At 42.7% G+C, this 117,753-nt stretch overlaps 7 protein-coding genes across 21 annotated transcripts; 5 read left to right on the top strand and 2 right to left on the bottom strand.

Annotated features, from left to right (window-relative positions):
* Window positions 1-380: 380 nt before the first annotated feature.
* Window positions 381-10,147, top strand: has3 (hyaluronan synthase 3). 2 transcript variants are annotated; one of them, XM_061222601.1, is made up of 4 exons: window positions 381-414; window positions 6,620-7,206; window positions 8,750-8,851; window positions 9,195-10,147. In XM_061222601.1, the coding sequence occupies exons 1-4, from the start codon at window positions 381-383 to the stop codon at window positions 10,122-10,124; spliced, it is 1,653 nt and encodes a 550-aa protein (XP_061078585.1). In that variant the 3' UTR covers window positions 10,125-10,147. The 2 variants fall into 2 exon arrangements, with proteins under 2 accessions (XP_061078585.1, XP_061078584.1); XM_061222600.1 differs by lacking the exon at window positions 381-414 and adding an exon at window positions 3,771-4,013 and having other exon boundaries at window positions 6,604-7,206.
* A 4,405-nt stretch (window positions 10,148-14,552) lies between these two features.
* On the bottom strand, window positions 14,553-16,181 carry chtf8 (CTF8, chromosome transmission fidelity factor 8 homolog (S. cerevisiae)). Its single transcript, XM_061222486.1, has 4 exons — window positions 16,030-16,181; window positions 15,774-15,812; window positions 15,426-15,543; window positions 14,553-15,083 (listed from the first exon to the last, which is right to left on the bottom strand). The coding sequence occupies exons 2-4, from the start codon at window positions 15,806-15,808 to the stop codon at window positions 14,850-14,852; spliced, it is 387 nt and encodes a 128-aa protein (XP_061078470.1). The 5' UTR covers window positions 15,809-15,812; window positions 16,030-16,181; the 3' UTR covers window positions 14,553-14,849.
* utp4 (UTP4 small subunit processome component) lies at window positions 16,160-24,462 on the top strand. 2 transcript variants are annotated; one of them, XM_061222485.1, is made up of 17 exons: window positions 16,160-16,374; window positions 16,749-16,920; window positions 17,197-17,385; window positions 17,902-17,986; window positions 18,139-18,228; window positions 18,664-18,875; window positions 19,010-19,181; window positions 19,268-19,359; window positions 19,769-19,865; window positions 20,006-20,070; window positions 20,676-20,798; window positions 20,975-21,131; window positions 21,238-21,344; window positions 21,815-21,910; window positions 22,501-22,686; window positions 23,236-23,346; window positions 24,266-24,462. In XM_061222485.1, the coding sequence occupies exons 2-17, from the start codon at window positions 16,762-16,764 to the stop codon at window positions 24,380-24,382; spliced, it is 2,058 nt and encodes a 685-aa protein (XP_061078469.1). In that variant the 5' UTR covers window positions 16,160-16,374; window positions 16,749-16,761; the 3' UTR covers window positions 24,383-24,462. The 2 variants fall into 2 exon arrangements, with proteins under 2 accessions (XP_061078469.1, XP_061078467.1); XM_061222483.1 differs by having other exon boundaries at window positions 16,161-16,320.
* Window positions 24,463-30,340: 5,878 nt separating this feature from the next.
* On the bottom strand, window positions 30,341-31,474 carry LOC133111095 (beta-1,3-galactosyltransferase 1-like). The gene has a single exon (XM_061221251.1). It carries the CDS (start codon window positions 31,472-31,474, stop codon window positions 30,341-30,343), a length of 1,134 nt encoding a protein of 377 aa, XP_061077235.1.
* Window positions 31,475-37,068: 5,594 nt separating this feature from the next.
* Window positions 37,069-42,426, top strand: LOC133112081 (heat shock factor-binding protein 1-like). 2 transcript variants are annotated; one of them, XR_009705035.1, is made up of 5 exons: window positions 37,069-37,266; window positions 38,616-38,682; window positions 39,085-39,224; window positions 39,449-39,504; window positions 39,627-42,426. XR_009705035.1 is itself a non-coding variant. In XM_061222766.1 (4 exons), exons 1-3 carry the CDS (start codon window positions 37,222-37,224, stop codon window positions 39,201-39,203), a joined length of 231 nt encoding a protein of 76 aa, XP_061078750.1. In that variant the 5' UTR covers window positions 37,070-37,221; the 3' UTR covers window positions 39,204-39,224; window positions 39,449-42,426. The 2 variants fall into 2 exon arrangements, 1 of the variants encoding a protein (XP_061078750.1); XM_061222766.1 differs by having other exon boundaries at window positions 37,070-37,266; window positions 39,449-42,426.
* A 1,297-nt stretch (window positions 42,427-43,723) lies between these two features.
* Window positions 43,724-108,142, top strand: ppfibp2b (PPFIA binding protein 2b). 11 transcript variants are annotated; one of them, XM_061221204.1, is made up of 31 exons: window positions 43,726-43,873; window positions 45,018-45,082; window positions 53,991-54,131; window positions 57,419-57,524; window positions 65,323-65,532; window positions 68,430-68,434; window positions 76,211-76,302; window positions 77,333-77,441; window positions 81,297-81,428; window positions 85,297-85,500; window positions 86,926-87,018; window positions 89,119-89,230; window positions 91,500-91,561; window positions 92,650-92,725; window positions 93,197-93,303; window positions 93,583-93,650; window positions 93,943-94,014; window positions 94,380-94,440; window positions 95,300-95,341; window positions 95,603-95,741; window positions 97,907-98,042; window positions 99,098-99,232; window positions 99,696-99,846; window positions 100,462-100,573; window positions 101,001-101,089; window positions 101,204-101,326; window positions 101,737-101,862; window positions 102,006-102,194; window positions 103,010-103,189; window positions 104,960-105,022; window positions 108,006-108,142. In XM_061221204.1, the coding sequence occupies exons 4-31, from the start codon at window positions 57,461-57,463 to the stop codon at window positions 108,066-108,068; spliced, it is 3,015 nt and encodes a 1,004-aa protein (XP_061077188.1). In that variant the 5' UTR covers window positions 43,726-43,873; window positions 45,018-45,082; window positions 53,991-54,131; window positions 57,419-57,460; the 3' UTR covers window positions 108,069-108,142. The 11 variants fall into 11 exon arrangements, with proteins under 11 accessions (XP_061077181.1, XP_061077188.1, XP_061077182.1 ...); XM_061221195.1 differs by lacking the exons at window positions 68,430-68,434; window positions 85,297-85,500; window positions 104,960-105,022; window positions 108,006-108,142 and adding exons at window positions 87,332-87,460; window positions 90,303-90,335 and having other exon boundaries at window positions 43,729-43,873; window positions 65,323-65,528; window positions 103,010-103,923; XM_061221198.1 differs by lacking the exons at window positions 68,430-68,434; window positions 85,297-85,500; window positions 104,960-105,022; window positions 108,006-108,142 and adding an exon at window positions 87,332-87,460 and having other exon boundaries at window positions 43,728-43,873; window positions 65,323-65,528; window positions 103,010-103,923.
* Window positions 104,956-111,939, top strand: rep15 (RAB15 effector protein). Of its 2 annotated transcripts, XM_061221207.1 has the most exons (3): window positions 104,956-105,022; window positions 108,839-108,910; window positions 109,147-111,939. In XM_061221207.1, the coding sequence occupies exon 3, from the start codon at window positions 109,186-109,188 to the stop codon at window positions 109,927-109,929; it is 744 nt and encodes a 247-aa protein (XP_061077191.1). In that variant the 5' UTR covers window positions 104,956-105,022; window positions 108,839-108,910; window positions 109,147-109,185; the 3' UTR covers window positions 109,930-111,939. The 2 variants fall into 2 exon arrangements, with proteins under 2 accessions (XP_061077191.1, XP_061077190.1); XM_061221206.1 differs by lacking the exon at window positions 104,956-105,022 and having other exon boundaries at window positions 108,777-108,910.
* The last annotated feature ends 5,814 nt before the right edge of the window (window positions 111,940-117,753 follow it).

The raw sequence follows: 117,753 nt of genomic DNA, 5'->3' as shown, positions 1-117,753 counted from the left end.
AAGGAAACCATGGACGTGGACGTGTATGTGTTATGTGTGTGTGTGGGTGTGCTTGCGTGTTGCAGAACAAGAGTGTTTGTTGAGGGAGTTTGTGTGAGTACACATCTGTGTGTGTGTGTGTGTGTGTGTGTGTGTGTGTGAAAGAGAGAGAGAGAGGGAGAGAGAGGGAGAGGGAGAGAGAGAGAGAGAGAGAGAGTACGGTATTAAAATGAAAGAGGTCATTGTAAAATGTTTGTGTATGGCATTTAAGGGGTGTGTGTGTGTATGTACCTGCAAAGAGAACTGTTGTGTAAGTTGTGGAGATGTTAATGTGTGTCAGTCATTAGTTGAGTAAGTTGCAAGGTTTTTTAAGTCACGGTTGGGCTGCAATTCTGTTGAATATGAAAATATTACACCAGAATTTAAAAAGAATTTCTCTAGAAATATAGAGATATGTGTGTTTGGGGGTGGGGGGTGGCGGTAGGGGAAGCAGGCCTTTCTGCTGAAACAGTGACTGTGTTTGTGGGTCTGTGTCAGTGAGGTTGAGTTTCCACTCTCTGTGGTATATATTAGTGCATACTGGCTGGCACACACACATTTTCCTTCCCTGAGGCTCACCGTTAGTGCTCCTCTGAAGGCCAGAATAGACAGGAGTTCCTCAGTATTCTGTTTGAAGGATGTCAACTCTGAGGGGGAAAGGGCCCTTGTGCCCAGCGCCACCCTGGGCTTACATTGGTGCTCCTGGGACTTAAAATGCATAAATGAGCTTAAATAATTGTACATACCACATGCTTAAACACTGTACAGAGATACAGTTGACGTACATATAGCCTACAGTATATAAATATTGCAATACATTTAAATATAGGACATATACATATTGAAATGTTATTTCACCTTTAGATACCCAGTGAAGGTAAAACATCCTACTGCATATCCAGGATAGTTTTAACTTAAACACTTTGCTGACCTGTTCACACAAAAAATGGTATGTTATGCAAAAAACAAAAAACATCCAGTGAGCGACAAAAAAGCTTAGTTAACGAGAGTGGTCAGAGGAGAATGGCCAGACTGGTTCAAGCTAACAGGAAGGTAACAGTAACTCAAATAACCACGTGGTCTGCAGAAGACCATGGAGTACAACAGCAGAAGACCAATAAATGTAAAAAATAAGTCAAATAATACCCAATAAAGTGGTCACTGAGTGAGTAACTATAAAAGATAGTATTATACAACACAGAATATATAAATGGGAACTACCTGCACTGAGCCAAGCTTCATCTGTTTATTTGCCACTTAACCCTCCTATTATGTTAAGAGTTTATGACCGCTTTTATGTTTGGGGTCAAATTGACCCCAACAGTTTTAAAAAATGCAAAATTATAGAAAAAAGAATGTTGACACTTTGTGTATTGCCTTCTTATTGTCTCCCATAATAATCCATAAATATGAAAAATCTGTGAGAAACATCTCATTTTAGAGCCTGAGGTACAGGAAGTGAAAGGCGTTTGGCATCTGTATAGGAAAGTGCCACCAGAAACATCCACAAATAAATCTGAGATAAAAATAGAAATGGTTGTATAATAAGCCCATACAACAAATGTAAAGTTGGTATAGGACTTCTGAAAACATAGCATTATGTTTATTGCATGTTTAATCCCACCAAAATAGGAAATGTAAAAAAATCATACAGTATCAAGATGAAAATAAGATGAACTGGTTTTTAAGAGATGTCAAACACTGAATGGGGTCAAATTGACCTCAAACATAATAGGAGGGTTAAATCAGTCTGTGTTCCTCCACTCAACATTCAAAGGCTTTTATGATTCACCAGATCGGCAGAAAACATATACGTGAAATGTAATATTCAGAGCGCTGATATAATTCACATAATAACTATTAGCAGTCATTTTAGTAATTTGTTATATCATTGGTTTCTATGCAATGCCAGCCCAATGTTATTCAGCAATGGATGAGGTATATTATTATGCTGCTTCACAGCTGGGACACTCATATATGAAGTTAATTATGCTGGACCATCATACTCTGGGCACTAATTGAGTTCAAATAATGGACATTTTACAGTCCGATATTTAGAATGTAAAATAAGTGGACAGACTCACTCTCTCTTGCTCTCTCTTTCATAAACTCACATGCAAGCACACACAGCCACACACATACACTCATAGAAACACATTTGCACACACACACACACACACACACACACACACACACACACACAGAAGCAATCACATACACAAACAGTGGATAATGTGCTGTTAACTAAAAAAATAATAGTTATTGACATAAGCTTCATATTTTCCAAAATGTGTAAAGTAGTGCGCTTTATTTATGATTCAATGGAATAAACCAAAGTCTTAAATTTTCCCCCAAAAAACAGGTTCCACAATTATTGCCACTCCTGGTTAAATACTTTGTGCAAATATCCCTAGAAAAAGATGACAGCCGTGAGTCTTTCCCTATAATTTGTGTTAAGGTTAGAGAATACTTTTGGAGTGATTTGACCCTTCCTCAATGCAGAACTCTTCAGAATAATTAAAATCCTTGGGATACCCCCCTCTTCAGTTCAGACCACAGGTTTTTCATGGGTCTGGAGCCTGAGATGGCCATTGCAGAACATGGTTGTTGTTTTTCCTTAACTAAGGAAATGTTGTATGTATGCTTGGAGTTATTGTCCTGCAGGACAATCTACCTACAACCAAGACTCAACTTTCTAGCAGAGGCAGCAAAGATTTCCTCGTACTTTGTTGAATTCATTGTGTCATGAGCCAAAGCATCAATGACTCACCGCCAAACATTTGCCGCCAAACATGTCGATGGTCCGTATGGCTAAAACATTCAATTTTGGTCTCATCTGACCGTAGCACCTTCTTCCAGTCATGATTCCAATGAGGTTTGCCAAACTCAGGATGCTTGGCTTTCCTTATTGTGCTTAGTAAGGGCTTTCTTTGTACCACCCTTCCAAAGCGTTTTCTGGTATGGAGTCTTTAGACTTGGTGACCCCCAAGACACAACCAATCTCTGCAATTCTTAAACTGCGATCCGTGGGTTACTTATGGCCTCCCTCACCATCTTTCTTACCGTCTGCAGGGATAATATGCACTTGCATCCTCTTTCTGGCAAGTTTTTTTTATCATTGCCCTTACAGTGCAAAGTGGTATGTTTAACTGTTTACATATCCATTTTTTTAGTATCCACTACCCTACTTGTCATGATCAATTACTATCTGTGTCTTCTGAATTTACAGTTCTTTGGCTTTTCCCATGCTGATGGTTGACAAAGGGATTTTGCATGCTTGATACCTCATCTTTTATACTCTAGTGAAACCGGGAGTAATGGAATGACACAATGTAGTTCCTTTAGACTGAGATTAACTAAATTTGTGTAAAATTGTATTGCTAATTTCACTTTGTGAGATTTTATCTACAATAATTGTTATGGCTGCAAATCATTTTGGCACCTGTGGTTTTCAGAAGTAATTGAGTAATCTCAATTATTAAACAGAAACATTGAAAGATGAGAGTAAAAAAGTATTGAAATATGCCTCAATAATATTTCTCAATTTAAAAAAATTATTCTATAGCCCATTGTACATACAGACATACACAAATAATCACAGAAACACATTCACAAATGCACACACACCCGGCCCTTCTAAGCCTCTCCCTCTTTCCTCTCACCTGGCCCAACCCCTCCCCTCCCTCTCATCGGCTCTGTTAAAGCACCCTGTCCCACAGCCAAAATCCTCAAGCTCTGTCTCACCTGAGACTCACACCTGGATACGAAAGCCACAGCTAACGGAGCTAGTAGATGTGAGGGCTCACAGATATCCTTCCTGCGAACACAGATACATCAAGTGAGAACACAAGGATATCTTACCTGAAGACAGAGATACTCACCTTTAAGCAAAGATACTCAACTGAGAGTATAGACACTCACCTGTGATATCCTTGGACTGACCATAGATTCCTGTCCAGGGCTGTGTGACGTTTTGAAAGATCACAATGACTATAGTAAGTACTGACCAGTAAATCCTCTTTGTGGCGAGAGGGAAGAAGAGTTGGATGACACACTGATGCTGAAAAGTCCTGAAAGTGTACACCTCCAGTTTTCTGACTGCATTGTATTGCAGGCTTTACTGGGTTTTTATTTATCATAATTGGCAATCATTGCTTAACTTGGAGGCACTTGTGGGATATTAAAAGTGGCTCTTGTTGGGTTTTTTAAGGTTCTTGGGATATTTTAGAGGCTTTTACTGGGTTTTAGTGGCTCTTTTAGGCTGTTAAAGGCTCTTGTAATATATTTTTTAAGGCCTCGTGAGATTTCAGAGGCTCTAGTCCAGATTGTGGTTCTGGGTTTGTAGCTCTACGCTATGGACAGTGTTATACAATTGTTGTGTCTTATTCTTACGGTGGGAGGCTAGCCTCCATGGGCTGTGTTTCTTTTCCGGAGCAGAGATGGATAATATGACGGGCTCAGTTAGTTCTGCTCTCATCCTGAGCAGGGCAGAAAAGGCAGTCTGTGCCCCTAATTAAGCACACAGTCTGTGACAGAGCCCGTCAGTGTGGTTGTCTGTTTGCCCCTCAGGGTGAACGGGTCCCGGTTCCCTGTAGATCCTCTCTGGGGAAAGGAGTGAAGAGGTGCTGCAGGGAACACAAACAGGCACATACGTATACACACACACACACACACACACACACACATGCACAGACACACATAGCTGTATAATTTTGTCTTTGGAATTATAATGAATTATGAGTGGTTTTGAGTGGTTTTGAGATATTGAGCTTCAAAGATTCCAAAGTGAATGGGCTCCAAGCAGATACTATTTCAATTTAGAATTTTCTCATACTTTAGGACAGTACTTTTGTGTAAAACACATATATTTAGTGCCCTATAAACAACATATTTATGACACAGATTCTTGTCATAAAAGTCTGCTGTGTGGATTGCTGTGTGTTGCTATTGCGATGGTTAGAATTATGTTTGTTGGTGGTTGTGGTGCTGTGTGTATGTGCGCAGGCGTGTGAGCGTGCGGAGTGTAAGGGTGTATGATATGAATCCCGCGAATGAAGCCGGTCTTTCTTCTGCAGTCTGATCGTGAGGGATGGGGTGGGGGGGTAATTTAATGAATGAAAGGGGGGGATTGTTCTCCCCCCGCCAGCTCTCCACTCCCAGAGCTCTGGCCAAGTCCAGCAGCCTTTAATTAAGGCCATTAGAGAGACAGAGGGAGGGAGAGAGGGAGAGAAGGGAACTAACATAGACACTCCAGCAGTACTAGTTAAGAGACTCTCCCACATCTGCCACTTTATAATAGAAAAAAAGAGATAGAAAAAGAGAAATAAATATATTAACTTTCCTGTAAATAGATGTCTTGCATGAGATATGTATTAGTCTGTGAATGCACATCAGGGAGAGTGCGTGAGTGTGTGTTTCTGTGTGTTTCTGTGTGTGTGCTATTCCTTGCACATAAGTGCATGTGAGAGAGTGTTTGTGTATGGGCTTCTGTTTTTGTAAAAGTGTGCATGTGTGAAGTGTGTGTGTATGTGTGTTTGTGTAAGCATGTGTGTGTGTGTGTGTGTGTGTGTGTGAAGTGTGTGTGTATGTGTGTGTGTAAGTATGTGTGTGTGCGTGTCCGTGTGTATGGTGGGACACTCGTGTGGAAAAGTACTGGCACAGGAAACTCTGCAAACCCAGTGGAAGCAGTCAGCATGTGGGGCAAGGCATAACCACGCCCGCAGAGCAGAGAGTCTTACTCTCCTCTCTGGAGAAAACACATCACTGCACATCACCTTCTTACTGTTGTCTGCAAAGCATGTGGCTATCCACAAAGAAGCCACTTATTTTTAGTAGAAACATTCAATAGAAACACTTTTTAATCCACACAACCTCCATCTTTATCTCGAGGGAGGCACAGGGGAAAGGCCCCAAAGTGTCTTGTCTTGTTATTTGTTTGTTGTGTGGATATACTACAACAATCACAGTGTTTATTTTATTTCTGTATTATTTTATCTATAATGTCTTGTTTTTATAATTCTTTATAATTGGCTGAATGTAAAGCACTTTGAGCTACATTTTATGAGTGAAATGTGCTTTATCAATACATTGTATTATTATTATTATTATTATTATTATTATTATTATTATCTCAGTTTGTTCCCAAATCTCCTAGAATGCACCATGCTAACAACTATATGTGCCTGCTAGCACCAAACTTGCTCATTGCTTACAACTCGATCCATACAATTTCAACACTAAAAGACACAACCCAGCTGATGGTACACAATTGAATACTGTTACTACTGCGTGTGTACATCTGTGAGAGAGAAGTGTTTTGCAGAACAACTAAAGCAGCATGCTTTATAACTGCAACCCTGAGGAATCAATTACAGTTTGCACTGGAAGTCTACTATGAATCCAGAAGAAGAAAAAAAAACTAGCTTCTCTTGTCGGTTATTTAACTGAAGATATTTTTATATGCATATGGACTATAATACAGGCTATAATGTCAGTAATGCTGTAGCCTGTATTGCAGTTCAGAGGCAGAGTCTGCTGTGACTGTGAGGTCTCTAAGTCCTTCTACCCCATGTCCCCTCCCCCTAGATGCCCTCTCGCTGCCGGACGGCACTGCACATCGTGGGCACCACGCTCTTCGCCGCGGTCGTCCTGTTCGGGATCCTCCTGGCCTACGTGACAGGCTACCAGTTCATCCACACCGAGCAGCACCACCTGTCCTTCGGGCTGTACGGCGCCATTTTGGCTCTGCACCTGTTCCTGCAGAGCCTCTTCGCCTTCCTGGAGCACCGGCACATGCGGAGGCCCGCCCGGCCCCAGCTGCTGCACCGGTCTGTGGCGCTCTGCATCGCCGCCTACCAGGAGGACCCGGACTACCTGCGCAAGTGCCTGAGGAGCGTCCGCCGCCTCTCCTTCCCCGGCGTCAAGGTGGTGCTGGTGGTGGACGGCAACCGGCCGGAGGACGCCTACATGATGGACATCTTCCGGGAGGTGATGGGCGCGGAGCAGGCGGGCAGCGTGGTGTGGAGCGGGAACTACCACTCGGAGGGGTCCCGGGCGGAGGACGCGGCCCAGGTGACGCGCGTGGTGCGCGGCTGCAAGTACTCCTGCATCATGCAGCAGTGGGGCGGCAAGAGGGAGGTGATGTACACCGCCTTCAGGGCCCTGGGAGACACGGTGGATTATATGCAGGTGAGTCTCCAGCTGCCTCTGCCTCAGGAGCGCTGGCTCTCTGCTTGCTGCCCTTCTTTGACACAACAGCTCCTGGGTTTTAGTTGATGGAGTGTCTGTAGTTTTAATGTCAGTGGCTGGCACCTGGTTGGAGTTTCTGTAGTTGTATTTGGAAACTTAGGAGTATCTTCAGTTTGGGATTCAGTGGCTGTGGTTGGCGAGTCTATAGTTTTAACATCAGTTGATGGTGTTTCTGTAGGTTGAGTGTCAGTAGATGTATTTGGAAACTTTGGGGTGTCTTCAGTTTGAGATTCAGTGGCTGTGGTTGGCGTGTCTTAAGTTTTAACATCATTGGCAGGTGTCTGGTTGGAGTGTCTGTAGTTTGAGATTCAGTTGATGTGCCTGGAGTGCCTGTAGTTTGAGCATCAGTATCTGGCATTTGCTAGTTTGAGTGTCAGTGGCGGGTGTCTGTTAGGTCCTATGAAGTCTGGATATCATTGGTTGTGGTTGGAGTGCCTGTGGTTTGAACGGCTGTGGCTGGTGTCTGTAATTGAACTGTCTGTGGTAAATTCTCAGGATAAACACTGTTCTGGTCTCTGGCGCCAACCTTTGAGGTTATAAAGATCTTACCACAACTACTGGACACACAAAGTCACCACCTGTTTCTTTCCAGCTGTTTCAAACTTTAAATAAATGCTCCCATCATTGTCACAGCTCAATAAATTCCTCTTTTCTCCTTTGATGGTACTTTTTGATGATGCGGATAATGGTCACTTGTGTTATCGCATATTTATTTGAGGTCGGCTCTTGCAAGGTGTCTAAGGCACAAGGAGAGGATTTGTTGATTGTTCTCGATGTATCTGAAGATGGTTCACCTTTGAAGGTTCACAGTGAGGGGTCAGACAGGGTCAGACACTGCCTGATGCACACCTGTACTTATTAAGCCCACCTCAGCACAGCTGCATTCCATCTGTGAACTCTAATACCCTCCAGTGCAGTCACAGCTAGATTGTCATCTGTTGAAATAAGTAGGAGTGTGTGCGTGTGTGTGTGCACACCTGCATGTGTGTGTGTGTGTGCATACAAGGATATGTCTTTTTGGGGTACAATTGTGTTTAAAACTAAATAGATAGTTTAAAAAAAAAAAAATATATATATATATATATATATATATATGAACATTTTCTGATAAATATTATATGTGCCTGCTTGCCTTTTTATATTTATGATTAGGCTCCCAGTATTGTCTTCCATTAATACCTAGATATTTTCACGTGGCACCACACATGTAGACAAATACACACACTGTTACTTACAGTGGTACGTACATACAGTGTTACTTACAGTGTTACATACAGGTGTTCATAGGGGTGTCAGGTTACCTGTTTACTCACCCAGTCCAGGTGTGTTATATGTAGAATACATGTTATCTCTGTTGCCAGATGTGCCAGAGAATATAGGTTACCTGTTTTACCTGTTTGATGATGTTTCCCTACTTTACGCCTGTCTGGGTGATGCAAAGTTATGAGCTGTGCAGTGACTGATACCTGCGTTACCTACGCAGGTGTGTGACTCAGACACAGTCCTGGACCCTGCCTGCACCATAGAGATGCTGAAGATTCTGGAAGAGGATCCCGAGGTGGGAGGAGTCGGAGGAGACGTACAGGTGTGTTTACATCACCCCCCTTGTATGATGTCGAAAGCAGTTGCTGCCCTGTGCAGCTTATCATCTCTCCCCGTCCCTGCACTGTGACCAACCACAGTGCTAATCTCCGCCCTGTCCCTGCATTCTGACCAATCACATTTCTCGTACCTACCCTGCTCCTGTTCCTGTATTACAACAACCAAACACATTTCTCGTACCTACCCTGCTCCTGTATTACAACAACCAATCACATTTCTCATACCTACCCTGCTCCTGTTCCTGTATCACAACTACCAATCACATTGTTCGTACCTATCCCGCTCCGGCATAGTAACCAATCGTATCCGCCCTGTCTCGCCCGCAGATCCTGAACAAGTACGACTCGTGGATCTCGTTCCTCAGCAGCGTGCGGTACTGGATGGCGTTCAACGTGGAGCGGGCGTGCCAGTCGTACTTCGGCTGCGTGCAGTGCATCAGCGGCCCGCTGGGCATGTACCGCAACAGCCTGCTACAGCGCTTCCTGGAGCCCTGGTACCAGCAGACCTTCCTGGGCACCAAGTGCAGCTTCGGCGACGACCGGCACCTGACCAACCGCGTGCTCAGCCTGGGCCACAAGACCAAGTTCACGGCGCGGGCCAAGTGCCTGACGGAGACGCCCACGGGATACCTGCGCTGGCTCAACCAGCAGACGCGCTGGAGCAAGTCGTACTTCCGCGAATGGCTCTACAACGCCCTGTGGTTCCACAAGCACAGCCTGTGGATGACCTACGAGTCGGTGGTGACCGGCTTCTTCCCCTTCTTCCTGGTGGCAACGGTGATCCAGCTCTTCTACCGCGGGCGTCTGTGGAACATCCTGCTCTTCCTGCTGACGGTGCAGCTGGTGGGGGTGGTGAAGGCGGCCTACGCGTGCTTCCTCCGGGGCAGCGTGGTGATGATCTTCATGTCGCTGTACTCGCTGCTCTACATGACCAGCCTGCTACCCGCCAAGATCTTTGCCCTGCTTACCATCAACCAGACCGGCTGGGGCACCTCGGGCCGCAAGAAGATCGTGGTCAACTTCATGGGGGCGGTGCCCGTGACCGTGTGGGCGGGCGTGCTGCTGGGCGGCGTGGCCTACACCATCTACTGCGAGACGCAGGCGGAGATGGAGAGGACCGAGCGGGTGCTGCTGGTGGCGGGAGCGGTGCTCTACGCCTGCTACTGGGCCGCTCTGCTGGCGCTCTACCTCGCCATCGTGGCGAAACGCTGCAACAAGCGGGAGGAGCAGTACAGCCTGGCTTACACCGAGGCCTAGGGCACGCCCACCGTCTCCACCCCCCCCCCCCTCTTTCTCATTGGTGCTGCTGACAGAGCTGACCCTGAGGCCCCGCCCCTCCCCAGGTGCTACGGTTCCCGGTTTTCCCGCCCGTTCAGAAATGACACACTTCCTGCGGGGTCTCCCGTGCCAAAGTTCAGGGGCTTCCTTCTTTGTTTTTATTTTCGTGTTTAAGACTGAACTCTAACAGGGAGTGAGGTGTGTGCTGAGGACGGTATGGCCAGCTGAGCTTTGAGCTCAGTGAGTTGGTTTTCGGGTGCAACTGGGTAGGTCGTACGGCCAGCTAGTTGGCCCAAATGGCAGCTAGCTGGGGCAATTGTGATAGCTATCTAGGTTGTATGGCCAATTGGCTTGGATAAATGAGCAGCTAGCCGGGATTAAGGTGGTAGCTAGCTAAAGAAGTTGAATAAATATTAAAACGACTTGCCATATGAGGGTCGCTAGCTCATGCAACATCAGCTACAATGGCGCGGGGCTTTCAGGAAACCAGAGGTTGTAAGCACATATCAGCTGCAGGTCTGGGGAGGGGGCGAAGGTGCAGGTCTTCACTCTTTCAGGGCATAGCTGCTATTTTGGCTCTCAGCTGACAGGAAGAGACCTGTTGAGGCAGGAAGCTGGGCAAGAGAAATAACACCTATTTGACAACACCAACTCAGCAACACTGACTCCTTCCTGTTTCATACCAGGTAGGACCTTGGAACTCTGCCATCACTCTCTCTACTGGTGCACTTTTAAAAATCAACTGACATTCAACTGACAATCCAGACTTTTGATTACTTTAACAGTTTGAAAAACTGGCCAAACACCTTCCACTTTGATGAGTCACAGGGTGGATAATGTGCACTTTTTTAACATCCACAAAGCGTGATCACCAGAACGAGTGGTCTTGCACTCCAAATCCACTTAAACACTTTTCCATTTAAATAAAACCTGCACACTCTTTTAACAAATTTGAATGTGCAAAATACATTATAGAATACAGAATTATGTGTTTACAGGTATTTTCTTAAATAAAGTTTTATCTCAGTCTCTCCTGTTAGCCCTGGTTTCTGGCACAGTGGTGTCGCAGCCACCAGGAGAGAGTGCTGTGATTAAACATAGCTGCCACTAGAGGGTGGTGTGGTGAGGAGTGCACGTGTCGGCCACGTATGGCACTGCAAACTTTATTTATTTATTTTTTAATCTACCGTGCTTGTGTTAATTTATAACACCCTTCCCAATTTAGAGACATAATAACATATGGGCGATTCTTACCAACTACATCAAGATTATAAATATGACTTAATGTACCATTTACAGCGACAGAACCTGGGTCAGCCACATGGTCATTACACCGCCAGAGACTGTGGGCTCATTTCATTCACTTATTTTATCATTCCTTGTTTCATTGTTCTTTACCTGACCCATAAATAGATCAAGATCTGCTGTCTTTAAGGACATTTCAATCCATTAAATGTTACTTCAAGAAGTTAGGAGCTAGGATGCTCCCAAAGCTTCCCTGGGCAAGGAAACATGAGTGCATCGCTCATGGAAGTGTTTTAATGTGTGTCATATACCGTCAGTGAGCACTGTATTAGGTAGGCCTGTACACCAGATATATATTCAATATTTAATCAGCCAATCATGTGGCAGCAACTAAATGCCAGATGTCAGAATGGGGAAGCATGGGGAAGAAATGTGATCTAAGTGACTTTGACAATGGAATGATTGTTGGTGCTGCGTGGTTTGAAGAGAAACTGCTCAGAGAATGGTGTGAAAAACAAAAAACATCCAGTGAGCAGCAGTTCTGTGGGCAAAAACACCTTGTTAATGAGAGGTCAGTGGAGCAGGGCTAGACTGGTCAAAGCTGACAGGAAGGTGACAGGAACCACACATTACAACAGTGGTATGCAGAAGAGCATGTCTGAACACACAACGGGTCAAACCACTTAAGTGGATATATTCCATTTGCCTAATTCACATTTCTCGATTCCCTATCATGTGCTTTTCTAACTTGCTTTACTTGCCTCCCCCAAAGGAAAGGACGCAAGGACAAAGGAGATGAAAAATAAGTGATTGGAAAGAGCCATGATGTACTTTGCATTAATTTTATTTCCTCTATCCAGTATGCGACACGAAACACCAGTGTACTGCCACCTACAAGTGCCATTTATGCTTTAATCTCTGTGTAATCAGCATCACTGTATAAATATCACATGCTGTGATTTTCCATTTCAGGCTTCCTATGACAAATAACACTAAAAAGAGTAATTATGCTAACTATTAGAGACAGAATGCAGACCAGTTTCTATCACCAGGTCATTACTGAAAATGAAAGTGTTCCTAAATTATTTGCTTAAATGAAGGTGACAAACAAAAAAGTAAACATGCATTTTAAAAGGTAGAGGAATATCCCTACTCTGTTCTTGTACTTTACAGGACTTTACCAGTGCTGCTTTGTTTTAAATAGTGGAAAGTTCAACTCTTGTACATGTATATGCATTCTATTGCATTACATTCTGTCATACAATAACAAATGATTCTTATCAAAGGATGATTGCACAAGGTGGAACTTTGAAGTACAGAACAGGAAAAACACATTGTGTTCTGCAGCACAAATATCCACAGTGCACATGACCGAGGGTCGGAATTCCCGGTGAAGTCAAGAGTTCCTGCCTCGTACTCCCCAGATTCAAACTCTGATCCCTTTGAAGTGATCAGATTAATTCATGTTTTCTCCTAGCTTTAAAATCAGTGTGTCCCTCCTCTACAACCTTCTGGAATACTTGCCTTGCTTCCATTGGCTAGGCTGTACGGTTTATATAAGACGGGTGTCGTGGTTGCAGTCTGGGTGGTATGTTAGTCATTGGTTTTGTCTGGTTGTTTGTGCTATATGGGTTTAGTGGTCTGAGTATGTGGTGGTGTTGTAGGGTTTAGCGGTTGGAGTCTCTATTGGTGTGCTATTAGGGTTGAGCCCTTGCAGTACAGGGCAAGCATGAGATGTGAGCTAATCAGACATGGGTCAAATACATAATTGTTTTGGATTCAAATATTTTTTTACACTTTACTGAGTGTATTGGAACCTATGAATAACTCTCAAAAAGTGCAAACCCCATCTTCTGGTCCCCTTGGTTGGCGCAGTTGCACCAGGCAAGATCAATCGAGCACAGAAAAGTATTTGACTCCAAAACAATTACATATATGACCCAGGTCAGGAGTACAGGTATTGTAGGTGATATAATTTAAATGCAATTTCATAATTTCCTCAAGAACACCTTAAAATATGATTACAGTTGATACTGTCACAATATATCTGGTGATAGCTACAATTACACGACTGAAATTTTGGTAAACCGGTTATAGAGACCAGTATCGATAGTCTTTCCTGTTGTTATAGAGGAACACTGAATGTTTTTAGGCCAGTGGTCTTTCAAAATGGTTTCTCAGTCCATGTGATTCTGAAGCCCATTGGAGAAAATTGGTAATAATTACTTTGGACGGCAGCTTCTCCTACTTCAAACCTGAACCTGGGGTCAGTGTGACCCACCCTTTAAAAAAAATCACTCAGTGTAAAATGTCTAGTGAAATCATTCATGCTGGTTGTTCCAATTGCGGAATCCATTTCCAGGGGTGCAATACTGTGACTCATCAATGTGTGGCACTGTGACACTTTCAAGAAACTGAACATGTACATGCAGCTCTTCAACTGGCATACCAGCTACTACACAACCCCCGCCCCACCCCTGCCCTTGTGCAACAAATATTCCCACACAGGGATAATATGTAGCTGTAACTTCAGTAGCAGTTTAAAGGTCTGAATCTCAAGTCCTAGTCTACACACATTTACCAACAACCAACCTAGAGGAATAAACCTGAGGCTTAAAACCTTACACCTTAGGGACTTTGGGACAATGTACAGTATATCAAATGTAAATAGCTTTTTGTATTATTAAAAGACAAGCATTTGTCTATTTAATGACTATGATGTGATGGATAATCTTATGTAAAATCTGTATTTTAAATTAAAGATGTATTTTTCCTTGTATGGTGTGGAACTATAAATATGTATTTAAATATATATTTTATTGTGTATATTTAAATATATAGCATAATGGATTTTAAAAAATCATTGAGCAATTCAAATGTTTATTTTTGCAATTGGTTAAGGCCCTGTAAGAAGTTGTGCATTTTTAATAAACAGTATTAAAATAATTATATGGGCTTCTTGTTTTGGTGACTGTGCCCTTCGGAATAGGCAAAAAAATTCTGAAATGGGGGGTTTTGGTCATCGACGGGTAACCCTGGTACACGAGAAAACCCTTACACCTCCAGCCTTCATTTCCCACAATGCCCCTCGACAGTCAAATGGGGCCATTCTTAGTGTTTTTTAAATTTCCTATGCTGCACCTCAACAGTATGAAAGTGATAAACATTTAGCTTAATTTATTATATACATGTAAATTCAGACAGTAGTCGACTTTTCCATAGAGACATAGTTGACAAATTTCCCTTGAGCTTCAGGGGTGTGCTTCCAACAGCAAACAATCACGTTTTATATCAACTCAGATGAGCCCCAGCATTTGTTCCATGCCCCCAGGGTATCTAGACAGCCCACAAAAGGTCAAATAGTTTTCAGGACTCAGGCACATCCTCAGAGGTAGGCTTCTCCTGTGACCCTGTCAGTCATGCAGAGGAGGGGCGGGGCAGACAGTCTTTTGGGCGGGATTACACTTTCTTGGGCACGTTGGTGATGATGGGTTTGGGGCGGGTCTTGAAGATGAGCTTTTTCTTTATGAGGGCAGAGACAGAGTATGAGGTGGGCTTCTCCTCGCCTGTCTCCATGGAGACCTGATCTGCCTGCGGCAGGCCGGAGTGCTTCTTCAGAACGGCGAAGGGTTTCTCCAGCTTCACCTGCTTCCCATACAGTATGTGGTGTCCCACGATGAGCACGGGGATGCCCTGGGCCAAAACAGGCGGGAGAGGGAGAGAGAGAGAGAGAGAGAGAGAGAGAGATGAGTCATGAAGTTAAACACACATACAGGTGAGATAGATAAACACACACACACAAAGAGTCACAAAGTTAACCACACACTAGCACATGCATACACTAGACACACATGCTACAAGGGTGATGACACACATAGACACAGATGAGACCCGAATGAACGCCACATACATATTCGCATGGATGTTTGTCTCCAACGGTCAAATTTACACACGCGGTGCAAAAAAGGAACAAGTGTGCACATGCTTTAAGAGGCCCTAAGTTCGCACTTCCTGTGCATGCCCTCCTCCCCATACCTCCTTGGTGTAGTGCAGGTCTCCCATCAGACTCTCAGGCAGACCCGTGTTCTGCCTGGACACCACCTCCCCCTGCAGCTCCACAAGCAGGCACTCCTCAGGCCCGCTCCCCTGCACACTGCCCCCCACAGGAAACACAGAGCATTACATACTATCGCACACTATCAAATCCACTTATTAATAACGTAAATATCGGCATTATTCGTGTTTGTTTGTAGTCATTGTTGTTGCCATACACAGTCCATTACTATTGAATATTCGGTATTTGTGCTACTGAATGGTATAACCAATATTCACCGTTAATGAACGGCAGTGTTAGCACTAATTTATGCGAGTGATTTTTCAAACCTTGAAACGATTATCTGAACCATCTTTGCTCTCATCCACCTATAGGAGAAAATACATATTTAGCTACAAATACAAATTGTAATGAAAGATCGATCATTTTCGCATCCACTGCATTAATCTATTGTGAAACAACGTTAGCTTGCTGCTTATCTAGTTTCCCGGTTCTGATAACAACAGATTATACATTCAGTAATAAATAAACTGCGTGGTACCGATTCGTCACAATCACGTTCAAGTATAGCTATGATCATTGTACCTGTCCGAATGACCTCCTAGACCCCTAATGGAGCCTTTGTTGATGCATTAGCTTTCTTTCCCAGCAGCAGAACTGCAACACAGCCGCAGAATCACGTCTGTCAGAATGACAAGCCTCCCGCCCAAAGCGCTGCAAACACATGTTTCCGGCACATGATGCGTAGTAGATGTTTCTCGTTCCGGGTGAAAGTTCTCCCACGTGGTAACATGGTGTAGTTGGCGTGTTTGTGCACTGGCAGGTTATGGAAGCGTGAAAACTAAAAGAAAATATATACACCAAGAGAAAACAAATGTAAGCGCCAGTCCAGTTAAATGATACAACTAGTTGGTTATGTGGATATTGCAGGTGATTCATTTGCAACGTTATCTTGACGTGTAAACATAGCTAGCTACCATTAGTTGGTTTAAAGATGTTCGCGGTACTAGTCTATACATAGTTGCTAGCTTGCAGATAATGTGCTTTTTATCCTGTGAACGTTCGTCTCAGCCGCCTCAAGCCGCTAATTTGTCTTTATCGTTTTTTAACGTTAGAATACTTGCGTGTCCATGTGTGATTTATTTTAATCTAAGTGGAGTTAAAGTCTTCGTTGGTTACCACAACTTGAATATGAGCTATGGGGTTATTTCTGTCGTTGTATGTTCGGCCTGAATTACAGCGTATTCGCGTTGTTAATAAATGTCAGTAACATTTCAATCTTTTCTTGCATTTTCTTCGTACAGTTTGAAAGCGAATATGGGGGAATTTAAGGTTCACCGCGTCCGGTTCTTCGACTACATGCCTACTGGGATCAGATGCATGGCATTCAACTCCAAAACGGAGAGACTGGCATTGGCGAGACAGGACGGAACCGTTGAGATTTTCAACTTTTCTGACAACTACTTCCAGGAAAAGGTGAAGATGTGTTGAGTTAACAGCGGTTTCTCGGGTCTCTTGGAGTTAGGAAGTTATTGCCGGGAGCATGGCGTGGCTTTACATCTTAGTGTGATATTGTAACAACTCCAACCTATCCTTCGCAAGGCCTCAATGAGAATGTAACTGCCTTAATATTGATAATAATGCACTTTTACATGAATGATTATGAAAGGCATTAAAACAACCCAGCGCTTCTGTGTGTAGAAAGTGGGTGCGTTGTATTTTGGTCCTCGAAAAATGTGTATGTCGTTACAGGTGATTCCAGGAAATGACACTCGGTCCATCGAAGCTGTCTGTTGGGTCGGGGAGCGGCTCTTCACGGCCGGCTTGAACGGAGAAATAACGGAGTATGACTTGGTCAACCTCCGCCCCAAATATTCCATGGACGCCTTTGGAGGACCCATTTGGACTTTGGCTTGTAATGCCCAGGGGACTCACATGGCGGTCAGTTGAACCCAAAAACACAACGCTTTTGAATTGACTGGATTGGCAGCGCTGTTAGATTTTTCGGTTTAATATGCACATTTAAAAAAAGATGATTTTGTCTCAGGCGTGATCAGTACAGATCTCCCTGATGGCTACGTGAAACCAATACAATGTCTGACGCAATTGTTTTTTAAAAAGCCGAGCCAAAATGAAGAGCCCCCTGCTAGTCATAGATTACCAGCGTCACAGCCAGTCTTTTAATAAACCATACTGTCGGTAAGACTGTCTGATGTGCTGAAGGTCAATAAGAGTCTAAGTCAAAGTCTTCCTGGCTGTCGCTTATGTCATTGGCTGGAATGCCAGCACCAAACGAACCGGTTCATGTTGTCTGATTTATTATAATCTATAATCTTTAGTTTGGTTAATCTAAACTGATAAGAGTCTTTAGAATATAGCCTTTGAATCGGTAATGAAATACAAAGTTGTTTCCTCTGCCAAAGCTGGTTTCTCTGCTGATGTTCCCTGGTTCTGCAGGTCGGGTGTGAAGACGGATCTGTGAAAGTGTTTGAGGTTCTGGATGACAAGATCCGTTTTGAAAAGAATCTGGACCGACAAAAAGGTGAAGTCTGAAGGATTCTGCTAGAAACTGTCTGGAAATATGTTCAGTGCTGCTCTTGATGTAAATTCCCCCCTATGCTGCTTCTCTTTTTCACTCCATGCACCTTCATAGTTCATGTTAATCTCTTAGTTGACCATGTTAATCATCCGCAGGCCGTGTTGTGTGTCTGTCCTGGCACTCGTCTGGAGCACAGATCGCTGCTGGAATGCTGGACATGATCCGCATCTTTGACGTCCAATCAGGTGAGAGGCTGCCATCTTCTAGATTGGCATGACGGCTATGATACTCTTTGAGAAACGGTCAGCAAGTTTTCATGTCTGAAAAACCGACATCTTGATTGATATTTAACAGCTTGATGTGGAAATTCTAGCTCCACCTTGATACATATGGGCAGGGGGGTGTTTCGCAAAACAGGATTACGTGGTTAGCTGGATGACTGCGCTGATAACTGTCCTTGTTTTACAGTGCAGTTATCTGTTGGATAATCTGATGGGTAACTGCACTGTAAAAACCTGGAACCCTCCCAAATCTGGAAAATGGACAGATTGAAGTAAAAAGAGCTAGCTCCAGCTAACTCTGTAATCCTGCTTTGTGAAACACACCCCCATGTACTGGAGCGTGGCCGGGCTTTGTGCTTTTGTCGGACGCAGTGTTTTGAGCATGACCTGCTCTTCCAGGTCGCGCTGTGCAGAGGATGCTGGTGGACCGCGGCACGGCGGGGATGCGTAGTCGAGAGTGCGTGGTCTGGAGCGTGGTCTTCCTGTCTGACTGCACGGTCGTCAGCGGCGACTCCGCCGGGAAGGTCCAGGTCTGGGACGGGAGCATGGGCACCCTCGTCAGGACGCACCTGGTGTCCAAGTGGGATGTCCTCTGTCTGTCCGTCTCGCAGGTGAGCTGGTACAGGTGGAGGTACACAGGCTAATGGTGTCACAGGGTGGTGGAGGATGGATGTTTGTGACCCTGCAGAGGGAGTTATAGCCTGTGAGATTAGGGCTTTGAGGAGTACCTGTGTATTCTTGACAGGACGAGACCAGCCTGGTTGCTGGTACGTCTGAAGGCACCGTAGTCCAGTTCCAGTATCTCTCGGCCACTCTGGGGGAGGGGGAGCAGGAGTGGACCAGGACCAGAACCTTCAAGCACCACACCCACGACGTACGCGCCGTGTTGGAGCTCCAGCGTGCCATTGTGTCCGGAGGTCAGTGTGCTGTAGCCCCCTGCTGTCCGGGAGGACTAATGATTCAGCTGACAAGTTGTGACTGTATATCTCTCCTTTTCCCTCAGGTTTGGACACACAGCTAGTGGTCAGGCCCCTCCTCGATAAGGTGGATGTCAAGTCCTACGACACAGTGCTTCGCAAGATCCATTTTCCCCACGTGAGGGCGCCATTGCGTTCATATTCTGTTTAGGTTTACCGTTGAGAGGTTTTCTGGAATGTTACTGCTTTTGTTGTAATTGCACAATGGAAGATGACAAATTGAGAAATTGACACTAATAAGATGCATGTGTGTGGGTGGATGCATTTATTTGTTTAAGCTGCTGTTGTAGGTAAGCATTTCACACCTGAGTCAGTTACATAATGGTTTTGGATTCAAATACTTTTCTGTGCTTGAATGATTTTGCCTGCTCCAGGGCCATATTGCACTTTTGTAGGGCATTTCCTAGGCTCCATTTCACAAGACTGGCAAAGTAAAGTGTAGAAAAGTATTTGAATTGAAAGCGGTTATGTCATTGGCCCTGGTTTGAGGCGTTCATTCTGTGGTAACATCGGCGTTCTCTCTCCAGCACAGCCTGGTGTCCTGTGCGGAGCGTGCGGGGCTGCTGCTCTTCCAGTTCCCTGCCCATCTGGAGCTGTGGAGGCTGGGAGAGAGCGACGCTCACGGTGAGCAGAGCGGCACTAACACAGCACGTTACTCTGCAGCTAACGTGTCCGTGATGTAACCGCAGAGTCCACTGTGGTGTAGAATGAGTCTGTGTTGACCATAGAGATGGTGAGATGTAGCGTGGCTGTGGTTTCTGCAGGTTGCCCTGGAGACAGCTTGGCAGTGAGGAGGAAACCTGAGAAGCTGCTGCAGCTAAAGAGAAAGGTGCGCAGCGGAAACGCCACGTCTCTCCTGTCTACCTCTACCTGTACCATTCCTGTCTACCTCTATCTGTACCATTCCTGCCCCCCTCTACCTGTACCATTCCTGTCCCCCTCTACCTGTACCATTCCTGTCTACCTCGGCCTGTACCATTCCTGTCTACCTCGGCCTGTACCATTCCTGTCTACCTCGGCCTGTACCATTCCTGTCTACCTCGGCCTGTACCATTCCTGTCTACCTCGGCCTGTACCATTCCTGTCTACCTCGGCCTGTACCATTCCTGTCCCCCTCTACCTGTACCATACCTGTCTACCTCTGCCTGTACCATTCCTGTCCACCTCTACCTGTACCATTCCTGTCTACCTCGGCCTGTACCATTCCTGTCTACCTCTACCTGTACCATTCCTGTCCAATCACTTGTATCGTCGCCTTTTAGAGGTGACCTGAATCGTCACCTGTGACATTACCTGTATAGTGAGTTAATTCCGATTCCACTGGCCGATGGTCAAATTGTTTGCTTTTTTGCATTTATCTCTCTAGGTGTAAGATCACAAGTATGCCATTAGAATGTTCTTAATTGTTGCTGACCTTTGACCTGTGACCCCCAGGGCGAGGAGCACATTAGCTGCAGCGCCTTGTCCCGCTGCGGCGGGTGGCTGGCGTACTCGAGCGTGTCCAGCGTGCGGCTGTTCCGCCTGAACTGCGACGACAACCACTTCAGCGTCGTCAAGGTGGGTGCCCCCGTCGCCGCCAAAATCGACACACATCTCCCCACGGCACTTTCTCTGAAAGCAGTACCTTTCAAAACCGTGCCGTGCATACTTCTGCCTCTAAATTAATTATATTAAGTATTTGAATCCAAAAATGTACGTATTTGACCCAGGTCTGCTATTCCCCCCCCCCATAGATCTCCAGGCTACCAAAGATTCTGAGCTCCGCCCACCAGCTGTGTTTCTCAGCAGATTCTTCCAAACTGTTTGCTGCCTCCTCCCACTCCACAGTTCATGTGATTTCCCTTAGCCAATCAGAGTGCAAGTACGTGCACACCTTCAAGCCTGTGTCAGGTGAGAAGAATCTTTGTTCTACCATAGCTGACCTGCAATTCAAAGGTTGTTATAGCGTATTTTTTTGCAAGAGATGTTACGTTTAAGCCTTGTTTGGCTCTTCCAGGTTGCACAGAGCCTGTTCACTTGCTGGCTCCCAGTGCAGATGGCGCGTGGCTGGCTACTGCAAACAGAGGGTGTGAGGTCCACGTCTACAACCTGCACAAACTCAAGGTCAATATCAGCTCAAATCTAGGGGGCGACATGGCTCAGGCAGTAAGAGCAGTCGTCTGGCAGTCGGAGGGTTGCCGGTTCGATCCCCGCCTGGGCTGTGTCGAAGTGTCCCTGAGCAAGACTCCTAACCCCCAAATGCTCCTGACGAGCTGGTCGGTGCCTTGCATGGCAGCCAATCGCCGTCGGTGTGTGGTGTGTGTATGAATGGGTGAATGAGAAGCATCAATTGTACAGCGCTTTGGATAAAGGCGCTATATAAATGCCAACCATTTACCATCTACCTATACTCGTTAAACTCCCCCTTTTCTCCCTTATACAAGCTTTCATTAGGCGTTTGATTGTGGTCGTAGTTTTCATTCTGTCAAATTGTATTCTAACTGCAGTTTGCGTTCTTAATGTACTTTTCATTCTGACTGCAGTTTTACCTATTGGAGCTTTTTCTGACTTGTGAACTACGACCTGTATTTCAGCCACACTGCACTGTTCCTGTGTACAGCTCTTGCCCCAGTGCCATGGCCATCAACCCCAGCACTAATGACCTACTGGTGGTGCATGCCGACCATCAGGTAAGCACCAGACAGGAAGTTCCCCATGCCTGTACAGGAAGTGTTGATTATGTGACCATTTTGAAATCTGATTAACTTGGCTAACAACAGCACAATGCCTAAATTTATTAATCCCATTACCTTTGAAATAAAGGCTATTTGGCTGCCATCTTGAAAACATTCAAAACTATTTTGGATCTTTTTTTTTTTTTAATGGCTATTTTTATCTTCAGCCAAGCCTTCTACATTGGATATCAAACTTTCTGCATTAGAATTTAAAAGTCTTGAGTTTTTAGATAGTGTATAGTCTCTCAAACTCCTTTCTTTTTCCCTCACATCCATAATGTAAGTTATTTGTCTTAATATGAAATCATTTTTTTTGGCCATTCCCTTCAGCCAAGTGAATGCTATGATGATATGCGTTAACATTTCTTATGTAAGAAGAGTAATTTATTGACGGATTTTGCTTGTCATTTTGTGTCCAAATGCCACATCCATGACGCTGAAATGACCCATGTATCTCCGGATGTATGAATCTGATATTGTGATTCCTACATCTGGAGCCTGTGATTGATGTGTCCGTGGCTAATGTTGTGGTAATGTCTCTGTAGATATTTGAGTTCAGCATAGCAGAGAGGCGATACACCGATTGGAGCAGGACGTTACAGAGGGAGGGGCTTCACCCGCTGTGGAGTGAGAGGGACACGCCCATCACACACGTGAACTTCAACCCCCAGAAGCCCTCCCAATTCCTCTTGCACGACATGTACATGTTCTGCGTCGTTGACCAAAGCCAGGTGAGAGAGACTCCCAATTATTATTCTTGTGTAGTATTAAAGGTACAATAGGTAGGATTTATGTTAAAACATTGTTACAAGGCCATTGTAAATCCCTTCCTATCATTGAAAATGGTTTTGTAGGGGTTTCAAAACTTCGGGTTTCAAAATATGCAGTTGACGCCCCCAGACTCTGTACAAAACATTGTACAGCTTTACAAAAATTAAAGCTCATTGGTTGAAAATTGGTTCTAATTGCCACACCCAATTGCATGTGCGTTTACTGAGGTGGGTGTTTGTTGCTGCAATTCCTCTCTTGACCATTAGATGTCCAAAATCTATTGTACCTTTAACAAAATCTTGTCAAGCAGTGTTTATACAAGATCTTAGACAGTGGTCTTAAATTTGGTGCCATGGAATGACTGTGTATATGCTGGTTTTTATTGTAGCCTCAGATCTTGAATATATTCGTTTTTCAATTATTTTCCTGTAGGTTAAAGTGAAATGTGTTATTTGTCAATCATTGTACATGAGTCATCCGAAGTGAATGCTTCCCCTCTGCCCTTACAGCCCCTCCCTGACCGGACCACCCAGTTTTACAATCAGCTGACTCTGAGGAGCCTATCGGAGGAGGAGAGACAAAGCCGTATCCACGCTTTTAAGATCTGCAAGAAGTTCCAGGTGAGGGCTGTGGCCTGTTACCGTGGTGACTGGGGTTGTGGACAACATGTCACCATGGTTACAGACAATACCGACCCCTCAGTATTAACTCTACTACAGTCTGCCTTTTGCAAGCATTTTAAATGTACTGTATATGGTACATCATACTGTGGGTGTTACAAATAACACCACATAATTATATGGTGCTTTATATGAGCTACTGTATATCATGGGATGTTCGCAGCTTACCAAAAGATGATTCAAGCTTTCTGTTTGTGTGTCACTCGCAAGGTCTTTTGATGATATGAAAGTGTGTACCTGGCGAAGGTCCTGTGGGTGTGAGTGAGTGTTGGCTCATCTGAGCACATACTGGAGAGGATGGGACGGGCTAGACATTGTAGCACCTGGAACTATGGCTTTTTCCCCCATTGACTTCCATGTAAAAACCCAAGCTGATGTAACAACCAAAGAAAACGTAATGGTGAATTATTTTAAGCAATAGACTGAATTTTGTGTAGCAGTCTGTGAAACGATGATCGCTTTGATATTTAACTTTAATACCTTTTTTTAAATACCTTATACTTGGCCGAGGTAGCAAACTATTTTAACTGCTTCATTGCTTAGCATGTCAGCTGAACCGCAGCAGTTAGATAGCTTATCACTTTATTTGTCAAACATTTTCTATTATATTCTTCCAGACCTCAGAGACGAAAGATTGGAGACAGGGCTCCTTCCTTATTCAAATCATCGTTGCTCAAACTACTCCACAGAATTAAATTAATTGCTAAAAAAAATGGAATGATTATGTTTCCTCTGGTTGGTAAATCAGCTTGTGTTTTTACATGGAAGTCAATGGGGAGGGGGAAGCTATCTTGCACTCAGCAGCCAGCCACGTGCTGTGGTCCCTGTAGTTATGCGCATGTCTCGGTTGTGCCCACAGCCCCTCCTCAGCATGCACGCGCTGGAGGACGGCGCACTGGTTGTGGTGGAGCGCCCCCTGCTGGACATCGCCACCCAGCTGCCGGCACCCGTGAGACAGAAGAAGTTTGCCACATAATCAGCCCGACCCTCTTTGGAGACGCTCCTTTGTAAAGATCTTTTTTCCACGCAGTAAAAAAAATTAGATATTTACTTAAACATCGGCTCTTTCAGTTCTTTGTTCGCGTTGGAGCATGGGAGTGGGGTAGGTGGAGTGCTATAGTGGTTAGGGAACGTTTTAGCACGAAACTTGTGGGTTTAGTTCCCGATGTACTCTCGAGCAAATTACTTGAACTGCGTTACTTTACTGGGCAAAGTAGCTAAGATAATCTTTACGCCATCACACCAACATGCTCTTGCAGTTCAGCGCAAGTTCATGTCATGACATGGCCTATCGATACACAATGCTACACAAATACATTATGAATACATTTTTGATACTACAGAAATACACTGTGTATGAAATACTAAATTCATTATTTATATTCTGCCATTAAAATAAATAAATATAAATAAATATATATATAAATACACCAATACTATATAACTGGTCCTCACTCCTGATCGTAGAGACCCCCTGGGTGTGCTGGCTTTAGTTGTTACTTGACACTTAACTGGGTAATTGACTGCTTTAATTGATAAATTCAATCGCCTCACTTAGGGGTTCATTCCAATTGCTTATTTTTCTCTTGTTTTTTTTCTATGATTTGCTCCTGTCCTGGAAATTGAACAAGGTCCGCCGACTCGCTAAATGTTCCTTCTAGGAGCTGGAAGTAGAAGTTAGGAACTCCCAATCTTTTGAGCAAGAACCTCAGTGCATCCTTTACATTAGTATTTCTTCGGAAAGTCTGACGTATAAATGATTGACCTGTGGATCCACCTCTCCCCATCTGACACGTCTGTTACTTGTGTGTCTTCAAACTGACATTTGAAGGACCAAGGACATTTCATTTGCCTTATTCTCATTTTCTTCATTTCTTTTTCTTGCCACTTTTCCTAGCCTCTCCTGAGGATCACTGCTATATAAATAGTCATTATGCAAGACCACTTAATTTTTTGCGAAAAATACATAGTACCCTTGGTACTGCAGAAATGTACACTGCTGTAAATGGGAAATGAAGGTTGTCAGATTGTTTGAATTCCCTTATCAAGACAAAGGCTGAATGGCAAGCCTCCCTACAGATGAATGGTAAATGGTATATGGTATATTATCCAAACGCTGTACAATTGATGCTTCTCATTCACCCATTCACAAACACACTCGCACAGCAATGGCGATTGGCTGCCATGCAAGGCACCAACCAGCTCCAATGTGAGATGAGTTGAAGACACTGGCTTAGCATTTTTATGTTGAAGAACCGTGAAATTCTTGTCCTTGAAGCTTCTAGGCCATTATTTTAGAATAGAAAATGGAATAGATTTTCAAATAACATCCTCCATCAATTTCCACCAATGTATTTTTGTGGGGTTCGTCTTGAAAATATTTTATTGTCCTTTGAGAATTGGTATTGCGTTGAAAGAGTTTGTTTTCCTATTAATGTGCAGTCATTAGATAAAACAATTTATCCATGAATCTAAATGTGATCCTGATTTTCAATTTCAAAGCTATCCTAATCTCCACCTTAGAATTTTGAAAGGCTTAAAAACAACATTTGATATTTGATATTCCAGGTAGGATTGTATTGCAAAATCCTTATCTCAATTTTAGGATTAGGATCACAGCTACTAGTTTTGAAATAACAAATGTTGAGATATAATCCTATCCAATTAGTGAAATCCTATCCAAAAAGGTTTGAAATACTGGGCCCAGGGCATATCTAGAAAACTCATCAAATCTCACTGAAACTACATGGATTGATGAATTGCACTCTGGGTAAGTGGAAAAGTGATTTCATTTCTAGATTGTATTCCCCTTTAAGCATGATTAAAGAATAGGATTCATTAATCAGATAATTTATAGAATTTAGTCAGTTGATTAGACAGGTAGGTCTACACAGTTTATGTGCACAACTGGTTCTATGAGAGAAAAATACTATTTAAACCCCATTTCCTTGCACTGAAAAAAATGTTATGTGAAACTATTCATTTAAATTAAGACTGCTAATTACACCCTGTCTCATCTGGTTTCCAGTGTCTGAAATGGTTGCTAATTAAAGGGGAGGGCAAAATCGGCAGACCCGACTACACAAGATACTGAAATCTGGCCCTTGAGGCCAGTAGCCCTGCTGGTTTTCATTCTTCCCCTCTAATCAGATTCAAACCTGGGACCTGGTGTGTTAAATCTCTGTCCAATCAGTGGCATCAATCAATCACTTAATTATCAAGTACAAAAGAAGACCAGTGAAACTTCTGGCCTTGTGTGCCCTTGCCCTACGGCTTTCCCGGAGCAAGGGTAGCGATCCCTGGGCTGTATGGCTTTGATCTCCTGTGAAACAATCCCTGGGAAGGATGGGTAGACTTGCTGTCAGGCGCTCAGCTGCCAGCAGGTACAGGACTCCCATTTTCCCAACAGCCAATAAGCTGGTTTCTACATTCATACTGAGACCAGGACTATGTTCAGCCCTGAAAAAATGTTAACAAGGTTTATTTAAATAGAAATGGACTAACTGACGTAGGTACGGTTTGCTAGAAGGCCATTCTGTATGTTCCCTGGGCTTTAATGCATGGGCCCACATCATTATACATTTTGGCCTACTCCCCTGACACACCCACCGAACAGGAGCAAACATACGTTCATCCTGGAAACCATAGCAAAAATATATTTTTTGGGGTTAGGTTTAGGTGCTGGGGAACAGGTGACCCTCTAGGGGGGTGGACTATATGATTATTTCTTTCCAGTGGTCCACCCCCCCATTGAATCCTCCTCCTGAGAGCGATGGGGTCTACTGATGTTTTTTTGGTATGTGTTCTGAGTTAGCGCATCCGTGGGAGCAGCGTTCAGTCAGGGCCAAGTGCCGGCGATACATGAATGTTCTTGTGGGGAGACACCTATGGGCAGTCATCCAGGCAATGTCTTTTTGCTTATCTTATGTGTTACTCTTATGTGTTACTTTTTCCCAGGTAACTTGTGGGTCCAAGGCCAGCCCACCCCTCGGGAGCGTAATGGTTTGGCCAGATCATTAAAAAAAAGCCAGAATTATTTTATAGCTCCACAAGGTTAGGCCAGCCCTGGGCAGACCCTTCAGGGCCTGATAGACATAAGGGGGGGTCTCAATCATATCATATACCTTTGCCCTATTTTCTGTCATTATTACTCAATATTTTTGTGGAATATACACTCACCGGGCACTTTTTAACTTTATTACACCTACTTATCCATGCCATTATCTAATCAGCCAATTGTGTTGCAGCAGTGCAATGCATACAATCATGTAGATATGGGTCAGGAGCTTCAGTTAATGTTCACATCAACCATCGGAATGGGGGAAAAATGTGATCTGAACCATGGAATGATTGTTGGTGGCAGACAGTTGGTGCCTAGCGGGGCAGAACCTGAGAAGCTGCAGAAGGAACTCCACAGGGAGCAGGTGGTGCATCGCAACCTGCTGCAGGCCGACTTCCAGGACAGCTACTACAACCTGACCATCAAGACCATAATGATCCAGGAGTGGGTGGCAACCCACTGGGGCTTCTCCTGGGAGTTTCACAAGTTTCAACAGTTTCTTTTTATTATTTATAAGAACCCCGCTCAGGTAATGCCCTGCATTTCTTTGTATATACCTGTACAATGACAATAAAGGAATTCTATTCTATTCTATATGGAATAGTGAGGTCCTACAAGCCCAAGCCCATTTCCCGAAGGATAGCTAGAATACCTGGCAAAGGTACCAGAGGCCTTTCCCACCTTCCCTGTGTTCTGGACGAGGGCGAGCAGACCCTGCACCATAATGATGGTCATGATATCTGGGTCCCCCATTCCTCTCGAGTACATTTTTCATGTTATTCCCCCTGACAAAGCGAAAAGCGAAAGACCAACATGAAATGTTCCTGTCTGTCACAAAATCGATGTGTGTGTGTGTTTCTGTGCATGCATGGTTGCCAGGGTATCAAACTGTTGATTACAGAGTTGTATGTTCTTTAGTAATTATTTTTATGGCAGTTGTGGCTCAAGTTAGTTTGAGTAGCAACAGCAGTACTCACAATGCATCTCAGTTCATACAGACTGAGGGACATCTCAGTTCCAACAGTCTCAGGTTTACCCTGGATACAGGGGCGGGACTGGAAGAGTGGAGTGTTCCGTCAGCAGGTGCTTGAGCTGTTCTTTGTTGTACGTCGCTCTGGATAATAGCATCTGCCAAATGCCATTCATGTAATGTAATGCTTTCTTCAAGGCTTGGTCATGAGTTCCCCCAACTCGATAGCATTCCGGGCATGACAACACAAACAGTACTGGCTGGAAAAGGGCAGGCTCAATAGAATCAGTAATCCCCTGAGACAGTGATGATGTCCCATGATGAGTGTGGTGTTTTTTGGTGCGAAGAAGCATAATGTTCTCAAATTTGAGGCCACACATTCTATATACCCGTAAATGAAAGAAATCCCATGGTTGTCAACCCGAGACAACCCATTGAAATTCAACAGGAGTCACCATTGCTTTGATGGATAGCTGCATGAGTTTGTTTTCAATACTTTGAGCAAAATGATTTTAAAACCATGAATGACTAAAACGGATCAGAACAGAAGCAGAAATTTATATAAATGAAAAATTCAGCCAGCAATTAATTTATCTTTTTGTAATCTTTTTGAATATAGTTTCACTGTAATCTTCTAAGTGCGTAGCCATGCATATGCTTAGACCTACAGTATCCAGATTCATCTCAGGCCTACCCAATCAAGTGGTCTGGGTTTGCAGTATGTGAAACCTGTCCTCCGCTTGTGTACTTAAGATTGCTGAAATATTGATTTTGAAAAGAAAAACATATATATATCCTCAAGTTGGAACAGTTAAGACGATGACTGCCATTGGAAATATAGTAATGTCATAGGTTACTGTAGCTCCAAGGGTCACTGGAGCATGAAATGGCATGTGTGGAAAATGTCTTTTGAAAAAATAAAAACCGACCTAGTCAGCCTTTACACTTTTTCACAGGCCTGCCCGAAAATGTATTTCTGCCTATGCCACTGCAAGACAAAAAATTGCATTAGAAGGAAATGAATAGAAAGAGGGAGCCAGACCACTGAAGAGTGGTGTGTATATGGATATCCAGCCCTTTATTTAATACATTTGTACAGATATGCAGTCCCAGATCCTGTTCAACAGGATCCATTGCCAAAGGAATGTTGACCTGCAGTATCCCCCGCTTCTTGACCATTGTTAGGCTCATTTTTGTGTCTGCTTTTGTACCATTTTTTAAATAACTGCAGTCAGGGAAAGGTGTGATGTTGACAAAACCCTGCCACTGAAAGTAATTTTTTAAAAGTCTGAAGTAGGAGTGTCAAAGTTAGATGGAGGCACTGGATTTTTGTGGTTTCCTTTGACTCAACAGCAAAAATACAGTGGGATCCAGAATTATTGGCACCCTTAATAAAAATTGAGAGAAAATGCTGCATATAATAAACAACATGGATAATGATCTATATTTTATGTTCAAACATATCGGCAAACTATATACTTTCATTTCAATACATTTACTCATGTTTCAATGTTTTTTAAAACCACTGAAAAGCACAGGTGCCAAAATTATTGGCAGCCCGAACAATTCTTGTAAATGAAATCCAATACAAAATCCAATACAATTTATTTGCATTTAGTTACATTTCAGTCTAAAGGAACTACAGTATATTGTATCATTCCATCACTTCCTGTTTCACTATAGTATGAAAATGAGGCAACAGGCATGCAAAATCCATTTGTCAACCATCAGCATGGGAGAAGCCAAAGAACGTTCAATTCAGAAGACATGGATGGTAATTGACCATGAAAATCAGGTAAAGCGCTTTCAAGTTACTATGGCAAGTTAACTGTAACAGCAGGAACCAGCTCACCCCGTGGCTCTTCAATACCAGGGTTGATGACCCCTACTTTACAGGGGGTTTTTTAACAAGGAGGGTCTGGCTTTTGTAAGTCTTCCCAGTAAGAGATGAGCATCTTGGGGGAGTCCAGGATGGTAGTGATGGCCTTCGCATAGTGACAGCGGTTGTAGGGCTTGGGCTGGTAGACTTTGAACAGGGAGCCTCTGGGCGGGTGCTTAGGAGAGATGCCTAGGCGTTTGAGGCACATCCCCAGGTGGACGTCCTCAATGTACACAGGTTTCATCTGCTTGGAGACATCCACAATCTTTTTGCAGAGGTCTGTAGAGAAGACATAAGCCATCCCCAAAGGGTAAGAGGGGAAGGTGGGGTCAGGGTATGCCTCCAAAGGCAGGTACCACTTGGATCTCGGGTCTCGGCTCACTGGGCCATTTTTGGTCAACATGCCTGTGATGTAGTTATGCATGGGCTTGGAGAAGCCCTGCAGCATTCTGACCAGGTTGTGCACGTTGAGGAACATGTCCGAGTCGATCTTCATGCCGTAGGGCGCACCGGGGCAACGGGTTGCCACCCACTCCTGGATCATTATGGTCTTGATGGTCAGGTTGTAGTAGCTGTCCTGGAAGTCGGCCTGCAGCAGGTCGCGATGCACCGCCTGCTCCCTGTGCAGTTCCTTCTGCAGCTTCTCAGGTTCTGCCCCGCTAGGCAGCCCCAGCATGAAAAACAGAAGCAGCGTCTTACCCAGGACCAGTCTCTCCTTGCCCCAAGTCCTGCGGATGGCATCGCGGGCCACCCATTCCTGGGGGGCCACGGGCACGATCAACACCAAGAAGGGGTTCTCCTTGCGGCAGGCGTCCGGCTCGTCCAGGACAAAGCGGTACCTGCGCGGGTAGGCCACGCGGTAAGGCCCCGGGTCCTCCCACTGGGGTTCAGGGGTTTTTGTGAAAATGTTGGTAACAGTGGAAATGTTGACAGCATTAGAGGCATTAGCAACTTTGATAACTTTGGTGTTGGGAACGTCGATAATGTTAGTTAGACCTGGTGTAGCTTTTTGAATTGAGTTGTCATTCCCATGAATGCTCACAGTAAGATTCACATGGACCCTATTCCACCAGTCCTTGGTGGGAACCAGAGAGCGGGGGCGTAGGGTGAGGTCAGAGACATACAGACAGAGGAGCGTGGCTATGACCAGGAACATCATGCTGAAGAGGCGGCAGCGGTACCGTGAGCATATCCTCCTCTGGTCCTGCGGCCATGTGCTGAAACAACAGGGCAGGGATATCAGTTAGTGTCGTGTAATGCAATTCTTATTACTGAATCGCTCACTTTCGATTCATTCAGTCAAAAGTACAACTCTTTCGAACAGCTCAGTTCGTTCACTTGATTCAGTAAGGCCAGGACCCCCCCCCCCCCACACACCACCCCCCCCACTAGCGAATGATGACTTGTGATTTTCGTTCAGAACTCATTCAGTAGGCTTACGAACTGCCAGCAACTAATGTGTTTACATTTTGGGTTTACAATGTCCCGCAACATCGTGTCATTAAATGCTTTTGCACAATTATTATTTGCAAGATTATTTTCGCATGTACTCTCTTTTGCCATCTCCTAAGTGGCATTTATCGTGTTTATCCATTCAAACCATATCTTGACTTTATTCATGCTACCAACGTCAAGGCTCAAGTAGTTGTCCCCCGTCCAATGAAATCGGAGCTGGCGGCAGTGCATCAGTGGTGGAAGACAACATGCTTTACTATTTGCTTGCTAATCATGGAAAGTATCACTAAGGTATTGCAAAATAAAAAATAAAAATAAATAAATAAGAAGTTCCCATTTAGCAAAATTAAATGATGTTTACAAAACACATGATATTATGTAGACTTAATGTTTTTGGGTCGATATTATTATTATTATTATTATTATTATTATTATTATTATTATTATTATTATTAATAATAATAATAATAATTCTGTTTTTTATTAATATTTGTAAATATACATGCGTAGTAGGCTATACATTATAGTCTAATATAGCCTATCGGCTATGCTTGTTACTCTATTCAGTTTTAGGGAGAGTTAAACACGTTACTGTTTTTTTCACCACCATACTTTCATTTCTATACACATCGAAGGTATCATCTTATGAATTTTGAAATACCTACTACAGAAAATGAACAGTGTCAGTGTAATCGAGTATAAACTGGCAAATAGTAAACTTCAAATTATTTGTGAATTACAGGTAGATCTAAAAGAACACCTGTTCTATACAAACTGTTCCGTAATAGGTTGGCGGATTCTGTGAGTTTCAATGTTTCCTTTTCCTAAGCACAACGGAATGTGATATATTACATGACATGAAATAAGGTTATATGACATGAAATAAGATCCTATAGAGGCAAGTAAGGGTGAGAGTATTACAACAGAGCTAACCCTAGGGTTTTGGTGGGCCTAAATGAGAATATTGTTATGGCCCCCAAGTGCTCCAAAACAAATTAAAACAAAATAAGTCTTGTCTAGTATATGCACATATACTACCCATCATAGATTACCCATCAACAAATCACTGCAATAAAATAAGCATCATTAAAATAGGATTGCATTTTCCATTCTAATAAATTATTTTATACATTCAGTCTTTGAAATGTACTAATGTACTGTAATTACTTGATTATAATTAAGGAGGTAAGCATGGGGAAAAACAGCAGGAGGTGCTTACCTGTATATATTTTTTGTTTGTGGACTAGGATCTTCACTGTCCATGCTGAATCCTTACTGTTTGATATAATTTCCAAGTATTTGTTTGTATTCCAAGCATGCCCTCGTTTTGCTGGCAATTTGATGGCTCAAGACATTGAATCATAACTTCCATCCGTCTCAGGTGAACAGAGCAGTCTGCTTGAATTGTTTATCCATCTAAAACGTATGTACATCCTTATAACATATCTAAGGATTTACACAAAAACCTTTTTGTGAAAATAGAGAAAAGAAGAATAGAGAAAAATAATAATATATGAAAATAATCTACCTCCAAAATATATGCCTATATGCAGTGTACATACATAAGTAAGCAATGCTCAATACAAGTGTATGTATTCAGGAAGCATTTTCTCTGTTGGTTCTCAGTAAGATATCTTGCAGGTATGCTATGTTGGCTAAAGCTGTGTTGGTGTGGAACAGCACCGTGTTCTTGCTGAGACCCCACCCCCCATGTGCCAGATGATTCAGGTGTACCTGCGATAGGAGGAGGAGCCTGTGTGCAGGCTACCTTTGAAGATCTGTGCAGCACATAAGCAACAGCATGAATTCAGTTATCAGTTATTAAAAGAATTGACATAGTCAAGTTAAACAGTTATATTACCTACGAGTAAGTACATTGTGGTCCTTGAAAGGACAGGAAGGGTTACTATGGACCCAACGTAGTCTCAGGGTTACTACTTATCCAGTTTCCCCAGTACTCACCTCCTCTGTATGGTGTGCAGTGGAGCTGGAGAGGTGGAACCTGTTTCAAGAGACAGCCATGTTGCCAATATTTTGCTTAACCAGCCAAGTTAGTTCTTTTACTGCATATCGGCAAAGGTGGCATATGCCAATGTAGCTATTTCATTTAGCAATGTTAGCCTAAACCAGCACAGAATTTGTAATAGTATGCTTGCCGCTTCTCCAAATGGGTTTACTTAAAATGTTGTAGGCAATGTCAACAACAGTATTCTGACACAACTCTTGTCTAGACCTATGAAGTGCCCTAAATTCAGGTTCCTGTTTCCATCTCCTGGACATGTTTCTCATTCAGTTCACTCTACAGTGTAGACAATGGGATTTTTATTGATTTCATAAAATTGACATGAGTAAAAGAGACTGTGATATGTTAAGTTTTAAGTCTAAATACGTAAGATTAAAATATTTGTTCAGATTTACTTATTCTTTGTTTTTTTACAGTGTTGAACACAGATTAGCTTAATTTCAAGAATGTGTTATCTCATTAAGTGGACTGAAGTGTCTGCCAAACCAGTCAATCAACTGGTCCAGCTGGAATGACAGGAATTACAGTCAAGTCATTAAATGGGACCATTCCTCAAAACTATTTTGCACCTGGACTTATTTGAGGTAAATTGAAACTTGAAATGTCTCATCGATGCTATCGATATTGTAAAGCTACTAACAGGGAGGTAAAGAGCTCTGTCTTGTTTTACCCTGGCATAGTGAGTGAAGAAGAAACATACAGTGCTGTTAAAAACGTGTGTCCCCCCTTCCTTATTGTCTCTATTATTGCATAATTTTCGACAAAATGTAATATTAGACAAAGGTAACCAGAGTAAACACAAAACACATTTTTTTTTCTCATTAATTTAAGTAGTTTATTAGACAGATAACTGACCACACCTGGTTTCTGAAAGCAAAAGCCAGCAGAGACTGTAGGTCTCCAGACCTCACAGACCTCCTGTTGTACTACAATAAAAAACATTCCACAGTGCAGCCACTGGTAATGGCGGCAGTTAAACAGTTTTCTAATTTGCTTGCCTTCAGCAAATTGGGGTCTTGCAGTCTGCATTCACCAACATTACTTTTTACAAACATATCATTTCCATACCAGGTTACTTGTGCAGTCAGGAGCTAAATGGAAATGGGGACAGAAGTATCACAATTTCCCAGTAGAAGCTTAACGATTTGGGTGCTGTTAAACTTCTCTGACAGCCTGAAGTCAGTCTGAAGCATTACATTACATTACATTACATTATTGGCATTTGGCAGACGCTCTTATCCAGAGCGATGTACAACAAAGTGCATACCCATAACCAGGGATAAGCAGGGCTTTACAAGTGTCCATGTCACTGCCCATGTCGGCATCATCAGTATCAGCTTGTCTCTTGCACCTGCAATAGTGATAACAAAAATTGAATAATAAAATAATTATGAAAAATAAATACATGATGAAGATCTAATCATAATTATCATAATCACCATCATCCTCCTATGGAATAGCTATGCACATTTTAAAAGCATTCTTACACTTTAAAATGCTGTTACTCTGAATGATCATTCATGCAGTGTAATATACAGCATGTTGTTTTATGGGTATTGATGTTCCTGTCCTGTATAGTGGCCCTTTAGATAGTAAACTATACACAGCCCCACTGAGAGCTAGTCGTTGTTCTCTGTGGACAGAGAAGAAGACCAGATACCCAAATAACCTAATGCTGATTATGGGAATACAGTTGTGGTGTGGTGTGTTACTATTATTATTATTATTATTAATAATAATAATAATAATAATAATAATAATAATAATAATAATAATAATAATAATATTATTATTTGTAGTAGTAGTATAATATGCTAGATATATGGTAATCTAGAACAAAAAACTGAATGTTACCTTTTAGGTAAAAATAAAGTAAAATATATATATATTTTGAAATGTAACCAATGTCACCGAACAAGCCCTGCAGGATCCCTGTGTATTTTCCTTCCAAACATGACTGTTGGGTTGTGAAAACAATGGGTCATTGTCTCCCCACATTGTCTTCCTATTGTCATAATGGCTTCCATGGAATGGGAGCATGAGTAATGTTAGGTGTGACAGACTGCTGCTTATAGGGGGAAGAAGTTTGCTAGGAAAAAATAATAAATCAAAATACTTGTAGCTCATCACTGATACTTTGCTTATGTCTCTGTACTGAGGCAAAATTTGGGAACAGCCTGCCTAAATATTTAATGCAATCACTGTTTTGTTGTAACCATGGTGTTTTTTAAACCACAAGATGCACCCATATATGCTTACTTTTACCAAACAAGGAAAATAATAAAATCTAGTTTTACTGAAATCAGGGAGTCAAAACCTGGGGGTCTTACAAACAGTGACAGTATTGCCTGTTTGATTATAAAGTATATCATGATGACTTGGAACTGTACTGTCCTCTCAGGTCCTCTTAGCACTCATACTTGTGTTTGATTTGCACTTCATTGTACGTCGCTCTGGATAGGAGCGTCTGCTAAATGCCATGTAATGTAATGTAATGTAATGATGATGTAAGCAACGCTGCCTCCAAATGACCAATACCAAGTCTTCCTATACTGGGCAGTATAAGGGCTTTGTTGCTTTCAGTATATATGCAAACAAAATGTAAATGTCAACTGAATAAAAAAGTAGTAATAATAATAATAATAATAATAATAATAATAATAATAATAATAATAATCTGGGCGGCACGGATGGTGCAGTGGGTAGCACTGCCGCCTCACAGCAAGGAGGTCCTGGGTTTGAATCCCCGTCGGCCGGGGCCTCTCTGTGCGGAGTTTGCATGTTCTCCCCGTGTCTGCATGGGTTTCCTCCGGGTACTCCGGTTTCCTCCCACAGTCCAAAGACATGCAGGTTAGGCTGATTGGAGAGTCTAAATTGCCCGTAGGTATGAGTGTGTGAGTGAATGGTGTGTGTGCCCTGCGATGGACTGGCGACCTGTCCAGGGTGTATTCCTGCCTTTCGCCCAATGTATGCTGGGATAGGCTCCAGCCCCCCTGCGACCCTGATCAGGATAAGCGGGTTCAGATAATGGATGGATGGATGGATAATAATAATCTTTTACAACATCTTTAAAGTGGACCTATTGCATTGCTATTTTTAGGTTTAATGGGTCTGGAGTAGCCTCTCGCTGCTGATAGTATGGGACAGGTTCAATATTTTTCTTGGACACAAACTGAGAAAGAGCGCACCAATTTGGAACGTAAAGACCACGTAAGTACACACGACAAATATAACTACAACTCCCATGATCCCACTACTTGTTCGCGTTGCCAGAAACTCGCGAGATATTGTGTATTTGTTTGAGCGCTTCTACAGCTGACAGCAACAAACAGCGGATCTGTGTGTTTTGACCGGTTCTGAAAAAACATTTACTCAGGAAAAATCGCTGTTGTACGGCTCACGGGCGGTTGTGAACTGCAGCGGCTGTAATGGCGGAAACGGACCCGAAATCCGTACAGGACCTGACCGGAGTGGTAAGTGTGTAATTATTACAACATGGTCCTTTCTCTGCCCCGTCGGGCCTGGGTCATTGCATAGTGGCTTCCAGTTAGCGACCTCTTGGTTTATCTTTTTAAGCCTGTTGTGTTAGTTAATTTCCGGTTCATGGTAGAGCAAGTTCAGTATTTTCCTTTGGCATAACGTTAATAGTTACTTGTGATTTAGCTAACTAGCGAATCGACGATGCAGTCAATTTTTCCATGGCGTAAACAAGCTCGCTTAATGAATAACTAGCGCATCCTCTCCATTACCCGTGAGACGGGTATATCTAGCTATACATTTACAGCCACTTTAATAACCAGCGGGTTAACTAGTTAGCTAGTTCACCAATGGACCGTATTTATTTAGTTCGACATCGTAAAATAATGTGTGCCTTTCGTTATGGGGTACTAGAGTTAATTAACTGGCAGTTATAAAATCGCTCGTTAAAGTATAACTGTTCTTTTTTCTTTTTCTTTTTACATGTGGTGTTATTCATCTTGCGTTTACGTCGCGTAGGCTATGTTACCAGACAAGTGATATGTTAGTGGACAACAAACTTGTTGGACAGTAGGCATTGTTGAGGTTTCTATGCGACCGCACAACCACGCAGAAATTCCAGCTTCAAACTTCCCTGTGTTCGGAAGACCGTGTTAGCTCACGATGTTCCTACCACCTATTCACGACGTTCCAAACAGCACCTGAAGCACAACTACAGTTTTGGACTCTGATATGCTGGCAAATCTCTATTACATTTTTTTCAAGTTACCCTTAGCATTAATAATAAATAAAAAAACTGATACCGTGTATATACAACGACGGGTGTACGTACAAGGAACACCCTTGGCTGAGCCGTATGAGTCTGGCCGGTTCGTTATCTTTCGTTAGCAACAGCTTCCCCACCACAATGTCACAGGGGAGCACTATTACCAACTCACTGTATGCTGAAACGGATAGCGTATGTGACTCGTACAAAGTTCTTATGAAAACTGAAGGAATTAGACGTCACACATACACAAAAAGCAACGCTGATCTGGAAATAATGTATTATTTATTCGTAATGAAAGTTGCACTGTTCGGAATATCGTGAGCTAATCTTCCTGCCATAATATTGGCGTTCTGCGTTCATTGCAGCCTGCGGGTAACCGCGTTAAATGAAGAGCTAGTTTAAGTTGGCAAGTATTGGTATTGTAATCTACCAGGTATAATTACGTCTGTGGTGATGAACATCATGTTGAAGAGTCAGGTCACCCTGATCAGGTATAGAAATAGGAAGGTTACCATGGTGATCTCTGAAGATGACTCCTGCTCACCTTTCCATGTGCTCCCTCCTTCCTCTGGACAGGTACAGTCGCTGCTGCAACAGATGCAGGATAAGTTCCAGACCATGTCAGACCAGATAATCGGGAGGAATATCCTGCCCCCTGTTGGTCAAGACAGTTTCTCTGACTAGAAATTAATTCTGTACTTTTGTGTTTGTGAGCAGTACACATACAGTATGCATATGACAGGCATGGGGTTTAGACATCATATCCGGATAAGAGATCAACAAAGCTGGCTAACTGAAGTTTACTCTGGATTACTGGAGTACAGTATAGCATTTATGTAGCTGAACCAGGGTAGAGCAGTGTGCCAGCGCTGTGACCAAAACACAACCTCACCAAGTTGTGTGATTATTACGCCCATAATCGTTAGTGGTTGACATTGCAGTTGCCACTGAGCCCCTGTATTTGGTTGTTCGGGTATCTGAGAGGGTAGTGTTTACCACTGCAGGGGATTGTGGGTATATCTGCTACTTTCCTTAACTGAGACACTTGATGAGATGAGCACCCGCATCGACGACCTGGAGAAGAACATCGCTGATCTCATGACCCAGGCGGGCGTGGAGGAGACTGAGGGAGAGAGCAAGGTCGTGGAGGGTCAAGGGGCATAAGGCTCGTCTATGCTCAAACGGGTAAGCCTAGCCTCCCTCAGAGTCCTTGTGATAGGTAGGGATGATGAGGTATATTCAAGGAGACCTTTTGTGGCCCACTGGTAGATCAACGTAGACTTGCATCGACGTGCTGTTGCTGTGGAAACAGAGTTGTCCGCAGTTAAGCCGCAGCTAAACATAGAATCACTTTTTGATTTAATGATGCTGTAAAATCCACCACCAAATCTGTTCTTTTCTTTCCACAGGTTGCCAAGTAACAAGTAGTGAAGAATTTCTAAACGCGCAGCAAACCTTTTCAGAAGTATGTTGTGATTTGTTTTATTTTTCATTTTGAATTGCCGTGCCTGTGTAGCGTTTTTTTATATCCTCTCTTGTAATAATGTATATGAAACTTTATGTGCTGACTATAAGTTTCTGTTTAAGTGGATATTTTACAGAACTTTTGAAGCCTGGAAGAACAGCGTTTAACTCAGAGCTAAAGTCCACAGGACTAACAGCAGGACACATTCCAGCCGGTGCCATTTTGTTCAATTAAAACTATTTCCTACACATCAGTGTTTCCTCTTCCATTAAACACCTTTCCCTGAGGGGTTCAGGTATTATTATGTATTTTTTACACCAAAAAAAGTCCAGTGCATACATTTGGACAACGGAGGAGGCAACGTTAAATGAAAAACATCCAACAAATAAATATCACATAAAGGTAATGTTTATGCAGGCATCTCAGGATTTGATCCTAAAACTATTTTAAGCCTTTAAGCTGCTCCATACAACTGCACCAAACAAACCTCAAGCCTGGAAAACATGCTGCGCTCTATTTTTTTCGAAACGTTCCTCGTTTCCTTACCTTGCTTTCTTTAATTCTTTCTGAACACGTGATGGAGAAACAGTTCACATCCAAGTTTCACAAGTGTTTGTAAATGTTTGTGATTTACAGTGAAACTTGCAGCATATATGCAATGTAACTCAAAATGTTATGTTTTGACTATGTAAAAACTGCCAAGTGTTGGAACCATTTAAAAAAAAAAAAGTATTATTATCCTTCCCCTTTGTCATAAAATTGCCAATGATGTGCTGCCTTTTGTGCCAGGATTGTAGAGGGTCGCAAGCATTCATACCACAAATTTGGCCACAACAGGCCCCCAGAGGCTCCTCTACCTGGGAGGTGTACTACAAAAGTAGCTTAACATACCTAGGGTTTCTTTGCATCACCTGGCTTCCCAAAACCAAACAACCGCAGTCAGGCTTAACCAGTACTACGAAGGTGGTTTGCAACCTGCTAATTCCCCTTTCACACAGCAATGACCCCAGAATGTCCCATATAGGCCTTGGAAGTAACCCAGAGCAAAACATATGGATTTCCAAATCAAAGCACAATTTCTTTTTGGGAAAAATGACCGTCTCTGTCACTGTCTGTGATTTAAGATGGCATTTAATATTTGTATGTTTTTATCCAGACTAATTTCGCTCTTAAGTGGCGCTGGTTCCACTGAATTCCCATGGCGCTTTCCAGCTAGCATGATGTTCTTGTGAGACAAGTTGCTAACAACTTAGCTGTCACAATTTACTTTTTAAATTAAGTTTTAGACTATCAAAATTGGATGAAAATGTTTTGCCCATTTTTATTTTCACATGCAAGCAAATCATTTATTTGAAAGGTTTTCAAAAAACGAATTCATTTTGGTCCGGAAGTCTAGAAAATGCTAACAAATCATAGATATTTTCAAATGGTGTTTGAAAGGGTCAACCTGGGATATCCGTCCCGGGACGGTGACTTAAGACCCTGCTCTCGACCTGGGAATGACCCGGGATGGACACGGCTCAGATTTGGTATGAAAGGTGGAATCCTGGGTTACTTGACTCCGGATTCAATCAAGGAATCTCATTGGTTACGACTCCACTAACAAACCCATAAGGGTTGGCTAATATGCTACAGCAGGCTATATTTGTTAGTTAAAATCAAGTAATTAACTAATCATGGTCTTCAGTAAAGATTCCTGATTCAGTAAAGTAGAATAAGTTATCACACACCCACACCTGTTTTCGGAGAAGATTGGAAGAAGATTGAATCACTTCCTTAGTGCAGATATAAGAAAGCTTTCAGTATCTAGTCTTGATTTTAGGTTTTTGATTGCCTTTGGAGTCCGTTACTGGTATTTGTCAACATGAGGACCAGAGTTATGCCAATGAGAGTCAAGGAAGCTATTATGCGATTCAATACACCTGACTAATCAGAAACAGTTGAGAAGCCAATTGTCCAATTACTTCAGTTCAAATCCAAAGTGCTAGAATACAGATCCAAAAGAAAATGAATTGTACCACTGTCCAGAAACTTACGGACTGCACTGTAGGTGTCCCTTGAATCAGAGGAGCTGGGTGTCGGCACGAGCGGCTGCTAGCGGGAGATCAACAAGTTCACCTGAGTTTGGGGTTGGGAAAATGGGGGGGAAATCTGAGAATAAAGTATTAATTCATAGAAGAAAAAAAGATTAGACAGCCCTGCCATTGATACTCAAGAAAAAGTGTGCTTGACTCACCAAGCCTCAAGAGGGCACTTTTGTACAGATGTAAACTATGGTTAAGATTTTTCAGAGGTCAAAGGGATATACGCTTTCTTTACTTTTTACACTGATTTGAATTCAAATCTAAAATTGCCAACATTGGTAGACTTCCAGTCCCCGCAAAAATAATTATCATTGATTTCACTCACTAGAAAAACTAATAAAAAAACAGCTGGAAATATGGACTGTTTGTTGAGCAAGCTATGAAATGGAAAATACAGTTCTGTGTGTTCTCTAAACCCTTAACAAATGTGTTTTTCATGCTGAATATAGTGCTGGTGAATGGTATTTCAGGTCAGGGCATACACAGCATTCTTAGATTCAGGGTGATTTTATGCTAAATGGGTAAACTGAAGTGATTCTGGGGGTTGGTGATGTATTTCATGGGTTTGCAATAGTGCAGATTATTTATGGGATGGGAGGTTTCATAAAGTTTTAATGTCAGTTTTTTCTGTTGGCAGAGATGATGTTATGTTATAAGCTGGAACGTGTATTTGTGCAAATGGAAAATGCTTCTGTATTTGGGATTGCAGTGTATTGAGATGAGGGGCATAGACTCTACCCTAGCCACCTGAACCCTCAACTCTGGTTCCCTCTCAACCCATAAACCTAGACAGGGGTTTTACAGGTTGAAAATCCTATTAAAATTACATGCCAAATTTCTTGACCTTTGTTCTGTTTTTATTTTGTTATTGTTCTCCATGATCTCAAGCACATTGTTCCCAGTTTAGGATTTTCCGTTAACATTTTGAGAATGTCAATACATCCTCATTGGCCACAGGCTGCAGGGAAGTACACAGGCCGTTCATTTTTACCACATCATTCTATGTGCAGAACGCTCTCTCACCACAGATTCAAGGTTAGTCTCCCTTTGCTAAGGAACCTGTGGAGCTCATTGACATGGCAGATACCCCCTGTCTCCAGGAGACGTCCCCCTGCACCACCCCAGGCCTACAATGAGACTGTCTGCAAGCCAAACCAGAGAGGCAGAAAGACCACCAGCGACAGCGAAATAAGTAACTAATGTCATAATGCGCCACACCCACCCAGGCTTTCCCACAGGCGCAGTCAGTAAAGAAGGCTTGCATGATACTCGGTCGGCGGCAATTCCGGAATTGACCACCGGAGGTCCCCGACTGCCTTTGACGGTTCATAAAGTAGTTACGAGTCCATTAAATTCTCGAGTTTTAATAAACCTTCAGCAATCCAATATTGTAAATATGGGAAAGTTATGTAAATGTGGAAAGTTCTGCAATTCTTTCATCATTATTCTGCATTTCAACGCGTACAGTCATTTTACAACAGATGGTTGTAAAATCACGATCTATACAATAATGAGGTTTCTATAAATACGTGTTTGTATACATATACAATCACCACTTTATTTCTTGTAAAATGTAGAAGTATATAAGTATTCATGATTTCGTACATATACACATAATCTTTTGCATAAAAATTCGAGCTAAATATATAATTCATTAAGAAACTTTACGGTAATTTGTAAAGCATGGATTTCTCAAAACATTGTCACATTGATTGTGAAGTCATTCAGATTATGGATGGAACTAATCAAAAAAATCTGTAATGTATATTAATTTGTAAATCCAGGATTTAAATAGGTAATTTACATGACTATGTAGCAACTAATGTAACTACAATAATACTTGCATTATCTAAGAAATAGGTTTGAACTTTTAACTGGTATATTTATGTTAAAAGTTAATAACCCGGCTACAAGCGTTTGGAACAGTAGTACAGCAAATTACAACAATGGGAACGACTTCAGTCCTAAAATGGCTTTTGTCCTAGTTAACACAAGCGTTACGCGGTTCAATTTGAGGAGGTGCACGCATTGTACTCCTCTGGCCATGGGCAGGCACGACTCAGGAATCGCATGACAGGTGATTGGTTAAAAGACTTAACTATTGAACTATGGCGACAGTTCTCGCAACGACCCGCAGCCTGCGCGAAGCGTCCGAGCGGCAGAGGGACGGAAACGAGTGCGCTAACAGAACGACTGCGACTAAGTAGACAACCACCATCGTCTTTATAAACAACTGCATGGGATTTTGCACAAGTGGAAAAAAGTGGATGTTTTAAAAGTAAAAGGTAGGCGAGGCTTTGCAGCTGATTTCATGCCATTTCTTGAAATGTTTTTCTAGACGTTGTATTCGAAAATGGCTGGGTGCTATATTATTCTCTTGCGTTGTTTTGACATGTGACTGTTTGAAGGTGCGTGCATGTTTATCTTAAAATATAAACCTCAAGTAAAACCTTATTCCATTGAAAACGTACATGTCCACACTTTTTGCATATGCACCAAATAAAAGTACGTAAATAAATGTTCTTTTTTTAGAAAGCAATTATGACTATTCGTATTGAAGTATAGGCTACATTATGGGACGCTTCAGGTATAGGAAGGGGACTTATTTAATTATTTCGATAAGTGCTTTGGCCGTTGCTTAGAACAGTCAATACCGAGTTATTTGCATGGCGAACAGGTGGCTGGAGAGGTGATACGATACGCTAGAACCTCATGAAGAATTTGGCTACACTTTGAACAACAGCTAAAGAACAATTCTCTGGAGAACTCTAGTCATTGATGGTCATTTATTTAAATATGTTTTGCTGTGTCCATCAATCGCGTTTATTACACGAGGAAGTTTTCATTTTAAGCGTGGACTAAAATGCTGTAAAGAAGTAGACCTAATTCGTATTTAATGAAGCAATTAAGAAAAATACTATACTTCAGGGTAGGTAGTTGTTTATCTTCCTTCCAGGTTGATGTTGAGAGGGTTTTATTTTTCTGTTGGACTGGCTTACCAGAGGAAGAGAATGATAAACTGAGTTGCTACTCTCTGTTGTGCGTTAAATTGCGGTCATTAACGGCCCACGGAAGAAAAGACAGGGACCAATGCATATAGCGCCAAATGACATGCTAATTTCAGAATATCGGGGCTCCCAGTGTACATGGCTGCTGTCAGTAGCCTACCTCAGTTTTGATGTAATTAAAAACGAGGTAATTCTGGAGGTTTTCCTGGGACTCTGTATGTAATTATTTGACAAATTGATGCTTTGGTTAGGTATGATTGTCTATAACCTGTAAATGAGGTGCAATGGTGTCCTTCTGCCTCGTACACATCATTTAGAAATATATGCATACACAAACAGAGAGAGAGAGAGAGAGAGAGAGAGAGAGAACATCACTAAGATCCTTTCATTAAGCATATTATTATATATTTTTTTGTTTCAGGTAATCTCAAAGCCTTAGACTCCTACACCAATGGAAACAAAATTTGCATCATCCGAAGGCATGTGGTAAGACAATGATTCAGCAATTAAATGATAGATCTGAGCCTTATTTAGGGGCACAGATAAGCAAAAACCTCATATAAAATATCATTCGATATCATTCTATCAACTCGGAAGAGTTCCACCAAAAGCTACACACTGACTCAACTGACTCATCGGGGTAATGAGATGTGTCAGAATGAGGAGGAAGTTATGTGGGAGTGGGTGTAAAGAGCCATGCTAATTAAAATGAAATGCATATGTTCCAAAATCATTGGTGCTTGTGGCGAACATCCAAGTGATGCAAAATGTTTTTGTCGTTAGCTGACCGTTGTTGGACTTGAAACCGAGAAAAGCGATGAATGTTTATTGTCTGGAGTGGATGCTTTTTCCTCGTTCTTGCTGCGGCATTCGGCATTCATGAAAAAACAAGCCTTTGGCACTCTGCTTTAGTTTGGAAGCACCAATTAAATCAGGGGTGTCAGGCTCACGTTCCGGAGGGCTGCAGGGTCTGCAGGCTATTGTGGTTTCCTTTCTGTCACTAGTGAAGTTAGGCTTGGAAACAAGGTTTGTGGACTCTCTAGGTAATCGGTGACAAAGGAATCGCCTGAGCTGTAACACAACGAAAAATTAGCAAGACACTGTGGCCTTAGAGGATTGTACGTTAAACTATAGTACTGAAACAAATTTCACTTGTTCGTTGACTGTGTTGGGCAACTGGCATGGTGCTGAATATCATGTGCTTGGCCAAAAGGATAAAGCCTATTATTTGTCCTCAGCCCTGCCTTCCAATGTTCTCTGGTCTGATGGCAAACAGTGTACAATTGTGTCCCTTCAAGATGACATAATATCCCAGGATCCTGGCCAGATTTATAAACAGATATGGCAATTGTTAGATGGCCCGTCTACAGAAACTGCTGTTTTATATTTCAGCTGTCTTCTGCTTTTCCTGCTTGCTATTCTGCAGAGGCTGAAGTTGAGGTTGTACTGACTAAATGTGAAACCAGACAGCCTCTCATTGTCACTGTGGACTAATCCCTTCTTGGTTCCCAACCAGCTGTTTTTTGTTTTTTACTGCTTTTAACTCCCTTCTCTGGCATCCACCTCTGTTGTTGACCGTAACCAGTCAAAGAAAGATCATTACCTTTGCCTGTGACATTTAAATTATGGGCATAGCAGAGGTAGTAAAGTCACTGAACATCATCGACTGTCTGGTCAAGCCGTTCTCAAGGGAAACAGGATGCAGGGTGTCTGTATCAAGCTATGTTTATCTCATCTCTTTATGGAGAGTACTGCACACACACACACTTGCACATGTAGAAATGGGCATACAGCTATCGTCACAAACATTTATTTCTTGTAAACATACACTTGTTGAGCCTTGCATTTAAAAAATATATTTCCCCAGTTCAGGTTCATCTCAATCTGGGGGATAGTTGACGCCATTATGGGGGATATATGACACAATTATGGGAATAGATAAAGCCATTTTGGTGGATGGTTGATGCCATTTTGGCGATGGGTGATAATGAAATGTGCTGCCTGACATCCCAAGTTCATTTACTGCCGCCGTTCGGCACTAACCCCTGGGGGAGATCTTTAAAAAAAAAAAATCAAAATGCAGGGTTCATGTGCGAGGTGGCTCACGCCCGGCTCACACAGCGCTCTTGAGCAGAAGCGCTGGGGCAGGCGGCGTTGTTGTGAGGCGGGAAAGCGAGGGGGCGCGGAGGAGGGATACGAAACGAAGGGCGCGGGCTCTCCCCTCCACTGGGCTCGGCTGTCTGGAAACGTCTTCTGACATTCGCTCGGGCGCCCGAGACACGCTCCGCTGCTTTCCCTTCCCCCGCCTGATATTCGCATGCTCCCGCAGGTCGTGCGTGTCTCCCCGCCCCTGCCCCTGTGTGTCACGGCTGCCCTGGTTCACATTGGGGCAGTTGAGTAGGCAGGACGCTGGCCCCACGCCCAAGCTGCTGTCCTCACCTAGCGACCTGGTGTGGGGTGGAGTTGGAAGCAGAGAAGCTTGTTCTCATTGTCGCCTGTTATCGAAGGATATTCACAAACTCCTGCTTTCAGGGAGGTCTTAACATTAACGTCTGATAAAGTGCGCAGGCTGCTAATAATGTTTGCGGGGCATTGTCGCAGGAGTTAGTTCCACACTCCTGGGCCCGACGACATCTTTCTTTTAATCCATCCTGCTGGTGTCATTGCCACTGGAATGTACAGCATGCGCTTCCTACATCGTAACGTAACGTAATGATGCGAACAGGCCATCCTGCCCAACAATGCTTGCCATTTTCCTACCACTGTACCCGATGCTCAGTTTATTTAAAAACTAGATAGTATCTTAAGCCCGGCCTTGAAAATCCCCAGGGTTTTTCTTCAAGGATGGACTTGAGCTGAACAACATACGTACGCTCAGTGAGCACTTTATTAGGTATTTATTAGACTTATGTTTTTAGACTTAATGGTCTTCTGCTGCTGTAGCCTATCCACTTAAGAGGTTTGATGTGTTGTGTGTTCAGAGATGCTCTTTTGCATACCACTTTTGTAATGTGTGTCAATTCTGACATTTGGTCTGAAAAACAGCTGAACCTCTTGACCATTGCTGCCGCAATATTTGCATTAACAAGCTGGTATACAGGTCTACCTAATGAAGTGCTCAGTGAGTGAATATAAAAAGGCTTGGGCGATTAGTAATGTCCAGATTTTACAATACAATATATACTATGCGTGAATGGGTGGGTCAAGTTTTTTATTTTAGTGTTTCCTAATCAAAAACAAGGCCAGGCCTGCAGCTCTGATAATGTGCCACGGCTCAGAAGTGAGCTATCTGCTGCAGGCTTTTCTTTTGATGACCCCAGGAGACAGGAGCTCCTTCACTGCCACCGGTGCAGGTCTCCTGCCAGGACCATAACAGTGGGACCCTTTGTGACATCATCCTTTGAGCTGTGTGAGTGGCGTCACGCAACCAACCAAGCTCCTTTCCAAACGCTTTCGTGTTTGTTTTTTTCTTTAGCCTTTCGTTATTTATTTTTTTCAAGTCCAAACATGAATTATTTTTAAATTAAAACTGCATATACAAGACAGAACAGGGTAGGGCTTCGCTTTCAGTAACGTTAATACTGTACAGTGGGACCCAGCTATCACAGCCGGCCAGCTGACATACAGTACTGTATTAGCTTACATCACAGCAGCTAATTGATATTACTGAAATCATTAATGGTTGGCCACCAAGGCTAATCTCTCGCAAACCCAACTCACCCAACTCAACCCCAAGGTGTTTTTAATGGATCTTTTTTTGTTGCGTGCACAGATTAATGGACCATTAAGGGATCTTGTTTTCCTTAAATTAAGGGGGTTGGTATGGTTTCAGGGGTAAATTAATATATAATAAATAATAATGTATAATTAATGTAATTTTAAGGGATTTCATAGTGTATAGAACACATGCTTTTCAGATACAGCACAGAAATAAAAAAGGCCACGCCCAGAAGAGGCCCGCAGAGTTTTTAGAATAACAAATACAAGTACACAAGTGAACACAGACACAGGTTGCCAGTGCATCACAATAATGACTGAGCATGGGTTTTTTTTTATACTACTTTCAAGCTGAAAATCCTGCATAGTATGCCTTTAAGCACCACACACCTATTATACCAAGAAATCAATTATCATGTGTTTTGTAGTAAAAACAAATGGCTTCAACTATTGACTGAAGAAAAGTCTCTCTGGACTGTGAAGTAGGAAAACAGTCATTCATTTATTTATTGATGAAAGGCAGGTTGTTCTGACATGAAAAATATAGATTTAGGGCTTAACGTTGAGAGAGATCAGAGGACAGGGGCCAAAGCTGAAAGGAAGGTGACAGTAACACAAATAACCACACATTACAACAGTGGTATGCAGAAGAGCATCTCTGAACACACAACGCCTCAAACCTCTGAGTGGATAGGCGACAGCAGCAGAAGACTATAAGTCTAAGAAATAAGTATAACAAATACCTAATAAAGTGCTCAAAGAGTGTATGTTTGTGTTTGTGCGATTACTATCTTTCGTACTCTGATGAAGAGCGCATCAGAGGTTGTGAAGCAAGTCTTTCCCTTTTGTTGTAGCGTTACGCTACCCTGTTTACACCTGGGGGTGGGGATTTCCAACTGAAGGTTCTGAATGGACAGTTTGGCTGTCGGCGTCACTGCCTTTGTGTTGACATTAAGTTGTGTTGACATGTGGCTTTTATTAGTCTGTTGCATGTAGATACCGGCTGTCACCTGAGGAAAGAATGCTGTCCATCAGGCAACAGCAAACAACTGGGGGAAGGTTTTACCAAACTGTAAGGGAGCACTGCAATTATGGAGGCAGAAAACAAGGGCTATGGCATTTGCAAACAGGTGTTGGTGCACTGCAGGAAGTAAGATAAATTACTTTGGGCATTCACAAGCGGAAACGTCCCTGTGGAGAGGAGACAGCCTATAATTTAAACATTTTAGTATAGTTGGCACCTTGTATGCCTTCAAATGTACACTCACTGAGCACTTTATTAGGAACACTATGCTAATACTGGGTAGGGCCTCCCTTTGCTATCAAAACAGCCTCAATTATTTGTGGCATAGATTCCATAAGATATTGAAAACATTCCTTTGAGATTCTGTTCCATATTGACATGATTGCATCACACAATTTTTGCAGATTTGTCAGCTACACATTTATGCTGCAAATCTCCCATTCTACCACATCCCAAAGATGTTCTATTGGATTCAGATCATTGAGCACATTGTCATGTTCATGAAACCAGTTTGAGATGACTTTTGCAAGGGACATGGGGCATTATCTTGCTGGAAGTAGCCATTATAAGAGGGGTACATTGTAGCCATGAAAGGATGCACATGGTCAGCAACAATAGTCACATAGGCTGTGGTATTGAAGCGATGATTGATTTGTATTAACGGACCCAATGTATGCCAAGAAAACATTCCCCACACCAGTACACCAGCCTGGACTCTTGACACAAGGCAGGTTGGGTCCATGGATTCATGCTGTTGGTGTCAAATTCTGACCCTTCCATCTGTATGCCATCAGCAGAAATTGAGATTCAATCGAGTCTTCAACTGTCCCGTTTTGGTGAGCATGTGCCCACTACAGCCTCAGCTTTCTGTTCTTGGCTGACAGAAGTGGAACCTGAAGTGTTATTCTGCTGTTCTAGCCTATCTTCCTCAAGGTTTGTCTGGCTATTCTTCATTGACCTCTCTCATCAACAAGGCCTTTTTTAACTCCAGTGACTGTTGTGCATGAAAATTCCAGGAAATCAGCAGTTACAGAAATACTCAAACCAGCCTGGCTGGCACCAACAATCATGCCACGGTCAAAATCACTGAGATCACATTTTTCCCCATTCTGATGGCTGATGTGAGCATTAACTGAAGCTCCTGACCCGTATCTGCATGATTGTATGTATGCATTGCGCTGCTGCCACATGATTGGCTGATTATATCATGGCATGAATCAGTAGGTGTACAGGTGTTCCTAATAAAGTGAGTGTATACATTACTGTATGTTTATAACAAATCCTCTGAGTCTCTGTTGTTCTTTTGGGCGGAAGGATTTTAGTCACATTAAGTTAGCAATGGTGAATACTGCTCCTAGGAGTATTACTTTGGTCACACAATCTCATGCTTTCTGCGCACGGTGTTTAAACTTGATTCGGCTTGATTGCTGATGCGAATGCTACGGTGTCACATAACTTCCAAAGCAATTACGCGCGGCCCGCTTGATGCTGATATTGTGGACAGCTAACGATGGTGCTGTGACAAGTTTGAGAATCTGAAACGGGCTTGACAGAGGAAATATAAACTCAAGGTAACAGCAGGATTTCCACATTAGTAATATGCAGGTGGCTGTGGGAGGTGCTTAATTGTTAATGCTTCCTGCATTAATTTGGCATTTTTTTGATAAATTACAGTTATTTCATGTCTTTGAATCGCATAGAGCTTTGGCTGTTTTTTTAACTGTTTCAAGTCTACGATACTAATAATCTAGGAAGGTCTTAATTTCATTGAGTGAAGCCAAATTGAAAGAAGAAGTGCAATACATTACTTGGTTGGAGATCATGTACTCATTCTATTGGGTGTACTGTATGTAGTCTACTACACATAAATTATGCCGTCAAGCTAGTTTGGATCAGGAAGGAATACTTATAGCCTACATGTAATATGTGATGATAATAATTCCTGGAGAACATTGTGTATCCTGTACAAATAGCTAGTTTGCAAACATGCAGGGAAATATCTACTTTATATCATTTTAAGAATGAAACAGGGTGTTTCTGAAATGCTATTTCTGTCCAGAATATTATCCAAAGCGCGCAACCCTCTCTAGTGCTTGCATGAAAAGCTCATGTTATTCGAATTTAAACGGCTTTGACAGCCAAGCCAGGCAGGAAGAATACGCACGCAGTCGAGCGATGCGATCAATAGTTTCGCTCTCGTCTGCGGCTGAAAACCCATAGGCTACATGGTCCGCACTGACTGATTTTCATTAAGTGTGGAAACAGAGATTAGAATGAAGACATATAAAACGACAAATCTCAAGAATGTCTGCAGTTGAAGGATGAGTGTACAAATGATCTGATAGAACCGTTGCAGTCGAGTTCTGAAAAGCCTCCGCTGTTCATACTTGGCTCTCGTAGTTCTGTTTACTCATCCAGACAGCTGAGGGTTAAAATGACGGTAAACTCGCATCCAACCGTGTATTTGGCCCACTTCACATAAGCAGGCATTTCCTGTTCCAGAACCGCCTGGCAAACTGAGAGCCATATTCTCTGCAGGCTGGACGCATGTTCTGGTGATGTAAAGAGATTATTCTCTACACGGACAGATCAAAGTGGATTGTCCCCCCTCCTCTAGTCGCACATAATCAGGAGTTTCTTCCAAGTTCATGGAAAAGATATGGGAAATGACATGCTCCCAGAAAATGCCATTCCTCACTGGCACCTTGACACGCACTGCATGCTGCTCCACGTGAAGTAGAAATAGATTTTATTATGTCCTTTTATTTTATAGATATTTTAAGTATGAATAATTTTTGCTTTCTTTCTTCTCAATGTTCTGCTTCTTCATTTGCATTTACTTGGAGGACTGATATCAGCAGATTAGCTGGATTGTTTAAACCCCAGGCATCAGTGAATGACTGGAGTCTTGAGAAAATTAGTAATATATGTGTCTTTGAAGATGAATAAGTTAAAATTCCTCAAATGTAATCAGACATAGACTAGCCCCTTGGAGTGTGTCTCTGGATACTGAGAGATAAAAAGACTTCTAGCAAAGCTTCAAGTATGGGCCTGTATTTAAAGCATCTCAGAGTGCTGATTTAGGATCAGGTTTGCCTGACCATGTCTGACCATGAAAATTGAGCTGGTTAAATTAGCTGGCCAAGCTGGTCGAGCTGGGTATGAGCTGGTCAACTAGCATGGCCAAGCTGATCATAAAGCTGTTCTAGCTGGGTATGAGCCGGTCAACAGGCTAGTGCTGGTAGCTTGTCTGATCTGGTAACTGGTCGACCTGCTACCAGCTGTTTCAAAACATAGCTTGAGCTGGTCAAACCATGTCAAACTGGGAGCTTGTCTGACGTAGTCAACCAGCTAAATCATGTCAAGCTGGCAGCTTGTCTGAACTGGTCAACCAACTACCAGCCGTTTCAAAACCTAGCTTGAGCTGTTTTTTTCAGCAGGGTATGGAGTGTTTTTCTCTGAGAATGACTAAGCGAACTGCAGGTGACTGACCCCCATCTGTCAATAGTGTGGGTCACTTCCACCGGTGGACTTTGCCTTGCTGACATTGTGCTGTGTTTTTGGGTGGTTAACCATTATGTAAATGGCCATCTTGGGTCAAGTAGACTTCAGGAGTGTTTGTTCTCTCCTTGCTTCCATCATCAGACAGGTTTTCTGAAGGGTCTATGCAGTCTTCAACTGCTCTGCACTCAGCAGAAACTTTTAAGTGATTTTATTTACAGGCACCATTGGACATTTCATATTTAAAAAAATGTTTCACCTTTCAGATTTGCATGTAGTATTGAGTGTTCAGTCAGGTAATTATCTCCTCGAGGCAACAAAGTTGTGTGCAATAAAATCGGACTTAAGTTTAACATTGACAATATGCAATGACTCAAATTCTTACATGAGTTATGGGAGCAGATCTCAGTGAATCATTTCAGACATGAAAACACCATGCTAATTCCTGATCCAGAGGGATTGTTAGCTGAGCTGCCTCAGCATGGTTGTATTGCTGCTTAAACCTCTGCTATGACACAGAACTAATAAAGTTTTTAAAAAATTCTGCTGATTTGTGCCTCATTTATATGGGGGAAAAGACATTATGGAGGTTCCCATAATGCCACCAGCAGGAAAGGGAGGCTGGTGTATCTGTTGCAGAAACCCACAGCTGGGGTTCTTTGGTTCTAAAGTTATATTTGCTGTAAATGTGCAATTCTGGTGACTTCAAGAGTACATTTCTAGTGTTTACAGTGTTTACAGACCTTGCACAAGAAGCTAGTAAACTATGCTTGTTTGATATTTGCTGCACAAATGCAATTCAAAGTGGAAACACTTCCCTGGAAAATAATCTGGAACGTATCTTCTTTCTTTTTTTTTTCTTTTTTTTTTTTTACAAAGAGTTACTGTAAACGGTGGTTTGTTTTTCTGCTAAGAGTTCAGTATTAATCCCGCGGCGTTGCGGAAGAGGCCCTGCTTTCTGCACGAATGAGCAGTTTAAGTGTCTTCGGCTGCCAAGCTTTCCACGTTACAATCTTCTCTGTTCTCAAAGCTTATCAAGGTTTTTCCGAGTTGATGATACGCAGAAGCCAGACGCGGGGAGCTGGATAGCTGTAATGCACTCGCAACGCCGCCCGGCATGTGACATCCGTGATGTCACTAATCATTTTACAGATAGCAGCGGGAGCAGAGTTGCCTGGAGATCCTCCGCACGCTCGATCGCAGCCGCCTCGACTCGACTGGGGGGGGACTGGGATGGTGTGAGAATCGGAGCTGGAATGGGAACGAAGGCTTTTGCCGAGACGCGGGTGGAGTGTAAGTTTGAATATGTTGTTCTTTGTCGATAGATGAAATGATGGTAATCAGTAAATCCAAGAGGATTTGCTGTAGTTGAGGTTTGACGGAAGAGGTTAGCTCCTTCACTTGTTGTCCCTCGTCTATAATGAAGGAACCTAAATGGCAAGAATACAAATGATTCATTATTGCTGCCTCGCAAACTGATGTTTTTTATGAAGCCATGGTGCAATTGACAATTGTGCAATTGAAAGCCTAGTATCATGACTAGATAGCGACTGAATACACCTGACTAATCAGAAGCAACTTGAGTTGAGGCCGACCGTCTTCTTTTGGTCCCCAAAAATGGGGGGTGGGGTACGTATAAAAATGGATTCCTACACGGATCACCCAATATGGATGTAAATATCCTCAAATTAAAGATGGCAGTCTGCACTTTAACCCCGTTTCATTTCAAATCCAATATTCTGGAATGCAGTGCCATAAGAACAGAAATTGTACCACTGTTCAAATTCTTGCATTGTATATTTTACTCCCATACGTAACCTTCGAAACCAGTTTGTGCTGTGAATGTTTGTAGTAAAAACAAGTTGCTTGAGCAGGTAGTGGAATATTTTGTATTTGAGAGCTAGAGTTTTTCCTCCAACGATGCAAAAATGCTTCATTGGCATTTGGCAGCTTGGCCTGGATCACTATTTTACACCCTTGAAAACAATTTTTGGAGTGTGGTATTGATGTGGTCTGTGGAATTCCATCTAGAGCTCAGAGTTGCTGTAGAGGCTGAACACATTGTTGTGGGAACTGCAGCTTTCTGTATAATCTGAGCTCCTGTGTGCTGATGTGCAGATTTTCTGACGGTAATGTGCTTTGACTGCACTTGGCTTCTCCGGCCGCGCAAGTGGACAATCGACAGAGGCAGGTATCTGACTCAAAAAGTCAACTCAGCGAGGAGCTGACCACTGGGACTTATTTGGAATGCTTTTTTTGTTTGTGGATAACTGTGAGACTGGGCTATCCGTCTGGCAGGAAGCGGGGCGAAATCAGATGACAGTGACATTGTATGAGTGCTGCTGGTTAATGTTATTCCTCTTCAAACAGATTTAATCGCCCAGCTTTCTCCTGTATCTCTCCCTCTCTCTCTCGATCTCTCTCTCTCTCTCTCTCCCTCCCTCTCTGTCCCTCTCACCCTCCCTCTCCCTCTCTCTGTCTCTCTCTCTCTATCTCTCGGTCCCTCTCCCTCTCTCCCTCCCCCTCCCTCTCTCTCAGCAGCTTCTCAGAGATAAGCGTATTTTTGTGTACAGAGTGTCACAGGAATGCATGTGTTTGCTGTAGGTCTGTAGGCTCTGGGCATTAACATGCTTCATTGTGCTGTCTTATTTATCAGTCTGTTTTACGGCCTGATAGAACAAGCCTTTGTTAAGCATCGTCGCTAATGCCCAAGGAGCTGAAACAAACACAGCCCTCACAGAAAGCATCGGCAGGAAAGGAGGACAGGGCAACAGACTTCTGTGAAACAGGTTTAGCAAGTTTTTAATGGTAATATGTGTCCCTTTCCTGCACGCTCAGGAAGTAGCCCAGGTTTAACAGTGAACTGAGGTTAACGGAACGCCAAACCACCCTTTCAAATGAAGATAAACACACCATTGGATCGTTTTAATATTCAGCTAATCTTTTCAAATCCTCCCTGTAGCATAGGGAGCACATTGTCGTGTTCGTTGCCATAAACGACGGGGATCCTTTGTCCAATCTGAAAAATGGTCTTTCTTAACAACATCTGGAGGAGTGCTTCTTATATTAACTGCATAGTCTATTGCTATTCCCGTACCAGGGGGTGCTGATCTCATTATCATGTTTAACTGAAGGCTGTGGTGGTTATACTGTTACGGCTGCCTTTGTTAATGGTTCATTCGACTCCCGTTAAACAGAGTGACTGTGCGCGGCCATGAATGGACCCATTAGGCTCTGCGGTGCCGGGCTAAATTTGGCCGTGTAATTTACGCCATTGACTCTCGGGTCCTATTGGAGCCCGCAGTTACTGCAGGGTCCACTTGCACGCGACCTGCCATTTCATTAGGCGCACTTAATTGTCAAGTCTGCTTCCTCCGGTCGAGAAGTCGCGCTTGCTTCTGGATAAAGGTGCAGATGGTCACCTCGCTTTGAACAGCCTCTCGACCGGGTGGAACAGTTGGACGCAGGTCGAGTAGCACCTCCTTGAGGCTTCCGTGGTTCATTTTCTGTATTTTGGCCTCATTGTTCGATGAACCAGGGTTTTTCGGGGCCTGTAATTTCCTGACATTTTTCACTTTTAAATCGAATTTATTGTATTCCACATTTTTTGGGGGGATTGGAGTTGTTCCATCCTGCTTCACGGGATGATTACATGGCATTCACTGAGTCTGATTAATTCCGTCTCACAATTCAGATCATTCCATTTCTAATTGCAATTTCAGTTGAGTTGTACTGTTTGTTTGATACTGGTAAATGGCCTGCAGTAATGTAAGAGGTACAACAGAACCTTTGAGCATAAAGAGAGTTCCTGATATTTGGGTGCACTTATGTTTGGGTACACTCTTCTTGAAATGTCTTTTGTTGGTCATGGTCATGAACATATTTACATTTCTTTTTTGATGCTCATCCAGAACCAGTGGATCAACCTCTGCTCTAGCCATTGCATTCAATCTGTATACTCAGGTTTGAAAAGGATCCTCTGAACGTTCTATTTCGTCTCATCGGACCACAGCACCTTCGTTCAATCCTAATTTAAATATTTAAATATTTTAAGTTTTTGTCAGATTCAGCATTGACATGTTTGCCGTTGAAACAGAGATCCAAATACCTCCAAATGCCTCAAATACCTCAAAATCCACTAAGAAATGGTTCTGTGACAAGAAAAAATCCATGTTCTTGAATGGCCCTCTCAGTCGTAGGACCTCGATCCGATCGAAAACCTGTGGGCTGAACTGAAGCTGATATGTGCAAACCCAAGAATGTGAAGGATCTTGCAAGGATCTGCTTAATGTTGTTATCCTCACCTGAGATGGATGCACTTAATAAGGGGTGTCAATAATTAAGAAACCTTGATTTTGGTGAAATAGATTTTTTTATTAAATGAATGTATGATTTTTGTGCATTCGCAGTCAGGGGTGCCAATAATTCTGCAGCCCACTGTACAGTATGACCGCATCTCAACTCTTGGTTCCTCTCGAATGTGAAAGCGGTGCCAGTCAGCTTGTTGATGGAACTAGCTGGGCTTCGTTATCAGTTTTGACAGCCGGGATTTCTTTATTTTTGCTCTTTTCTTGGTGCAGGACAGAATAAAATAGAGGAGGAGACGCATTCGCAGCGTCACCATGGCATCCGATGCGAGCCACATGCTGGAGGCTGCCCTGGAGCAAATGGACGACATCATCGCAGGTGAGAGCCGCTGATTTTACGAGGAGGCCTTTCAAAAGATAATACGTCAGTTCCTCACCCTTTTATTCTCCTGATCGCTCTTCATTTCTGCGTGTCCACACTGCACGCATACGTGGTTAATTACCTGCAAGATAACAAAGAATTGGAATACTTTCAAACTGAACTAACTAAGAAAATAGGTCCAGAATACAAAACTGGAAGGAACGAGGCGCCAGGCACAAAGGGCAAAGCATTGGTCGTTCATTACTGAACCGAGTACCCTTTGATATTTAGATCAGGTAAGATGAAAGGCCCCTTAACAATGTTATATTGCTTAATACTTTTAATTGTGTAGATTACCCTTTGATGATGCAAAGATAGATGCATTTTCGGGAACATCTGAGAAACAGGCTTGACATCTGGGTAAGATATGCTTGAAATGGCCAGGAAGAAAGAGAAAAATGTGACAAAAACAAACTGCTGGACAGCTAATCGCATAGTAAAGGATTCAGCTCATGAATAAGGCATAACACTCGTCAACAGGTGTTCTTCTTCTTCTTCTATTATTCACAACCCAGAGAATGAGCTAGTGATCACGTGCGGGAGGACTAAATGGGCTGGGTGTGTAAGTAGTTTAGGAAAACCCCGCCATGTTTCTCTGGTGCAGCTGAACCTGTTGCTGTGGTCCTCCTTTTAAACCACAGAATAATAAGGGGTTGTATTGGGACAGCCCTTTACCATAGAAATGTTCTTCAGCCTGTACACTCTTCATGTATTGTGTCTTTCTTTAGAGGATAATCAGCTGTTATCACTGGTACATGAATAAACCGATATGTCACCATCCGTTATCACAGAGATAATTTACCAATGGGTGAGCAGCACAGTACCCGAGGAAGGGGCCGGAGGACCTGTTGTTTTCTGGAGTGTCTCTCCTCAGTTGAATCTGTTCCTCTGTGAAAGTGAAAAACAGCCTTGGCAATGCTAAGTGCTTTTGTGGAAAATGTGCTGGCTGGTGGTGACTAATGCAGTTCCCAAGGACAATAGCTAGAATAGCAATATGGAGACAGAACAGTTGCGCCAACAGTTTATTTCCCTCTTGTAATAAGATGTCTATTATATTGGAGATTTCCATCCAGGCATGTCTATTACATTGGAGATTTCCATCCAGGCATGTCTATTACATTAGAGATTTCTATCCTGGCATGTCTATTACATTGGAGATTTCTATCCAGGCATGTCTATTACATTGGAGATTTCTATCCAGGCATGTCTATTACATTGGAGATTTCCATTCTGGCATTATATATCTGAATTGGCAGGTGGAGAAAAAAATGACAGCTCATCTGTGGTGTAAACTCATTACTGTAAACTCATAAGTGTCCTTGATGGTGCCAGAGGGGATCAGATGCATGAAAGCTTGGATAAGCAGGGGAAATTACAGTAAAAATTTCACAATGTGAATATCCAACATGAACATCCAGTTTTGAATATGTGATTTAACAGATTTTTAATATGAAAATGGCCACAAACTGAAATCAAATAATAAAAAATAAACCGATTTGTTTAACTCGTCAGTGCAAGGGCTTGTGCATTGACATACTGCACTTTGCCAGGCTGACTATCTCCATTACAAATAGACATTAACATTTAAACGAGGGTGTTGTATAATTCAGTATGTTTGTTTACTGTACACTTCTAGTGATGTGGTCTTGGTTTATTCTATTAACCCTTGTGTAGTCTTAACATTATGTAATGTGACCCGCCTTCATTAAACCCCGAAAATAAAGCAGCTTAATTTAAATTTCTATTTTATAAATATTTTATATTTAATATTTTGCATGAAGAAACAACTTTGTCATGAAATTTCAAGTTGAAAAAATGTAACTTAGGGGGTTTGCTCTGCTGTTAAAACGTAATGACGGGTCATTTTTTACCCTTAAGACAACACAAGGGTTAAAAGGAACAATTTTAACCCAACCTTTCACCTGCTTTTGCCTTAGGCCAGTATGCCAGAGAGCTACCCTCTCTCCCTGGGTAGCAGCCCAGCTTTGTACAGTAGTGCCAGAATGTGGACTGTGCTGCTTATCTACCCATAGAAGGATATTGAATATCACTGTAGGGCCAAGCTGTGTAGGAAACGGGGAAGGACACTATAAATAGTGACAGGCTAATGATCCTGCCAATACATCAATTAGCAAGGGCAGAGAACAGCTTTGCTGAGGTACAGTAGTCTTTCTTATGGGTATCAGAAGAGTGTGTTTCACTCGAATGCTGTCCTTGTTAGTGCTCCAACTCTGCCAAGTGTAGATGTGACGGAGACGGTTTTCCAGCACGTCAGTTTGCTGCGTAATAAGATGCGAATAATGACTACAAAGAGAATAATCCGGGCCCCCGCTTCTTATTCAGGGCTACGACTGAAGCAATAATTCACCACTCGTGCTGAAGATGCCTGTTGTGGGTGGGTTTAATTAAATGTTTTATCTTTTTTCAAGATAAACTCTATCCGATATTATTCGCAGGTCTCGAGAAATCCATGTGACACGTCTCAGTTCCATTGGGGGAATAGCCTACCCACAAACGTGTTCAAAATAAACATCTCTTATAGGTTTCCTGGGTAGCTATAAAATGGCATGCCAAGATTTTTAATGCAAGGTATGCAAGATGTCCTTTGAAGATACATCAATAATTTAATTGTAACTGCATGTTTATATGTTTTGGTCATGCTTTTGAAGCTTGCATCTTGTACAGAAAACTGTACTCGATTCTGGGTAATGTGCTGCAAACCGCGACTCTTAAATTGGTCGGAGGCTTTGTCGAGAGCCGGGTTTCCTCCCTCTCGCTCAGGGATTGCCAGCCCGATTTCACTAATAGAGGATAAATGCTTTGTGCCCGACAGTGAACAAAACGGAGCTTTGGGGGATGAAACCGAACATGTCATTTTCTGTCTAAATAAAGTCTGGGAACAAAAAAAAGCCTGTTCTAAAAACCTATTTGGAAGTCCTGAGAAAATACGCCGTTTTTGGCTCTAGCCATTCGAAATCTGACTTCAAACTATCCAAAGGTAACAAACATGACCATGGGTTACATTTGCATTGGATGTCACGCATAAAAATTAAGTGCTCCCATTACTAAAAACTAAAGAACGAACAGGGAAGCATTTAGAGTATTTGTTTTTGCAAATAGGGTGAACTAAGTATAAGTGGGGCCCTTGATCATTGTTTCAAAACCCAGAACAGAATAATCTATATACACTCAGTGTGCACTTTATTAGGCATTTATTAGACTTCTACTGTTGTAGCCTATCCACTTAGAGTTATGATGCATTGTGTGTTCAGAGATGCTCTTCTGCATACCACTATTGTAATGTGTTGTTATTTGCGTTACTGTCAGCTTTGACCAGTCTGGCCATTGTCCTCTGACGTCTCTCGTTAACCAGGCGTTTCTGTCTGCAGAACTGCTGCTCACTGGATTTTTGCACCATTTTTTGCAAACTGTAGAGACTAGTGTGTGTGAAAATCCCAGGAGATCAGCCGTTTCTGAGATAATCAAACTACCCTGTCTGCCACCTACAATCATTCCACTGTCAAAGTCACTTAGTTAACATTTTTTCCCGATTCTGATGGTTGATGGTTAATTGTTGTCTCTGTGACTTGTGTATCAGTATTTTAGTTGGCTAGGTAAGCAGTGTTTGGATAGTTAACTTTGGTGACTTTTGCTCTGTTTGTTTGTTTGTTCAAAAAAAAAAAAAAAAAAAAAAAATGGCCCTTGTCCTTATCTTTCTTGTACAGGTAGCAGTTGAAATTGTACTTACCTCTAGGGTCTTTCAGCGAACTTATCCCTGGTTATGGGTATGCACTTTGTTGTACGTCGCTCTGGATAAGAGCGTCTGCCAAATGCCAATAATGTAATGTAATGTAATGATGTGCACATTAACTGAAGCTTCTGACCTGTATCTACATGATTGTATACGTTGCACTGCTGCAACACAATTGGCTGATTAGATAATGAATAAGTAGGTGTAATAAAGTACAAATGTTCCTAATAAAGTGCTCAGTGAGTGTATATGTTTATAATACCATCATCATTATAATATGGCCATACGTTGATAAAATGTGATTTTTGAAACTTTTTTGATTTTTGATTTTTGATTTTTGATTTTTCTCTATTAACATGAATACAACCGCCCCGCTTTACCGAACACATTCAGTTAAAATGGGACAGTGATAAAAAATGTTTTTGATTTAAAACAACGCACGTTTCTCCCAAAGATGCAACTAAAATGTATTCAAAATCTTTGTCAACAAGTTGCAGGTCTGTTTTATAATCTAGTAAGACTGTAGCACTCATTATTTATAAGTGACAGATCATTTGTCAGTGGGCTTACCATGTGGTTCTTTAGACTATACCATACATTGGGTTTAGCCCCAGCCACCTAAGACAAATCAAACCACTTTCACAACAATTTAAGAATCAGCTATTGGTTGTTTATATTTAATGAGCAATATACCTGCAAACTGTACCTTAGTCCTCCCTCCTGATTTCTAGTTTTTTATACCTAGAATCCTATTTGTCCCACTCTACCTGATGTCCCACTTTTGATGAACTCACTCTAATTTGACTTAAGTGACACAATTAATTCCTTTGTTGACCCTGAATCGAATGAAATAAAACACTTCAACTGCGGTACCACATGAAGCCCCAGCCTATTGGCCCTGTCTGTCAATATTTGGCTCCTCCCCTCTGTCAGGTCATGTGATGTGATATAAGTATTTAATTAATTTGACAAAATTAAATGAGGCATGAGGCCATGTTTATTCTTAATAGCCGGATGACAGTGTGAACATTCACGACCAATATTTATGGCAAACGTCATTTAAAGCCATTTTGAAAATGGGCTTTCGATTAGAACTACAAATAGAATATCATTAAAATCGCATTACAGTAAAAATGCACTAGCATTTCACGTATCTGTCAGTCTTTTGAAATATGTTGACATGATTAAACATGAGTATGGATGCCCTGAAGCTGAATGGAAGCTGTTAGCATGCTGTGTGCTGTCATGAAGTGAAACGGCAGATCAACATGTCGTAAAGAACAGCCTGTGGTGAGAGAATGGGCATAATCCTCCGGAATCTATCCGAACACAACTGTAGGGGCTGCAATCCAGCGGTGCTCCCGTCTGAAGTCAAACAAGCGCCATCTACTGGTCGCTTTTGGAATTGACTGCTGCGGGACTGTAATAACATTTTTCAATATATCCGATTGCAGTAGACCCAAGGTTTATCTCTTATTGAGAGAACACATTTTGACAACTAGGCAAAGTCCAGATACCGTTTTGGATTCTGTAAGTACGTTTCATAAGTGGCATGATGATTTATGGTTAATTTGCCCACTAAATTGTTTTGTTCAATTGATGTACAATGGCAGTTGAAAAAAGATTAAGTAGAATATTTGTTGATGCTTTCCCAAGCAAAATAAAGGGCATCCTTAACATCACGGTTTCATGAAATTTATTGTGTACATTTAATCAGATCTATATAACAATAAACCCCAAATTCACCATTGTATAGAAATGCATATCCACGCAATATATAATGATAAATGAAAAACATATATAATCTGCCATGCTTGTGTCCTTGTGATTACACAGCCATGAAGTACACACAAGATGAACAGAGGCATTTTGATATTGGATTACACTTGCTGTACAGTTGTGTAATGGTAACAGTCCTGCGTGTGTGAATAATTCATGCTGTTTTTTTTGTATACCACAAGACCCTCTGGCATCCTTGTGCATTTATGGATGCAAAATACATTTTTCACATCCATGAAATCCCTGTTTAGACATTATGTTCTCAGGGAATGCACACGATCGGACTGTAAGTTGACCTCAGAACTGAAAACATGAAATTTTAATAAGTTCCAGTCACCCATCCATGGCTTAACTGAAGCTAATTAGGGGTATGCCATTAGGGCACCAGAATGCAACGTTAATATTCTGCATTAGGCACTGACATCGGATGCTTGAGAGAACCTTTAATGGGTTCAGCAGTATTAGTGTAACTGAAGAGCTTAAGGACTCTAATCACACTGCTTATGAAGTTTAACCTCACACACTCTTCCTGAAGCATGCATGATACATATATAAGCACGTTGATCATACACTTAGACTGTAGAAAACATATGGACCAAGTGCCTGTTGCGTCACTCACTGACTATCCTTGGGCTTGTGAAAATCATTTACAAAAACCGCTGAACTCAAGTTTACGAGCGTTGCCATGTAGAACATCTCAGGTCTGTGCCTTTTTCCCATTGTTTTTTTCCCTTTCTATGTGTTCCCTTCATTTTTGCTCCCCAGTTTCTGCGTTTTTTCTATTTTCTTTGCATTTTGTCCCCTGTCCCTCTCCGTAGTCTGGTTAGTCTGTTCTGCCACTCATTCCTTTCGCCTGTTCCCTCCCTATTCGGTGTCTCCAACTCCCACTCCTTATATGTACTTCCTTTCTGTCTCTTGTCATTAATTTCACCTGTTTATCATTGTTTGCTTGTTATTGTTGTATTTCAGCCTGTATTTCTGTTCCCTCTGCTCTGGTTTTGGATTTTGTACCTTTGCTTGTTTAGACTTCCTGGTTTTTGAAAGCCAGTTTTTCCTGCTCTGTCAATCAGGCATATAAACTGTTGGGCTTTGTAATAGCAAACATACCTATATGACCTGTGTTCATTCTGTGCATGTGACATCAGGTAGATACTCACCATCATAACGACAGCGATTATGCAGTGATTGAAGCACAACATTTGTTATTAAGACTTAATGGACTTGTGACCCTGGACTCCCAGCACTTTCAGGGACATGTCCAGATGAGTGGATGAGGCTTCCTTGGCGTTACCCTGGTGAGGTCACGTGACCTCAAGTTTTTGAGTGTGGCCAGGCTTCTGTAAGTCAGTTAGAAATCCCAATGCAGTACTGATCTGAAGGTGTCAGACAGCATGGCCACATTTGCTGCCTTGCCACAATTTTGGTGCCAATTCCTATTATTGCCAATTAATTTCTAAAACACATATTGTTCACTTTATAAAAAATCTTATGCTATCATTAATGGTTTAAACAGTCTTATAATCTACAAGTATTAATCTGGAAAGGCTTAAGAAATGTGGAAATGTAATGTGATATTTACCTCATTATTTGCATGCTGTGCAAATAAGTATTATGTATGACTTGAATTTGAAAATTATAATAGCTTTAAGAATTTTGTTTTTCATTTTTGGTACTGTGTATTTTTGGACTCATCAACAGCACTGAATTTTAAAATGATCTGCTCTGAATATCAGCGCCACATGGGCTTGCGGTGCCTTAATAGCACCCATATGTTCGTATCTTTGTTGTGCACCCGTTTGAGTTCATTTCCAGCACCCTGAAGGTGTCGATATTAAGTTTGGTGATTCTCGGGGAGATGTGGGTAGCTTGCGAGTCACGATGTTGGTGGGCGGGGGTTCTGGGTGCCCGCAAGGTCAGGTGATTGACCGGCTCATACCCAGCTAGACTGGCTTTATAACAAGCTTGGCCATTCTGGTTGAGCAGCTCATACCCAGCTAGACTGGCTTTATAACAAGCTTGGCCATTCTGGTTGAGCAGCTCATACCCAGCTAGACTGGCTTTATAACAAGCTTGGCCATTCTGGTTGAGCAGCTCATACCCAGCTAGACCAGCTTTGTGCCCAGCTTGGCCATTCTGGTTGACCAGCTCTTACCCAGCTAGACCAGCTTGGGCAGCTGAGTTCTCATAGCAGGGCGTGCTCCCGTGACGTCTCTCTCTGTGCCGCAGGCTCCAAGGCCGCGGCTGAGTTCAGCAATGGCGGCTTCGAGCTGGGCTCTCCGGGGTACGCCAGCCCGCGGCAGGTGCTGCAGCTGGCGGAGGACCTGCGGGCAGCGCTGGAGGTTCAGGTCAGCCAGGAGGACCGGGATGCCCTCCGGAGCCAGGTCCCCGGGGCCACGGCACAGATCCTGATGGAGTGGCTGGAGCGGGGTGCGGTGAGTGCTTTTCAAAAGTTATTTAAGCTTGTTTGTTTATATATTAGTTTTAATAACAACAAATAGTTTTAAATGACAGCTGTTCCGATTCTGCCTGTGCTGACTGGTAAAGCGCCCTGTGATGGCGTAATCAAATGCCTCTTCCTTTGCTTCTTGTGTGAATAAATAAATAAATACATATTAATCGCTCAAAATAATTTTCAAATTACCATGTAACATTAAAAAACGCTGGCTTGAGTTACATCTCTGCTGAAATAGCCTACTAGCACATTCTGTGTTGGCGAAATACACTCAGTGAGCACTTTATGTGATAGATCTGTGCACCAGCTTGTTAATGTAAATATTTAATCAGCCAATCATGTGGCAGCAACTAAATGCATAAAAGCATGCAGATGTGGTCAAGAGGTTCAGTTGTTTTTCAGACCAAATGTCAGAATGGGTAAGAAGTGTGATCCTTGACCGTGGAATGACTGTTGGTGCCAGATAGGGTGGTTTCAGCATCTCAGAAAAAGCTGATCTCCTGGGATTTTCACGCACAGCACACAGGATCATAGAGGGTCACTCCAAATGGCAAAGAAACAAAGATGACACCAATTGGCCCCACGGTGGCGCTATAGCAATAGATTGAAATAGCAACAGTTTGAACAGACATTTCTCCTGCTCTGTTTGAGCTACAGTCACAAATTCCTGTTCCACATATGCCACTCCTCACAAGGAGCAATAACTTCCGCCTACTTAAATTTTCCACCATTTGGAATTTTTTAAAAACACTGAAAATCGTACTCCTCCTGGAAGATAATAGGAATCTGCATGAAGCGTGGTATATGTAATCTCTCTTGCTGCGATCAGCCAATCAGAAATGAGCTGCCATTTGACAGGCTTAGCAATGGCGGATCATCATGAATCTTGTTGGGTATATTGACCTCTACACTTGCTACGACTGTGTGTCAGCCATTAGAGGGCGCTATAGCAAATATGCAGGTTTCAAAGAGTGTATCATTGGCTGTGATTAGTGGAAAATGATAAACCATATGCAGTAGACAAGCACATAGCAGTGAGAAACAGATCAAATGACATCCTATTTATTAGCTACCAAACAGCGGCAGCTATATATTGCAGCAACAGGCCATGTTGAATAATGTGTTGAAGCTCTGATTCCAGAATGCATTTGGGCACCATTTGGAGTACTTGACAAAATGGCTGACAACATTTTCACCTTTTCTTTGCCTTCTGAGACTTAAGGTCTGTTTGGCTTGGCGAAGAGGCTCAGATGAGAGTAGCATGATGTCTTTCAGCTCAACCGTTTCCTTCTAGAAAACCTATTTATTTAGCATATTTCATTGACAAATGTTTCCCCACTTCCTATTTTCCTCACTATGGTTAGGAGAAGTAAGAGAGGTTTCGGTTCCTGTTGTGCTGTTGGGCTTTTCTTTTTCATTTTCATCGCCTCTAAAATTGAGGAAGTAGGTATCACACAGAAAGGGGCTCCGCCGAGGTTTCTTTTTTGGCTGCGTGAAAACATCTTACATTGGGTCCCACCATCCAAGGCCACCCCATCCCTGTCAAAGCTTTGCGCCCCCATACGCTGCACCCAGAGGAGAGAACTCCATTTGAGCATCTTGGCATAATCTTTCTAAAGTGTAAGAAATGTCATTATCAGGTAACCGCATGCTGGTTGCGGATGTAAAGTTTTGTTGACTGATTCAGTTATATTTAATTCATTTTGTCTTTCCTTGCCATACAGCATGCACACACTTTCAGCCTTTCTTTGCCTGTAGAGCTGAAAGCTGCAGATGTCTGTCAGACAGACGCACCAGTGTTCCCAAGCTTGAGTTTGGAGCTTTGTCTGATGCCGAAGCTTGTTTTGGATCATACTGAGAGCGGAAAGTTGGACGTGGTAATAAAGAAAAAAGAAAAGTCTAAGCAGTGTTCTGGGGCTCTGTTAGGGGTGGAGCTGAACTTCCTGAACTGCTACCCCCCCCCCCCCCCCCCCCACTCCCTCTCTCCTTCTTTCTTTCTCTCCCTCTCTCTGTGCACTGTCTCCTTCTGACCGCGACGAGGGCTCCCAAACCGTCCGCGGGACGCGAGGGGTAAGTCAGAAACCGTCCTGAGGGGCTGAGAGGAGATTGATTTTGGGAATGCTGCCTTAATGGCTCATTAAGTGGCTGTGACTCGGGGGGGGGGGGCTGCCCCCCGTCTAGCTCGTCTCCGCAGGCCTTTGAAGTCCGCCAAAAAAGGAAGGACCCCCGCAACTTCAAATGCCCCATGCCTACATTTAGGGTCCTCCTCGTGGCAACTGTCACTCAGCTGAAAGGAAAATGTGCTGCTGGTTAACGGTAATGTGCAGAGAGGGGGGGCTGAAAACGAGAGAGTCGTTACTGGGAAGGGAAACTCGTGATTTTTCCTCAGATGTTGTGATTAGATGCAGCGCCTTAAGTATTTTGCTTGTTTGCTTGCTTTTTTTTGTGTGTGTGGGGCGGGGGGGGGGTGTTTGGGTGTCTGTGTGTGTGTGTGTGTGTGTGTGTGTGTTTTGACAGCTTCCAAATGCATATCAGCAGACGCTGTTTAAGAGTTCTGCTGTTGCTGTGGTGGACTCAAATGTAATTAGGATTTAAGGTTCAAATGTAATTAGGATTTGAAGCAACAAGACGGAAAGTGTTTTGCTCGGTTGCCCTTTCGCTTGAGCAGAAAACCATTGAGGGAGAATATTTGAGGCTTAGCCACAAACAACTCGTACATGTTATTTAGCTGACGCTTTTATCCAAAGCTACTAACAGCTGACTAGACTAAGCAGGGGACAATCCCCCTGGAGCAATGGGTTAAGGGCCTTACTCAAGGGCCCAACCTAATTGCTTGCGCTCAGTGACGGACAGGAGGAAGCGTGTCCTGGCCCTCCTGCAGAACAAGTGCCGACTTCGGGGACAGCCCCTTTCCGAGCGCAAATTCCGGGGCCCGTGCATTCCGTTAAACGAGAGGTTTCATGTGCCATGCATCCCGCTGCTTCTCGCGCGGGATCAAATGCACACACTCCCCACATATATGCAAGGCCGCTCTCTTCAGGAGGGGGGGGAATGAAATTACGAATGAGAAGGCTGGGGTTCTCCGCAACACGCAACGGCCATGTCCGAAACAGCTTACTTTCTTACTGTCACATACGTAAGTGCACTGGATGAGAAAGTCATGAAGTGGGCAAAAACATTTCTCTAAATGAAGTATTGATGACACACAGTACATATCCATGCCCAAAACTTCTATGTCTTCAGAATATGTATGTCTACTAAACATACTGCTGATTGCCCAACTTATCCATGCTATTTTCCAATGGTGTTGGAAATGACAGGCAGTGACATTAACATCTGCCTGCCCCCCCGCCTCTTCCTCTATGACCTATTGGACTGTGATTGGGCCCAGAGATGACTCCGCCTCTTCCTCTTTGATCTATTGAACTGTGATTGGACCCAAAAATTACTCCGCCTGTGTAGGACCTCCTAAAATGTATGGCTTACATCCTGAAAGGTCTGCTTGCGAATACACTCAGCCAAACCCCAGAAATATGTATATCAAAGTACACTACATTGAGAGAAAATTGCAGCTAATTTACACATTTCTCATCCAGTGTACTCATGTATGGCATTTGTATTTGTCAGCTCTAGAACAAGCTGTAGATGGGAGACTGAGAAAAGTAGGGTAAATGTTTGGGGATAATGGGGATGTGGTGGGTCTGGCCAGACAGGATGTTAGAGAGAACAACTGGGAGCAATACGCATACAGTTTTCTGGGACAGTTCTGTTCACAGGGCAATGAGGCCCCTCAAAATGTGTTGCAGGGAGTGGGCTTGACTTGGTCTTTGTGTGGACAGGAATGTGATGCTGGCATCAAAGGTAGAGGCACTGAGTGGGTAGTACTGTGCGTGTGTGTGTGTTTGTGTGTGTGTGTGTGTGTTGGTTTTTATGGTCTCTGCAACCAATTCACCTAAATATGTACTGACGTTATGAGGACATATTTGATTATGAGAACAGGGCTATCATGGTGTATCCCCCCGAGATGGGTTGTCACCGGAGGTGTCTACGATTGCTGAAGCAAACCTGCACTGTTTGGCAGAGCAGGATTCGACTGGACCATGACACGCCACACAGAGCTTTCCTAATCAGCAAGAGGAAGGCTTGGAGCTTTACGGTCTAGAAACAACACAAGCTTTCAAGTGGAGATCAATTTGCCAGACAAGCGCATTAATAATGAGAAGGAAATCTGGCTTTACCAAGGGCATGCAAGGGCTACACTGGCGTTTTCAGTGGCCATAAGCTATAGTATCTTATAAATTACCAGTGGACCGAGGCCTTCTAAATCCCCCTAGAATCCCTATTCAATTTAACATTCAAAGAGCACCCCAAATGGTGGTTTAGTAGAAATCTATACACGTAATTCATGGCAGGTGTCTACCCGTGTCTAGCTGAGAAGCCTGCAGCAAGGATTTCTTCAGATCACTTGAAAACAAGCAGAACAGAAGCCAGATCCCAGCATGACTGGAACGGCTGTAACTGGGTCACATAGTGCATGCGTGTGTGTATTTGTTGTTTGCATGCGAGCATGCATGATTGTGTGTGGCAGTGTTTGTGTCTGCCTGCTCATTCTTAATGAGCAGTGAATTGTAAAGCCTTCTGGACATTCTAGCTGGCTATGAAATAAAATAAAATCATATTTATAGACTACAGCCTCATTAATGGCTCTAGCTATATTAAATATGCATTTTTATCATTATTTCCCATGAAAAACACTGCAACTAATCATCGTTATCACCCTCTGGCACAAAGCAATGGTTCCAACCAGATCAAAATTGCACAGAGAGGCCACATATAGAGATAATGATAATGTGTATCTGCGGATGCACTAAAACCTATGAGACATTCAATTTCAAGTCCGCAGCAGTCCACCTCCAAGTCAGGAAGTATTGCTACAACTGAAAGAACTTAGACTAAATAATTTGGTGGTTAGCTACCACAGCCCAAACTTATTTTTGTTTGCCTGTTATAAATAGGCTGTTTTACTCAAAACAAAGTCAAAACTTAATGAACTTGGACTGACCTTAAGATGAACTTCACAAGCTCAGTGAATTGTTTCATTGCCTTGTTAAAATGCATTATTCTGCACGGCAGGCTAAAGGCGACAGATCTTCTACAGTCCATATTGGCCTATTCACCATGGTGAACGGAGGAAATTGTGTTTATTATCCTGAGGTTTTTTCATCTTTATTCAGGAAGAGATGATTTATTTTTGTTCAGAAGAAAAATGTGTTTCAATAACAGATGATGCAATATTATGGCATCTTCTTTTTTTAAAAAGAAAAGATTCATGCATACATACTGAATGCGTGCAAATTTCCCTTTTGTGAAATGGCTGGAATTGTACTAATTTGTCCAAGATACTGGACTTCAAACTGAAATCCTTCTGAAAAATCTTTGCATTAACCTAGCAGTTTGTACTGTAGATGTGCATGCATGTGTGTGTGGGTGTCTGCTTGCATCTGTTGTGTGTGTGTCTGCATACATGTGTGTGTGTCTGTGTCTGTGTCTGTGTGTGTGTGTGTGTGTGTGTGTGTGTGTGTCTGTGTCTGTGTGTGTGTCTGTGTCTGTGTGTATGTGTGCGTGTGTGTGCGCCTGCATGCATGTGTGTGTGTGTGGTGTGTCTGCATGCATGCATGTGTCCAGTGCTGTTGGTAGGATAGGAGCAGAGCAGGTGTTGGTCCTGTGGGATTATGGGAGAGTAGGGCTGACAGCCATCCCCACTGCCCTGCAGCTGAGTTGGGAATGTGCAGCAGCCAGCAGTTTGTGGGCCCACATTCACAGGCACATATTTTCACATCACCGCTCTTTTATCGTAGGTGATTGGTGGATCAGCACATGTGAATACATGAGGACATAGACTGGGACAGGCCACCACACTTCTGCAGTGTTACAGCACTGACCCCATCAGAGGAGCAAATTCTTGGCTTCTTAGTTGGCCTGATCCCTGCTATGGCAGAGATCAAAGCAACTGGCAGATAATCTCCGCCCACCCCACCCATTCCGGGCCATCTTTACGCCTCTGAGCTGCGTGAAATGTAGCGCCGTTTCCTGTCGTAGACCCGTTGCCCGACCCCCAGTGCCAGCGGTTGGGCTTACAGAGCTTCAAATAATGGGAAGGTCCAGTTTCCCTCTGGAGAACACTGCCGTGCAGTTGCACTGAGAGGCGTTTAAGACTCAGCTCCACTGACCGGAAAGATCCCAAAGATCTCAAACCCTCTCCCTTCCTTCCCCACCCCCCGCTCAGAAATAACAGATCTTATAAGAGATCACTGCGTGGCTGGGATATATACAGCCATGGGACCCATTGGGGTCCATCGCTATGGCTATGGAATAGTTAGCATTAGCATTTTCTGACTTTTCTTTCCCTGGTTTAAGTCTCTTGAGGAAGGCAAATGGCCGGTGCTCTGTGGGCCCAGTGGGGGGCTCTTACTGGGCTCCCACAGGAAACGGGGCCCAGGGGTAATGAGTTCCAGCCCATGTTTAAACTGAGAGCAGGGACACTGCCCCCCCCCCCCCCCCCTCATAATCACTGCATCCTTCCACAAAAAGAGAGAGAGGGAGTGTGTGTGAGAGAGAGGGAGCATCCCAGAATGTTCTTTTTATCTCTCCCCACAAAAATAACCTCAAAGGTTGTTAAGTTTGGAGACTAAGTTAAGTTAATTAGAGCAGTTCCTTGAGAGAGAGAGCGAGAGAGAGAGAGGGAGAGAGCGAGCGAAAGACAGAGAGAGAGAGGGAGAGAAAGAGAGGGAGAAAAGCCAGCTGGCATGATTTGTGTTCTCAGGCAGCAGGCTGATATTAGACCCTGTCGCTCAGCCTCGCGTTCTGCGCTTGGAACCAGATGCTGCCGGCTCGGGACCAGGCCACACTTTCCATCGCTGGGTTTGTACAGTTGGCTCCCTCCGTCAGCGGGGAGAAGGGACAGAGGCTGGGCGACAGGGCAGGGGTCTACCCCACACACAGAGAGGAGCTCCTCAGAAACGGGAGCGTGGAGCAACAGTGACCTGGCTTTCCGCTACTTCAGCCTCTGCCAGGAAAAGTTGCTGTAGACTTTGGAGAAAGCTGAAGCAAAAATGGGCCTGCAGCATGGAGGGTGACATTGATTTTTACAAGCATTTCACTTGGCTCAAAAAGGTAAGTGTGGTTTCCTGGAGAAGTAATTTTTTTTCTACTGTATCACTTTTTCCAGGTATTTTTCTGAATACTTTGTTTTCAGAGAAAATATTTATTGAGATCTGGGACCATTTTTTTTTTTTCAGGAGAGTGTAATTTTGTGGCAGCAAAAGGGGGACAAAGATCATCTGTGTTTTATTTAGGACGAGTGGGGAAGTCAAATTTCACATTCCTCTTTGAACATTTTGCTCGATTTATTATTTTTGTAAGACTTTTTTTTAAGACCGCTTGAAGGAGAACGAATGTTTTGAATGAAAATGTGGAAGTGAAAGATAACTTCTAATGTTGTGATTTCATTTAGCAGCTAACGAAGGCTTATCTCCTTGAGCCAGCCATTAGTTATACCATCTTGTGGCATCAGAAGTAAACAATAAGGGTCATTAGCCTATGATTTTGTGCAAAGATTCATAGTATAAACACATATATAGAAAAACATGCCAAGTATAAACATATCAAGACAGCTTGGAGCAGAGCAAAGAATTCACTATTACAAGTGGGCTGGAAAGACATAAAACATTTTAAAGAGTACTTTTGAAAACCTATGCACAAGCGGCAGCGTTTCTCTCGGTCATTGTGACTAATGAGGAACTTGAAACAAGCTGAAAGGAATGGTGGTAACTGGGATATGTGACAGGTATTTAGAGTAGGTCAAGAGGATTGACCGCTGCACTCGACAGAGGGGGGTGCAGCGGGAAACGGTTACGTAGCAACGCTCCACCAGAATGGTGCGGTTAAAGAAAAAAGCGCACCTACTGTTCATTGAGTAGATTCAAAAAAGTTCACGCCCCCCCCTCTGAGTATCCTTGTTCTTCTATTTCAATGGGGGATTCAGCAGATCATAGCCTTCATCCAACGCTAATATGGCTTTTTGCAGAAAGAAAGGGCGATCTCCTTCATTCATTTCTCACCCATTTCTGACAGTGACATAGTTATGATTGTTCTGCGTGTACGCCTTTAAGAGCCTCCAGTCAGTGGTCAAATCAGGGAAATACCATGGCTTGCGGGTTGCCTTGAATCAGAAAAAAAAGGGGGAGCTACGGTTTCTATAAATTTTTTCTGTTAACAGTCCCACGCTGCTCAGAGAGCCCTTGTCTCAACAGTGGCTTGTCTCAAAAGAGGAGAGAAAATGGGAAGTCCTGAAACCCGGATGTGTTTTCAAGACCTTGGTTTGATTTACGTGTCTGAGCACAGCATTGCATTCATTTTATGGACCATTTCTACCCATATTGCCGTTATGTGCTGTTAGTAATGGTGGTATCCAGATCCAGCTTCAAACTGTGTCCTGGAGGTTACTGTTAAATTCCTGTGACTTAAAGGAACTTCTTGACTGAGTTTGCATTACAAAGGCCACAAAGATCTCTTCTTGTCAAAGGTTGTTGATTCTACAGAACCTAAATCCATGACAACTGTATTGTAGCTTCAGGGGAATGAGAACTTCGTCTTGCCATGCTTCATCCAAAGGAAGCCCAGTGCAGAATTAGGGCAGTTATGGTGGCATTGGTCCCAAACCAGAGTCCTATTTTAGGCAGAGCTTCATTTGTACTGGAGCAGGGCACCTTTTTTTAAAATCCCACTTGCATTCTTTTCCATTTCCTGATAGGGATTTGTGTACACAATGTATGTGTTTATTGGCCAGCTCATGTGCAACATTTATTGTGTTATTTGTAGCAGTGGATTGAAAAAGCTTGTTAGCCAATTGGCCATTCTGTGTATGAGAGTTTTCCGGGACCCTTGAGCAATTAAACCAATTAATACAGCCAATTAAAAAAGTACTCTGTGATGATATTGTCGTTTGTGCATTGTGTGTCGATACCGTGACCACATTTACTTTCACATCTTTTGTGGTATTTCATGAGCACTGATGGATTCCACCTCTTTCAGGATTTAAATGCGGGAGCAATGCAACACAAATCGATGTGATGCACGGGTTGAAGTCGCATGATGGCAATAGTGCTTTAGTGCAAAACTACATTTACGAATGAAATCCCTTTTATACATTTTTTTTCAACCTCACATCCAATGGAAGGCCCTTCAGGTTGTTTTTCATGTTCCAGTAACTGGGCAGCCTTTTTTTAATCGGCCTTCTGGTGAGAACATGGCGGCTGCCCTGCGGACGTTGACCTGCCTCTGTTTCTAAAATCACTTGAGAGGGAGCCACTCAGGGGCTGAACCACAGACAGCCTTGAGCCTGGGTCTGGGTCTCGGACGCTGCAGAGCGCCGCACCGTTCGGTTTTCGGCCCTGGCTCAATTACGATTTTGAAACTGCCTTATCGCGACTATCACAGAAAAACAGTCGCAGGAAAGGTCTCTATGATAAAGCTTTATGAGTGGTTTGTCCTCTGAAAGTCCAGCAGTGACAAGTGACATTTCTAATCACATCACCCCCCCATTGCATAAATTGGCAGATTGTATGTGACAGCAGCATTTCATTGCTGCTGCAAAGATGACTGCTAACAGGCTAAGTCAGTTTCCATTATAAGGAACGCCTGTGTTTTGCACAACAGCTATTATGACTAATTGTACTTCAGTAAATACACAGACTTCTGTGTCTGAGTGTTACATAATCCTGGCTTTGGAGAATAACATGGGATGCATCTCCGTCTGCGGTCTGAGGCACCTTGGCATTCGGTTTGGGGCAGGTTGGTTCGGCTTCTCTCATGAAGTCAGTTTGTTCAGTCTGCACGTGCGTCTGACAGCCAAACACTTGAAGTGATGATGACGACAGATTTTGCAGTAAACATAAAACACCCATAATCACTCCTGTTACAGTCAAACGGCCAGTGTTTATTTCTTACATTTAATGATCCACAGTTTTCTAGAAAGTAGCTCAGTCTCCGCTATCATGAGATCATTGCCGTTTGTACATTGCATAAACGACAAATTAAACAACATTATTTATATTTCACTTTAAAATTCAAGAAAGCTTACTGATTTACATTTTAAGCAGTAACTTGTTTATGCAGAAGATTTATTTCTCTTGTGAGTGACAATGGCAGTTGTCCAGCCACAATGTTAATTTAACCAAACTTTCAATGTATGGAGATTCACAGCTACTTGTCCCTCTAGTGTTAGCATGCGCATAACGGCCAGCTTTTTACAGCCGCCAGCAAGTTTAAAACACAGCTCTAAATAAAGCCGGGTCTCTCTGCCTCCCTGGGCCCCCAGATAAATCACTTCACCCACCACGGAGAAGCCAGCCGTTGCTCTTTCCTCAAGGCATTAAGGACAAGATTAGAAAACATAAAACTCTCACAAAACGCCAGTGTACCAGAATTGCTATTTTAGTGGGGACTGTAGAGATTAGAGCTGCTAGAAATTGGTGTTTGCTCTTTCAACTTTTCAAATTGCCAATGAAAACGTTGTAGAGCTCGCTGCCGGCTACCCCTCGCTATCACTCAGTGGCTTCCCCTCATTAGTGACTGTTTCTTTCTCTCGCTTCTTCTCTGTAGGTGAACCTCCGGCCTCCCGCGAACAATGAGTCTTATCAAGAGCGCCTGGCTCGTTTAGAGGGGGACAAAGAATCGCTGGTTCTGCAGGTGAGGTACCCCCTTTCACGCCCCCACCCGACCCCCTGACCACCCCCCTACCCAACCCTCGACTACCCCCTAAAGCATTGACTGACTGTTATTATGTGTGTGGTGATCGGGGCTGTTTCGGGTTGAAGCTAAGAAAGAGACTGCCTTTATTCTGTCACATTGGAGATGGGTGTGTGTGTGTGTGTGTGTATGTGTGGGAGGGGGGGTTACCTCGGTTGAACAGGAGTTCATGATTGAGAAGGGGGCCATCCGGAGCCCTTGTTCCCCTGGCGCGGGGGCTGTGCCGTCCTGCCGAATTTAAACAGGGGAGGTTGCCTAATATCACAGCTGTGTGAAAGAGAGGAGAAGAACACTAGCTGTGTCTGTACAGCAGTTGCAGCAGGTCCAGTATCACAGAGCACTGTAATAGCAACTTGAACGCTACACGCGAAACATGCTTATAACACACACCTGACATGTGGTAATTTGTCAGCTCAGAGTATGAGGTGCAGAGAAGGTAGCCTAGCACTCTTCAGTCGTGTTACGGCTTGCTGCGCGGGGATAATCTCTGGATCGGGCTTGTCTGCAGTCAGGTGCCAGCGTCGGCCTTTTTTTTTTTACCACAGTGCATTCCAGCCCCCCTCAGAAAGCAACACCATTGGTTGGGGCGAGGCTTGGGTTGAGTAACTGAGAAGGGGATTGGCTGCAGCTTTCTCTGAAGGTGGTCAGCTCTCCCATTTACCTGCTTTCCGCCGGGTTGACCGGAGCAGTTGACTTCTCGGAGGGCGGAGGGGGGGCATTTCTTCCACAGGGTGCCGCGGAACAGGTCGAGGAGAGGTTGACTGAATCATTTTTGTTGCAGCGCGGTTGCTTTTCCTGACAGAAAGGGTAGCAGGATTTGCTGTAGTGGAGACTCCCGGGGGGGGAGGGAGAGAGGGAGGTGGACTTTGGACGGCCGACTGAGCGCGTGGTTGGGGGAATTGGCGCGTTTCCCAGGCGGGGGGGTTCCTGGAGGTGACGGTGGCTGAACGTTCTCCCTGTCGTCGGGCAGGTGAGCGTGCTCACGGACCAGGTGGAGGCCCAGGGGGAGAAGATCCGGGACCTGGAGAGCTCCCTGGACGAGCACCTCCACAAGCTCAACTCCACGGAGGAAATGCTGCAGCAGGTAAGAACCTCACCTTCACCTCCACACCCAACCCCCGGGGTCAAGCAGTCTGCTGGACTGCTCAAATGAACAAGGGATTTGCCTTTGTTTAGAGGCATTTTATTTATTCATATGTTTCAAGATCCATAAAGATATTAAGATGGATCACTTCATCCTTTACTTCGGACTATAAAAACTGAGGTCTGCAGCTGTTTTACTTGAGACTGTTTTACTTGAGATTGTATTCATGTGTGCTTGTGTCGTGCTTTTGTATTGTATTGAACATTATGTTGTCAGTGGGACTCACCTTGTTAAATAAAGGAGAAATAAATGAAACTAAAATAAGATCAAGCAGTTTGTAGTGCGCTTGTGAAAGTCTTACAAATGCCGCTCATCAGTAGTACATATTACTTTATAACACATTGTTTTGTTTTTACATACTATTATAAATATATGGCTTATCAAATGCGCCCTGAGCAGCTCATGCAGTCGTGTAATGATTCTCAGTGAATCTTCAATGGGTGATTCATTTTGCTAGCGTTTATGAGCAGTTTCTAATGCAGTGGCCACAAAGAAGTTTCATTTGCAGCAAGAACATTTCTACTGTCTTGCCAGAAAGGAAATCACCTACTGTAATCCCCCTGTCATCACATGTATTTTTACATGGAAACATTAGGGCTGACACAGCATGGCGCAATGCATGTCAGCAACCAAAGTCCACGCTATTCCTTCACTGGGCTGTAATGAAGCCACATTTCTGTGTACTATCCCCTTCCGGGCTGTGTGTAACTGTGGAGCCGAACACGCTTGGTCTAGTGTGTGTTTGCTGAACCGTTCTCTCCTGAGGTAAGGTTGGCTGAAAAGTGTGTCGTGCCTGTGTGTCTCACCAGAAACATAGATGAGGTTGAAAAAGGAGAACAGAGCCTCCTCTGTGGTTTGGTTTTGAGACGGCTTTGCTGATTTAGTTTCTTTGACCGCTCCGAGTTAGTAATGGCCGAGATGACTGGATTAGCTTAATCATTCAGTGGTGAGCTTTGTGCTCTGGGTGCGGGAGCTGTGGGCGTCTGTGGGATGATTTTCATCTCCCTATAGTTTCAGGTCTGGAAAAGCATTCGGTGACGTGAGTAAATTCACAGCGTGGGGGCAACTTTACCCTGTTGTAAAATGTCAGGTTGAAATGACCATATCTTGAGCTGGTTAAACCATGTTGAGTATGGAGGTGGTCTCAACTGGTCAACCAGCCACCAGCCGTTTCAAAACCTAGCTTGAGCTGTTTATTTCAGCAGGGTAAAGTTTCCCTTTTCGTAGCACCATTGGGTACATAAATTGTGCTCTTCTGCCATTTTTCAGCTGTTTGCCAAAGGCTTTCCTGGTGTGTGGGAGGCACGTGGTTAATGTGTTTTCGGGTGTTATTAAGGGCCAGACGGGATCAAGTCAAACAGCATGTGTGTGAGCTGAGTTGGCAAATATTGACTTTTCACACAGTGTTGCCGCTGGGTTGGACCGCAGGAATTTTTGATATTCTTTGGCTCCGAGAGAGCTAAAGTTGCACTTCCTTGTGCAGTACAGAGGACTCAAACAAGCCCCACCAAACAGTGGGTGTTGAAAGTTGTTAAAGCACAGAATAGTAATGAGATGATTTGAAGTTGGATTGGATTCTCATGCATAAGTCAACTTTGTCTTGCTGATAAAATTCCTGGGAGGTTCATGAGCAAGAAGGGTGTAGCTTGTAGGCTCAGGGTGTGATTCTGATTCTAAACGAAACCTCTGGAATTCAGATAATTCATACTTAATTTACTTAATTAAGTCAGACTCTGAATAAACAAATTCAAGCAATAGATTAATTTTTTGAGCCTTTTTATTTATTTAACTGAAAGTAGGGGCTTATCCTGTCTTGAATTTCCTGGGCGCCACCATATTTGCAAGTTCACAAAGCATTCAAATCTTGAATTCATGGTTGCGGTTGTTTACATTGCAGTGTGGACATATCTAGAAATCAAACAAGCGCTGACGTATATGTCTTATGACATATATGAGTTTCAATATTTAAATGACCCATTGCGCAGCTTTTGGCTACCTCAAGTAGGCCAAGAACAATATAGATCTAAGTCTTAGCTTTCCAAAATACCCCAAACTTAAAGACGACTGGGTTGGGCAGTTGAAATTGTACTTCCCTCTAGAGTCTTTCAGCGAACTTATCCCTGGTTATGGGTATGCACTTTGTTGTACGTCGCTCTGGATAAGAGCGTCTGCCAAATGCCAATAATGTAATGTAATGTAATGTTAAGCTGTAGGACGAACATCGCTATAAAAAGATGCTCACCTGTGTAGCCACCGCGTAATTTAATTAGATATGAAAGACAATATTAAAATAAAACGTCCCTCTGTTTAATAAGGGGTACATGGGAGTTAATTCCTCCACAGAAACTGCAAGCAGTGCGTTGTTTTGCAACTGCAAATACGCCAATCAGCCCACTTAAGTGTACGTGTCTTCTGGCCTGGAGCCCGCTGCCAAACAGTGCTCTTTCTCTTTGCCCGCATGCTGCAAGCCACATAATGATGCCTGGGAATCCACGGTTTTGTATACCCCCCACAGCTCTCTCCCCCTAGGGCCAGTTTATGAGCCTTCCTCACAGGCCCATAATAAGCAGGCGGCCGGGCATGAGAACCCTCCAGTCACTGCCTTTCTGCCTGCTGCAGGACTCTCGTAATTGGCTCTGCTTGCGTCTCCTCACGTCCTCGTCATAAAGGCAATTGCGAATAATGCTTAGCGTCCTCCGAAGGAGTAAAAGCATTCTCACACACGGTGGCCTCAGAGCAGACTTTTCCATAAAATTCCTTTGCATCACCTTGGCGACCACAATATTTTTGGCGGGTAAGAGGTGGGTGGGGTCTGGTGGTTATTTTTCCAGAGGAGCTGAGAACGGAGGTTTGGCTCTGCCTCGCTGGGGTCCTGCCTAGCTCCACCGGTGGACGAGGTCTATAAGTCACACCTTTAATTGTCCCGTGAGGTCTGACGCGAGGTTACAAAATCGCCCGTCAGTTCTCGCCGTGGCGCCTACACGTGAGCCGTGAGTCTGAAAAGTCATATTTTCCCTCCGACTCCGTCCTTCAAGCACTGGGGCTTCCAGTGCGGGGCCGGACCTGCTGGAAAAATTGCAGATGAACTGCAGATGCAGAGTGCAAACTGAGGTAGGAAAAATGCTAAAGCTGTGAATACCATTCTTTAGGGAGAGGACTTCATTTAAATGTCTTTGCTGTTGATCCACGCCAACTATTTTTTGTTTGTTTGAAGCAGTAGGTTATGCCAGGACTGTGAATTTAAGCTCTAACTATGCTGACTAAAGATTAGCCTACATTTTAGTGTGAATTCCTTTGGACCTGGTAAATACATGGCTTGTATTTACACGCGCAATGCGGTTCACAGTCTGTCATAGTAGTCCTGCACGTGTGAAACTGACGTCTATGATGGTCTCCGATGCTCCGAGTGTCGGTCGGAGCGTGGTGCTTACGTCCACGTGCGTCGGTTTCCGCAGGCCGCTCGGCGAGACAGCCCCCAAACAAGCCCACACGTGAAAGCGAAGCCTCCCCTTCCGCCCCCCGACACACATTTCCTGGTTATTTAGCGGCGCTGAGAGGAATTCAGCTTTCACCCCACTGCCTGGGCCTGTCGCTCACACGCCAGTGACCGGGGCGACAGAAATAGAGCAAGCTCCCGTGTATATTTAGCCCCATTGAAGCCCGCCTCCGGCGTTGTTTCGAGGGGTGACCGTCTGTGCGCCTAGTGGAGCGGGTCGACGCTGAACCCGCTTTGCCTTTTGTGTTTTGCGTGTGTGCTCACGTGTGTGTGTGTGTCTGTGTGTGCGGGCGCTGCAGGAGCTCCTTAGTCGGACGTCGCTGGAGACACAGAAGCTGGATCTGATGGACGAGGTTTCGTACCTGAAGCTGAAGGTGGTGGGCATGGAGGACGAGCAGAGCGAGGGAGACAACCGGCAGCACAAAGCCGAGGTACGGGGGGTCCGGGAGAGTGCGGGGGGCGGAGGGTGTTCCTTCAACCCCACAGGGCGCTTCAGTTCACCCCTCAGCCCTCACGGGTTGTTCAGACAGCAGGGGGGCCGTGCAGATAGCAGGAACGTTTTAGTTTATTGAACGTCGAGTGGGTGGTTTTAACTTGTGCTGAACCATTGCCCGAACCCCAGTTCCTGGTAGGAGCTGGCTTTGATGTGCTCCCTTCTGTAAGATAAAACCAGCATGGAAGGAGAAGTACGTGTGCAAAAATAACATTTGCGATGTCGCAAAGGCGGCTTAAGCACCTGGTAGTTTTGCTGTGTAAACAGGAACCTCTTTGTAACTTTTTTCTATTAACTCTCCACCTGTTTTCCCAGGAATGGGAGTGAATGATACCTCATGTGGGGTCAATTTGTTTGTGTCCAAGGCATGCCAGGGAAATATTTTTGTATGTTTTCGCATTGGACATAAGAGGACCTTAATGCTATGAGCCTAAATTAACTTCCCTAGTTCATGTGTCGAATTATAGACCTTTATAAATGTGTTAAAAGATATGCGTCATCACTCCTTGCCAGAGAAAATTAGCAAGACAAATGTACATCAAACAACTCTGCAACCAAATAGCCTCCTCTGTATTTGGTGTCGGGAACATTTATATGAAAATATTGTTATCATTGGACAGCATGATCTGTGCCAGATTTGGTTTGTATTTCTTAGCCCACTACACAGACTTTCTGTGGTTATACAGCTGTAGGTTGGTTCAGCCAGAAATGGCCCCCACTAGGTCAGACACACACTAGGCACCTGTCCAGTGTTCAGTCACTGACCACCCACAATTCTGTGTTTACTTTGCTTCTTATCCATCCAATAAGGCTAACAGAAAATTATAAAGAACAAAAGCCCCATCTGACCATAACTTCATAACAGTACATTTCATCAAATAGCCAGTTAAGGTTCCTATATGAACTAAGACTCGGTTGAATGGAGCAAGCAGTTCTGATCATTGCCTTGGCACATTTTTTTTTTAATTGCCAATTTCTTTCCTTAACTACGCACAACAAATTTGGGAACAATGACTATTCTTGAATGGTACTTTTTGACCATTTTTTGACCAACGGTATTTGTGACCTGTTACCTTTTGAAAGTCAAAAGTATTGACAGAAAGATGATGAAATGTAATATCATTTTTAAATTCATAACTGGATAACAGCAGAGTCAGCAGCAGCTGTGCAGTTAGCCTCAGGCCCATGAAGCGCTCAGACAGGCTAATTGAGATTTGAGGTTGCTGAGGGTAGCACCCATTTTCCCTGTGTCAGGACTTCGTAAAGAACCCCTCAGGCGATGGCTGGATTCACACATAATTGCACGTTTTGTCATCTCTTCGGGGTCGGGTGTCGGGACGGACAAAATTATCGTTGTACTTCAGTCAGGCTAACATACAACAAACAAACATACAACAAACAAACATCTGTCTGGCTTTAATGCCCCCCTGCTCACCCCTCCTTTAAGAGTACCTTCTGTGGCCTTTGTAATATGCCCTGGGCTGAGCGGTCCCCAAATTACGGACGCCCGTAAAAAGCAGCGAGTCGCCTCCGTATAACCGTTTAAGAGCCTCGCCCCCGTTTGACCTCTGCAGGACTGAGGCATTTAAACGGCCACAATTTAATGTTGAGGACACGCAGACGCCAATATAACAGCCTCGCCCACCCCTCCCCTCCCCACAGGGGGAGACTGATAAGCGAAGCCGGAAATTGCCGGAGACACGAGCGCGGCGGGGCTGAAATGACGAACGGCGAGCGACGGACAGCGGGGGTGATGAGAGGCGGCAGGGCCGCAGGGACCCTCACCCGTCAAATACGCCGATTTAGGATAAACGAAAAAAAACAAAAAAAAACACGGGGGAGCGTGGTTTCCGCGGCGTCGCGGATAATGCCTTTCGAGTGGAACCGCAACAGAAAATGAGGATTCTCGCACATGGCAGAAAATCCACGGAGACCTAAGGCCATTATGCGCTGCGAAAGATCCTGTCTTAACAAGTGTTTTAGTCTCGCAGTGTGACTGAAAATCTTATTCATTTCTCTCAGGTAAAAAATATTTGCTGGTTTTAAGTTGCTGTTTGCTTGAAAAGTGAACTTTTCTTACCCCACTGGCAAATCTTGAAATGAGTAAAACTGTCTCACCTCATAGGGAATATTTTCTATATTTTTGATAGATCACATTTGACCACATTCTGTACATTCTGACATTTGGTCTGAAAACAGCTGAACCTCTTGACCATGTCTACATGCTTTTATACATTTAGTTGCTGCCACATGATTAGGTGATTAAACATTTGCATTTGCAAGCCGGTGTACAGATCTACCTAATAAAGTGCTCAGTGACTGTATGTTGGTACCATTCAAGATGAAGAAGAAGGAATAAGGAATTTGCTCATTGATCCCCCCCCTCATAAATCCCAGCTGTCGGGAGAAGGCGGCGTGGGTTTACGCTGCTGTGGTAACCGAACCCACCCCGCATTTGTTAGATCAACAAACACTCTTCCCATCTGAGACAGCTGACGGGATCCGTTCAGCCGCAGAGAGTGGCAGCTATCCACTCCCGACATTCCACTTTCGCCGGGCGGCATCCCCCGAACGCGCCGGGCGTGCGCGCAGGCGCGAACACGCTCGTTCGCGGCGGCGCGGGTGCAGAATGGCAGCAGGTTCCCTGTGCCCACAGGCCTCGCACCGCTGTCAGTGCGGCTCTTCTGTCGGCCCGTCTTCATTTCCCACAAAATTGTTGCCGGTTGTTCAGACACTTGTGTGTTGTTTACAGAGCAGCCGTGGCGCGTAAATCAATTACATTTTTACACCTTTTCCCCCCAGGTTGCGTTTAGTGTAGTATTAAATGGCTCTTAATTGGTCTGTAGCCTGAGGGTTTTCGATTTATTAACCTGCTGTTGTCCCCGGTGACAGCGGAAGGCTCGAGGCCTAAATGTTGTCTACCGGAAGGCAGAGCGCTGCGCTGGCAAACAGCCAAAAATCGTCGTGTTAGCACCTCTCAAGCACTCAAACTGGATCAGCTACATTTTCTCTGAGTCTGTTACATGGCGAAGAACAATGGTTGCTATTCAATCAACTGTTGCACTCATCTTTGACTTGTATGCAAATGCAAGCATTGCACTCTTTCCTCACACAAATGCAAGTGAGCTTTATTGATTGCTGAAATCGGCAAACTGTTATCGTGGGGGAATTATATATTTTTTTGCATTTAATTGCATGTCAAAATTAAGAACAAATGTTGGCTGGCCAAATGTTTTGCAACCCTCAGGATAAGCAGCACTTGTGCATCACTTTGGAAATGTCTTAAAAATATTTTGGTTTCTAATATTAAAGACTCCTAGCTGAATAATCACAGGGATTGAAATAACAATCCGTAGCAGCTTGAGCCGTTCAGTTTTATTAGAAGCACGCTAGTGCCCTGAACCGAGTCCACCATCAGTCTGTTTCCTCTCAGTACATACAAAGGATACTCACCTGCATCAAGTAAAACCTTATATTAACAAGGAATACATTTTTCACACATATGAGCATTTATACAAACTGTGATATTTATTAAAGTAAGCTAGACAGACAACATTTCAACCTGTATGGAGTTTAGAGGCTTGTCTGTCTAGCTTTCTTAAATAAGTATCACCAGGGAGCATTAATAGCAGTGTGCGGGTCTTATTTAATTTTTTTACCTAGTACCTGCGCTATGTAATGTGTGCTTGCTTATATACTAGCGTAATTGATCCCTTTTACATTTTTTATTTCAGTTTACCTGCTTTCATCGTTGTTTATTTCCTATACATCTGTCTCTCCCTGACACCCTGCCCCCCTCCCTCCAGTGCGTAGTCAATCTGATTAGCGAGCTCCAGGAACAGATGTGTAAGTTTCAGCAGGAGATCAATGCCAGAATCCTGGAGAAAAGGGCTCTGGAGACCCAGGCCGACGGTGGCCCAGAGGAGGCCCCGGAGGAGGCCTCCGAGGGCCCGGACGCAGGGCTCTGCATCTCCGAGGCTGGGGACTCCTGCTGCTGTAAAGGAGAGAACGTAGGCCTCTCCCACTGAGCATGCTCAGACACGTGCACCAAGCAACCCTCTCACCAAGCGCCCGGTGATCTGTTCTGACACTAACCGCTTGCCTCCAGCACCCCTCTCTGCTGTGGGTTTGCCATGGGTGTGGAGAATAGAAGACCACCCTGCTGAAGAAATCAGCTCAAGAGGTTATACACTGAGGTTTTGAAACAGCTGGTAGCTGGTTGACCAGCTCAGACCAGCTCCATACTCAACATGGTTTGACCAGCACAAGCTATGTTTTGAAACAGCTGGTAGCTGGTTGACCAGTTAATACCAGCTCCATGATCAACATGGTTTGACCAGCTCAAGCTATATTTTTAAACAGCTGGTAGCTGGTTGACCAGTTCAGACCAGCTCCATAGTCAACATGGTTTGACCAGCTCAAGCTATATTTTTAAACAGCTGGTAGCTGGTTGACCAGTTAATACCAGCTCCATGATCAACATGGTTTGACCAGCTCAAGCTATATTTTTAAACAGCTGGTAGCTGGTTGACCAGTTCAGACCAGCTCCATAGTCAACATGGTTTGACCAGCTCAAGCTATATTTTTAAACAGCTGGTAGCTGGTTGACCAGTTCAGACCAGCTCCATAGTCAACATGGTTTGACCAGCTCAAGCTATATTTTGAAACAGCTGATAGTTGGTTGACCAGTTCAGACCAGCTCCATAGTCAACATGGTTTGACCAGCTCAAGCTAGGTTTTGAAACAGCAGGTAGCTGGTAATTTCAAGCTGGTCATAGCAGGATTTTACACCAGGGGCACGGGAGCTGTGTGGGTTTTTTATAGGGGTTTTGGCGCCGTCTTTAACTCGCCTGAGCAGTGTGTTGTGTCTGCCTCAGCGGTGTGCCGTGTGTGCATGCGGGTGGCTCCCTAACCCAGCCCAGGCTGTTTTCTCCACAGGCTCTTTGTTGTCGGTGGCTTAAGCAACTCAACTATCGCCTGACGGAGATCAAAACACCTCATGACCGCTCTAGATATGGAGCGTCATTGGGTGTAATTAGCGTCCTGAGGGGTGTGAGCCGACCCAGTTGCCGTGCGATTCACCTAACAAATAAGCCTGGAAGTCGGTGTTCTGGCGTCTCATTGGTGCTCCGATTTTTCATGTCTTTAACTGCACGGTTAAGCAACGGGTTTTTAAATCTCTTTTTAAATGTGTGAAATCCTTTAAAACCCCCCACTGCACCCTGATGTCTTAAAATGTTCTCAAACCCTTGGTATATCCTTAATGCGGAGGTGTACTGACGGATTCTTTCTGTGGTTAAAATATTATAGTCTATAGAAAAACTGTAGACTGTAATGTTGGCTGAACACATCAGGCAGTTTTTGTGTTTGTTTTGATTTTTATTTATCTCTTCTGTTAAAATATCTCAACATTTTCTCTCACTGTCTGCTGACAGGGTCTGCTGCAGGAACTGAGTGTGCTGAAGACCAAAGTGGACGAACTCGAGGGGGAGAAATCCCAGTACGAGAGAAAACTGAAGGCCACAAAGGTACAAATACAGGCTCACCCTGATGTGTAACAGACTTATCTTCCACATAAACCTGGAATAGACTATTCACTTTGTCCTATTTGCACTTTCCCAAAGTACTAATGACTTTTTCTGTTTGCTTGGTTTAATCGGTCATCTCAACACGCAAAATTAATTCTCTCTTTTACATTCTGAAATGTTCATTGATTATTCACGTTCTGCAGAAAGCCCGGCCCGCTCTGTGGTGTTGTTCTCTGCGACGCCGAGTCGGGAGGTGACCTGTGTTCCTCTCTTTCAGCTCACGTTCCATCACTCTGGCTTTCTCTCCCTCCAGCTCTCTATCTCTTACTCTCTCCATGTCTGTTACCAGTCCTTAATGACCAAGCTCTCTAGCCTGAAGCTCACAGTTGAGCACATGCAGGTAGAGAAGGTGCACTGGGAGGAGCGGTGCAGGACGGCTCAGGTGCCCCATCCTTCTCCTCCACACCCACCCTCCCCCAATTATGTAGTCACCCATTCCTCTCCATTTGATCCTGCTGTTGTGGAATCTCATTCATCCAATGTCATGGTTTGACCGGCTCAAGCTCTGTTTTGAAACGGCTACCAGCTCAGACAAGCTTGACCAGCTTATACCCAGCTAGACCAGTTTATGACATAGCTGGATTTAATAGCAGGGCACAGACCCTCAGCATTTCCTGTTGTACTTTTATCCAGGAATCCACCACCTCAGAATTGTAGGTAATGTCCTGCAGTACTATGAAGAAATTACATGGCACAAGGAGTAGTATACTCAATTAAGGTACCGATATACTATTTACATATTTGTTACTCCTAAAGCCTGCCAATTCATTTTTGTAGAGAACAGGGTCTTAATCTCAAAGACCATATATTCCACTACGCTAAAACCTAACACCACAAGGAACGTTAAATCATATTTTTGAAAATATTTTCACTGCAATATTCTTCCAGGTTTCAGGATTTAATGATTGATAAGGATAATTAAAAACATATACATGATTTCGGGTATATGTTTTATTTATATATTTAGCACACTTTGCTAAATATTTTGCTGTTCCTAAGAATATGAAAACCTCAACTGAAGAAGCACTATCTTTAGCACCTTTAAAAAAGCCAGTAGCAAGCGCTTGATGCTGATCAGGCTAGACCGCTCGCTGCAGCTCCCGGTGTGTCCGGACCAAGAGCTAATGAAAGCAACGTGCATGCCTGGAGAGCCGCCCGTTGTTTTTATGTAAGCCTTCCCCTTATACGAAGAGGAAAGGCATTTCCGATGCACAGGCAAGCTTCGGAAACGGCCCATATGTTGGTTCGCTGTTCATCCTTACTAAACTGAGCAGCAGCGGCCGAGAGCTGTTGCTTTCATCTGAGATTAGCGGTCGTTGCGTGACCTACTCCTTCTGTGCGGTCAGTGAGCATCGCCCGCGTGCGTTATGGGGGGAGAACTCGCCGGATCAGCGGTAATGCTGAGGCCCCCTCGTTAAACACTGACACACGGTCGGTTTTCATTGGTTTAGTGAGATTCCTGGTTGCGCACGTGCTCCATCCTATTTAACATCAGTTCTGTGTGGGGAAATCATAGCATTGGCCTACTCTGTCCCTGTAATACATCCCATACGTGTGCTTCCATTGATTTCCCGTCAGGTCAGCCCCTGTCTAACATGCGGTGTTTAGGATCGAATGCTGTCTTCTGGCATGGTGGTGGAGTGATATTTGAATGGATGTCGCAGATGCTTTTACGTCACTGAGTTTAAATGTTACCGTCATGTCTCGTACCCAACCTACTGTTGAGCACCAATTACTATCCAATAGACACCACCTAAAAGAGACCACTGTATGTGTTTTGTTACTGTTGTGTTCAGCATGCTTTCAGTTTGCACTTGCATTGAGGGACTTTTACAACAGCTCCTGATAAATATCAGAATCATATTGTTTTCTTTCAGTTCTTTTAATAAAATTATGAAAAGCACTCCTTGTTAGAAAGACGCAGTACATTACTTGTATTAAAAAACCCGAGGGTTTTAGGGTTTCACCAATGTTTTGACACAACCAGTATGAAATGTAGTATCTAAAATAACAGCTTATTCTTCTTCTTATATTCTACAGGCTGAGATTGCTGAACTTCAGCAACTTCTGTCAGTGAAAGATGCAGAAATTGAGAATCTACACAGTCAACTCATATCAAGAGGACCTGCGTCCAATGAAATTGCAGAGAGAGGTAATTTATCTGAAATTAACTCTTAAATAACTCTTAAATCACTCACTTTTACACAAAGTACTGTCTTCAATCACTCATACCTTAACCTCTTAACCTCTTAATTAATTTACCGTCTTAACTCCCTCATAAACGCAAACCCTTCAGTCACTCACAACTTTATCTCTTCATTCTTAATGGGTCTTTTTTCCAGAAGAAATCAGAACTGCTCAATCTCTTGTTTGCGTGGTTGTAGCTGCACGTATTAACTGTGGAACAACAGTACTTTGTTGTTCCACTTTGTTGTACACTTGCCCAGGCTGGAGTGGCAGCTCACGTGTTTTGGGTTGCAGTGAACGCGTTTGAACCTGACATGCGCACCATGCGTTGGTCTCGTTTTTTTACTGCCTGCTCACCCGATGACATGACCTCACATGTTCTGTGGGTAGAACGTCGGATGTCTGCCACGTCAGCACCTCTCGTGAAGGAACACGTCACACATTCGCTTATTAGGCAAAGCCTTGACTGCAAACAAACAAAAAATAAGTCTTAACAATTCAGTAATTAAGTCTTACTGCAATCTCAACAGGTCTTTTTGTCTTATGTTCAGACATAAAATCTAATTATTTCCTGTTTTTGCTGAAAATGACAGAAAGATTGCCAGTTTCAAGATTTGCCTGGTCAAGCAGGCAATTCAAGCAAAAAGTTAAAAAACTTTTTTTTTAAAACTTAAAACAAGCTAGTATTTTCTACTTGAGAGATAAAAAGATTTTAAGTCTCATTAAAAGACTAAAGTACTTAAGACTTTGCAGTGTTAACATTGTTAAATTAAAGTCTTGGGGATTTCTTCATAATTTTCAAGATTATACATTGATGCCAATGCATCTGAGCAGAGATAAACACTGAGCAGAGATGCAATCTTAAGATTGGTGGATGGACTAGGCACACAGGATTGGAGTATTCATTCTGATTCTGGTTGTGTGGTGGGGCTGCATTTGCTGGTGGTGTGGTGGGAACTGTGTCTAACAGACTGCTTCCTCTGATACCTCTTGTTCCCCCATGCTCTCACCCCCCCCTTGCCCTCCCCCCACTGTAGAGGAGGTGCATAGGAGAAGGCTGAAAGAAAAACGTAAGCTCTCAGTTTATCTCGATACTTCTTCACACAGCGCTTCATCATCCCCCGCTCTCCTCACCCCCCCCCTCCCCCGTCACTGGTGTGTCCCGCATGCTGTCCCCCCTCCCCCCTCCCCCCCCCCCTCAACCCGCTTGTGGAAATCACTCAGGGTCTGACCAAATCGGCAAGGAGAGGAACAAGTCTGGAGTTGTGCTTTTCTCCTTGCTTGATGGCATGTGTTTCGGAGGAGCGAGTGAGTGCTTGTCTTCACTCTTCCAAATTGACAGAGGAGATGCACAAAATGGGCGTACTAAAATGGGAGGGAATTGGAATAAAATTTGCTCTAACAGTCTGCACTTGGTCCCTCGTTGTTTTCCATATACTATAAGCAAACAGCTTCTACTGCAGCTATGTGCATCTCCGGTCTTGGAGGGTCACAGGCTGGAATTCATTCAAGTCCTTAACTTTGACTATTAAAAGCAAGAAAAATAAATCTTCACAGACATTATTTTTTTTAGATAATACTACTTTCTATTGACAAACTCACATTGGCAAGCACTTCATTGTATCTTGCCATTTTTATTACTTTATTACTACATTAGCAAAAAAAGATGTCCAGTAAGGTGAGACAGTTTTACTTATTTCATGGTTTGCAAATGGGGTGAGACAGTTTCACTTAATATTAATTCATATTAAGTTAATATTTTCAAGGACAAATTGACTTTTTTGCAGGGGAAAACCATACGACTGCGTAGGGTGTCCATGCCAGTGCCTGGCTCCGATTGAAACACACCAACACAATAACACCCACACAATAACATCCACACAATAACACCCACACTCTCCATGCTGTAGTCGTGCACCCCTAGCCCACAGCGACACAGAGAAAGGGAGGCTTGGGGAGCAACGATGCGATTGGCTCTCTGAGGCCAGACACTTGGACACAGAGCCTGGTGGCCCTCCAATGTTCCAGTGTGAGATCATGGCACATGACACAGCTCCGTGGCGGCCTCAGATTTTCCCCTGTCTGCGAATACGGAACTGCTGTTTAAACTCAGGTTTAAATGCACTTCCACATGTGACTTCATTAATATGCCTGCGTGAACGGTATCCCATCTGTGGGCTATAAATGGTAAAAACGGTAGAGTGCTGGCTGCTAACTGATATATTCGTTTGCAGATCAGGAATTGCAAAGGCTTAAAATGGGGATGGAGACGCTATTGGTGGCAAATGATGAGAAGGTAAGCTCAAAGGCCTACGTATTTAACCGAGCCACATCTTTACCGCAGAAAGTGTCCATGAATCGGTATTCAAATTTGTTGTCATTTATGTTTATAGTAATTATGTCTAATAAGTTTGTGCGTTAGTTTTATATTCAGAATATTTTGTCAACTTGTCAACATTAGATTGTCAACCTGTGCTTGTGAATAATAAAAGCAGCACTTGTGTTTTTTACTTAAAACGAAGGACAAAGGCTGATTACAATGCAAGTCAAAACTTTCATTCACAAATCATGCACAAACTGCGGTAACCACGCTCCACGTACACGCACAGTACCGCATGTCGTGTTTGTGTTTTACGATCCTTGACGCCAGATGATTAATGCGCACAGAATAAGCTGTGAAGTTCCGGCAGTTTCCAGAAATCACATGCAGGGCCCTCAGCTGTGCCAAACCAGTGAAATTACTGCAATGGAAACCTGGCAAGACCCAAGCAAGCAGCAGCAGCAGCAGCAGCGCAGAAACAAAGATTTCGGTCTTTCCAAAACAAATCAAATTATCTGTATGAAACCTGACATGTATATAAATGAGCCGTATCCTGCCCTTCTCGTTTCGCCGAACTGACAATGAAACGCATACATTTGGAAGTAAGATATTATTCGAAGTGAAGCCAGTAAAAAAAATAAAATAAAATAAAAACCTACATCTTAACATTGCTGAGGAATTAACTGCAAAAGGACAAAAGGATTTATAATATATATATTGTTTAACATGCAAATAAACAGGACTAATGAGTCAACAAACGTCAGAATTATTTAGTTGCAGTTGCAGAGTTTGACAGCCATAGGCTGAGTTTGGAGCGCCGCTCCAGGGAGGGCGGAGGACTCATCAGGGGGAAACTCGCCACATACAACAACAGCGCCCCGATCACCCCCGAGTCACAGTCGCGGTTGGAGACGATGCAGCTTGAAGCATTTTATTTTTACTTTTGAAGAGTTGACTGTTAATTGCCAATGTGGTGCACACTGGATGTTTGTATTGCCGTATTGTACACGTGTGTACCTGAAAGATATGAAAAATAAAGCATGATTGGGTCTGTTTTGTAACAGGACCGTCGCATTGAGGAGCTCACAGTCCTACTAGGCCAATACAGAAAGATAAAGGATGCCATGGCACTGGCTCAAGGTAAAGTAATTGAATTTGTAGACATTGTGAATGGCACTTGTGCCAATCTGAAACACTGTACTTTGACACAGTCAAACTATATTTGGAAAATAGAGCCTCTTTTGTAGATTACTATACAATATTTGTTCAGCAGATGGGCAAAACTGGGTTATCTCCCTTACACTGTATGAATGGAGCAGTAGCTGGTTGCACATCGGAGCCCACGGCCATTACTGCCTATGCATACCTGCAGTAAAACTTAGGACCTGTATATCTGCCTTGCTTTTATGTATTTGCTTACTTTTGTATTTCTATTTTGTATTTGCTGCTTTTAATGCACCTGCCCAGGGACTGTAGTTGAAAACTAGCCATGCTGGCTAAAGTGGCGCATTCGCGGAAATGTTTATCAATGCGCATGGAATAAACAAACGGAATAAAGTAAAGGTAATAAGCTGTTGCATGACACAGTTTCTCCTCTGGGCGCTCTCCCAGGATCCAGTGAGAAGATGCTCTCGGGCAGCAGTGAGGAGGAACTCAGTGGGAGTCTGAAGATGAGGGCCCTCACTCACAAAGCCCACTCGCTGATACTCAGATCAGAGGTAGGGAGAGGCTCATTACATTGCATGTCATTTTAGCTGACACATTTATCCAAAGTGACTTACAGTTGATTTGGCCAAGCAGGAGACAATCCCGGGAGCAATGTAGGGTTAAGGGCCTTGCTCAAGGGCCTACCGGCTGTGCGGATCTTACCAGGGATTGAGCCCCCCTTATGGGTCATAGTCGTGTACCTTAACCACTACGCTACAGGCTACCCACTGTCCACACGGGTCCTTTCGCTGTCCTCTCCCGATTGCTCTACTGATTCGCTTCTGCCACAGGTGTCTTCCAGAGGCTCCTCTCCCCTCCTGGTCTCCCCTTCTTCGGTCCCAAAGGAGATAGTGTCCAGGTGAGCCTGTAGCTTGGCAGTTGGGGTGCAGTTGCCAGAGGTTTTTAGTTTTTTATGTGTTTATACTTTTGCTTTTATAAACATGCCGTTAAAATATTTGGTAAAATATCATTATTATTATTATTATTATTATGTTAATGTCCCAGGGAATATATAGTTCTTGGGAAAAATACCCGTGTCCTCTGCAGGGGACCCAAATGAATGGCTGTGGTGTGAAAAAAAAACTTCTTCCTTTGTCTTGTGTGTGCATCTTGACTCCAACCACCCTCCCCCACCTCTATTCCTGTCTCAGCTGCAGCAGTGTGCAGATGTCCCCCGAGCTTGTGGTCTCCCCCGGCAACACTGGATACCAGAACGGACAGTGGTGAGTGAGCGAGAGAACATGAGAGAGAGAGAGAGAGACAAAGAGAGAGGGGAAGGTTTCCGACTCATCGTTTGACCAGTTCAATTAGCGACCCGCAAATAAAATAAGAACATACCTCTGACCCTGTCACTCTGATGTCTCTGCCTCCCTGCCTGCTTCACTGCTGAGCAACCAACTGTCGCATCACATTAGATTCTCCATAGAAGGAAGGACACCCAACCAACCTACTGCCAGAGGCACCTCCAGGACTGACATGGCTTAACCAGAGAATATCAATAATATACAAATAGTATATAATAGCATTCATTTCCATTTTCTGGTTATTGTTTTTACATTTGTTACCGGTGTGTGTTTGTTCCTGTCAGGACGCAACCGAGGATGCTGTCGAGCAGCTTGGAAGAGTTACAGAGTGGATCCTTGCAGAAGGTTTGGGCCGGTTTCTTTCTTTATGCTTAAGACAATTATTTGAAAATGTGACATTGAACTAATGATGAAAAATCACACTGGTCGTCTTGTCAGTTGCGGAATCTCACAAGTTGAATACTCAGATTGTGAGGATGCCTAAACTAACAGGAACGAACATAAATGGTTTATAGTAATCATATGTGACAGATACTTGGCACCTAAAAAATTGTCAGCGATATATAGGCATGTATTCAATCAACATTGTCTTTAATGTTGACTTTGAAGTAAATGCATGTGTTCAAACTCTGTTTGTGAAGCATTTAAATGATTAGTCAAAGTAAATTTGCCATTTATTATTACTTATTATGTTATTGGATGCCAGCCCTAGTCTTCATGAATCAACCAGTTTAATAGCCATGTTATGACACTCAGTATGACATATATGTGACAGATACTTGGCACAGAAACATAACCAGTGATATATAGGCATGTATTCCATAAACATTGCCCTTAATGTTGACTTACAAGTCGATGCAAGTGTTCCTTTTCTTTGTTCTCAAACTCAGTTTGACAAATTAGTGTTCGTGATTTCTGAACTTGCCAAACTGTGTTTGTGAAGGATTTTTCGTAATGACAGATTATTTCATGAATATATCATGAATCAACCACGATGTTGAAAAAGTATAAAAACTGATTAATAACTGCGTTATGATGATTTGTATAAATGTCTATATAGTTATTTATACAAATCGTCATAACGCAGTTTATTTATACATTTTTTTAAAAGACATTCTTTTTTTTTTTTTTTTTACTAACCGTGTGTCTCTTCTCTTTATTACATGTACTGACTCTGTTCCTTACCACCATTTACAACTCATAGTATGTAGTGGGGAAACCAGTAGAACCTGTTGTGTCTGCAGAGGTATTTCCACTGGATGATGTCACCTTAACCTTTAACCCCTCCTCTTTCACTGATTGTAGTACCCAGGAAGATTAATGACCAATCATTTCAATCACAATTGTAACAAAACTGTCGTTTTTTGGTCTATTTCTCTAATCAATCTAATCAAGATTGTCCACTTATTAATTATTACATTTTGAATTATGCTTTATAAAGCATGTATATGTTCATGAACTAGCTTCAAATATATGCTATTGACGACTGTTTTGCTTCCCACCACAGAATCGCCATATTGAAAATAACAAATACCAAACCTTGCCGGGGAAGCTGTTTCGATCTGGTGAAAATGGAGAGAGAGAAAGTTTTTCGCCGCCGATTCAAAAATCGCCAGACGAGAGCGAAGAGGGTGAATTCAACTTGAGTATGTTTGTTTTCAAGAGATCTTATTTTTAAAAAAATATGGAAATGCTATTGAGGATTCAACTTTATTCTTCTATTTGTGGTTCATGCCTGTTGTAAAAGTGGTGTTATGTTCATAGTGAGCTGGGATTGTACTCCTCAGAGAAAACAGTTAAAGCAGCAGTAACCAACATTCCGACGGTCACAATGTTGTGAAAGCATTTTGAAATCACCCATTGGCTCTGCCCACAGAGAAAGACAGACAGCCCCTCCCCCCCTCTTCACACGCCTCATTGTGAACGAGCCTCAACATTTCTAGCTATGACTCCTCGACAGGCTTACAGGATCACAGATAATTAATTAATTGAAGGCACAGTTGTCTGGCAAGAAGACAGTTTAGGTAAATTAATTTCTTAAAATTTAGATCTTACTGCGGTCCAGCAGCGTAAACTGTGGGTCACGAGTTATAGGGGAGAGATAAGTGGAGTGGTTATCCTCATGTGACGTACTGCTAGCAGAACATTCTCAACCGGTTGAAAATAGGACAATACATTTAAAACACCTACTTTTCCCAACCTAAAGAATGGGCATATTTAAGTCTTCAATGCCCTCTTGTGCAGATTGCATATACACACCTAGAAAGTGAGACCAACCACAATGTTACTCCTTTAAAACTCAATATTTGCATCAAGCTATGTGTATATGTGTGCTAAGGTCAATCTCGTTGATTGAAAACAAGGGCTCTGGCCAAATTCCTGGGGTCTGTTCCACAAAGCAACATTACAGAACTAGCTGGATAATTGCACAAAGTAAAACCTGGAACAGCTCTTTTTACATCAGTCCATGTTCCAGATATGGGTGGGGTTCAGGCTTTACATGTTAGCCAGTGAAGTTAATGGAAATGCATAATTGACTGTTCCCTGATATCGTTAAAAAAAAAAAGTATTTGTTCTTTAAAGAACAAGCCTGTAATATTGTAAAATTACCATCTTTAAGTGGTCCAATGGACAACAGTGTTCCATAAAAAAAATAGTGTAATAGGAAGATGAAATCTGAAACACAACAAAAACACTAACTCTGTCTATTTACAATGTGCCATTTCTAACTGCTGATACTCACTCTTCCCTTTGCTGAGGTTTGCATGGGCTGCAGTGCACTTTGTATTCACCTGTCACCGAAGCCTTTCTCCTCCTCACCTTGACGTTCCCTTGATTTCCGCTGCTGTCTCTCCTCTTTGCATTCTTGTGTGGCTTTCTGCTTGTTGAATACCAAATGGCTGAAGATCGTTGCAGGAGTGCCAGTGCTCCAGCTTTAGGTACCGTACTCTGCGTAACCCCAGTGCATGCGTACAGATAGCACGTTAGCACGACCTATGGAAGCACCGCCGTTCTCAGACCAAGCCCCCGGCCTTTGATCTTAAGTAACAGAAACAGCTTTTGAAACAGCTGGTAGCTGGTTGACCAGTTCAGACTAGCTCAATACTCAACATGGTTTGACGAGCTCAACCTAGGTCCCTATTTTTTTAAGAGGTCAGAGCTGGGGGAGGGTGCTGACAGACGTTCGCTTCCACAGAAACCTTCCCTGTCCACTGCTGAACTGGGATTTTATTATCTCCAGAGTGGCTGCTGTTAAGTGGTAGAAAGTGGTACCATGTGTGTCTTCCTGCACATGGACAGCTGCCTCTAGAGAATGAGCATGTGGCTTGTGACACTGTAGATATGCATGGCTGTAGCCTGACACTCCAAAATGCTTCTTTTTACTTTTTACAACTTATCACATTTAAAATCAGAACACCTGCCACCAATAAAGGGTTGCAGCAAGATTGCCATTTCATCGTCATTAAGGAACATTCAGTCATTTTATTTTACTGAGGAACATGAAAATGAATTCAGAATAATTGCCATGTTTGCTTTTTTACCACAACTGTAAATTGAACACGTGCAGCAAACTAAAGTATTTGACTTTAAGAGACTAACGCAGAAATGTTCCCTTTGCATCCTGCATCGCTTTCGTTTGGCTCAGCGTCTCGTTGGAAGCAAGAGCTCCTTGGCATCGGTGGGTTGGGCGGCCCATCTTCTTTTGCATGGCTATATTTGTGTAAGATGCCCTGGAAAGACAAGCACTGGAAATAACCACAAAAAAATAAAACAATTAAAAGGAGCCACGTTTTTTTTTCTCCCTTTGCAGGAAAGACAGAAAAACTTGATGACACAACCTCTTCTGACCTCTCGCCTGTGTCATCCGGGGTGGATTCAGGGCAGCAGTCACCCGTCTCCCCGGAGAACAAGAAGAACCATAAGGGCATCAAGAAGTTCTGGGGAAAGTGAGTTCAGGCCTCAAATCAACCACTGTTTAATCAGCCAGTGTTTAATGCTGGCCATTAATCTCCGGGAACTATAATCATCTGCTCCTGGCAAGGGTCTGGAATCTGGGCCTGAGGGAAACTGATGCCCCACTTGAGGTTGTATGAAGCCTGTCTCAGATATTAATTTATTCAACAATGCACTGGGCAGGCAGAGTGATAGGCATTGTGCTGTTAGTATGAGGTCTGTTTTATGTGCCTGTAGTTGCACATGCAATGCTTAAATTAGACAGCAGGTGGCAGTAAGTTACAAAATGTCACAGGGCTTCCTTTGCGTGGTCACCTATGCTAATTAACCCGATTGCACTCTGAAATTGTGTTCCTCTTAAACTCAGTGAAAAGATATAAACGGCACTCTCTTGACCCTCTGGCTTCTTACAAGGATACAGTGATGTAAAATACAAAATGCTTGCTCAATAAGCACAATGACTGGTGGTGATATTTGTACAATGGTAGTTCGGCTGTACAGAGATTGGTCTATTTTAATGATTCTTTTAAGCTATTCAAGCTATTTGAGTAATTTTCAATTATTTATTCCAGCACTGATAAAGTTGTTTTTTTAGGAGGGCAGAGCCAACTGCTGAACTGGGATTTGATTATCTCCAGAGTGGCTGCTGTTACGTTTGAAAGTGGTAGCATGTGTGACTTCCTGCACCTGGACAGCTGCCTCTAGAGAACGAGCATGTGGCTTGTGACACTGTAGATATGAATGGCTGTAGCCTGACACGCCTAAACGTTTCTTTTTACATTTTTACAACTTATCACAATTAAAACCAGAAAACCTGCTACTAATAGAGGCTTGCAGCAATTGGCATTTTATCATCAGTAAGGAACATTCAGTCATTTTATTTCACCGTGGAACATGAAAATTAATGAATAATAATTGGTTATTAGCAGGTTGCGGTGCTGGCCAAATTTGGGTGCCCTTGCTGTTGTGACATAAGGCCCGCATTGTGTTGTACAGAGATGGGTAAGACAGTGAGACGGTTTTTGCACACGTCGTCTTCCCCCTCCAGGATTAGGAGGACCCAATCGGGAGGCCTGCACAGGGAGAGAGACGACCCGGAGGCCGCAGAGTTTCGGAGAGGGGGGCTGCGCGCCACCGCTGGCCCCCGCCTGGCCCGCAGCAGCGACGGCGGCCGTTACGCGCGGTACGGGGCCTGCTGACGCTCCACGTCATTTCCCACAGCTACACTGCCCTTCCCACAGAGCAGGCCAAGTATTCCTCACAGTGCATTGCAGGGAAACTGAGAGGGCAAAAACACAATACCTGTAAAACGTCGTCCTCTCAATAGCCAAAGTCTCTTTATTGTGACACAGTTCCTACACAGTTCACTCCATATGGATGTAGATATTAAGCTAGTTAAAGTGCAGACTATCAGCTTAAACTTGACTTGAAGCTTAAAACTGATAGTCTTAAGATTTAGATTCGTATTTAGATCCATCCAAATGAACCCTTTGATTAGTATGCTTGACATATGAGATGAGACACTCAGTGGTGCTGCTATTTCACTTATATGATATGATATGATATGATATGAGCTTGTACAAGGTAGTAACAGCAGTTGGGTTGTATTAATCTGCTGTTTGTTTTAATGGTTATCTCTGCTTTAGAGACAGGGACACCCCCTTCTCCAAATGGACTGCAGAGCAGGTGTGCAGCTGGCTGGAGGACTATGGCCTGGGCCAGTATGTGAACCTGGCCAGGCAGTGGGTCAACGACGGGCAGACCCTCCTCTCTGCAACGCCCCAGGACCTTGAAAAGGTCAGAGGTCAGAGGAGATGCAGTATACTCCTACTCTCCCGTCTTTTGAAAACTGATCAGCTGTCCAGTGTTTCCACAAGTTTCCATGTCAAAAAGCATCCTTGTAGCAAAGTGGTCACCTTTAAATCACGCATCTCCAATCTGGAATGGGCAGTATTTCGTATACATGGATTACACAAGAAAAATTATAAAACTGTGAGTACACCGCAAAAATAAGACACCAAGGCCCAGGAGAAATAACCACTTTTTAAACGTGTTTGCAGATATTGCTCTAGTGAATCACTGAAAAATAAGGCAAACCTCAAAGCACCCATCTACCATCTGTGTTGTGAAAGAATGAATACTAATAGTATTTATTATAGTATATATTTCATATGTATTTCATATTAGGTTTGATCTTTGTGACACGTGCAAAACAGCTATTCACTCTTTTGATTTTTAGTTTACTATTACATTTTTGTGTGGTATCTTCAAACATTTTAGTAAGTTTTTGTTCAGTCCATTTCCTGTGACTTACCGCAGCTGCGTCCACAATAAAACAAGCCTTAGCAACGTGTATATACAGGTGCTGAAGTGGTCATAAATATTTGTAAAACATCACTGCAATATTTACAGGAAATGGGAATTAAGCACCCCCTACACAGGAAGAAGCTGCAGCTCGCTCTCCAGTCTTTCAGTACCAAAGCCAAAGAGTGTTCATCAGAACTGGACCACATCTGGGTAACACGTATGTATGAGACTCAGCTAACATCATCTACATGGTGGCTTGTACAAAACACAACATACTGAAAATATATTTGTGTAATGTATCCAATAGTATTCAAATTTAAGCAAAGTTTATATGGTGAATGGACAAATTATTGGTGCTTTCCAGTATTTTTTTAATTAAGGAAACACCTTACTGAGGTGCAAACCAATGGATAAAACGTTTAAATAATAAGCTCACTTTGCTCTTTAAATTATGCTAAATGAATGCTAAATCAGTTAATCATATCAAGTTAATCATCAGTTAATCATATTTTCAAAAATATTTACTATAATATTCCCACTTTATTGCATTTCTGTAAGGGCAATCTATGACTGTTTGTTTTGCTGCCTGATTTTACTACAGGAGAGGGGAAAACAATGATTTTTCCACTGCTTTGTCTTCACAGGCTGGCTTGATGACATTGGCTTACCTCAGTACAAAGACCAGTTCAATGAAGGAAGGGTCGATGGCAGAATGCTTCAGTACTTGACAGTGGTAATGCAGTCCTGCTTATTACAAAAAAAAAAAGATTAATTCAGTCAACATTATGTTCTTCCTCTTTCTTATGAGAAAAGGACGGAAGGCTAAAGGTTTTGGTCTTTTCCACAGAACGACCTTTTGTTCCTCAAGGTCACCAGTCAGCTCCATCACCTCAGCATCAAGTGCGCCATCCACGTCCTCCATGTCAACAAGTTCAACCCGCACTGCCTCAAACGCAGGCCCGGGGACGAGGTGAGGGGCCGGGGCCCAGTGCTTTGACCGCCTCCGGTCACTGTCAGCCTTCATTCAACCAGTCTATTTATCTAATACGTCTTGGCAGAATACAGTACACAGGACAAAACAGAATTGGCAAATTACACAGTGTATGAATTCAAATGAACCCTTTAAGGTTTGAGATCACAAATACGTGATTAGAATGTGCTTTACTGAACATTCTAATGCTGAGGCAACAATCACTACTATCAATACTAATTGAAAACAAGTTTTGAAAATATGTTTGAAAAACTTACTCTTCAAATGGTAAAAGAATTGGGGAGATTACAGCTAGGACTTATGAAGAGCAATGAGGGGAAACGGGTAGAACATTTTTGCATCTCAGTCAACGCTCAATAGTCTAACGTACACTGTTTTTTGGTCGACAGAACAAGACGTCCCCCTCGGAGGTGGTGCAATGGTCTAACCACCGGGTGATGGAGTGGCTACGTTCGGTGGACCTGGCTGAATATGCTCCCAATCTGAGGGGCAGTGGGGTGCATGGCGGACTTATCGTGAGTGCCTCCACTGTGTCCCATGAATAGCTGTGTACCCCAAGGACCCTTCCTTGGTCCTTGGAATCTTATCTATTGTACCTTTAATTAAGATCTGAACGACAGGTTTCACAAGCAAATAATTGTTGTGTTGTGGTTGGCAGATTCTGGAGCACCGCTTTAGCTCGGACACCCTGGCCATGCTCCTGAACATCCCTCCACAGAAGACCCTCCTGCGGCGCCACCTGGCCACCAACTACAGCACCCTGGTGGGCCTCCAGGCCCAGCAAGAGAAGCGCGAGTACATGGAGTCGCCCGGCTACGCACCCCTGACTACCACTGCCAAAGTCCGGGTAGGAGCTGGACCATTAAATACTTCCTCAGAACCATAAAATACTTCTTGAGAACCAGAAAATACTTCCTCAGAACCATAAAATACTTCTTCAGAACCAGTGAATAATTCCTCACAACCCTAAAAGACTTCCTCAGGACCATACAATACTTCCTCAGGACCATACAATACTTCCTCAGAACCACAATACACTTCCTCGGAAACATACAATACTTCCTCAGAACCAGAAAATACTTTTTCAGAACCATAATATACCTTCTCAGAACTCTAAAATACTTCTTCAGAACCAGAAAATACTTCCTCAGGACCATAAAATACTTCTTCAGAACCAGAAAATACTTCCTCAGAACCAGAAAATACTTCTTCACAACCCTAAAATACTTCCTCAGGACCTGAAAATACTTTCTCAGAACTCTAAAATACTTTCTCAGCATAAAATACTTCTTTAGAACCAGACACTACTTCTTCAGAACCATAAAATACTTTCTCAAAACCCTAAAATACTTCCTGACAACCATAAAATACTTCCTCAGAACCACAAAATACTTCTTCAGAACCAGACAATACTTCTTCAGAACCATAAAATACCATAAACCATAAAAAGCCTTAGGGCTGCTCCCATTTGAAAACTGGTTTTCGAGTTTTAATATATTTGTTTGCAAAACGGTTTGGCTAGGATAAGCAAGATGTTAAGTTTTTCTTATCACTGTTTAGCTTGTTTAAAAAAAACTATGTACAACATTCTGGATGAGAATTAAGGGTGGATCAGCTTGCCTGCGGCTCTGTTCTCATTGTTTTTCACAATGACAATTTCAGCCAAAGAAGCTCGGGTTCTCCAACTTTGGGCACCTGAGGAAGAAGAAAGGGGAAGATTCTACGGACTACGTTTGCCCGATGGACCCGGCCCTGCCTATCGCGAACGGGGCACACAGGCCCTATTCGGGGTTCAGGGGGCTGAGCCCCATCTTTGACCGGGACACAGAAAGATTGGAGCAGGTTGGGCAAAACAGCTGATGTTACCCCACCCATCCCTGCCAAGCTTGCCACCAGTAATCCCCCACCCCTCCACCTGTCCACCTGTCCCTCGCCCTCCCTTTGCCATTGCATTAACCCCCAGCTCACCCCCCCCCCCCAACCATGGGCATGAGCAGACACCAGAACGAAGGGATATTCACCGCGAGATCCCCGTCGGGTCCATGCTCCATGACCTTGGAATCAACCTGTGGAATCAACATTTCAGTCTTGTAACAACTGCTCCATCATCTCTCTCATCACGTTAATGCATAACAATCATGCTATATTTGTTAACAAGGCATATTTTTTGTATTTTGAGATTATATAATACACTTTGTGTCGTGAAAAGAAATTCAGCTTACTGTATCTTCGATTTTTTGGATCCTAACAGATATTTTTGACTGTTTTTTTTTACAGACAGTTGTGTAATAAACCTGTGCAATATTTGCACATTGATGATCTGATATTTATGTTCATTGGTTGATAATGTAATGGCATAAATACCATGAAATTCTATAACTACATGTTTTCGAAGAATATATATAGATCATGAATATTCCATTCTGTTATTTTGGTATAAAATTACCTAAGTATTTTTATAGATAAATATACTGTTGTAATAAGTAAAGCATTCTGTCCTCATGTCATTGTAAATAGTCACTGACTATCCAAAACCAGGCCGGACTACAATAATGAATAAATCTCATAAAAGTCAATGATGAACAATCTTGTCTCACACAGTGCATGATCAATCCTTCTGAACTGAGAGCTAGAATCACAGTTCTCAGACCGCTTTACATGGTAAATGGTGAGCCTAGATGGGTAGCATAGCCAGTTATCATCATGTATTCTCAAGTTCTTACTTAGGGAACCACACATAACATGACCATACCAACAAAATGTATTAATTCTGCACATTTTGTATTGTTTATTATTCAGTTTTGTTATGGCAAAGGTTTTGCATGACAAATCAAATACTGCAATGAGCTGCAATAACATGACAGCGCATGTTTAACCAGTGTCAATCTAACCTGCTTTCGTCAAGCTTTCCTTAACTGTGCAATGTCCATTTTATGCAAGATGGAAAAATGCATGAAGGAACAAGAATATCCCCTCATGCATCATGTTGGGGCTCATCTAAAGGTATGGACCTGTGACTTTTCTTTGCAAACAAATAATGTACCATTCTTAAAGGTGCTGACCATATAAAATCATACAGTAATCAAGCATCCTAATTAATACGACCTTTACTAACACACACAAACCGAAGTTGAGTAAAACTTTCATACAGGTTGTACATCTGTGATATAATGTGTAATGTGTGATACAATGTGGTTGTTCATGTTAGTAATGTTGCATCTTTGGAACGCAGGACAATATCAAAATCACATATATAAAATGTACTTGTGTTCTGATAAAAAGTGAAGTTTTTGCCATAAAATGCCAATTCACAATAATAGCTGTAATAGCAAGTAATGTATGTCGTTCACAAGCTTATTATGATGCTCGAAACAGAAGCAGGATCAAACTAGTGGGATGAAATAAGATATAAATAATATTTTGGCGTTCTGATCAAAATTATTTTTTGCCAAACAAGCTAATAATATTCAAAAAATCGTAGAAGCAATTTCTGTTTTATTTTACTCATCTTGAGCAAGCTAGCTTGGTGTGACATCTAATTTTTGACACTTCATTCAAATTAAGTGCTTTCTCTTTGAGAATCGAGTTTTGATAGAGGGCATGAACTTATAGGTGGCGATAACTGGTGGAACGCTACAGATAGAGGCTCTCTCAGAAGGCATAAACAACCTTACAGTAAGTATAACCTAACCTGTATATTACACTAACACTGATTAATTACAATAATTGAAATTGTAACCAGATTAATTTTTTTAGTAATCCACCCTGTACTGCAATTTGCAAAGTAATGTTAGGCTCCCAACGCTACACTAACGATACCAATAAAGACGGTGACATTATTTTAGGAATCAGAATTGTAGTAGCATACTTTATGAATGTATATACAGCGGGTAAAATAAGTATTGAACACGTCACCATTTTTCTCAGTAAATATATTTCTAAAGGTGCTACTGACATGAAATTTTCACCAGATGTCGGTAACAACCCATGCAACCCACACATGCAGAAATCAAACCTTAGATGTCCATAAATTAAGTTAAGTGTAATAAAATGGAATGACACAGGGAAAAAGTATTGAACACATGAAGAAATGGAGGTGCAAAAAGGCACCAAAAGCCAAGACAATAGCTGAAATCTATCAGTAATCAGAAAGCAATCCTGCCCCTTGTCAGTGCAAATTAATATCAGCTGGTTCGGTCCCAACTGATGGCTTATAAAAAGGTGTCTCATTGCCAAGGTGTCACACAAGAAACATCTCATGATGGGTAAAAGCAAAGAACTCTCTCAAGACCTTTGCAACCTTATTGTTGCAAAACATACTAATGGCATTGGTTACAGAAGGATATCTAAACTTCTGAATGTTCCATTGAGCACTGTTGGGGCCATAATCCGGAAGTGGAAACAACATCATTTCACCATAAACCGGCCATGACCAGGTGCTCCTCGCAAGATTTCTGACAGAGGACTCAAAAGAATTATCAGAAGAGTTGTCCAAGAGCCAAGGACCACTTGTGGAGAGCTTCAGAAAGACCTGGAATTAGCAGGTACAATTGTTTCAAAGAAAACAAAAAGTAACGCACTCAACAGCCATGGCCTGTATGCACGCTCACCACGCAAGACTCCATTGCTGAAGAAAAAACATGTTGAAGCTTGTTTAAAGTTTGCTGCACAACATTTAGACAAGCCTGTGAAATACTGGGAGAATATAGTCTGGTCAGATGAGACCAAAATTGAACTCTTTGGATGCCATAATACACACCATGTTTGGAGGTCAAATGGCACAGCACATCACCCCAAAAACACCATACCAACAGTGAAGTTTGGAGGTGGGAACATCATGGTGTGGGGCTGTTTTTCAGCATACGGCACTGGCAAACTTCATGTAATTGAAGGAAGGATGAATGGAAAAATGTACCGAGACATTCTTGATAAAAATCTGCTGCCATCTACCAGGATGATGAAGATTTACATTACATTTACATTTTAGTCATTTGGCAGACGCTTTTAATCCAAAGCGACTTACAAGTGCATAGGTTCTACCATAAGTCAGAGCATCACATCCAGAAACTAGCAAAATACACAGGAAATGCTGTTCTAAACATAGTTGTCATCAGAAGTGCATTTTTTTTTATTTTTTTTTGTCTTGGGAGGGGGGGGGGGGGTTAGACAAGGATAGGGATATCAGAAAGGAGGGGCAGGGGAAATCAGGAGGGAGGACTAAGGTAGAGTTTGAAAAGGTGGGTTTTGAGTCTGCGTCGAAATAGGGGGAGGGATTCTGCTGTTCTGACAGTGGTAGGCAAGTCATTCCACCACTGAGGAACCAGAACGGACAACAGGCGTGAACGTGCAGCTCGACCGCCAGGTGCACGTAGAGAGGGAACCGTAAGGCGACCAGAGCTGGCAGACTGGAGTGGTCTAGCTGGGGAGTAGGGAGTGATCAGGGATTGCATGTAAGGTGGGGCAGTCCCCTTAGCAGCCTGAAATGCCAACACTAGGGCCTTGAAACGGATGCGTGCGGCAATAGGAAGCCAGTGGAGGCCAATGAGAAACGGAGTGACATGAGCCGACCTGGGCTGACTGGTGATCAGGCGGGCTGCAGCATTCTGGACCAGCTGGAGGGGCTTGATGGCACATGCTGGGAGACCGGCAAGATGAAACGAGGGTGGACATTTCAGCAAGACAATGATCCCAAACACACAGCCAAGGAAACTCTCACTTAGTTTCAGAGAAAGAAAATAAAGCTGCTAGAATGGCCCAGCCAATCACCTGACTTGAATTCAATAGAAAATCTATGGAAAGAACTAAAGATTAGAGTTCATAGAAGAGGCCCACGGAACCTTCAAGATTTGAAGACTGTTTGTGTGGAAGAATGGGCCAAAATCACACCTGAGCAATGCATGCAACTAGTTTCTTCATACAGGAGGCGTCTTGAAGCTGTTATTACCAACAAAGGCTTTTGTACGAAGTATTAAATAAATTTAACTAAGTGTGTTCAATACTTTTTCCCTGTGTCATTCCATTTTATTACACAAAACTTAATTTAAGGTTTGATTTCTGCATGTGTGGGTTGCATGTGTTGTTACCGACATCTGGTGAAAATTTCATGTCAGTAGCACCTTTAGAAATATATTTACTGAGAAAAATGGTGACGTGTTCAATACTTATTTTACCCGCTGTAGATGTTGGCTTTACATTGATCTTTTCTTGACTGGCATAATTTAATTTACATTTAAGATCTTTGTGTACATTGCACTGAAACTAATCTGTCAAACAGCAGATGTTCTTAAAACTCTGTGGTGGATGCATTTCTGTTGTATTTCATTGTAAGTCACTCTAGTTCAGAGGGTTTGCTAAATTAATGTAAATGATTCATTACTGGCTAGGATACAAGCTTCCTTTGATGACATTGCACTGATGTCGTTATTAATGCAGCACTCAATGTGACTGGTTAGGGAACCACCGCACTAGCTGTAGGCTACGGTAGGATGCGAAATGCTTCACATAATTTCACTTAAAATTAGGTCTACAAGCTGAAGCTTTAAAGGGTAGCCTATGTGGTCGTTTTCATTTATAATTTTTGTTAGTCGTCGCTTGTAACGCAAAACTACAGGTGTGATGCTAACCGCTAACCCCTGCCCCTCACACTTCTCGCTTTCAGTACTTGCTAAGCCATGACGAGGTGTTGAAGGAACTGAGAAGGGGGCAAAAGGCAACACTCTGAGGACTCGCCAATTAACACCGAACTGACCAAGGGAAACGCCCATACCTCATTTTAACTTTGAAGGCTTTACCAGCAGTTTTTACGGGTTTACCATTTTTCAGAGGTGGCAGGACAGGTTTTCCGCTTTAAGTTGCCAAGTATTCCCACTGCCTAACCGGCGTAGACGCATTTTGCCTATGTTGAGCTGAACCCTATTTAAAAATGTGTAATTATCGCGTATATTAGATTTTAGTGTTCATATCGTCTATATGGGACATTATAAGAAAAAGTTGTGAAATGTTTATGATAAATACAAAGAGTTCACGACATAGCCTTTTGTTTATTCAAATTATTCAAATGAAATAGCCTTTTTTATGAACGCAACAATATGGCTATACTTTTATATTCTATCGTAATATATGAGCTTTAGGAGTTTGTTTTAATCTCCTCTGTATTCTGACACTGACTTCCACATGAAATGTCAAACAACCACACCCATTTAAGAGTACTTTTGTTGTTTTCAATAAGTCAGAAACAGGTTTTTTTCTACCTCTTTGGTGATTTGCAAGATTACGGGTATGTTTGCCAACAGACAATATAGCCTTATCAGAACAAAGTATTTAAGAGAGTAGACAATCCCAGCCCAGAGGGAGTTTTATGTAAATAAGGAAGACCATTTGAGAGTCAAAGCAGTGGCAGCACCAGTACCAGTAAATTCCTCAGTATGTGATGAAAAACTAGCAGTTTTTACCTTTGATCCCCAGCCTTCAACAGCTTGCATGTTCCAATAGGTATCCAGAAAGGACTGTGGTGCTAGCCGTGTTACTCCTAACAAAGCTAAACCCGAAAACAGACTGGTGCTGGTAAGTTTCATTACATTACTTTTATCTACTGGTAGTAATTAGATGAGCATTTTAGTAGAAAATTTTGTTTGGACAGAAACTCAAACACCAAAAAGCTTTCCAATGAAGAATTGAATGTAAATATTTGTTTAGGCCTAGCTACATTGATAGTTATTGACAGTTATCCTATTATACAGCTAAAGTTCATTAAGGTATTGTGCACTGCGCAAAAATGACTCAAATGTATATGCTTCTAGTACATACGGGAAACAACACTGTGAGCAGCCTCTTCTAACATGGGACAATTAATAGCCAAAGCACGGAGTACAACCGGCGCACTCAGAAACCTCCTAAGGATAAGGAAAGTGGGCCCTCTGGACTCCACTGTCCTCTTCGGGGCCAGCATCCTGCTGGCAGCTACCCGGACCAAGGAGTACCTGCTGTTTCAGGACCCTGAGAATAAGTTTGTCCCCAGCCCTAGCACCCTGGATGAGATCTTCCTGATGAACTACATCTCCCAGAGTGTGCTGCTGCAGATCACCGACACGGTAAACTGCACCGCCATGACCAAAGAGCAGAAGATCTTGCTGGGCACCGACTGGGTGTGGGCGGTCATCGAAGAGCCGAACAAGAACCCCAAGATCCAGGTGGCTGTGCAGGTCCTGCACCCATCAGACGTGGCAGAGGAGGGAGAAGAAGAATCCCCCCCGGAGGCTTTCACCGAGGCCATGGAGATGGCCCACATGGAGTCGGCCGACAAGACCAAGGCCGAACGGATGATCGAGTTCTGCTCCTCCATCGGCCAGGACTGCTACGCCCTCTTCCTCTTCTTAGGCCGCCAGAGCGACCCCGGGAACATCTACGGTGTGCTCAGTAACAACTTCCACGCTGCCGTCGGTAAGTGTGCCAGGATCGACCCGGCTTTCATCGAGAACTTCTTCAAGGGGTCAAAGTCGTTCTCCACGCCGGCTGGCATGCTGGAGACCATCATGCAGAGGACACAAGACGAGCCTCTGACACTGACCATCAAGTTTACTTGACTCTGATTCTGTCTCCACTCCAGGCCTGGGAGACACCATGTGTCCGCTGGTCTGTTGGAGGCAAGTCCGTGTTAGCAGATAAACCAAGTTGTTTATTTTGTTAGTATATTAGCTAATTTAGGGTGGCTTTCAATTATTCTTGGCACTGTCAAACAACTGATCATACTGAATGTTAAACCATTTTTTCTTGTCAGAGAACTCAAATGCAAAAAACTTGAATCTCTCTTTGGACAAGCAGGGCTCATGAAAACACCCATATAGTCACTTTTAAAAAAAATTGGCTGAAGTGAAACTATTTATAAAGCACCTTTTCATTCCAGTAAACAAGAAAGAAAACCCAGCAAGTAAAAATAAAAATAAAACTCGATCAAATGAGTGCTCAACTGAAACAGCAAACCTGCCACACACAGTCTGGGTCCCACCAGGTACAGGGTTGAGGGACACATTTAACCCCTTTATCTTAAAGGAATCTGATAGTTTTCATTGATCTGATGTACACCCATTTGTATGTCCACACAAACGTCACTGTGACCAAAATGTGTTTGTGGAACATTAAAACTGGTGAGGTTTTGGTGAAGACAGAGTGCAATAGTTGTAGCTTCATCCAAATACCTGTAACAAATAATATAGTTTACAATGCATACTAAATGTTTATTTTTATTTTTTATTAACACAGTAAATGTATTCCCTTCATGAGACAGAAAAGATTATGACTATTACTGAGCAAGAGATAATCCACGTCAATGCAAATTTGGGGAGGGTTTTAATCAAATGCAACCAAAACTCTGCAAGTATGTCTACTAATTCATCTATGGTAGCAAGGACAGTGTTTTACTTTGTTCATCAGTTCCAGATGGGATCTTGCAAGTCTTTAAACTTCAGCTCCACTTGGTGGAGATCGCTGCTTTGCAGGTTTGTGACCTCTCACAAGGATCAGGGAGAAGATGCCAAATTCCAGGAGACTCTCAGAGATTCTGGGAGAGGTGGGAAGCTTGTGCCCTGCAATTATTTTACAGCAGTACATTCCAAGGAGTCACCAATAAATTGCAGTATATAGAGCCTGACGACTTTTAAGATAAAGAAATGGACATTGAATGGTTTTGCATTCATCCAATATGGAAGACATGAAAATGATAACTCAGGCTTTAAATATTGACTACTTCAAACCTTGAACACTGTGGGGACTGTTGGCTTTGCTTTTATTTTTATTTTCTCATTTTTTAATTAATATATTAATTGCAATCATTATTTTGGTCGAAAGACAACTGATTGGGTCTACAAGATGGAGAGTCTGTTAGTCATTATAGTAGAACTCAAAAGCCTGCTGGACCCCAACTTTCTAAGCCTGGAATTGCCTCTCTCCATTCTGTCACGGTTTTCGCCTGAGGAAGGCTCCATTTGTAGCAGGGAGAAGTTAGGCAGACACATGTATTGGCTCATGGGAGGCGAGCCGCATGTGACATTAAGGACGTCACATACCAGAGGCCGTCCACAATTCCTGTAGGCAACTGTATTCCCGCTTTGCAAGGAGAGACGCCATTACTGGTTTTTAAACATTTTAAAACCGATTAAGAATGGACTGTGCAATACAACTGCGTATGAACTGACTAAGGGCCTCACCCCTTTCATCTCATTGTGAAATAAAGACCTGAACTGTGTGAGAGTGTGGCACTATACTGACAGCTCCAGTGGAACCTCCCAGTTTCAGCTTGGGGGTAGAAGGCAAAACAGACACAAAATATATATTTGCACAAGAGGGTGGGCAAAAGAAGAGATATTTTATCCCACATGTCGATGCCTCTGACCTCCTGTAACCCAGTATCAGCAGAAGTTTGTGTCACAGAACTGGCAAAAAAAAAAAACAGGCTGAACAAACAGTAGTTATTCAAACTGTATATTATAACGTTAAACCTGTTGTGCAACAAACAAACATAATAATGAATATTTTTATTTTATTAAAATAGGCCTAACTATTTTCACTATTGACAAAATAAATGTAAAACACTATTGCCCAAAGCTCTCATTGTATTATTTCATCAAAATGGTGGACATAGCACTGCACAGAACACCGCTGGGGCTTTGCCCAGGGTGTAGCCTAGCACAGCCAGAATTTATCTGAGTATCTCTTCTGCGAGCTTCTCCCTCAGCAGAATGTACTACTCAGTCTGTTGCCACAGAGACAAACCCTTTGCGAACCAACATTAAAAATAGTGGAATGCCTCAAATAATATTACCCTGTTTTATATGTATGTTTGGATATCAAACATACAAATCGGAATGTCACAATAATAATGCTAGTCAGAATATAACTAGACAATCGTAGCAACAAGGAATAAAATCAGCCAATGGCCAATTCTGGAACACTGGCTAACCATTAGACACAGACACATACAGTACAATATAGTGCACAAGTTATCATTCAATGGAAAACTCAGGAAAACATGCACTGCAGCCGGAAAGAGAAGAGTTTCGAGTAAGTCATGTGGAACATTACAGAACAGTCCTCGGATGGCTTAAATATTCTTTGTGATGTGTTGCCTGTTGCGTAACATTGCCTAAAGTCATGGATGTCTCGGACATACATGAGGGCACATTACAGGACTAAGTCTGGATGGTGAACTGCATGTCAAATTAATTAACTGAAACCTGAAAGGCTGAGGAGGAATCAGCTGGAAGAACAGTTGCTTTATATATAGCCAGGTAAGCAGATTGATTTTTAAAATTATTATTATTTAATAAAACTTTGGCCAGCAAATATTGCATTTATGTGTACATTTTAAATCACCTTAATGCATTACAGTATTTTGCAAAAACATACCCGGACATTCACCGTGCCAGGTGTTTGTTTTGTTTTTTTTCCATCTGGACATGATTTGAAAAACAAAGATGAATTCAAATGTAATCATTTTAACACTATTTTTATCTCTATTCTTTGTCCTCCATATTAAAAAAATTCCAGTGACCTGAAGTATTTCCATACTAAATGCAATTAAACCCCCCGTGATTTATACTCAATAACGGAACAAAACGATTCAGAACTAAGTAAGAAAAATAAACCCTTTAAAAAACTGCGGTCACGCCATCCGCACTTCAAAAACCGTCGATCAAGCTATCCGCATTTGAATTCTAGGTGCGCCCATACATTACGCATTACGGTAACTTTTTTTGACAACAATATATTCTGCGCGACTCGCTCTTTCAATACTCCAAATGATACCGTTACTATATTTTAAACACTCAATGATAAAAATGAAAACATTGAATACTGCAAAATAGTCGTTATTTTTAATGCATGGCATTTTTAAAATCTATAACAAGGTCGACTTTTTACTATAGGAATTTGGAACTATGGAATTGCAAATTGCTCCAAAATGGTAGACATATTCAATACATGGCACTTTTCAAAAATCTATAAAATATTCAAAATAAAAAAAGTAGGAAAGACCACTTCCATCTTGAAGAACACCATGCCAGGTATAGACAACATTGCGTGCCTGTAGGACTGTTAAGAACAGACCCATTACATCTTGCCCGGTATAAATGCTATTGACTTTGTGAATTTTTACTGTAGGAATGTGGAATTATGGGATTGCAAAATCCTCCAAGATGGTAATTGTATTCAATACATGGCACTTTTCAAAAATCAATAAAAAATTGTATTCAAACTGTTTTCAGGAAATACCAGGTAGACATTGAAGACCATCAAGCCAGGTATGCATGCAATTGACTGCATGACTTTTTACTGTATGATTTTGGAATTATGGGATTGCAAAATCCTCCAAAATTGTAATTGTATTCTAAACCTGGAAATTTTCAAAAATCTATAAAAAATTTAATTCAAACTGTTTTCAGGAAATATCAGGTTGACCTTCAAGAGTTAAGCACGCAAAAGTCCAAAACACAAAAAATGTTTCAGAGTTTTTAGAAGGTTACAGAACACACACTGGCTTAATAAATGCACACTACTATCATTGCAACGCGTTTCGAGTTGTGAACTCTTCAGGCAGCAATAGCGAGTGTGCAGGATCCTACCCTCCAGCGACACTCTTTATTCAACATGGCCACTCAGAGATGGATCTCAAATTCTGGGTGATAGAAGAAGTTGAACCCTCAAATCGTGGGGGTTACTTTGATCGCAAACTTCTACAGGCAGAAGCACGGTGGATGAAAACAGTTTGAATTTGATTTTTTATAGATTTTTGAAAAGTGCCAGGTTTAAAATACAATTACAATTTTGGAGGATTTTGCAATCCCTTGACTCCAAAATCATACAGTAAAAAGTCATGGAATCAATGCTGTCTTTACTTGGCATGGTCTTCTTCAAGATGTAAGTGGTCTTTCCTGAAAACAATTAGATTAATATTTTTTATTGATTTTTGAAATGTGATAAGTATTGAATATGTCTTCCATTTTGGAGGACTTTGCAATCCCATAGTTCCATATTCCTACAGTAAAAAGTCACGCAGTCAATGGTGTCTATACCTGGCATAGTGCTCTTCAAGATGTAAGTGGTCTTTCCTGAAATCAGTTTGATTAAAAGTTCTTATACATTTTTGAAAAGTGATATGTATTGAATACAATTAGCATCTTGGAGGATTTTGCAATCCCATAATTCCAAATTCATACAGTAAAAAATGAAATCAATAGCATGTATACCTGGCATGGAGCATCTCAAGGTGTACCTCGTATTTCCTGAATTTACTTATTTCCTTAACAATTTGATTTAATTTTTTTATTGCTTTTTAAAATAGTGCCGTGTATTGGATACAATTGCCCATAATCCCACATTCCTACGATACAAGTTAAATTGTGTCATGTATTGAATTTAATAGTGAATTTTTGCTGAAGCTTGCCATTCCATAATTCAAAATATCCACTGTAAAAACGCACGTAATCGATATGCACTGATACATGCAAAGATGGTTTTGTTGTCGACTTTTTAATAGATTTTAAAAATCACCCTGCATTAAAAATAATGACTATTTTGGAGTATTCAATGTCATCAGTTTTATCATTGAGTGTTTATGTTATTATCTGGAGTACTGAACGAGCGAGTCGTGCAAAAAAAGCTATCGTAATGCGCAATGTAGAGGCGCATATAGATTTCAAGTGATACCCTCTACATTGCGCCTCTACATGATAGCTTGACCTACGGTTTTCGAAGGGCGGATGGCGTGACCGCAGTGCTCTTTTGAACATTGCGCCTTTCTATGTGCTCAAACTATGCGCCGTCAGACAAGCAAAAGCAAAAAACCATGCAACATTATCACTATTTTGAACAATCTTTAAGCATTTTCTTTGAATCGCGTTCATTGCGGTTATTAATTTAACTGAAGAAAACTGAAATACTTTATTTAAAAATGCATACAAAGAAAGACAAAGGATCATTTCTAAACAACTGACATTTTTATGAGAAATTTAGATGAGAAGATTAGGGAATATTTCCTTCCTGTTCCACCAGCGGTCATTCCGATAGAATTAGTTGCGTTGATGTAGTAAGCCTTGATTTTGGGGTCTTTGTTTTGTTGAATAGCAATTTTGCCTTGATTGTGAAAAAAAGAAAAGAAAAGAATTTAACGAAAACACACCAATTATTCTTCATTCCCTATCAGATTTGAATCACTTGCTGAATACTCTATTCAGAAAGATAATAATATATGATAATAATACAGTAAATCAGATGCCTGCAGAAATGGCTGTAATAGTTCAATGGACTATTACTTTAGTACCGTTGTTCACCATTTAGCAAAACACCTCATGTACAATACTGCCCTCTTTTGGACAAGAGTATAAAAAATCCAGCAGATTATAATAAATCTACATCATGTAAATGTATTTCAGTAGAAAACAGAGACAGCAGTCAAATGTCCACAAATTGAAAAAATGCAGATATGGGTCAGGAGCTTCAGTTAATGTTCATATCAATGTTCATAATAGTGATTTTGACTGTGGCATGATTGTTGGTGCCAGACGGGCAGGTACGAGTATTTCTGTAACTGCTGATCTCCTGAGATTTTCATGCACAACAGTCTCTTGAGTTTACTCAGAATGGTGCGAAAAACAAAAAAACATTCAGTGATCGGCAGTTCTGCGGACGGAAATGGCTTGAGGATGAGTGAGGTAATGGAGAAGGGCCAGACTGGTCTAAGCTGACAGGAAGGTGACAGTAATGCAAATAACTATACATTACATCAGTGAACAGATCTCTGAACACACAATGTGTCAAACCTCTAAGTGGATAGACTACACCAGCAGAAGACCTAATACGTCTAATAAATACCTAACAAAGTGCTCACTGAGAGTATATTGTCAAATAGAAGATGCAAAATATGTATCGGAGGTGAAGGGTATAGCTTATTAAAGTACAGAACTGTATAAACATATTTACACTAACACAATGAGGCAACATAAAAGTAGTACAGTAGTATGTATGTGCAAATAGCAGTGTATAACAATATATGGAAAGTTCTACATTAGATGCAGAGCTGACATTAAATCACTACTGACATTAGATCAATTATTGCAATTTATTACATACACAAAAAAAGATTACAATGTTATATACAGTGCCATCTGTAATGTTTAGGACAAAGACATTTTTTTATTTGGCTCTGTACTCAAACAATCAAACAATTGACATGCGGTAAAAATGCATGTTCTCAGCAAATATTGAAGAGCATGTTCACAGACTTTGGTTTCACCATATTGAAATTACAGTGTGTTTTATACATAGTAACAATAAACACCATTTTTTCTAGGCTTTTTCTTGCCTTTGGTTTGTATTATTGTCATTAAACATGAGGGCCAGTTGTTCCAATGAATGTCAAGAAAGCCATTATGAGACTGAAAAATTTTAATAAAAAGTCTGTAATGTCTGTTTTGTTATGCCAAACCTTAGGTGTAACAAAATCAACAGTTTGGAACAGCAATAAGGAGAGAGAACATGTAATGGGGCATAGGGCATGGCAAGCCAAGTAAGACCTCTACAGCTGATAGCTGAAGAATTCTCATCATAATGAAGAAAAATCTCCAAACACGTGTCCGACCGATCAGAAACACTCTTCAGGAGGCAGGCGTGGATGTGTCAGAGACTACTGTCACAGAAGACTACAGTAATGTCTCAGTGGGTGGAAACCAGAATGCATAAAAATACCCTTTAATAAAATATGAGAACTTGCACTTTGCACAAATTGTGGTGTACTGAGCTTAATTAATGTTTTTGTCCCAAGCATTACGGAGGGCATTGCATATTACAATTCTTATGAAGATAATTTAAAATAAACACAACAACAGCAACAAAAATATAAATGAATAACTATATATTGTTGTTTGTAACAATATTAGCAGGGTTGATATGCACAGGTATTAAAGGAGACTGGAGGACTGGGGCAGTTGGAATAGCCAGGGCAGGAGGGAAGGTGACACCTGGCACGCACACAGCCTATCTCCCGACATTCAGATGCTGCCACAACTGCTGGATCTCCTGAAGCTTCTCAGGACTGGTGTTAAGTACTGCTATTGTTCCGATTTTGCCAAGGACTTGACATTTTATGTCTAAGCCTTCATGACACAGTGAATATACAGTGGCAATACTATTAATGATGGTGATATTTTAAACCGTAATGTGATAGCATGTTAATGTAACTGGCTACGACGTTGAGAAACAAACATGCAGAGACATTATCCCGTTTACCTGTAATTTTCCCACATTAAAAAACGAAAAATTGGAACATTCAAAATAACAATAATACATCGCAGTAACTGATTAAACTACAGGAAATTTTATTGAAAATATTGTGGGAATACCTCAACAACATAAATATC

This window comes from Conger conger, chromosome 15 (genome assembly GCF_963514075.1).
Source record: "Conger conger chromosome 15, fConCon1.1, whole genome shotgun sequence".
In the NCBI taxonomy this organism is placed as follows: Eukaryota; Metazoa; Chordata; class Actinopteri; order Anguilliformes; family Congridae; genus Conger; species Conger conger.
The sequence above is the reverse complement of the archived record's forward strand: the minus strand, read 5'-3'. Positions and strand labels throughout refer to the sequence as shown.

What these genes read in the sequence shown, in the direction of transcription:
- has3 (XM_061222601.1), top strand. Translation starts at nt 381, where the DNA reads ATGAAAATATTACACCAGAATTTAAAAAGAATTT. An exon ending in ACACGGTGGATTATATGCAG is followed by an intron (nt 7,207 to 8,749) that starts GTGAGTCTCCAG and finishes TTACCTACGCAG; the next exon opens with GTGTGTGACTCAGACACAGT. An exon ending in GAGTCGGAGGAGACGTACAG is followed by an intron (nt 8,852 to 9,194) that starts GTGTGTTTACAT and finishes TCTCGCCCGCAG; the next exon opens with ATCCTGAACAAGTACGACTC.
- chtf8 (XM_061222486.1), bottom strand. Translation starts at nt 15,808, where the DNA reads ATGAGAGCAAAGATGGTTCAGATAATCGTTTCAAG. An exon ending in GTTCAGATAATCGTTTCAAG is followed by an intron (nt 15,544 to 15,773) that starts GTTTGAAAAATC and finishes TGTGGGGGGCAG; the next exon opens with TGTGCAGGGGAGCGGGCCTG. An exon ending in ACCTGCACTACACCAAGGAG is followed by an intron (nt 15,084 to 15,425) that starts GTATGGGGAGGA and finishes GTTTTGGCCCAG; the next exon opens with GGCATCCCCGTGCTCATCGT.
- utp4 (XM_061222485.1), top strand. Translation starts at nt 16,762, where the DNA reads ATGGGGGAATTTAAGGTTCACCGCGTCCGGTTCTTCGACTACATGCCT. An exon ending in ACCACTTCAGCGTCGTCAAG is followed by an intron (nt 20,799 to 20,974) that starts GTGGGTGCCCCC and finishes CCCCCCCCATAG; the next exon opens with ATCTCCAGGCTACCAAAGAT. An exon ending in ACAACCTGCACAAACTCAAG is followed by an intron (nt 21,345 to 21,814) that starts GTCAATATCAGC and finishes CCTGTATTTCAG; the next exon opens with CCACACTGCACTGTTCCTGT.
- LOC133111095 (XM_061221251.1), bottom strand. Translation starts at nt 31,474, where the DNA reads ATGATGTTCCTGGTCATAGCCACGCTCCTCTGTCTGTATGTCTCTGAC.
- LOC133112081 (XM_061222766.1), top strand. Translation starts at nt 37,222, where the DNA reads ATGGCGGAAACGGACCCGAAATCCGTACAGGACCTGACCGGAGTG. An exon ending in TACAGGACCTGACCGGAGTG is followed by an intron (nt 37,267 to 38,615) that starts GTAAGTGTGTAA and finishes TCCTCTGGACAG; the next exon opens with GTACAGTCGCTGCTGCAACA. An exon ending in AGACCAGATAATCGGGAGGA is followed by an intron (nt 38,683 to 39,084) that starts ATATCCTGCCCC and finishes TAACTGAGACAC; the next exon opens with TTGATGAGATGAGCACCCGC.
- ppfibp2b (XM_061221204.1), top strand. Translation starts at nt 57,461, where the DNA reads ATGGCATCCGATGCGAGCCACATGCTGGAGGCTGCCCTGGAGCAAATG. An exon ending in GAAAACTGAAGGCCACAAAG is followed by an intron (nt 87,019 to 89,118) that starts GTACAAATACAG and finishes TATATTCTACAG; the next exon opens with GCTGAGATTGCTGAACTTCA. An exon ending in CGCTGATACTCAGATCAGAG is followed by an intron (nt 93,304 to 93,582) that starts GTAGGGAGAGGC and finishes CTTCTGCCACAG; the next exon opens with GTGTCTTCCAGAGGCTCCTC.
- rep15 (XM_061221207.1), top strand. Translation starts at nt 109,186, where the DNA reads ATGGGACAATTAATAGCCAAAGCACGGAGTACAACCGGCGCACTCAGA.